The 121,896-nt window shown below is 41.2% G+C and overlaps 2 protein-coding genes across 4 annotated transcripts in view; one reads left to right on the top strand and one right to left on the bottom strand.

The window, feature by feature from the left end:
- Window positions 1-577: 577 nt before the first annotated feature.
- prdm6 (PR domain containing 6) lies at window positions 578-101,205 on the bottom strand. Of its 3 annotated transcripts, none has more exons than XM_036144286.1 (9): window positions 100,537-101,204; window positions 98,851-99,596; window positions 85,589-85,737; window positions 84,059-84,217; window positions 55,735-55,862; window positions 42,157-42,281; window positions 24,369-24,735; window positions 11,465-11,641; window positions 578-1,806 (listed from the first exon to the last, which is right to left on the bottom strand). In XM_036144286.1, exons 2-9 carry the CDS (start codon window positions 99,584-99,586, stop codon window positions 1,692-1,694), a joined length of 1,956 nt encoding a protein of 651 aa, XP_036000179.1. In that variant the 5' UTR covers window positions 99,587-99,596; window positions 100,537-101,204; the 3' UTR covers window positions 578-1,691. The 3 variants fall into 3 exon arrangements, with proteins under 3 accessions (XP_036000179.1, XP_036000178.1, XP_036000180.1); XM_036144285.1 differs by having other exon boundaries at window positions 98,851-99,616; window positions 100,537-101,203; XM_036144287.1 differs by having other exon boundaries at window positions 1,717-1,806; window positions 11,455-11,641; window positions 98,851-99,616; window positions 100,537-101,205.
- Window positions 101,206-116,252: 15,047 nt separating this feature from the next.
- The window catches only part of LOC105921746 (peptidyl-prolyl cis-trans isomerase C), a 7,603-nt gene continuing 1,959 nt past the window's right edge, over window positions 116,253-121,896 (top strand). Inside the window, exons 1-5 of the mRNA XM_012857601.3 lie at window positions 116,253-116,921; window positions 118,814-118,927; window positions 120,703-120,796; window positions 121,043-121,110; window positions 121,243-121,359. Coding sequence (XP_012713055.2) covers window positions 116,817-116,921; window positions 118,814-118,927; window positions 120,703-120,796; window positions 121,043-121,110; window positions 121,243-121,359 — 498 coding nt within the window. The 5' untranslated portion in view covers window positions 116,253-116,816. The remainder of the gene's footprint in view (window positions 116,922-118,813; window positions 118,928-120,702; window positions 120,797-121,042; window positions 121,111-121,242; window positions 121,360-121,896) is intronic.

Below are 121,896 nucleotides of genomic sequence, written 5' to 3'. Positions count from 1 at the left end.
ACAATGCAGACGACTGTCCACTGTGGCTCTACGCTCTTTCAGGAGGAGTGAATGCTGCTTGGAGAGACTTGATGCAACCTGCTGGGTTTCCTTAGAGAGGAAACTTTCTCACCAACCTGGAGGATCTGATGGAATCTGACTTTGGAAAGAGCCTTGAGATGATGTGTGTTGCCACCAGTGCAGAGCTAGTTCTTGACTGGCAGCGAGGGAGTCTACACTCCCCGTGGAGAGAATCTGCAGGAATACAAGCATGTCTCTCAGGTGAGTCCTGTCCAGTCATTTCTCCTGATTAGTCCTCCTAATCTGCTGTTTCTTCTCCAGTGGAGCGACTTCACCCTCCAGGAACAGCCTAGAGATGATGGAGCTCCAGAACTAAAATGACAACAAACGGGCCGTAAGGTCAGAACATTTTGGACCTGTGGTCTGGAACCTCCTTGGATCTGAGAAGCTGCTGATTTTCAGTCCCAGAGGTCAGGAAGGATGGACCCTGGAAACCTGGAGGTATAAAAATATTTCCTGTTTCAGATTAAAAGCCCTGGAAGTGATCAGAGGTTTTAATTGTTCTTTAATCGATTTAACTTTTATTCTAAATAAAAACAGGTTTGTGAAGGAAAGCAGGAGGTGAAGTTTTCATGAGTGTTTCTGTCCTGCAGTGAAACATCCCTTTATGTTTGGTTCTCTTTGGAGACGAGCGGCCTTCGTTTTTAAAGCTTTTTAACTCTCAGGCACAAAAAGCAACATTTGTGGCATTTCTTTATCCTCAGCGGCTTTAATAAAACTGTTCCATCATGATTATTTACACGTCTGAGAATAAATGGATTCAAACACGTTTTGTGCTTCAAATAAACTCTTTGAGAGAAGAAGAAGTGAGTTTGTAAAACAGGAAGTAAAAAAAACCTCTGAAGTTGATTAAATTCATGCCGTTAGCGTCATATTTAACACGGAGGGATTATTTCTAGAAGAAATCCCTTCAGATTTCTCCTCTTTACATTTATCAACATTAGAGCTGCAGAAATTAACTTAACATTTCAAAATAAAAAGTGCTTGCAGCATGATATGAGCCAGAAGATAAATATAATATGTTTTACTCTTTTTCTACAACGCACACTCAGCCTTATGTACTTTAACCCGGTCCGTTGTGCGCTTTGCTTTGGTTCTGACCGTCTTTGGTGAAATAAAGCTACAGGAAGACAATCAGTCTGAGTCTATTTGGCATTTCGTTATGTTTAAAGCAACGTTTTCTTTGGAAGGAAGCGCGACGTTGTTCCCAAACGTCTCCAATAAATACGTGAGTCCAGAGAACCCGCCGGTCCGACTCTTCTGTCTCTGCTGGGGGTGAAAGGATCTTTGGTTTGGCTGAATCGGGTTTGCGGCCGCAGCTAGAAGGCGGTTTGTAACGTAGCTTCTCCCCTCTGATCCCCGGCCTGCGGTTCAAACGCAGCAGCACAGGCGGCCAGGTGACCCGTTAACGACTTAACGAGTTTAACTCCGTCAGCGATCGATCCTCCTGACGGTTCAGTTAACGGTTCCCGGCCGTTTCTGTAAACAGGAAATGAGAGTCTGGGAACTCCAGGACTGGGAACGCTGCCGGCTTCCCGTCTGAGGAGCAGAAGTCCGGACACGTTTCAGAGTTCCTGCAGAGACTCGGAGGTGTGAGGGTGGCGGCTGGAGGAGGACGGACGGCTGTGGGCTTAGTCCACCTCGATGGACTCGGTGCTTTCGTTCACCGGCTTGCACTCGTTGGGGAGTCGCTGGTGGCGGCTGAGCTGGGTGGCCTGCGTGAAGCTGCGGTCGCAGCGCTCGCACCTGACGGAGAGAGAGAGAGAGACAGAGGACGGTCACCACAGCAGTTTGACCCGGGATTCCCCGCATGGACCGAGAGGTTCGGCTCATCGTCCCCATGGAGGCTAAACGCATCGCTTAATCAAACGTTAAAACATTCAGAAAAATTAGCACAGCTTAACGTTTCAGACCTCTTATTAAGCTTAACCTCCTCCTTACAGGATACGGTAAAAACAGGACTGAGCGTCGAGGCCAGGTTCAGTCATTATGTCAATTTAAAGATGAACATATTTATGTTTCTGTTTTATTTTATAGGATGGCATTCATGTGACAGCAGGCTGACAGAGACATCGGTTTGTATTGATATTATTCTCATTTTCTGAGGCTGAATCCTGGATTTTCATTCTGTGAAAATCAGAATCATCTAAATTACAAGAAATAAAAGCCTGAAATTAGCAATGCACCGATCGATCGGCTGATATTTAGATGTGAAACCTGATCTGTCAATGATCTAGACTTATTTATAATTGAGAGCAGCTATTTGAGTTTTTATTGTTTTGCTGGTGCTGATTACTGTGTTTCATGATAGGTTTGAAAAATTCAAGGTGTCCTGTGAACAAAAATCAGTATTGGCAGCTCAGGCCTTTTAAAGATCGGCAATCAGTGATCGGCCACAAAGCTGCAATCGGTGCACCCCCACCTGAAATATTTCCCTCTATGCGATGAATCTAGATCTATATCACTTCCTGAAACGAGGGACAAAAACTACTGAACTTTTTCAGGATATTCTGAGTCTTCTGGATGTTCCTGTGAAGTCTGGTCTGGACGCTCGTTAAGCCTCAACGCTTCATAGGTCGGAAATAAGAGAATTAAACAAAAATGCTCAGAAACCGGCAGGAAATACTAAGGAACAGAATTTTTTTAAAATTAGCTCCAGAAAGCCTGAAAAACAGCTGATTAAAACCGCTTCAAGAGATTACAGTAAAAAATAAAGGAATAAGAAGTGCATCAGGAGTTGCCGGGTTCTTGTAATTGTTGGAGGATGTATGTATACTTCAGGTGTCTTTAACTTGCCTTTAAAATGCTAACGTTTTCATGCTAATGTCATATTTGTCCAGTCAGGCCAGTAGACGCTCACGCCGGACACTAATGACATCGTTCTAGAGGTTAAAGGTCACTGAGTGATGGAGGACAAGATGAGGAGGAGAGACGCAAACAGGAGGATGTCACACCGGAGATCTTCACCGCAGGATTATCTAAAATCAGCCTTAATAAAAACCTAAAATGTATAAAACAGCTGTTAAAAGATGTTTTTTTGCTGGTGAATAAAAGGCTGGACCCAGGACTGACACGATGATCTGCTAACCTGCAGAGATGCAGGACTGAGCGCGTGCAGACCGGCCCCGGCTTAGCCCTAATATCCAGTGACAGAGCAAAGTGTGTGCGAGGCCCGGCGGAGCAGCAACTGTAATTGTTGCCCTGATCTTCGCAACCTGACCGACAAATTACGCTCACACTCCACCTGTCAATAATCTGGCCGGCGGGCCGTGGAGGGCAGCGCCGTCTCGCACACTTTAACGCACACTGACACACTCAACACACGCTGCCGGATAAATCGGGCTCTGATAAGGCGGCATCACTGTCACTTTCAATGGCTGCGGAGCGGAGAAGCAGCTTTTAGTCTGAGCCGGAGGGGCGGCGGGAGCGTTTAGATGCAGATGAAGGTGTGAGTGTGTGTGTGGAGGCGCTTCAAAGAGAACGCTGGGCAGAAATATTGGACCTAACAGGGCAGAAACAGGACTAACATGCTGTTAGATGGATGGGAGGAGGGGGAGGAGGAGGAGGAGAGACGAAGAGGAGAGCTCAGCTTCTCAGAGACTCCACCAACGCTTGGCTCATTTTCAGGTTGCTTACTTTGACTTTTGCTGCTTCAGAAACAGAAACGACACAATAAAAGCCTTCCTCCCATCTTCCATCCTTCCTGTTTAGGGAGTTCGAGGTGTTTCTGATTCAGATCTGATCCAGAATCTTAGGTATTCTAGTGGATCCGGTCCAAATCCCCTCTAAAGAAAGGCGTCCTGGCTGGACCTAAAAAGCCCTCCACAGTAATCTACCCATCCCTCCCAGAAGAGCATCATGGTCTTCTGCGCCATGATGTCAGCAGGACCACGACCTCTGAAGGCGAGACTTTCCACCTCGTGATGAGCCCTGAAGTTCTGTCTGAAAATGAGTCCAAAGCCTGATGGGAACGAGTCAGTTGGAACGTCCTGCTGGTGAAATCAGGACCGCCAACCTTTTCTGATCCATCTGGTTAAATAGCGTTACAATTTTTTTTTTCTAACGTGCAAAGCTATTACTAAAACCCAAGAACCCTCCCACCTGGTGAAGAAGGCCCAACAACAGCTCTTCTTTCTAAGGAAACTGAAAAGGTCTGGACTTTCCACTAAACTGCTAAAGAACTTCTACAGAGCTACCATAGAAAGCATTTTATGCCTTAGCATAACTGTTTGGTATGGGAGCTGCACAGTCCAGGAGAGGAAGGACCTAGCACAGGTGGTGAGGACAGCGCAGGGGATTGTGGGATGCCGTCTGCAGGATCTGGAGTCCAAAGAAGGTTCAGACGCATCTCCACTGATCACCCCCACCCACCAAGGCAATTCTCTGTTTGACCCACTTAATAGACTCAAATAAACTCAAAAACAGCTTCCTTCCAAAAGCTGTGGGGGCTAGCGCCCCCTGCTGAGCAGAATGTGATGTTACACGTTACAATAACACCACTGCTAATGCGTACACAGTAAATATGTCAAAGTAACATTCACTCAAATTGGAGACAATTTACTAAGAAAAACAAAACATTTGGTCCCTCTGAAAAAAAATCTTCAATTTGAGTGAATTTGACTCTGATAAATTTACTGTGTAGGCATTAGCAGTGGTGTTATTGTAATGTGTATCATCACATTCTGCTCAGCAGGGGGTGATAAATTTACTGTGTATTTGCACACGGATATCCATGGAATGTCTGACTGTACAGCTCTGTAAATGGAGGCTTAAAGGCATACTATGCAACATTTTTCAGTTAATTAATGTGTTCCATACCGTTTTGGATGATTAAATGAGTCATTTCAGGTTGAACAAAGGTTTTCTCGGCCGCCCTGGTGGTCTGTGGGGGAAATACCGCACTTGCAATTGCAGGAGCCCTCGGCCCGCACCCACAGGCTCAGTAGTCTGTGCATCGCAAGAGTCGGTCTTGCTTTACGGCGAGAACTGCTACACACCCCCAGTGAAAGGTGTGCTCGTTGCTAGCGCAGTGGCGATATTTGTGCAGTTATCATGGCGGAACCAGCAAGAAAACAGCGAAAGCCCATGTCGGAGCAGGCAAGAAAGAGGAAAAGGGCTCTGGACAGAGAGAGGAGTCGTACACGGGTGAACATCGGGCAAGCTTTTTCTGAATGGCGAGAGCTAAAAGAAAAAGAAGGCTGCAAGGCTGACGCGGACCTCGCGTTTCTGCTGATGCGATTGTAAGTAACATTGGAATGGTTTCTCTCTCTCTGTGTGCATGTTCATACTTTAACTGTGTTAGTCATTGTTTGTACTGCCGTTTTTTCCACTTTTCGTTGCGTGAGCATCTTTATGACAGTGCACTTTTACTTTCGCCCTCTGGGGGGAGCATCGCTGGAAAATCAACCCCGGTTGCATAGTATACCTTTAAGGTTACTGCACACGATTTAAAGCTATAGTTGGTAATGTTGGAGAGCCAGCCAGATTTGGCGCCTCCTCTATGACAAAAAGTGTTTCTGAACAGAATTAGCAGCTACAGCTTTAATGCGGGCATGAGGGCATCATTACGGGAGCGTGTTGGTCAATGCAACCAACTGAATTCATCTATAAAATAAACAGATAAATAAATATATAAAATTGGGTGGGAACATTTTGTGTTGCTCTGTCTGGTATATGTTTACATCCTGTCTGTCTCAAACAATGTCACGATGCTAACACATGGTGACAATGAAGATTCTTCATAATGCAAAGTTGGAAGATGAATACAAACATCTTCAATTGCTGTCACTAATGAACATTTATCAAGCAAGTTTCCTTACAACGCTGAGTTAAATACGCAGCATACACTGTGTTTTTTTTTAAAATGGTACAAGGGCCAGACTGAGTAAACACTTCTTCAAAACTTTTAACCTCATAAATAAAATCAATTGCCTCCATTTCTGCAGGTTTTTCATAAAACGTTTTTCAACAGTAAACCTCTAGTTTGACAAGTTTGGGGCTGAGGAAGAAGCAGCAGAGATGAAGATGTCGAGGTTCTCTTTGGGAGAGACGAGGTTGGAAAAGCCAAAAGCAGAACAAGGAGCATTACAAACAGTTGGGAGCACATATTATTCACCCTGGCTGAATATAAAGAAGGTTATCATTTCTGTTGCTGGGAATAAAGTAAAAACCTTTCCCAGACCAACACAATAGAAAACGTTTCACCCAAAAGGCTTTGTTTCATTAAAGTATCCTTAAACTACTGTGTGTTTAATTTATTATTGAACACGTTTAAGGCAGATAATTCACCACAAATGGTTTTTGTCCTCTTATTGGGAAAAACGAGCCGAGCTGAACGTTCAGCTTGGCGATTTTGGCCCGTGGCGTTTGGACATCGCCGCCCTGAGGTGTTCATTTCTGCCGTTTTCCGTCTGCGACTCGGTGAAACCGCAGCAGCAGCCGACATCAAAGCTCCTCTGAAGCTCCTCTGTCACAGCTGCTTCCATCCGGCGGGACGGACACGAAGACGGCCGTCCTGCAGAACAAAGAGGGCAGCTGAAGGGAGGCGGCGGCGGCGGCCCGCAGGCTATCGACCGGCCGACGTCTGCTGCTGAGCATCTTCTTTCTCTCAGCGGGGGAAAAATAACGCTGAGAAGTTTGCCCTGACAAGATGACAGAGGCGGCTTTAATCAGTTTCCCTTAAGGATCAGTGGAGTTTAAGATCTGCTCTTATCTTAATCTGTGCTGTGCAGCAGGTAGAAAATGAGACAAACAGCTTCTGATTGTGTTCATTTACAGACTGATGGAACCTGACTGCCTGCAGGGACCCGACACAGAGTAAAGTATGAAGTCTCTGCAGCAGAAACAGAGACGTTCAGAGTAGCTTTTACCCACAGAATCAATAGAACCCCGTAGAATTTTATCACCGGCCTTTTTCAGCCATTTGACAGTAAAAATGTAAACAAATGAGTATTTTTAGCAGCAAATCAGTTGAACTCGTGGAGTTTGGTTACCTAACTTGTTGTGTAAACATGTAAATTTAAAAATGAGGAAATTAAACTAATTTTATTGGATATCAAGTCTTAGAAACATCTTTTCCTTGATGACCTCCCAGCTTAAATGGTGCGTTTAGTACTGGGATCCGTGGTGTAACTCACAGCGTTTAACTACTAGAACAAATGCTTTTACTGTTATTTCACCCTCTCATCTGAAGCTTTTCTATATTTAAAGATCTTCTAAGCATCTCAAAATTAAATTTCAAGGCTCTCCAAGTTCCCCAAAGCGGTCTGCTAATTATTACCTTCATCAATCATAAAGTAGAACGTTAGTTTCAAGCGTTCAACAACCCGAGGTGAGTGAATCTTCCTCAGTGCAGACAGAATGTTTGATAGATGTCAAAAATACTGTAGCAGTTGTCATAATTAAGAGTATTTAGGTTATGAGTAAGTATATTCTGATGTATTGTGTGACCCATGTGAAAGGGTAACATCTCCAAGACTTTAACTTTTATTCTTTCTATTTGCTCTTTCTGTTTGTACTAATTGTGTTTTGTTTTTTACTATTTATTTCATTGTATTCTTGGAGTTTGCAAATGCTGTATTCTGTTTTATTAATGTACATTTTTTGTTGGGCCCCAGAAAGCCGAGCTGCCGCTGATGAGGATCTGTATTAATAAATTATTTAAGTTATTAAAGTTGTACACATAGCAATATGTAAATAAATCTGCGACAGCCTGCCTTATGTGCACTTTCTTTGCAGATGATTATATTTCCTCTCAGCGGTTTAATGATAAAACATTTTGCCTTTCTAAAAAAAGCTTTTCTATCAGGCTACTGCTGCATTAATGAAGGTTTACCTTCAGCTCCGCGTTTAATGCATAGACCTAAGTTTCTGTTTAAGCAAACATAAAATGATTTATTCTGAAATTAATGGAAAACAGTGTTTTTCAGTGTTTATTTGGTCGTTTTCAGGACTGAAGCTGTGAGAAGGTTTCCTGCAGAGAGTCAGAAAACCGCCTCAGACCTTCTGCCTCCGTCGCCTCTGCAGGAGAATAAAGTCCGGCCGTTTCCTCCTGACAAAGTGACAGTGGCAGCTTTAATCTGTCTGCGGCGCCGTCTGAAAGGCGATAACTCTCAGAGGTCATCGATCCAATAAAGATTTCTGACGGCCGTTGATGATTGTCTTTGTCCCGCCTGCGTCCACAGAGACGCTGAAGTGCTGACGAACAGGTCCGTCTTGCCTCTCATTGCTCATTAGGAACGCTGATTTGCTCCGAAGCCGTTCCACTTTTCACTCCCTGCCCTTTTGTTCCTCCTGGAACTTCCTCTGACATTCATTTAATCCGTCACCTCTCTGCTCTCCGCGTCAATGGCACACTCTGATCGCTAATTGCTTTTTAAAAGCGTTGATTGTTTCCCACAGCTCCAATCTTTTATTCTTGCTTCCTTTAACTCTCATTTCTTGTGCTCTCCCCTAAACGCTGACCTCGTCATCCATCAGGGGAATCCTTATTGTCCTCCTCAGCTGATTGGATGACGACCTCGCCATGTAGAGAGCCCTAACTGCAGAGAGGAACTCCTTTTAATTGTTTCAGAAGAAGATGGAAATGAGGCAGTTTTGGAGACGAGATTCATTGCAGGGTATTTAACAGTGGATCCAAAATGGCCACAGCTTCTATTTATCATCAGTTTTTCTCAACGGTCACTTTAGCAACATGGCCATGCTAAGGAGCATAAAGGTCAGGGGTCACAGTGGCTGTGACAGGAGATACAGGAGTCTTGGGTCGGGACGGATACCGTTCACATCTGAACCGATACCCGGTACGTGGGAATGGATACCGGTTTTTATTAATAAAATCTCACCATTTTTCAATATTACTTTTTTATTTCTCAGTATAGAAACTTATTTGGATCTACAAATGAACCTTATTAAATAATTTATTCATTTTAATGCATTGCCTGAATCCAAAGCACATAAACCAAAACAACATTTCTCAGAGCTGCCCCTGCCTTAATAAACTGCAGAACGATTGTTACTTTCACAGGAAGTCACCGATAACAGAAGAAAGTCGCTAGATTTTTCACTAGTCGCTCTTTTTAGAAAAAAGCTCACCGGACGTGTCTGAAAAGTCATTAAATACAGGGAGAAATTCTCTAACCTGGCAGCGGTGACCAGGTCTTTCCTCAGGTTTTATTCCCACCGCTGGCCTTGAACTGCGCCTCACAGAGATCGCAGCAAAGTCATCTGCAGCCATTTTGAAAAGCGGAGCCACGCTTTCTGTCAGCTGTGCTTTGACTAGACCAGCAGCTGCTGACGATACGCTGTGTTCAGGTTCGGCTTGGAAAATCAGCCACTCTTCCACTCCCTCATTTCAAAAAAGATTAAAAAACAAAACAACTGGACTTTTTCCCGAAGTTTGAAGACGTTTCGCTTCCTATCCAGAAAACCTTATCACTTGAAATGTCTGCAGTAGTGTGGAGCTCCAAGCTTTTTATTATTGCCCAAAAAAGTCCTTGTTTTGGCTTAGATAACATGCAAATTAAACCAAAACTGGTCCACCCCTTAACAAGGCCTTTGTTTGGGCAATAGTATAAAGCTTGGAGCTCCACACTACTCCAGACATTTTGAATTGAGAAAGTTTTCTGGATAGGAAGTGAAACGTCTTCAAACTTCGGGAAAAAGTCCAGTTGTTTTGTTTTTTAACTTTTTTTGGAATGATCATGACCTGGTGACTGAGAATCTTCTCCAGCATGCCTCTCCCTCAGTGTCACAGCGATGCGTTCAGGTACCGAAACACAGTACCGTTTGATTTTATGTGAATCTGTAGCCGGTCGGTACCTATAAAAGTACAGAATTCGGTGCCCAGCCCTAATAATGAGTAATGGAGTCCAGAACAAGCTGCAGAAAGATTTTCTCCAAGGAGGATTTAACTTTTTGCCGCTTTTTTTTTTTTACATTTAATAGAGATGAGAGTGTGGAGATGTTCGGCTCACATCTCGTGCATAACAGTCTGTGTCGACCCAGCTGAGTTCCACTAAGCGAGTCCATCGGTTCCGCCATGATGGCTGCAGGTATGAAAGCTCGCTCCAGACGCTCCAGACCGGATGGATCCGTGTTGGTGAACATCCAGAGAGGGAATAATGGAGCGAATGTTTTGATGCAGGCGGGAGCAGAGGGTCCGCTTCTGCAGGCGTTTCCAGTAAATCGCTTCTTTCAGCGGGTGATGCAGAGCAGAGCCTGAGAGCAACAGGCAGGCCGGTGTCTGCTGCAGCGATCGACCTTTAACCTCCACCTTTTGGTCACAGCCAGACCCGAACTGACCTTTAGACACAGAGGGAGGAGTTCAGTAGGTTCTCTGTTCCTTTGCTGGACGGAGCGAGCTGAGATGGTCTGGACCTCTGGTCACGATACCGTCAGAGGTCTTCACAGGAAGGACGACAGTGCTGAGGGTTGGCTCATAAAATGGGCTTAAAATGGATTTAATTACGTCACTACAGCAAAGATGTGTATGATACAGACTATTTTGGTTAATAAAGTAAATAAATCAAAACAAATAAAGGAAAACAACTCAAAGAGAGATGGCACACAGGAGCACCTCCTTAGAAATATCTCCATTTTAAGCTGGAGTTTGGCGGTTAGACTCTGACTTTGGGTCCATTGCTCAACGGTCGTTGGGCGCGGTTTAAGTTTAGGGTGACGGTTTTTTCTTGCTACCAATAAAAATCCATGTGGAACATGTTGCAGGTCTTCCAGGGAAATCGTTTTATGTTTTATTACTATTTAGCATCTTTGCATCTCCATCTAGCATTACAAATGCTGCCGAACTCTCAGTTTCTAAATGCATTCTTGCACAATCAAATTCTGCACATACACATGGTTTTTAAAAATACCTGTACACTGTGACTTTCTCCTGCATTGTTTACATTTCAATCGTTTTACTTTTAAATCACTGTTGCACCTTATACTGTAATTTATTTTTTACTGCAATTTACAAGCTGTATGCAACGAAATTTCGTTCTGTACGCACTCTGTGCATACAAATGACAAATAAAGTTGTCTAAGTCTAAGTCTTTTAAGAGACATTTGTGCCTGAAACTGTTTTCTAGATCTTTTCAGGTGAATAGTTTCGGTTATTTCCCATAAACATGTGAATCTGTTTGTGGACATTTGAACATATCTGAAGATTTGACTGATATATTTAAAGAAGGAGTAACTGAACCTCCGTTTCCACGACTTCTATTTGCTCCGACGTTTGTTAAAAATGTCTTCTGGGCTGTTTAATGGGTGCTGTGACCTCCATCATCTACGACCCTGATGAGAACCTGAGCGGTGCGGATGTAACGCAGTAGGTGTTCAGCACCGGGGGCCGCAGCGGCACCGTGGGCGGAGGGGGGGGGGGCTTGGGGGGGTACTCACTGTTACTTACTTGAAGGGCTTCTCTCCGGTGTGCGTGCGGATGTGGTTGTTGAGGGTGGTGGCGCCGGCGAAGGCCCGGCCGCAGTATCCGCACTTGAAGGGCCGGTCGCTGGAGTGGGTGACCACGTGGTTCCTCAGCTCTGAGGGCTGCGAGAAGGACTGGGAGCAGTGGCCGCACTGGTAGGGTCTGAAACAGAGACGGAGGGGGTCTGAGGCTCGCAGATTATCACCCACAGCTGATCACTGCAAAAACGGGCTAAAAATAAGGAAAATATTCTTAAAATTTCTGTTTTTGTCCTAGATTTGAGCAGGTAAAATAAAATTATCTGCTAATGGAGTGAGTATTTTGACCCCTAAAATAAGATAATTAGACATCCTGCACTTGAAGTAAGACGATGGAGATGAGTTGTTCCCATTTTAAGTGTAAAATCTGATTCCATTGGCAGATCATTTTATTTACCTGCTAAAATCAAGGACAGATACACTCATTTTAAGAACATTTCTTAATGTTGGGTATTGATGAGGCGAGCGGTGATTTATAGCCGGGGGGGGGCGGTGGGGTCCAAACGGGAACAAGCCGCCACGCAGCAGCTGATGTAATCTGTGAACACCTCCAGCATCTCCTTCAGTTTCCAACATTTTCCACCTTCTGCTCCGTTTCCAGCTAAATTTTTTTAGCTAAGATTAAATTAAAGCTGAAAAGAATATTGTTGTTTGTGACCATAAGCCAAAGAATTTGATTTATTAGTAGCGCTGGGTGATAAATTGATTAATTCGAATTGCAATAACAACTTTTTAAAGATTTAATCTTAAAAATCTGGATTTTATTTTGCGTCCAAGAAGAGAAGAGCAGCAATGCTGAATATTTGTTCAGGAAAATAACATATTGTCAAAATATTGTAACAAGGAAACTTTTTTAGCATAATCCAAGGCACTTTATTCATTTACCTAATTTTTTAAGTTTGTTTGAAGTCTGTTATCAGCTGATTGTGTAAAACCACCAGCAGCAAACATTTATTTTTACTGTCATTGTTTACTACGGCAGAGCGGCCATCTTGTTTCACAGTTTGTATTTAGCTTCACTTTGAATTCTCCCAGAAGAAATGCTTGACATGGAAGCAACTTTTTAAAAATAAGTTCTTTAATTTCTTTTTGTGAAATAAAAATGAGGAAAAAACTCGATTAATCAAATTTGGTAAAATAAAACCGGAGATTTTATTTTTAAGCGATATTGCCCAGCCTCGTTTATTAGTCTTTCACTTTAATATTGATTAACTTGATATCATTTTACAGCAGCAAATACAGCAAATTTAGATAATTACATGTAAAAAAAAGTTCAAACTAACCCTACTATTTTAATCTATGATAAATTGGCTTAATTAGACTCTGTATTGTTTCACATAAAGGGTTACATTTTAATTTAAAGAGTAAACCTTCAGTGTTAGCATGCTGGACTTTTATAGCGATTGAAGAACATCAGAAACCTGCAACAGATTCAAAGTAAATCTGTAGCAGGTTTCTGAGGCAGGCAGCCTGTTAAGAACCAAAACTTCCAGCCAGTTTAGGAGCTTTAAAGTCTCTTCATGCAGAAAAATCATCCAGATTTGATAAAAATGATGAAAAAACGTCCCACGATGGAGTTAAAGAATATAAAACTGGATGGAGACAATCTGAGGGTCAGCAAGCTTTGCTTCACAGAAATATAAAAAAATAGCTTTGTGTTAAATTGAGTATTCATGTACTGAATTAAATTATTTCTTCTAACATCTCATCATGGTGTGTATATCATGTTTTCCTGCTTCAGCTGTCAGACGTAGACATTAAAAGCGTCCCGATGGGAGAACCGTGGTCACAGTCGAAGCTTCGAGTTCCTTCAACATAATCTGGATTTTCTAGAGGAACAACTTTGTCTTTTAAAACTTTTCCATCTGTGTGGAAAATGACTTTCTGCTTCCAAAAGAAAACCCAGGAAGTAGCTCAGGAGCTCAGAGGATGGTTCTTCTCTGCCGGTTTAAATTAGAAAAACATTAAAAACTGAAGAAATGTCAGAGAAATGTGCAGATAAACTGGAGGTGTGCAGCGTTTGTAGCTCAGCAGACGGCGGGATAAACCCACTCAAAGCGTTTCTCTCGTTATGCTATTAACTAAATTGAGATAATTGACATAATTGTTAGATCCTGAGCTCAGTCAATACCTGCCCAACTTTTTTTTCTTTATATCAGTGCAATTATATTAAAACTGCACGGATAAATAGATGGATGCAGATAATCACAGAGTCACTTCAACAAATTAAATCTGTTAATTATCATCAGGTTCATAATGAGAACATTTCCATGAACACAACTTCACTCCAGTCGATTTACTTCTTTATTTTTTTTTTTATAATTTGTAACATAAATCAATCATTCAAGCCGTCAATAAGTCATTAATGCATGTTTTCAACTGTTTTAGTTTAAAAAAGCGCTTTTCCTTATGAAATTTACATTAAACAGCCTTCTACACAATCTGGACGTTCATTTTTTATTAGAAGTAATGTTCAGTTATTCCACATTGAGAGAAGTTTTAATTAGTATTATTAATTAGTTCTGGTGAAACTTTATTCTGAATGGAAACAATTTTAGATGCGGTTTAGATGAGAGACCTTAAGCTGTAGCTTTGAATAGAAATAATTAGGCTTTATATTTTTAGTGATGAAGCTCGTTGCAGCGAAACAATGAAAGAAAAAGAAAGTTATTTTATTTGTAGCTTTGGAAAGGTTGGACAAAATGACTTTAGATCTGAAATCCCCAAGAATGTACTCATCTTATTTCATATGATTAATAGAAACAATAAAGTCTTTAATGTATGAAATAAGTCTATTTAGCTTATTTCTTTGTTTTTCCTGCGTCTGCATTGTTTTCTGTTCATGTTCAGCACTTTGAATCGTCTCGTTAATGAATAAACGTTCCTACATTTAGTGTCTAATCTTTGCGGCGGACGGTGTGAACTCGTCGCTCAGGTTTTAATCCCCCCTGGATTATAATCCGGCCGAGCGTTTCCTGTCTGGCTGCAGATCTACGAAGCGCCTCAGCCTCAGAATAAAGTGACTCGTCCAGAACGGCGCCGTCAGGAGCCCGCAAACAGGAAAACGGCCCAGAACGGGCGCAAAACAAATGGAGCGACGTCTCGGCCGCGTTAATAAATCACCAACGCCTACAGGACAAACACACACACTAACAGTAATAAGAGTAAAATAGTGTAATATAAAATCGAAAGATTCTCACTTGCAGTTTTCCACATAAAAGGCGTCTGTGTGTGGGGGCGGCTTCATTTATCAGCCGGCCGGTCTATAAGCTCACGCCTCAGCGGGCCGCTCCACTATTTATTAGGTGGGTTTTCTATGAAGAGCCGCATTGATTGTGAATAGTTTAAGTTGATGAATGTGTGGATATTATTTATTAAGGCGGCAGGCCGGGAGATTAATGCCCAGTTATTGTTTATTGCGGTGGGAAGAGGAAGAGGAGGAGGAGGAGGAGGAGGAGGCGCGTACGCCGACACACAAACGGCCCGCATAAATATTTGCACACTCCAGCACATGCAAATACGGCGAGAAAGGCATGAATTAGCCAGATGTAGTCCTGAGGCGTTAGCGCTGACCTTTGACCTGCAGGCCGGAGTCCAGAACAAACGGAACACGACGCACAAACATGAAGAACGGGAACTAAAAACCCGAGGTGACTGAGGCTCCCCACCCTCCAGGACCTCCAACCAAGCAGGAGCAGATGAGGAGATCCTGCTCTCCGCCTGAGTTTCCATCCGGCCAGGATTCTGGAGGCATCGGGTTCTGGAAGGAGACCCGGACCGGTCCGGCTCGATCCAAGGAGCTTCCAGCTGAGACGTCCTCGGTTCCTCCTCGGCGTCTCCTTCAGGTTGGACAAGGCGGTAAAACCTCCAGAGGACCGAGTCGGACCGGACCAGCTCAGACGGGCCCAGTGAAACAAACCGGGTCGACCCGGATGTTTTCTGCTCGGACATGAAGCCGTTTATCGGATCACGTTCAGTTCTGAGTGTGGGAATCAGAGGATTGAGATAAAGAAACGGTTCCTTGGACTCAGACATCGAACGTGAACATCAGCTTTCAGCTCGGAACCAGACGGGTTTGACACCAGAACCCTGTTGGACTATTGTTCTGAATAACGAACAGGAGCAAATAACGGGTCTTTGTCCTCTGCATGCTGAGGAGAAGAAATCAGTCGTGTCAGCTAAAGATTTTCAGAAGAAGTTGGACAGCGCCAGCTTGAACCGAGGAACAAATTCTGTTTGAAACGTCGGTACCTCTGGGGTCCAGTTGGGCCCGCTGGACTCCTTTCCCACAGCCCTGAGCGGACCTCAGCAGACGTATAAATAAAGGGCTGACGGACACGTCTCTCATGAGCCCTGCTTGTTCCGACCATTTCAAACAAACCTCGGCCCGTCAAGTCCCCCAGAACCTCTCAGAACCTCTCAGAACCTCTCAGAACCTCCCAGAACCTCTCAGAACCTCTCAGCGCTTGTTAACATCTAGCAGTTAATCAAGTCTGGCCGCGTCACGGTCCGCCGGCAGCACAAACAGCCAGAAACGGCCACTTCTGTCCGTCCCAAAGACAAACAAACAGCGCCGCGTTTGGACCGCCGATCAGAGCAGAACCGCCTGCCGCGCCCCCCCCCCCCATTCAGAGTTTACGCTCAGCCCCCCGCGCTGTTGATCCGATGGAGATCAGTGAAATCCATCACCCTGCAGACGTCTGTGAAAGGCGGCGGAGGACCGTAAACTCTGCGACACCTTTCAACACAACATGTGGTACCAGAACCAGAACCTGCCGGCCGGGTCCACACCTCCAACACATGAGCCGATGAGAGAGATCAGAGTCTGCGTGGCGCTGAGAAACGCTTTCACCAAGCAGAGCGGCAGGCCGAGCTGAAGGGGAAATGGTTTCTTTAACTGATAAATAATAAAATAAATAAAAAATAAAAATAAATAAATAATAAAATAAAATAAAAATAATAAAATAAAATAAATAAAACATAAAAATAAATAAATAATAAAATCTGAGTCCATTCGTCCCAGAAGCTTCACAGAGACGATCAACGCAAACGTTTGGTCACTTCCTGTCAGATTTACCGTCTCAGCAGAGTCTCACACATCCTGCCGTTTGTTTATTTCTACGTCTTGAACTTTAATTTTTCAGTTAGGAGAGAAAGTTTAGTCAACATTAATTAATACAAAATAAAACCCTCCATCCATTATTCACAGGGACAATAACGTCGGATAAAAGAATTAAACACAGAGACGCGTCATCCTCTGATCCTCTGCAGAGAAGCTAAACTGCTGCTTAAATAAAACAATATCTGCCTTTCATATCAGCCGATATCGATAATTATTCAGTCGTGTTTTTTTTGCCTATTTGAAACAAGGACCAGGAGAAAAAAGCCTGACCTGTAACCCTAATTAAATGTGACCTTTGACCTTAAATAGGCTATGAGAGGTTGGGGGATAAATCCTTTCCTCTGCCTCCATCTCCCAGAATGCCATGCGGCTCTGGAAGTTCAGTGAATTATTGAACATTTTATATTTTCTATTGAAACTGATCAGGTTGTCTACAGCGATGTATATTCATATTGAATTATAGCCCTGATTATGACCCATATTGTTGCAATAACTTTGATTTCGTTTTTGCTTTAATTTGTTTTAGTTCAACAAGTTAAACGCGACAAACTTTGATCATGAAGGAGAAGCGGCTGCAGGTTCCTCTACGTTTTTAATCCAGCAGATCAACATTTATTCATCAAAGCAGATTTCTCTGACCTTAATCTGGTTTTTACTCAATTTAAAACAAAAAGCTTGAACAAACAGGCGGTTTGTTGGTGTTTTTTCACCTGCAGGTCAGAGCCAGACCAGGGAAAACTGCCTAACTAGCTTATGTTTTGCTGGAAGATTTGATGATAAAAAGAGAGATAAAATGAGTAAAACCTCTGCAGGTTGAACCCTGAACCTGTTCAGGAGGTAAAACGTTCCTCAGCAGGGGAGGTTTTTCAGCGTCTCTGTTTATTCTGGACGGCCTCTGTGAACACGCGTGTGTTTGCCGCGCCGTGATGCGTGCCCATCGACCCGTGTGGAGTTCTGTCGGAGGACGCCGTCTGCGTCCGACCCGTATGAAGACGTTTTTCCCCTGAGACCAGCGGCTATAAATCACCGCTCGCCTCATCAATACTCAATCAATGAGACGAATATGCCGGATCAACACCCAGGCGGAGGTAAAAACGGCGTCTGAGGAGCAGGAAACTCGCGTCTTCTGTGGTTTTAGCCAACATCATGTCGGTTTTTAACTCCTGCTGAAAAGGATTCTCTCTTTCAGGCCTGATCCATGAAGCTGTGGAAGCAGAAAGTTCCCATAACGTCCTCGATAAAGCAGATAAACAAAAAGCCAATGTCATCCATGTGGCTCTGGGTGACTGGGAATCATGGGTAATGTAGTGTGAAAACCACACATTTATGATTTATTCATAAAATGTTTATCCTGAGAACATTTTAGCATTCATGTTTCTGGTGGTTGTTGCTTTTAGAAGAAGCGTGCAGCAAACCCGCCGGATCAGACGGAGGTAAATCAGAGCAGCGGCCGCATTAAACGTGTTTAAATCCGGCAACTTTTAAAGCAGCAGTGGACGTCTGCGTCCAGCAGGGCGGCACACATCTGTGTTTGGGTTAAATCCTAATACGTCTTCACTGCAAGGTGATAAATCTGCTCAACATCAACTGTTTAATAACACGGAGAAAGAGCCAGACACGCAAACACCGACTTATTTTTGTTCTGAGACTTTTCTCAGCTCAACACAGAAACCAGAAAGGGGCAGCAACGTTAACGTTTTAAGTCAATAAATCATTTATGGCTGGATTTTTACTAAATATTTATGCCGCCTGCTTACCCATAATACCCCACAGATGCAGAAGAAGTAATGGTTTTATAAAAGGTGCTCGTCTGAACCCAGAAAAGGTTCAGTTTGATTTTGTGAAGGAGTTTCTCTCCTCAAATCACAACCCAGGAATAAAAAGAGCAAAAAAATAATGTATTATCTAGACTCCGATTTCCTCAACAGAAAGTTCGATCTGTCAGGGCACATTTTAATATTTGTGAAAAAAAAAAACTAAATTACAACTTTTTCCCACCTAAAAATAAAGGCCCCTAAAATAATCGAGTTTTTTATGGTGTAAAATAACTCAGTTCAGGTTCAGCGTCTCCATTTTTTTTGTCCCGATGCTCAAAAATACATATCAAATCCCTTTTTTGTGATTTTTAACAGAGTAAAGTCTCACAGAGCAGAAATAGTAGTAACCTGTAGCAGTGACCTGATGATAGATTTCATATTAGGGCAAATAAGCAAATATTCGGATTGACTGATTATTGAAACAATCGTCAACTCATTTACTCATCAAATAATCGTTAACTGGAGGGTAAAGACTCTAAAACATTAACTGCACAGAAAGATTTCTCTACTCCTCAAGGGGCAGTTTTAGCTTCAACTGGTTCACATTCGGTGACAAAAAGAAATCTATTAAGCATCGTTTGCTCCAAGATTTTAATCAATAAGGGAAAAACAGTCAACAGATTGACAAATTAGTAAAACAATTGTTAGTTGCAGTCCTAGTTATGTTGTCTACCGCCGTGCCAAACATTTCTGATTCAGCAATGCTAAAAACAACTGTAAATATAGACTCTATAAACCACATTTTTACTCCTTTATTCTGTTTGTAAAGGTTTAAAATGGGGTTAGTTGGGCTGAAACAGCAGAGCCAGATTTACACACAGGTCTAAAGTTCTGATCCAAGAAGGCCCAAATGCAAAAAGAGTCTTATCCACTTTATTTAACTCTGATTCTATAGTTTTGATTCTTTGAATCTAAATTATTTTCTTTCTTTCTTTTTTTTTTTTTTTTTTTTTTTTTTTACACAAAATGTTTCATCCTAAAGCACAGAATGAATAAAATAAAAATGAATAGAAATGGATTTAATAAATCGCTGACCGGACCTTCCTGCAGCATCAGTTTTTTAATTTAGCTTCACTTTACTGTGACTCGGACGAAGCCCTCGGCGAGTTGATTGTTCATATCCGGCACCAATAAAAAGTTCAATAGAATAACAGTTTCCCTTCCTATTGCATTCTAACCATGTAGGTTAATATTACATCGTTACATCCTCCCAGCCAATCACAACGCAGACCCAGGAACCAAGCTCCGCCCCCTTTAGAGTTCAGAGAGCAGGTGTTCTTTTTTATTTTATAAAAACTTGTAGTTTTGGTAAAAAGTTGGTTGAATAAAGGGTTGAGTTTGAATTCAGTGTTTGTGTCTGTATCTAAAAATAGGTTGCTAAGCAACAGCATAAAAAGGTCTGCGCTTAAAATAAATGTTTTGAATTTATTGATAATTATCGATATCGGTCAACATGATTTCTATTTTATCGATATGCTAACCGGCACCATTTGTTTTCCAGCTGAGGTCTGATGGGTTTTCAAAGTGTTTCTTTAATTTTTTTACAGCAGTGCATAAATCAACACAAGCAGAACTTTTAACTGCTTGGAAATTATGATTGTTAAAAAATCTTTTAGATCACAGAAGTGGAAAAAAAGCTGGGAAACTTCAGCTCATTTTTCCACTCTCCATTTTCTGTTTTCCAGACCGAAGCCGATCCCTGAGGTTGTTACTGGAACAACGGCGCATAAAAATAGAACACAATAACATTTTTTAATCTGTATTTGTTGAGGTAAAAGCACATAAAAACACCTCGTTGGACGACACAACGCAATGACAGAAGAGACAGTTAATCCGTGTAAAGCGACGGTAAACTTTCTGTCCTCAGACATACTAATGTGATTATATTCATACACATACAGGCCTGATCCATAAACACCAGCAGGCAGCACAACGAGACGAGCGGACGGCCGATCAAAGCGCTTTGTAATAATAACCCGTTTGCCCCAAAAAAAAAAAAAGCTCTAATGGCTGTTTTAAACAGCAGCACAGTAAACACATCCATCACAGCAGCTGTGGGAATTAATTCAGTTCACCGCTGTGGTTTCACGCTGCATTGTTTCTGTAACATGTGAAGCCCAGCCGCAGCTAACCCACGTTCTCATTTCTCTTCCCCGGTTCATCACTCATCATCATCGCGGAGCTCAAACAGTGTCCGGCACCCCGACACCAGTTTAAAAGCCAATCAAAACGCACTTCCAAGGCCTCGCTGACACAAACAAACGGCTCCTCTCGTGATGGATTCTGGCCAAATGACACCGGGGGAAACGGCAACGGAGAAAAAGTTTGGAAAAAGAAACAGTCAGCAGAAAAAAAAACACAACAAACCTGAAAGAGATGGAGCCGGGGAGTTTTTTTTTTTTTTCTCTTACTGACATAAAGACCCATCCATCTTCAGCCGCTGATCAAGTAAACATCGATAAATATGTATGAAGGACAAGAGGCAGCGGAGAGAGGGAGACAAAACGGCCCTGAGGGCGGAATATAAAGATAATTAAGTCTCTGAGCAGAAATTTAAATATGACGAGTTATTTTCATCTGATTCCGACTCTTTTGTCTAATTTAGAGATAAACCAATCAGAAGGCTTTGGTCTATCTGAGGTCCAGTTTGGATTCCTCCTTAGAACTATAATAAAATAGAATAACACCATTCAAAGAGTCGTTTCCCTTTGTGCTGCGAGCAATCGTTATTCTGCGGCTCAGACACCAACAGCTGGAATTACTGTATTGACCGTAGCCTTTTATGCTAGCAGTTAGCACCACCAGCCTTCCTGTTATCCGCTCAAAGTCCCGCTCTCCTGCAGCGTAAATCAACAGCAGTTAAGTTTTGACACGTTGTAGGAAATCCGTTTTCTTAAATAGTTTTTGGTCTCAACCACTGAGCTATACTATACACTGGAGTGCTGATTTTGCCGAAAAACTGAAGTCACTGGCCGCCATCTTGCTACTCCCTACTCTCACAGAATCCCATAGGATTTGCTTGCAACAACAAGCAGTTTTCTGGTTGTGTGAAAATGTTTCACAGGTAATTCTACAGTCAGTGGATGTACTAACACTATCAACTATTAGGAAAGTAGGAGCTGAAATATTTTACATGTTATTCATATTAAATATATATATATATATATATATATATATATATATATATATATATATATATATATATATATATGCTTATGTGTATATGTATATATATATATATTTATACATATATGTAAATATATGTTTTTGTATATTGTTATTTATATATATATAAATGTTATACATATATATTTAAATGAATAAAATGCAAAATATTTCAGCACTTGACTTTCTCAGTACTTGATAGTTTTAGAATATAACATAAAAGTATATGGCATTTGACATTTTAAAAGTTTTAAGCCCCCCCAGAACATGAGAAAATCTTCATTATTCGATGCTGTAGCGCACATATTCCCTAGGTACTGGGGGGAAATAGGGAGTACCAATATGGCGGCTGGTGGCTTCAAAGCGACTCGTTCTAACAGCGGGCGATTAGCACTCCAGTGTATAATATAGTTCAGTGGTCTCAACTCAGCAACACCTTCTATAATGAAGAGTGTTAGAAGGTGAGTTCACTGATCGGAGAAAAGTTGGATTTTTGGGTTAGCGACCGGCTCGTCACCAGTCTGAAAGGGAACTGATCTGGGTCACCGGCCCATTTCCCGCCACATCTCTGGTTTATCAAAACTAAACTGACCTTCAGCAACCAGCCTACAGAAATCTGAGAGGTCCTCGATAACTTAAACATCTAGAGAACCTCCAGAACATTCTAGATTAGGGGATCCCCAAGAGGGAGTCGGGACCTCTTGGGGGTTTACGAGAGTGTTTGACGGTGATGTGCTAAACAGATTTTGCATTTCCTTCACTTTTTTGTACGAGTTCCTATAAAAATATGACTTCCTTTTTGTAATTTTACGTTATTTTGTAATATTATGACATTATTCTCACAATTCCCCCGCCCCCACCACCGTACACACACTGCAAAAGGGGGTCACCGGTCTCTGGCGCTGTTATTTAGGGGGTCCCAGTCTGAAAAGTTTAGGAGAGTCTATTCTTGATGACCACATCTTGGCCTAATAAAAAAAACAAAACAACTGGACTTTTTTTTTCCCGAAGTTTGAAGAAGTTTCGCTTCCCAACCAGAAAGATTTCTCAATTCAAATGTCTGGAGTAGTGAGGAGCTCCAAGCTTTATATTATGGCCCAACAAAGGCCTTGTTAAGGCTTAGATAACATGTAAATTAAACAGAAACTGGTCCCCCCCTTAGTAATGGGGAGTCGTTAGTGTCGTTATTGGCCTGGCTTACAGGAGCGATGTTTTGATCACCCATATGGAGGTGATGATTGGAAGGAATCAACCCTATAGCTGTGTTTTAAGTCTATGAGAGTCCTCCTCCTCTGTTTACGGTTGATTTTTCTCTCTTAACTCTTTTATAAACCCTGTTGGAGCGTTTCAGTACCGACTGACTCCATCAGAGCCGAACGTCGGGTTTTTATGCAGGTCCATTCAGGGATGGAGGTGCTGGTGGGCCTTCAGGCTGCAGGAATATGAGGGATAATGCAGCCTTGGAGCTGCAGGACTCGGTTCTGTTTGGCTTGTTCAGCTGAATTTTATCTGCTCCTCTATCCCATAAAACCTTCCTATTGACAGGCAGCCCCACATCGACCCCTCCTCCCCCCTCCATATCCAGCCCACATTTTTCTTCCCTATGAGTATTAGTTTATTGAATAAGTGGCATCTGTTTTCCTGGCCCGTCACCGTAAGGCGAGGTATTTCTCACTGACGCGCCGCCGTGATTTATACGCCGCTCTGACTCTCCCCACAAAAAACATAAAGCTAAGCAAAAAATTTCCAATACATCCTCTAACGCCAACACACATATAGATCTCATCTTCCTCCATCCATGCTGCACATAATTAACTTGGCAGATGTTATACAAACTCAAACACTTTTACGTTTTCTCCACTCGAGTCCACAGACTTCCACCCGGTGACACATAAACGTTGTGATGATGAGGAAACGAGAGTCATAAATTACGACAAAGTGTTCAGCTTCCTCTGATAAACTGAACCGTCAGCTCAGGTCGCATCTTTAATGTTTCTAAGGCACAGAATACACCAGGAAATAAAAGACACCCAACAGGTTTTACTGCCGAAGGAGCAGGAAAAAGGAGAATTATGCTGATTTAGCATCTTAGCACAAGAACAGAACACAAGCTTTTCTGATCTCTTGTCCATCATCTCCTGCTTTTTATCTTATTTCAGACGCTTGTATCCAGGATCTGATTCTTTCGGTCCTGATCCAGACCTCGTGTTCTGTTAGCTGTGACATCATCAGGGGAGGCAGATCATCCACTATTACCATCTAACATAGAAAGTACTCCTGGGTCAATGTGAGCTTCTGTGCTTTCTGTGTCTCTGCTCTGTCTTCTCTAAGCCCCAGTGGGTCGAGGCAGATGAGCGTTCACACTGAGCCTGGTTCTGGTTCTGCTGGAGGTTCTCCTCCCTGTTAAAGGGGAGTTTTCCTCTCCACTGTCGCTTCATGCATGCTCAGTATGAGGGATTGCTGCAAAGCCATCAACAATGCAGACGACTGTCCACTGTGGCTCTACGCTCTTTCAGGAGGAGTGAATGCTGCTTGGAGAGACTTGATGCAACCTGCTGGGTTTCCTTAGAGAGGAAACTTTCTGACCAACCTGGAGGATCTGATGGAATATGACTTTGGAAAGAGGCTTGAGATGATGTGCTGTGAATTGGAGCTATATAAATAAAATTTAATTGAATAAGCAACTCGGAAACCAGAGACTGGACCCAGCAGTGAATAGTAAACCTTTTAAACACAGACTTTCTCACCTGTCAGGATTCTGGGGACAGACGTGCATCTGCAGCAGGATCCTCTGGGTGAAGGTCTTGAAACACTGGCCACACTTCCACAGATGCCAGTCGCTGAACTCGCTGCTCAGCTGGCTGGTTGAGGTCGGGCTCGCCAGAACCCGCTGGTTCTTCGACCCCAGTTGGCCGAAACTGGAGTCGGACTGAACTCCGACCCCGACCTTGTCCAGCAGCGAGAAGCTCCGGGAGCAGGGGGCGTGGGGGAAGACCATGGACCGCAGCAGAGTGGCGGGCGGGGAGGAAGATGACGAAGGTTTGCTGTTTTTACTGAAGGACTGCAGGGACTCCTGTCTGGTCATGGCCTCCACTACTGTAGCTGGGATGTTTACTGTAAGAACAGATGAAACAGGAAGACGTTATGTTGGACAAAATAACCTGACATACTGTCAACAACTAGCTCTCCGTCTACAGGATGCTAAATAATAATACTAAAACCTTTTTATAAAACACGGCACTTGATTTGATAGCAGAAGATATAAAACAGTGTTCAGAGGGATGGCCGCCATAACGCCTCTGGTCATAGAAGCTCAGGAGATGTTTAGACCTGACATGCAGTATCCTCCAAAAACACAGAGGGGCAGTACTCAACTCAACCAGTGGAAAAGCCGTAAAATGAGAAGAAACGGTTGACGTCACACTTCCAAAATGGCCGCCCGCTGTTTTGTAAACAATCGTGATGTCATGATTTGGGCCTTCTTCCCCGTTTCAAGCTCCAATCTCCTCTCAGACGCCTCCCAGTCACTACTCTCCAGAATCAGCTCCACCTGTGATTATGGTCTGTCCATTCCTCCTAGATACACCTGCCTCTCACCGTCAGCACCAGAGCGTCTCATCAGTGGCTGCGTTGCACCGCCTGCTGATCATCACTAAGGGTCTAAACGTTTATCTGTCTGATTACTTTTATGTTACTTTTGAATGTATCATTTCCAGTGACTCATTTAGCCAAAGGGACATCGTAAGAAAACACACCTTTAAGGACAATGCCACGGAAACTTTTATTCAAGCTTACTCTGATACTTCAACCTTGGGCTGCAACTCAGTAGATGAACTAGCAGATAACTTTCATTCTAAAGTCTCAGACATCATTGACTGCATTGCTCCAGTTAAAGTGAAGGTTGTTTCCAGGAATAAAAAAAATCTTCTTGGAGAAATGCTTCAGCAGTTAGAAGTGAAAAAAGAGAGTGTCGAAAATGTGGAGAAAGAAAAGACTGCAGGTTCACTATGACATCTATAAAGGGAGACCTTACAGATATAACTTACAACTGAAAAATGCAAGAGAATCTTTCTTCTCTGAGATCATTAAGAAAAACATTAATAACGCTCGTGTCTTAGGTTAACAAATCCTCCTGTGTCCGTGGCTTCTGAACTCCACTCCACCAGGGCCTGCAATGAATTTGCTAACTTCTTTACAGAGAAAATGCTAAAGATCAGAGGATCAGTTTGTACATCTATATCAACTCTAGAACCAAAGCTGTATCCAACTAGAACTTATCCTGACAAAATGTCCCAATTCAGCCAAATAAACTACAAAAGCTTAGAGGAGATCATTCAGCAGCTAAGTTCCTCCTCCTGCTGCCTTGATGTTCTCCCCACAGCTTTCTTTAAGAAAGTTTTCTTCTGTCATAACATCTCTATAATATTTGCTTTTAGTTTCCATTTTCCCATGTTTCACAGATAAACTATCTTGCCCTCACCTGGTCCACTCCTGCCATCTGCATTCATCAGCCGGTACAACCGTTACCCGTCTGCCACCGCCTTCACTCCTGACAATAAACTTTTAAGTAAATAAACACTTTAACATCGACGTCTCTGCGTACAAGCATTACACGTGATGAATAGTTGGTGTATTTATGGCAGCTAGAGAAATAAACGGAGGGCTAGAGACGTGGAAGAAGACGGCATGTTCAGCCGTTTCAGACAGAAAGACGTGAAGACGGAGAAAACAGCCGGTCTGTAAAGCTCCTGGGGATACTTTTTTTAAAACAAAAGATTAAAAATATGTTCTTAACTAAATAAAAGCTGATGGCTTTATATACCGTGGGCTGTTATTTTAGACGTGATTTACGCTGCAGGCGATGAAAACAGGAATCAAAATCCTTGTTAGAACCCACAAAACGTGGCCAATTAACGCTCCGCTGAAAGTGTACCAGTGATTTGTGCAGCTCTGCTGTTTTCAGACACACAATAAGCAGCAACAGCAGAACATTTAACCGAGCTTCACACTGTTTCTTTCCTCAGCCCTGAAGCTCAGTGCTCCCATGATGGCTCCACCTCCACCACGGCTCTCCTGGACCACCTCAGGATGCAGCTACGCAACAGAAGACGCCACCAAACGTGCGCCATGCTACATGCACCAGGGCTATCTCTGCAAAGCGTGCTTCCTCCATGTTTACGATCTGAATTTATTCCACATGGGAGCTTTCTGCAACCCCAGTCAGTTTCAGCCACCATCAGTAACCTTCATCAGGTAATCAGAGAGTACAAAGGTGAGGCGCTAACCTGTGCAGAACTTCAGCTAAAACCATTCTTCCCTTTCCTCCCGTTCCCATGAGGCTGCACTTTGTTTTTAATGCGCCCCTAATGATCGTAATAGAGCTGCAACGTTCTGTCTGATTTTACTTTATGCTGCAGCAGGATTTTCATGCATAGTGAAGGTATTTATTTTTAATATTTCAGTAAGACCTGTCAGACAAAAACGACCTGGGATAAAGTTCAGAAAAACAAAATCCAACTTAACACAACCAACAGATTCATGAAAACATGTTCAATCGAAGATCCATGGGAAAAAATAAAGGGATTAAGAGAAATTAAATAATATTGGATTAAACTGGTGAAATGAAAGGAATTCCCAGCTGTTTAAATGAGGCTTTGTTGTTTTAAAGCCTCGTTAAAAACATCCAGACTGCTCAAAGCTCTCAGTTTGTCCCGTTCAGCTGGAAGACCCGGCTTGATACGTTCTCAGAAAATGTTCTGGGAATCAATGCTCTGGAGAAACCTGCTTTAAAAGTGTTCCGTGAGATTTTATAATAAATGTTTTGTTTTTTCCCCCATATTTTTAGATTGTAGCGGTTTTGGCCTTCAACTTTTCTGCTGATTCAGACTGAAGGGTTTCTGGATTCTCTTACTAATTTAATATGCTAACTAATTCTTTACAAAATGCCCACATTTGATTTATTTAGACTTTGACATTTCATTCTCAGAGAAATGTAGCCGAAACGTCCAGATGTAATCAGTGTGCGTTACTAAGCTGAACTCAGCCTGAACTTTATTACGGCTGCTTTGTGCGTTCATCCTTTCTGCCCTCTTAAGGTTTTATGCGCTCCACCTAATTGTATTTTTCCGGTTCTGTTTTTCTTTGCAGCGAGAAATCTCAACATAAATTCTGGCAAGATAAATAAATGTTGGCAGATAAGGAGCAAAGAGTGAGGAGGAAAGTGTTGCTGGTGAATCAAACAGTCAAGTAGGACAGAAAGGGAAAGAAGGCGTTTTAGAAAAGCGTGTAAATTAGATTTGGGGTGAAGCGGCTGATGCCAGCTGTCCTCACTCGACCCAAAAGTCGGCTGCTTTGTGTTCTGTGGTCCGACCGGCTGACAGATCTGGACTCCATAACCCTTCATCATGTTTGAATTGACATTAAGAGGTCTGTTTTTGCTTTAAATTACCGTGGATGGTTTTGGTTTTGATTCTGTAAAACTGGTTTGTTTGTGAAAACTTGGCATGTGGACTGGCTGCGACCCAAACGCTTGTTCTTTGACACCAGAGAGAGGCTTTTGTTTCCTATCATCATTAGTTTGATGATGACAACGATCCCAAACGTTGACCACCGTTGGTTTTTTTTTTTTACTTCCCTAAACGTAACCAGACATTGGCTGTGAAGCCTCAAACGGCTCATTGTGGATTATTTTTGGGATGCCTGGACAAATTGTTCTGAAGTGATTTAAATCGGACAACCTGGGGTCAGTTGACGCTCTGCGGTTTTGAAGATTCATCCCTGCTGCTGTTAACTGATAAACAGGGAATTATTAGATCTGTTGAATCTCAAAGCACAGATGAAGTCTTGGTTCTTTTTTCTCAAACGTTGATCAGACTTTGGCTGCTTCTCTGCCTCCAGCAGAGAACTTCAGCTGTCTCGGTTTACTTGATGAATGATGCAGAAACATGGGAGGACGGCGAGGTCAGGGTTAGGGCTGGACAGTTAATCACATTTGCAATATAATCACTTTTTTTTTAAAAAGGCAATTTCCAAATCGCAGAGGTCTGCAGTTTTTGGCTACGCAGCAATGAAAGGATCAGACGCGTCCTTTAGGCGTCGTTAACGTGTTTAAAGTTGGTTTGCTCCACATGGAAGAGAGTTTCAGCAGTGAGATAATCTCATTTTATTACTTGTTTTAGAGTTTATATAATCAGATTTTTTTACCAGAAGCTTTCAGGAATCTCACAATAGCATTAAGTCTAATTCATAGATATGTTTGTTTGCTGGTTGCACTTTAGCTATTCTCTTGCATAAACATATTCTGATTAATAAACAACAGCTTAATTTCTTATGTTAAACAGTCCTCGTTCACAAACATCTGTATCTGTATGGAGATTTTTGTTGCTTGTGGTTAATGCAGATAAAGAAAAGTCAAAATCAAATCCCAGTTACGGTTGAAATAAATCGCAATTTTGAATTTTTGGCAAAAATCGCACAGCCCTAGTCAGGGTTCAGTCTGCAGCAACGAAGGTGCTGCACCAGCCTGTCATGGTGAACCTGACATGATTTACCCGTCCACCTTCCTTCCAATGCTCTGCCACCATCATGAATATAGATCATGACAGAAAGCTTCAGAGCCAAGGAGAAGAGCTCCACCGTCCAGCAGCGACACAGAGCAGCTTCTCCTTTAGAGCTGAAATCAGCCGAGGAGATTAAAAGCTTCTGACCAGGAAGTGGAAGCTGGAGGAACTGTGTCTGCTTCTATCCAAAAAAGGTTAAAAAATAAAACAGCTGGACTTCTGTTGAAGACGTTTAGCTTCCCATCCAGGAAGCTTTCTCAATTCAAAATGTCTGAGAGAACTTCCTGGATGTGAAGCTAAACATCTTCAGCTTCACAACAGAAGTCCAGTTTTATTTTTTCACCTTTTATGAATCGATCATGACCTGGATGAATCTTCACCGATCTTTTCTTCTGGCTTGGGAACGGTGTGGGAGCCGGACAGAAAAGCCGGGGACTAGTTTCATACCACAGGGAGCGCCGATGTTATGCATGTTCATCCTTTTACAACAGTTGGTTTATTATCCTCTTTGATTTCTTACATCTACATTTTCTGCAGACGGAGGTGAAAACGGTTGACACACGGTGGAGAACATGGAGAAGGTTGTAGAGAAGCCTCCTCCCTACTGCTGTCTGCGCCGTATCGCTTCACTCATGGCTTCATAACCATTTTCCATCCTTCATCCGTTCACCTCTGCCATCAGGCCACCAGGCCTCATTGATCCTCTAATAACCTTATGAGGAGATAATTACACCATTTGTAAGTTGCCCGACGGCACTATCGACGGCCGCGTTTGGCGCCGCTCGCCCTCACTTAATTCATTTTCCTACAAACGTTGTATATGGAAAAAATGCGAGTCAATATGTTTTGGGCTGTGCATGAAATGCATCATCAGAATGGGAGAATTATGCAGATGGAGTTTGCAACACTGCAGCGTCTGGGATTTCTTTCTTTCTGGACGCGAGTTCTCCTCCTGAAGGGTGTGACGCCAACGCAAACCGACTCCTTCCTTCAAGATCGGATCAAAGTTTACGAGGAACTCTGTAGAAAAAATGATTCACAGCTGCACAGAGAACAGGGAGAAGATCCACATTGTTGTTCCTCAAGGACAAAACAGGACGAGGTTTCTACCTCAGACCCCCAAAGGTTGAATTATAACTTAAATTAATAATCAAAGTATTGTTTGTAACTGCAACAGTAACGGCCGAAAATAAGTATTTGTCAAAAAGAACGTTTTGGATCTTAACTATGCTATAAAAACAATGTTTCTATGAATGTTTCAATATAAAATGCATTTTTTTTAATCTAATAAAATTTTAAGATAAGTCAAATAGATTAAAAACATCTTAGAGATTGAGCTTTTATACCGTTAAACACTAAATTATTCATTAACTTGACTAATGTGTGTATAATGTGTGTGTTTTTAAATTTTATTGTTCTTGTGACAATGACAATAAAGTTTTCATTCAAATCTGATACTCAATGTGCCGTAGATTTAAATACAAATAGAGTAATTGATTTGTTTGACTAATTTAAAGCAAAAGAGCACGTCTGAAATGATTCACTCCCAAAGAAAATGATGAAATTTTGTAGGAAAATTCAAGGTTTTCCACCATTTTAAACAGTTTAATGTCATGAGGAACCATAAATCTAATAATTAACTGAGAATCTGCTGGGTTTTCAGACAATGAGACATAATTAAAGTAAACGACTTCATGAAGAAAGAAGACAACATCCAGCGGTCTGCAGAGGAACCAGGTCTCATGTCAGCAGGACCCAAAACACACGAAGATATTTATGTTTCAGAGTCCCGACTACAATCTGATGGAGAACATGTGGAGGGATTAAAATTACACAAATGGAAAAGAAGCCTTTTAACCTCAACGCTACACCAGAGGAAACGTGTAAAACTCTGCAGAGATGAGAACGGTCATCAATAAAGGCTTTTCTGTAACAAAAAAAGAGGTTGAATATTTCTGGACCCCGCCTCTCGCCCAGAGACCTCTAGATGTAGGCACAACTCGCCTCTTCATGTTTCTATCCCTGAAGCTCCTCGTTTGTGATTAAAATACATGAAAAACTGCTTTTCTCAGCAATCAGTAAAAAGTACACAAAGTTAAAAGCTGTGCTGCTCTCAGATCAGCACAGTGGAAAGGATCACAGCTAGAACATCCTGAATCAGCAAAGAAAATCATCACTGACTGCAAATTAAAACATGATCAACTCACAGACTGATTTACCAGAATATAAAACATGTAGATGTTTACTTTGGGTGAAATAGCTTTGGCTCACAGGCCTTGGATAGAAAAGTGTGAATCAAACCTGTTTTACACTGTTGTGGAAAAGCCTTGTGTATTTAAAAACTGATTTTCTTTTACAATTTTTCTCATTCCAAAACCTACAATCAACAAATATCTATTTAGTGACCAGCAGGAAGCCAACGCTGATGTTGTTTCACATTTGTTGTAAAAGACAAGCAGCAACATTTTACACCAACTGTAAAGAAAAAAAGGAGAGTCCAATTATTTTTCTAAAGCTGCAGTTAAAGATTTTTTTTTCTTATCAAAAAAAATCCCAAGAAAACATCTAAATGGGAGCAACAAGAAAGTAATTTCTACTGAACATGTTTGTTGTTAAACAGCCATTTTCAGGGATTCTCAGTGAAAACCGTCAAAGCTACTTAAAATACGCATTAAATAATGAAAACCACCGGTTCAGTTTGGTGAGATTTGACATCATAAATACGCTGGAAACAGAGCGTAGATGTCCAGCTTCCTTTGGTCTAATCAAAACGTGTTTTCTCTTCAGTAGTTTTGTTTCCATGTTGGTGTAAAGTTCACTAAACCGACGACTTGACTGTCTCCTACGTGGGACCTACAGTAGGCGGTGTTCTAATCAAAGTTTATTTATTAAGCACTTTTCAACAGTCCATATGGTGCACAAAGTGCTTCACAGGCTAATTTACAAATAAAGAAATACTGAGACAAAATAGATCAAATATAAAAATGTATATGAAAATAACAGGATAAAAAGAGATAAAAACTAAAAAGTGCACAACAGCACAATTCAGAACAATTTTAAGAGCTATGTAGAAAATAAAACCCCAAAATAACCAAAAATTATCCACAGTAGAACAGCTAGGAGTGAAGTTTACTGGAAGGCGTCCTGAAGGTGACCAAGGCCCGGTGGAAATCAACCCGTCACCGTTAAACCTCTGAGCCACCAAGCCAGGGAGCAACGCTGTAGTAACACTCAGCATATAAGCGGTTAACCGGCTTTATGGCTCATTAGGCTGAAGCAACGAAAGGCGCTGATGTCCGACCCTCGTCTGACGCGTAAAGCTTCACATCCATAAAGATCCTCTCCACATCTTCTGCAGTTTCAGCTTTGCAGCTTAAACGTCACGTCTTTGTGAGGCCGGCTCAGATGGTGACTTAGGGATGTCTGCAGGGAAGCTCATCTTTGCTGAGATGCTGGAGAACTGTTTTATGAAAATACAGCGGAGTGCCAAGCTTTATACTACCGAAACTGGTCCACTCCTCTCTAACTGGACCAGTTTCGGTCCAATCTGCTGGCTTAATGGCTTAAACGACCGCCCACGACCTGTTTCGGTTGAATTTGCATGTTATCTAAGCCATTGCAAGGCCTTTGTTTGGGCAGTAATATAAAGCTTGGTACTTCACATTACTCCAGACTTTTTGAATTGAGAAAGCTTCCTGGAGAGGAAGCGAAACGTCTTCAACTACAAAAAACAAGTCCAGTTGCTTTGTTTTTTATTTTTTTGGAAAGACCATGACCTGGATGACTGACTCGTTTTTATAAATACCTGGCTGTGTGTGTACAAGGCCTTAATCTGAGTTTCTGGATTCGTACCAAATCTTTCTGTCCTATTTTTCTGTCTCCGCTACCAGGTAGATCTCGTTGGGATTGTATCTGTTGTTCTACGTCAATAATTGTCTAGATCTCTAGAAGAACAAACGTTGTCAAGATTCTCTGGACTCGTTTTGGTATTGTCACCCTGCCCGTCTATTTGGCTTAAAAAATATCCAGACTTCTGCGTTTCTTAACCTGCTATCTGACATTTAGATCCATTAATCCTTCCCTGTGAACATCTTCCTCTGTAGTTTGCTACTTGCTAATTAGCACGAGCTTAAAACTAGCTAGCTTTTCTGAAAAACCTTTTTGGTTTGACGCCCATTCACATCCTAAAAACACAACGGCCATTTGGGTGAAAGTAAATTATTAAATTATTAGTTTTTTTACTTTTTTTTTTGGAATGACCATGACCTGGATGACTGAGAATCTTCACCAACATATTGCACGCCAATTTGGGAAAGACACCCTTGGAGTAGTGCGTGAGTATGAGAAATTACTTAGAAAACTTGTAGATTATAGGACCTGTTTCGGTTGAATTTGCATGTTATCTAAGCCATTACAAGGCATTATTGGGCAGTAGTATAAAGCTTGGTACTCATCATTACTCCAGACTTTTTGAATTGAATGAGAGAAAGCGAATCTACGGAAAAGAAGTCCAGTTGTTTTGTTTTTTACTTTATTTTTTTTAAGAGAAATGGAACTGGACAAATAACTCAACCAGAATTGTAAAAAAAATTGTCATACTCTTTTAAAGTTCTCTAAATCTGTCTGGATCTTTGTATGCTGTACATTAGCTAGCCAATAAATAAATAAAAAAAGTAAGACTGAGCTTCATTCTCCACCTTTCTACAATTTGTATCAAGGAAGACGGTTTTCATATCTGGAAAACTATTTCACAGCTGAAAAATGTAACTCGTCAGCAACTGTTCCAGTCTAAAAATCGGGTCAACAATAAAGAAATTGGGATAAACAGAAAAAATGTTGCAATAATTGGTGATGATATTTTTTGATTTTCACTATTTATCGGATTTTTAGGAAGGTTTGTTTGGTTCCGAGTCTTCCTATCAAGTCTTTACACCAACAAACCGTTACTGACAAGACAATTAAAGGACAGCTGAGAGGCTTTGACTTTTATTATCTTAAGTAGAGCAGTTGAGACGTCTGTAACTTTCCATGCAGCGATTTGACTAAAGATGCTGATAGTCTACAGCAGGGCCATTATCTGGGAATTATGATGTTTTCCTTCATCGTTATTTAGCAAAAACAAACCCAGTAGTTAAACTGACAACTTGCTTTATTCACTGTTGGACGCACAGTTCAGATTACTGCCCAGGCTTTCTTTCTAATCAATGATCCTACCATCAACAGTTCACATTTTATCTAATCAATACAGACAATTATAACAATATTATAATTAATATTTCACAAAAGAACAGACGTGGCGGCTCTTTCTCTAACCAACGTTTCCCTCTTTTCCTTTTTGTCCACAGATCTTCATCTGATGTACATATGAGAACGTTTTTTAACGGCTATGATGAGGATAAACCTCCAGGAAGACGAGGTGGAGGAGGAATAGTGTGAGCAGAAAAGAGCAGCAGGAGAGGAGGAAATGAGCTGAGAGTGAATTTCTTGCTCCTTCTTTGTGCACATGTTGTTGTTGTTAGCGGTCCGCTGGGCTGTGGAGCGTCAAGCCGACAGGCTCTGATTGGATGGAACGTCTTTCAGTAAACAGCCGCATGATGTGAGTTTGCTTCATGGTTTTTTTCTTTTCTGGGTTACTGACGGCTACAAATATAAGAGTGGTGGGTAGATTTTAATCAAATGTCATGATTTCCAAAATAGGTGAATCTCAGCTTTAACAGTGAGCGGCTTGTAGATGTTTTGATGAAATCCAGACAACAAGTTTAATAAAATGTTGCGTTTAAACATCTCTACCATTCTTTAAATCAAATATTTTGGTCTTACAGTTACTCTGTAAAATTAAAAGGGCTTCATAGATGTTCTTGAAAAGTTACCTCACTGCTGCACAGTGGTGCAGCTGCTACTGCATGGAGTCTGTTGGTTCTCACCAGGTACTCTGGCTTCCTCCAACAATGCAAAAACCAACAAACTCTGAGGTTAATTGGTTAATTGCCCTTAGACATGTGTGTGTGCATGGTTGTTTGTCTTTAATGTCTCTGTGTCGTCCTCTGATGGACAAAGACCCCGCCTGGATGAATAATGCTTAAAGCACTCCTGCAGCAAGTAGAGTAATCCGAATCTAAGAGGTGCAAAGTCAGGTTATAATTGGCTATTTGTTATGAACAGTCTTTCATATAGACAACGTTTTATTTTTACTCAGGGCCAATACTGCCTTAAAATGAGCCTAAAATGTCAAACAGTCAAAAAAGGATTTAGGCCCAATAAGGCAGTGGTCCCAAATGTTTCTTGCACCAAAGATTGGTTTAATGCCAGACAATATTTAAGGTGGCAGATAAATACAATAAAATGATATGACCAGCATAAAAACTGGGGTATTTACCCAAAGTTTCCGGTCTGCGCATTAATTTGCCTTTCTCTCATTGCAACAATCCTGACATAATGTTAAGCCTGCCATTGTGGCGCAGCTTTAAAATATGAAGCTCAGAGTCAGTGAACAGCGTTTTAGAGCTGGTCTGAGATCTGTCAATCCTAAATGCAGACTCAGCATCCTAGAGAGCAAAGAGATGCTCCGATTTCTATGCTCAACAAACTAGAAACATTTTACAATGACTAACGTGTTCACTTCGTCTCATGAAGGAGCTCCTAATTCAAATTACTTGGAAGTAGACTCAGCATTATAAAATCTTGAAATAACATTAATCCTTTTTAACCCCCATCTCCTAAAAAAAAACTCCTCCAAAAAAACAACACTTCAATTTCTTTGTTAACATGGTTTTGAATAAGAAAAATATACTTCAGAGATGCAACAGTGGAAAAAAACATTGGCACAAAATGTGTGAAAGTGTCATTTAAAATCATAAACATTGCTGCTTCTCTCAATATTTCATTCTCAATAGCTAGTTTTAAATGGACTAAAGTAATCGGACTAAATGGCCGATTAGAATAATAAAGTGTCATGTAAAGAAGCCAATCGGAATATTGTGATCGGATTAAACTCAATCCAAAAATTTGAAATCAAAAAATTCTATACAAAAATTGTAATCTGAATGAGAGGGCTGGTTTATGCCGACTGATAATCTGATCAACGTTAATATAAACGCTTGTCAGGCTCAAGTTATTCCAAATGTGGCAAACTGACCCGAGTGCACATGTGCGCGCGACGTAAATGTAACGTATTTCCGCGTTGGTGAGAGGCGGAACTACGTCAGCAAGCAAAACTGTCGGGGTTCCAGATAAAACCTTTTTGTTAGAAAAAATAAAAAGCTTAAAATAGTTGCTTACTCAGTAATGTTTCAATTGTAATTAGAACTTCCTGCAAGTCCAGTCTGGGCGCCTGGAAGACAAACAAACTCGCATAGAACTGCTTTGTTTGCTCTGTTGTTGTTGTTCAGCAAAGACGGAAGTACTTCTTCTTCTGTGTTTTTTCTTTTTTTTTTTTTTAGGAGAACGCTTGCGTGGTTCTATTCTGAATACAGCCAGGTGCATATACACGCACATTATAGTCGGATTAATTGATTGTGTGCCAATATAAACGTCAAATCCGATTATTTAATTCAAATACATTTTAATCCAATCGTGAATGTTTTTGCATGTAAACATGGTAAAAAACTGTAAATCCCATGCAGTTCACTAAGGTGGTTTCTCTGAAATGATTCGGGTGTCTGTCGATAAATAGTGTTGTTGCCAACTATTTTGCAACTTTTTCTGGAGCTTTCTTATTGAAAGTTTCTCCCACTTTCCTACATCATCTCTCTGTTAGGCATCACCGCCTCCTCTGCGCCACCTATTTCTTGCAAAACCTGTATGCGCTCTTTAGGGCTGGACGATAATTTAATGTCAATATATATCAATGATAGAAAAAAGGGTCAACAAAAAGTTCAATAGAATAACAGTTTTCCTTCCTTATGCATTCTAAACATGTAGGTTAATATTACATCATTACATCCTCCCAGCCAATCACAACGCAGACCCAGGAACCAAGCTCCACCCCCTTCAGAGAGTTCAGAGAGCACACATTCCTTTTTTAAAAATTTGCAGTTTTGGTAAAAAGTTTGTTTAAAAAAGGAGCGAGTTTGAAATCAGTGTTTGTGTCTTTATCTAAAAATAGGTTGCTAAGCAACAGTATAAAATGGTCAGGGCTGCACTTAAAATGCATGTTTTGAATTTGTTGATAATTATCAACATCATCACATATATCTATGTTTTTTTTTTCAATATCGTCCAGCCCTAGTGCTGCTACTTATTCTGTAGCTGCTTTGTCGCAGCGTTCACTGTGGTGCCCTCTAGTGTTGGGATGTCTGAAGCTTGTACATTAGCCGAATTTTATCTCTAAAGCCAAAGCCAAAAAAAGAAGTTGAGATACTCGTAAGTCACGGTACCGCTGTATTTTCTATCCCTGTCAATGTTATGTTCGGCTGGGTGGTTAAAGGACACAACAATGCTGTTCTTGACTCTCCAGTGTCACATTTTTAAGGCACATTTATCCATAGATCCTCCAATCAGCAGATAACGACGCCAACCCAAGAACAATGCAAAAACTAAATGCAGTTAGTAGCAAAGTGTCTTTCATTAAGCCCAGAGTTTCTGGTTTTCATTTGGTACAAAACATCTAATCTAATTTAACTTAATGGGGACGTGCACAAACTTTTGTTCACTGCAGGCCGACCCGATGCGTTGTACATCTCTTTGTGTGTTTTACTTTGAACTCTGGACTAAACGTTTTCTCGTGGACAGAGATGATTTGAAATCAGCCTAAAGTTGGAATCGTTGACAGTTTTCATTAAGTCCGGTTTTGAGTTGTTTTTACTTGTTGACGTCTTACACATCTCAAACTCTGACAGCAAGGACATCAACGTCAAAAGGCAGATGACTCGTATTTAGAGCCACATGAAAACAAGTGGATTTCCTTTTGTAAGACAGAAAATCAACTCTGTAACAGAAACACAGAAACGGTACAACTTAGATGCTTCAAACTAACCACGCAGTAAAAAAAACACAATAAGGTAATTTCATACAGTGAGTTAATACAGTTATGTTGATGGTCCTAAACTTATATAATAATGAAAATGGTAAACAGCAGCTAAGTTCTGCTAATTAGAGCAGGAGTTTAGATCAGAGGCAAAGACAGAGCGAGCAGCAATGAGCACAGAAACATAGACCTGCTTCCTGTTTGGTTCATTAAGAAGGTAGAAGGAAAATAAACTCCTCGTTAAAAACAAAATGGCAGCACCACACAACGCCTGCCAAACACAGAGGTGGAGGAGGTTTTGCCACAGGACTTGAGCAACTCGCAGTCACCGACTATAAGATGGTTACTACGGCTGTATAATTTTCCCAAAAATAAAAAAGTGTGATATATTTCAGCCATAATTTAGACTTTTCTCTGCATAAACCACAAGAAACAAAAATGGCCTGTAGATAAAGATAAACAAGGACTATTAAAAACAAAAAAATTAACTGTTTTTATTAATCAGAATATTATTACCCAGGAGAATAGTTTATGTTGGACATCAACACTGGTTGGACATAAAGTGCAATCAACCAACAGGTCTATGTATTAAACAGTTTGACTGGTAATTAATGCTATAGAGAGATTCCTGAAAGTTTCTGGTAAAAAAAGTATTGATTATATAAACTCTAAAACAAATAATAAAATTAGATTATCTCACTGCTGCGACTCTCTTCCATGTGGAGCAAACCCACTTTAAACATTTTACCGACACCTAAAGGACGTGTCTGATGCATTAATTGTTACATAGCCAAAAACTGCAGACCTCTGCGATTTGGAAATTGCGTTTATTAAAACTGTGATTATATTGCAAATGGGATTAATTGTGCAGCTCTACTGTATACCGAAGTATCCTGGATTATCAGCAGGACAATGATCCCAAACAGCAGAAAACAGATCTACTAAGGCGCGAGATTAATGAGATAAATAAATGGAATAAAAGTCATTAATAATATCTGCTGCCATGTGTGGCTTTGCAGTGATGCCAGTAATAAAGGCAGTTAAAGCCACTGCAGGCAAATGTGACCCAAATCAGATTTTTTTGCAGGTCAAGTGACCCGGTCAGACGTTTTAGAACCAGTGAGAATTCTCAGTTCTGGCCCAAATTTTGATCAAGTCACATTTGAGCCGCTTCCATATGTGGTCCTGAATCCGATTCGTATCGGATCTTTTTGAATGTGACTCCAGTGGGAACCACCAAGGTGGATTTAACGGGTCTGAGCGCTGCTCAGTGGAGGGACGGCGAGGTTTTAGACCTTAGGAAAACCTCTAATGAAGGCGATTCGTATAGGAACCGTTGGGTTTAGGGACGTAGCGTTTGGTCGTAAAAAACTTGTGTACAATCCTGCACACGGAGGACTTTGTGATGCTGAAGAGGTTTTCACTCAACCCATTGTATCACATTTCAACAGGGCGGCGTGTCGTAACCTGGCCCTGTTGCAAAGCGATAAAACCTTTGGAGTCGAGATGAGAGGCGCAGATATTATTAACAAAGTTGCCCTCGACTTCCTAAATTTATGAATGAACTCTGAAGTTGTTAAAAGCCCTTCCCCACCAGTCCTGACTTCATCTCCGCAGCCACACAGACTTCTGTTTAATCAAAACTTTGTAAAATGCCAAAGATTTAACTTTCTTTTTATTTCCCCCTCAGTACAATAAATGGCTTCTGGATACTTTAATCCATAAAATATGTTTCTTTCATGTTTCCTGGACCAAAGCGGCCTGCATGAAGTCATTATTATTATTCCTTTGCGCATGCGTGTCAGTTTGGAGCTGAAGACAGTCAGACATTTCAAAGTAATGGGAATTGACCATTAAGACCTGCAGTGGGAACATAGCATTAAATGCACTAAATCAGATCAGTTAGCATTTACTCTTTCGCAGCAATCATCAGTATTAAATAAATAGCGTTTATGCATTTGAATCATTGCAGGAACTCTTCTTCTTGCCCCTAATAGAAAAGGACATAGTTCCCTGTAACATTGGAACGTCAGATGTTTGTTTGTGTGCCCGTGATTATGTTTACAGAGGATGCCACAGTCCTGCCATGATGAACAATGTCATGTAAAAGAGTTGTTCTGTCTGTAATACGAAGCAGCTTGTGGCCAAACGTCTCTAATTTGCAATCAGCACGATCTCATTTCAACACGACTCTGTAAAAGACGAGTCCCTAATTCAATTCATTTCAGTTTAGATTCCACAGATTAAAACCTTCTTCAGCTCCTTTTTCCGCTGGAGTTTTTCTTTCTAAATAATTATGTAAGAAAGAAAGAAAAAGGCAAAGTTTGTTTTCCGCCTGCAGGGAGTTATTCTGTAAGATGTACAAGAAAACATGTTTGAATGAGATGAATATAAACAAGCTGACTGAGCAGAAAACTGGGGGATAGCTAAACAAAACCAGAGAAGAGAAGAAGAGACAGAGAGGAAGGAAGGAAAAAAAGGAGAGCAAAGGATGAATGGAGAAAAAAGGACTGATAAAAAGAAGGTTGAATAAAGACAGAAATATTAAAACCAGTCTCAGTTATTTCACTGAAGAGACTTTAGCTAAAAACCAGAAGATATGGGATGCTTAATACTCTAACTTTATATATAAAAGTGACAAAGACAGGAGTCTATGTTGTCCTCAATGTTTTTGGTGCTTCAATATTTATTTTCTGTTTCCTTCAGAAAACTGAAAATCAAAATAATGAAAAATTGAAGATACAGTTAAGGCACTTGTCCATCTGTCCAAAAGCAAACTAGAGGAAGTAATTCATGGTATTATTACCTCCGTCCTCTCTGATTGCAATACGGTTATCCTCTCTCTGGACAATAAGTCTCTTAATAATCCTGCTGTGTTTCATCTATCGGCTCTGCAGCACCTGAACGTACCGTCTGCTTCCCTCAGATCAGTGGACCGACCGGCTGCTGCTGCTGCTTGGTGGTTCCACTAACGATGTGAACTGAGAGGCTGCATGGCTTTTTCTGTTGCGTCTCCTAAACTTCTGAACTCTTTAAATTTGCACTTCAGGGACGATCCTCCGCTGACAGTTTTTAAATCTCATTTGAATCTCATCACTTTTACTCAAACGCCTTTTATCCAATATCAGATTCTGTTTCTTTTATTTTATTTACTATACTTGTTTCATTTGTCTTCATTAATAATCTAACGATGTTGCATGGTAAATAAGTCTGTGCAAAGTAATTTATTCCAGTGTTCGTTCTTTTGCCCCAATTTGTCTAATTCTCTCTGAAGTACTGGATATTAACTTCTGGTTCAAATCCCAACTGATGCCGATCCATTATTCCCGTGTTACCGTTGATCCCAGAATGAATATTTAATATAAAATGTTAGACAGACTTTAAAAAGCCCAACAGCACCACTTATACAGTCCAACAGTGTGTTTAAAGTTCATGGAAAATTACGTTAAATGATTGCCTCGTTAAGCACCAGCCAATTGCGTTAGGACCTCATCCTTCTATCCCATAAGGCTTTGCTCATAACCTCCCCCCCCCCCCATGTATCCTCCTCCACCCCATCTCCTCCTTCATGCCCTCAAGCTTCATCTGGCCACTTCTCCCCTCCAGCCTCCACCCCTAGTGTCTGGACCCTGGGGGGAAGACTTCACTAATCCTAATCCCAAAATGAACATCCAAGATCATAGACTGCCTGGGCTCTGAGAGGCAAACAACTTGTCTAATTTATGTCAACAAATCTCTATAATTGCCTCTTTTTGTCTGTGTGATTCTCTCCAGATTGAAATGTTCTTTTCTTTGAAGTTATTCTGCTTGCAATTATTAAATAGAGGCAGATTTTTCTACGCAGCTCCATCTACTGTATACAATGAGAACTGTATGTGGTGTTGTGTGTCTGAAGCGGTGGTATTAAAGGTAACGGCCTTCACTCTGAGACCAGGACCATCCCGTTAAAGGAGCTACGCTAAGATATTCCTGAGCTTTCAACCAGCAAACACACACAAAGCGTCTCCTTACGGTTCTCATCCTGAGCGATGCACTGCAGCGGGATGCCGAAGAAGGACGTGTAGGAGTCGTTGTACCAAACCAGCAGCTCTGTTCCTCTGGGGATGTCCATGCAGGCTCGGTAGAAGATGGTGGACCTGCAACACAAACACAGGCATGTTTTTTTTTACGGGGAAATGAGCTGTTTGGGAGCGTCTGAATAACAAGAGGGGAGGAAAATAACGGAGCAGGCGGCTGACCATCCTCAGGCCCCGGGTCCACCAAAAAACAAATGACTTAAGCATTCTGCAGGGGAGAAGATGGAAGACGAATAAAAACCAAGAAGTTCCTCCATCTGATAACGGCCTCGGTTCACACCAGACCAAACTCGGAATGATTTATGGGAAATATCTGGTGTCTCTCACTCTCCACAGAGCAGCTGAGTTTCGCCATGTTGTTCAGTTATGTATGCAGCGAGCCGCTGGTTCCTGGGTCACACCGCCGCTGGAATAACACGTCCCCCGCCCAAAAACATCATTCTAACAACATGAGCAAAGCCCACATTCAAAACCACAACTTTATTTTCCAGCCCAAACTATTTTAAAACATTTTTCCCACATGTTTGCCTCTCTCGCTGTTGGCAGGGTGGCAGACAGAGCAGATTATAGCTGAGAGGTCACAGGTTCAATTCCCACAACAGCTCCCAAACTGCCCTCACTGTGTCCTCTAGCCAGAAAACTGATTCATTTTCCCAAAAATGTCTGAATTTAACCATTCCTCAAACAACATTATTATACGCAGATAATTTAAAACCCTCTGGTTTGCTTGTTAGGAAGTTTCCGATTTGAATTAAACTTCATGATAACCCCCTGATCCAATTAAAAATGTCGGGTTTGAGACCATTTAACAAGTTGTCTGCAACCATTAAAAAAAAACCTGACGGTTCAACATCCAACTCAAACCCAAATGAGCTCCATACACGTATATCACAGAATAAGACTAATTTTTATTTTCCAAAAGAAAATTATAATTTTATAAATAGCATAAAACAAAATCCACATAATTGCCTTCATCCAGTAAAGTTTATATAATGCATTTTATTTGAAAGCACCTTTCATAACACCCATTACTGTAATGAAAGGTGTTGTGGGGTTTGTGGGAAACTGGGAGTGTCCATTGTTGTCATACCTGTCAGCATATCTGGTTCAAGGCCAACCGTACATGTCTGCGTGTGTGGGAAACACCCGTTCGACTAAAGGCGACAAGGTCTGATCTGATCGCATTTCTGCACTGACAACCTTACCAGAGGTTTGAAAATGATCGCAGACTGAGAAACAAGTTGGTAAGTGTACTAAAACTCTATTCATATGATTTATTTTGCACATTATGTATAGGAAACATAGAAATATCCAGATAACATATCAATAATCAGGAATCTTTCTTGTCATTATGCAACCATAATAAAATTCTGATGAGACGCCGGCTTAGAATGACACATATAACACATACATCAGGTTGAATATACTGAACACACTTCCTGAGAAGCTAAAAAGAACAAAAAGTCTTTGTATTTGATAAGATTTAAATATCTGAGTAAAAAAAAAGACAGACAGCCATGAGTTTAGTTATATAAATATACATGTACTAGGGCTGCACAACATTTTGCACATTTATCAACTTTGCATTATCACTGATCGTAATGTGCATATCGTAAAGAAGTGCCTGGAGCGCAATAAGTGTTAGCTAATTATTTAAGCACCCTGCATTCAGGCTCTCAGTGCCCTTATATATTTGGCATTTGTTGTTTAATGCAAAATAAAAAGTTTGTGAAGACGAGAGGGTAAAGAAACCACAGCTAAGTTGTTTCATTGCCATAACATCAGAAGTGGGACAGAAGCAACCTTTCCATTAACACCTTATGTTTGAGATGTAAATGTGAAATGTTTATGTTTTTTTTTTTCAGCTGGAGAGACCACTCGTTATATGGGGTCTGTGTTTGCTATGATCCTAAAGCAGAAAGAGATTAACACTTTACTCTTTTTCTGTATTTATCGCAGGCTATATTGTTATCGCAACATTTACCAATATTATCACATATTATCAATATTATGCAATATTGCATCTTTTTCTAATATCGTGCCGCCCTAATACACAAACAGCATAAGTTACATGTGTTATTTATGGATCACTTGTGGGATAAACATCCTGTTTCATAACAGACAGCATATTGTCAATATTAGCTGCTCAAATATGTTTTAACCTTGACTGTTTGATGATCATAAAAACAATTCAAATAGCATTTCTCTTTTCTAGTTAAACATAAATGAAATCCATAGCTTCTTTTTTTGTACTTGACATTATATGTAACCAAACTTGATGTTAACATTGTGTAGTTTCAGGTAAATGCAGCACCCTCCATTAGAAACAGCGCTGAAATTTCCCTGAGCTAAAAATGGCGACAGGTGAGTCTGGAACTACATAAATATTTAGCAGGTTCTACAAGTGAAACGTTATTGAGTAAAATATTGTTTTGAGCTCCTTAATATTGCGAACAGAAAGGTTGTATCGGGAGCCTAAACAGTTTTGCACACAAGCACACTTGAGTCAGTTTGACACATTTGGAACAACTTGAGCCAAGAGTTTATTTGCATGTTGATCGGATTTATCAATAGGCATAAACTAACCCTCTCTTTCGGGTTAGAATTTCATTGAGATTGAGCTTAAACCGATTACAATATATCGATTGACTTGTTTATGACACATTTTAATTCCGATCTGTCGCTAGTGTTAACCATCTAATAACAATAATCAGCATATCCACATTAATGAGGTACTTTGCATTGAGCATTTATTGTTGATTCTGGATATGTGCAGATTTGATTTATGAAGGAATATTGCTTGCTGATGTGTGTGCACATGGCCTTATTAGTCTGGTTTTATTTTTATTTTTTTTCACATATGCCATTTATGGTCATATGTACACTTTTAGCATAGATCCTATATAATGTTTTAAAAATCAGACTCAAGATTGTGTTAATAAGGCTGCATGACAGTTTCAGTACCTTGCTGCAAAGTCAAACATTTAAAGATATTTTAAGGTTCAATTCAATTTATTTATATAGCACCAATCCACATCATGTCATCTCAAGGCTCTTTCCAAAGTCAGACTCCATCAGATCCTCCAGGTTGGTCAGAAAGTTTCCTCTCTAAGGAAACCCAGCAGGTTGCATCAAGTCTCTCCAAGCAGCATTCACTCCTCCTGAAAGAGCGTAGAGCCACAGTGGACAGTCGTCTGCATTGTTGATGGCTTTGCAGCAATCCCTCATACTGAGCATGCATGAAGCGACAGTGGAGAGGAAAACTCCCCTTTAACAGGGAGGAGAACCTCCAGCAGGACCAGAACCAGGCTCAGTGTGAACGCTCAAACGCTAAATTTGATTGTTTGAGCAATAATTACTATAGCGGTCTGGAAGTAGTGGATAGATATGCAGAAAGCCGGGCGTACACTGTACGAGTTTATGTCCTTTTCTGGCCGATTCTTCAGTCGTGCGAGAAGTTTTTGTATCGGGCCGAGTTTCAGCTTGATGGTGCGTCCTGCGTTGTGTAGTATACAGGGGAAAACGAGGAGCGATTAGCTTCTCACCACCACCTCCCGATCAGATATCAGACGGTCGGATGAAAATCCAACATGTCTGAAATTCAGTCGGCCCTGGTGAGTGATCGTGAGCGCCTCCTGCTGTTGAAGCGGAGTTACGTGCGTCTATGAGCCGATTACCCCCAGCCTCACACACTGCGCATGTGCAAACAAGGAAATTCTTCTTCTCAAATGAAAACATAGGAGTGGAGAGAAGCATGACGGCGGTACGTGTGACATGGAGTCAAACTACAGAGGAGTAACTCGTAGAATTACCAAGGCAGCGCGTTTCATTCTAGTGAGCCTCATATTTGAAAGTGGGCATCGACACTTCTGCCTTTTTCTTCTTCTACTGTTTACGTTTGGCTTCTGGGTAGACGAGTCAGAGTAGCGCTATCTCTCTACGACGCTGAGTCTGACGTTTGGGTTTTTGAACGTACAGTGTGAGCAGTACGATCATCAGAGCGTCGGGCCGCACAGTAAGAACAGATATCGTGAGCTGTGAACTTTTAAACCCTGCGGGTTCATCGTACTGTTTGAGCTGAATCTGAGTACAACGATTAAAAAAAATCGTACAGTGTACGCCTGACTTAACAGGGTGACTCAGACACTTCTACCAAAGTCTTGCTGGGTGGTCTTGTCAGCAAACACCAGGGAATCTTTAGTCCTGGGCTTCAGCCTGGCAGAGATCCTGGGTTCTCTGTTAGCAAGCTGGCAGGAATGGACGGGTCAATTCTTGGCATCTTAGGTCCTGTTTACACAACAGTGTTTGAGGTAAAAACTGAAAGATTTTGTTCTGAGTTCAACAACACCGGACTGATGGATGGATGGACTGTAGATGATTAGTTTGGGATACAAATAAAATTCAGTTGAACAGTTTTGCTATCAAGATATGTGCAACAATACTATGTGGCAAGTTACTGAAAGTAATTGTACTTTTTCATAATAAAATAAAACACAACAAAATGAAAATATTATTGATAAAAAAAATCAATTCAACTTTTTTTTTTTTAAACTTCTGTTTTCAGGATCTGATCTGAGGATTGTGTTGTTCGGTAAAAATGAAGATGGGAAAAAAAGACTCAGCGATTTCTTGACAGACGGAAAACCGCCGCAGAAAGTGAAGTCATTTGATGTGATTTCTGGAGAATGGAAGCGAAAAAGTTTCACCCTGATAAGAACCGGAGACATCCTCAGCGCGCCTGTGGACTCAGTCAGACACGACATGAGGGTGTGTGGGACTCTCTGCCCACCAGGACCAAACGTCCTGCTGCTGCTGGTTGAGCCGTCAGACTTCACCAGGGCCGACATACGAAATCTGAAATCTGTCCTGAGATTTTGGGGGAGCGAAGCTTTTAATTACGCGATAATCATCACAACTGAAAATGACCAGGTAGGGACTTTTATCGTGAACCAACTGGCCACAGAATGTAGACAAAGGATCCATAAAGTAAACCTATATGAAAGCTGGTTTTCTGACAACAATCTCCAAGAACTGATAAAGAAAATGGAGGATTTGGTGAGAGAGAACAAGGAGCGACATTTAACATTTGCTGAAGACGCAAGTCCGACCCTGTGCCCTAAGAGTTGGTCTACATCTGGAAAACCCCATCTGAACCTGGTCTTGTGTGGGAGGCATGCACGCATAAAAGCTTCAGTGGCTCGAGCCATCCTGACAGACAATTATTTAGGTGCATTTGGCGGCTCACAGGTTGTTAGAAACCAGGGAGTTGTCCTTGGACATCGCGTGTCCATTATAGAGCTGCCGGCGCTGTACAGAGAACCAAAGGAAACGGCAATGGAAGAAGCCTATAAATGTGTTTCCCTCTGCGAACCTGAAGGCATCCACGCCTTCATCTTTGTCCTACCACTGAGCTGCTCCACTGAGGAAGACAAGAGGGAAATGGAAACCGTTCAGGACATCTTTACTTTTGGAGTCAATGATTTCACTATGATTATTTTTACTGTGGAGGCGTTTCACAACTTGTCTACAGCGTTGAGGTTTCTGAAGGAAAACAGAGATGCTCAAGATCTCTGTCGGAGTTGTAATGAACAGTACATGGTCTTCTACACCAGGGCTGAGCAGCAGATCCCTGAGGTGTTGCAGTTGGTCCTGGCAATGACAAAACAAGGAACCAAAAGTTTTACAAGAAACATGTTCCCCAAGCATCCTGGGAGGAAGTCTAAAGGGCTTCAAAGGAGTGAATCATGTAGATCAGCAAATATTCATGATTCGTATCATACTGGTACACATATCAGTATGAGTGGGTGCAGAGCAAGTCAAGTGACGATGGAGCCTCCACAAAACAACTCAGTGATGCAGAATCCTTTTATAAACCCAAGTCCGATTGTACCGAAGAGTAACGAGCCTCTCCGAATACTGCTGATTGGGAAGACTGGTAGTGGTAAAAGTGCCACTGGAAACACCATCCTGGGCAGAGAATGTTTTTTTTCTAAAGTCTCTCAAAAATCAGTGACAAAACATTGCCAAAAAGAGACAGGAGAGGTTGACGGTCGTCCTATCATTGTGGTGGACTCACCAGGGTTATTTGACACGTCTCTGACTAATGATGACATCAAGGAGGAGCTGAATCAATGCATCAACCTTTTGGCCCCAGGACCGCATGTCTTCCTACTCGTCCTGCAGATCGGACGCTTTACGCAGGAAGAGAAAGAAACTGTGGAATTGGTCAAGGATTTCTTTGGGAATAAGGCAGAGGACTTCATGGTTCTTGTCTTCACCAGAGGAGATGAGCTTCAAAACCAAACATTTGATAGTTTCCTAAATGAAAGCGAGGATTTTGTCAAGGGGCTAATTAGAGATTGTGGGGAGCGATACCAAGTCTTTAACAACAAAGACCGGGAGAATCGATCTCAAGTTAGACAGCTCCTAAACAAAGTTGATACAATGCTGAGTAAAAACGGTGGTGGCTACTTCAGCTCAGGGATCTTCAAAGTGGCAGAAGCGGCTATAGAGACGGAAACTAAGAAGATACTAAAAGAGACAAACAAGGATCTACAGAAAAAGAAGGAAAACTGTAAAAAAGAGTTTGAGAACAAAAGGAAAGGTGAGAGAGCCACACTGACAAAAAGACAAGGAACAGAACAGGGCGCCCAACGACTCAAGGAATCAGAGGAGAAAATTAGGAGGGAGCAAGAGAGAGTGAATATGGAAAGGAGAAGAAGAAACGAAGAAGAACGAGTAAAGAAAAAGGAAGAGGAGATGGAACAATATGAGTGGGAACAAAAAACTAAAGCTGGGCGGATAAGAAAGCAACCATATAGCGTAGCATCAGCAGAGGAGGCAATATTGAGACAAAGAGAAGCTCGGGAGCAGGAATTAAGGGAGTGGTGGGAGAACAGATATCGCGAGGACAAACTTAGAAGAGAAGAGGAGGAGAGACGACTACAAAAGCTGAGAGAAGAATACGAAATGGAAAAGTTTAGATATGAACAAAAAAGGCAAGAGGACGAACGGAAATGGAAGGAACAAGAGGAAAGAGGATGGAAAGAAGCAAAGGAAATATTTCAGAAAAAATTAGAAGAAATAGAGAGGATAAATTATAAAGACGCCAGAAGACAAGCTGAGCAATGCAACGATTTCAGGCACAATTACGCCTGCGACGTCTCAGCCGAGCTTGATAAATATGGAAGAGAGCTGATGGAGGTGAAGCAGAAGCAACTGCAACAAAACGAACTCATGATAAAGCAGCTGAACAGAAACAAGGAGTATCAGAAAAGCTTTGACAAGCTGCAGAAAAGACAAGAGGAAGAAATGAAGAATCTGATGGCATCACTTTGTTTACACAGTCAGACGGAGGTGACGGATAAAACAAGCGAGCTGAAGAAAAGACATCAGGATGAAATAACCGTCTGGATACAGGAACGGGTGAGGATAGCTGCAGAGAGGAAGGTGTGCAGCATTTCATGAGAGATTCCTCCCCTTTTCACTGGGTGCAAAGACTAATTATGGTGTCCATAAGACGTGGGGAAAATGTTGCTTTTTACTCATTTATATAAAAATAAAAACAACATCTGAAAGTACAGACTTAGAAATCTTGAACCAGTTGGATGGAGAGCTGGTTTGAGTTAACCTCTCATTGTTAGGGGGAGGGGCTTAACTCTGCTACAACAATAGTCATGTTAATAGCATACATTGAATGTAGATTTTAACAGACTTTAAGATTTGATTGATGTTTTTGAAACTTAGTTTTCTTTCATTAACTTTGCACAAATGGAATGCCAATGAATGTCATTCAACTTTGCATTATTCAACAGATATTTTGGAGGAGATTTTGTTGCAAAGGTTCAGGAGAAATGCTCTGAAACAAAACAGAAGCATGTTTATCTGTAAAAGAAAGCAAACTTTGCAAAATTGGGACAGAAACATGCCCTAAGTAGGTAGACATATGTGTGAAAAAGATAAATCGTGTCTAATTAGATTTTAAACATGCTATATATTGCACATTGTGAGTATAGTGGAAAGTTGTATGTATTGCACATGAAATAAGAGAAATTACACATGTTTAATAATATAAGCAATTTCAATCTGAAAAACTCACACAGAAAGAAGAGACAATTAGAAGAATTTATTGATACAATATTTTAAGACTTTGGCGCTCAGACCTCGGCAGGAAACATTCACGCTGAATTATACTTCAATATGCATAAGCAGGTGTATGAGAATAGGAATGATCCCCCAGGCCTGAAACTGGTGGTGGAGTGGAGATAGAAGAAGTTTGTTTAGTCCATATGATGATCTGCTTGAGCTAAATGTCCAATTTGATAAACACAGGTTTGCATGATTGTCCATGATGAGCAAGCTTGAAGCGACTGTGGAGAGGAAAAACTCCCCTTTGGGAAGAAACCTCTGGCAGAACCAGGCTCAACATGGCGGTCTTCTGCCGGACCGATTGAGATATGACAGCGAATTCTGTAGAATCCAGGAGGAATTACACTCTAATAGGAACAAGGTTGTAGGAGCACATAGGAAAGCCAGATGGAGCTGCTATGATGGTGGAGAAGGGGATGGAGGTGGGTTGAATCCGGTCATGGGTTGAGTCCAGATCAGACATTGCACAGCGACTGCTTGCTTGCTGGGTAGAAGTTGAGCTGGATTTAAAGTTCTTTTAAGACGGATCCAGGATACTGATTGGCTTTGAGGAGGAGCAGTTCAAAGCTGATTGGCTTGCGTTGGAGGCGAATGAGTCCCTGATTGATGGAGGTAAGCAATGAGTTTCTTCAGTCTGAATTTCCGCATTTAGCTCCATGTGTCAGTTTGTGATGAGTTGATAAAAAATGTTAAAAATAATGTTCAGCACAATATATAACTGTACTAACACAAGTTTGTGTCAACCTTTCTTCACTCTTTGTTTATTATTAATACTCTAAACCTTTCTTTAGATTTTTTTGTGCTGAAGGAGGTAAAGAAAGTTTCCAAAAAACAATTTGAAGACTTTGTTAGATTTCGCAGAACAAGTTTTGCTGTTAGTTCTTTAACTAAAAACTGGGGCGACTGGGGAGTGGTTTATTTTTAGGCATTTGGGAACTTAGCTTCCTGTTTGACTAGTTTATCAACAGAAATTCCTGTTAGTAGCAGCTCTGCTTACGGCATGCAGTAGTTTCACTTCAAGGTCGTATGTTGTGAATTTAGGCCGATCTATTAATAGAACCATTTTCCAGCACCAGTCATTATTAGGAAGTTAAATGTATATGGCCGGTCCAACCCATGAACAGAACTACTAAGTCATATTTGTGCACAAAGAATTTGTATGTTTGATGTGTGAATAACCAGAAAATACCAAAATGAAACAAGAATAAAGAAAACTTTACAAACAGTAACTACTAAAAAGTGACACTTATGTTGTGGTTCCACGGTTACACCCATTATGGCACAAACAATTAGCTTCAGCTCAATTACACGTTTCAGATGTTGGATCTACAACAACCAAACAAAGGAAGGGTCAATGTTGAATACAGACTGGAGTCTCCTAATCAAAGCGAGCATTTATGGTGTTGTGGTATTATTACTATTTGGTCTTTCTGTATCGGTTCATTCCTTTGTGTTTAGTTTATTGTGTTCTGGTCTTTGTTTATTTGGTTTAGACTCTTGATGGTAGGAACACTCCTCCTGAGATTACGGTAAGGCGTATTGCCTCACTTCCTGTTTTCTGTTGCTGCAGTGTGGATTGTGGTTTGGTGTTCCAGACTCCCGATATATTCTGGTAAAAATGTTACCTAGTAACCTTAAAGATGCTAAGAAGAACCGTCAAGGTCCCCAGTCCTCTGGTAGAAGACCCAAAATAGAGATGAAGAACCTACCACCCTAATCAGGAGTATGAGGGATGAATGAGAGAGCAGTTTATATATATATATATATATATATATATATATATATATATATATATATATATATATATATATAAAACAGCTAGCGCGTTAGCCTATTCACACCAGGAGGTTTTCTCCCAGCTGAAACTTGAATGTCGCTCTCAAACTTCAAAGCATTTCAAATAAACAAACAACGCTTAGCCTGATTGGGGGGGGGGGGTAAAGACTGGCAGACCGCCAGGCTGATAATACACTGGGGGAAACTCTGTATAAATAAACTACTATGTCTGTTGTGTCTGCCTGTATATATAATCTGTGTCTGTGTCAAAAAGGGTAACACGTTGTGGCCATAAAGATTCTTGATTCTTGAACATTGTCACTGCTGTTGGTGCCCATGTTCTGCTACCCCTCATGTGATGTATTAAATTTCATCTCAAAACATCAACAACTCCAGGAGTACTTTTTTTCCACTTAAAGGTGGAAGCTGCAGATCTTTGCCTAAATCCAATTCACAGCAGAACAAGCAACACATGAGACTTTGACTGAAAATCATCAGCGATTGCTCGCAGTAACATGAACTGTTTAAAGCCTGCAATAAACGCTCAGCTGGGTTTACATGAAAATCAATGAATTTACAGAAACAGTTCAAAATTTACTTATTGCTTGTCTGTTATTGTAACACTAAGTCCAGATTTTAATAAAAGTAACTTTCTGCAGTGGTAGTAGACTCCACAAACAAAAGCCCAAAAATAAGCTAAATGTAAACAGACAAGTTTCAGACTATACGGCGCACTTAAAATACTTATTCTCAAACATTAATGGTGCGCCTTTTGATTATCGTTGTGCTTACTGACTGGTTTTATGTGGTACAATGCGCTCAAAAATCTGTTAAAATGTGTAAGTATGACTTTGGTTAGCAACAAAGTCGCTTCACTCAATGGATATTAGGAGCATTACGGTAAACTGTGTCACTACCTGATAGGACCCCTGAGCTGTCTAGCAGACTGCCTGACTGTAATGTCTAAACTAGAAGTGCATTCATGTAAGGCAGCCTGGAGTACGCGCTAGCAACAATAACCCTAGTACGTTAATTTAATATAAAAGTTACGTTTATTTTGGCCTTATGTTAGAAACAGGGCAGTGTAGCTACTCTGTCCTCCTGATAGAGACGGATAGAGAGCTGTGGACGTGGAGGACGGATATTACACACTTGGGAAGAATATTTAATGCGCCTTATAGTCTGTCCTGATTTTTATTATGCCCAACCCATATTATGCAGGTTGCGGTGACTAAACATGTGGCAGTGGTTTTAGAAGAGAAACCACTGCCACATGCCTTTCAAACAAGACAAAGAACAGGTTTAATTTCTGGTAAGTGAAGCTTATCAAAATATGCAAAATGCGCCACAAATAATGCCATTTGAAAAGCAAATTACGTTGATGAAAATAAAATGTTGGCAATGTCTCAAGCAAAGATTTCGGAGCTGCTGCGGGTTTCATTGTTTCAGTTAATTTAGCTTCACAAATACAAACCTGTAATAGATAGAAATAAACTATGTATTTAACCCAAAACTAAAAGTTGGTGATCTTTATTTTTTATTTACAGAAGCCATGAAAAAAATTCCTAGACATCTGAAAACCACTCACTTCCTCATTCTTTCTACAGTAAATATTGTGCAAGGCCTTTTCACCTACCATGGCGACGCCTTTATTTCAACCTGTAGAATATTTTGGTTTCGCAACAAAATGACCTTGATTTTTTTCTAGACTAGAATAAAAACATTGTTTCTTCCTAGTTGAAAAGTTCAAAATGTGAAATCAATATTATTACAAGTTAAACATTTAATTACACAGTAACTTATAGGTTTTGCTTTATGTGATTTACACTATAGAGAAACAATTATTTTATCTCTATAGTGATATTTCTTTCCAATGACGGTTTTTATGTTTTAATGGGATATTTTGTAATGTTAAAGACCTCTGAGGACCTCTCTCTTAAGTCCTTTTCACACAGGATTAGTTTTACCTAGGGACACACGCACATATACATATACATATATATATATATATATATATATATATATATATATATATATATATATCTTGAAATGTCCTATAGATCTAAGGCAATATCATAATTTCTGACACTCCAGATTCATATTCAGGCTAAAACATATAAAGTTGGATGTAATTTCTGCCATTTTGCACAAACAAATTAACTGAATGTGAAATTAACGCTTGTAAAAAATGCTGATTGACTAACGTCTTGCGGTGTTATGAAGAAAATGAGCAACTATGCTGTAATCTGGCTCTGTACAGAAGTGTGTGATTATTCATTAATGTGCACTGTTCCGAATAAATAAATAATAATAAAAAAATATATATTTAAAACACTCCTTGGTGCAGTTCGTATGTCACATCCAGGCTTCTGGTTCAGGGCTGCACTCGAGAATTGCTTATAATCTTCTATCGCTGTTTTTGGGGGCGTCAGGAGGTTATTGTGTAGCATGTGTCAATTATGAATGCACCAGTGTGTTATGCTAAGAATACGACACGTTTTACATGAAAATCGTTGTTTACTGTTGCTTGACCAAACAGAAGACTTAATTTTGATGCAAAAGAGATGGACTTTAAGCAATCATAAGTTTATCCAATCTGTGGGAACGTTTTTCCTCAACTCTTGCAATGTTTAATCATCAAAACAAACCAAAATACTAGCATCAACTGAAAATGATGAAGAATGGTAAAACAAACACGTAGATCAGACAGAACATAAAGTAAACGTAGAGCAGAGAATTACTGCGTTGTTTGGGTAACATTTATGGAAGCAGATTTAGTAAGCTAGCAGTTTTTGTAGCGTTTATAATATAGCATTAAACCGTTATTAACTATTTTCCAAAGACCAACATGAAATTATTTTTTGCCAAAAGAAACTTTTAGTGTTCAATAAGTTAAATTTAGACTGCTCTGAAGTCACGTTGAATATCTGAGGTGAATATGTAAAAGGTGTGTGGTGTCGACAGCTCCTCTCGATGCATTCCTGCAGCGTAGCATAGCACAGCTCAAAGACGGCTGCTACTAACAGCTATTGCTAGCTTATGTTGTTGGGGAGGTTTCTACCTGATGCACAGAGCGAGTACATCCGTACTGACCGTTACGCCTATGAGCACAGCGGTCTAATTTCAGCGTAATTGTGACAGCTTTCAGCGTAACTATCCATTACTCTGAAATGTGCAGGCCAGAACCCTGCATATATTGATAACTAAAGTTATTGCTTTTCAATTCATCATCATGATGTTTAACCTTTCTTAGAGCTTCAGAACCAAATATGGTATTTTTTGCAGAGTGTGAAAGCATTGCAGTTAAACTACATTAGACCTGCATATTTCTTCCAAGCAGTCTTGTACTTGTGATACGGCACATAATGATTTAATGCAACATATTATCACGCTCTGCATTATGCCCATTTTTCTGTATTCTTTGAAGGAAGATCAGCGCTTTCCTTTAATAGCCTGACAGAATTTTAGATTTATAATGAAAAAAACTTGCTTTAATAGTTTATTTTAACTAAAGATAAACATATTTTAAAAATGAACAGTCAAACCTAATCTGTTTAAACATTTATCAGGGAATAAAAGACGTTCTTACCTGTACTGTACCACCATCATGTTCTGCTCCCCACAGTGTCTCGCACAGCGGATGTATCTCATCCAACTAGATTTACTGGGATCGTTTCCATCGATAAAGTGCTGCAACGTTCCCTCTGAATCGTAGATCTACAAAACAGAAACAGAAACACTGCTGTATTTTATATGCATTTAATTACTTTTCTATCATTAATAAAGGCAAATAAGAATAACCCTAAATTTTATTTTACTCCACTTGCCAAACTTACACAGAGTCAGAGCTCTGTTTAATCATCCATGCCCCAGACTCTCAGCAGTAATGGCTTAATGGGATTCTTTATCAATAAAGTAGCTTCTATTCTAAATTAATTGATGCTTACAATGTCTTCAGTAAATGGGGCAGTGTTGCAGGTATAGTTAGAACCTGAGTTTAGAACCGTTTTGATACAGTTGAGCTTTCTGAGTTATCTAAAATCAATAGAATAGAATAGAATAGAACTTTATTGATCCCCCAAAGAGAAAATTCATATTGTCACAGCAGCAGCAGATACAACAATACAGATAAAACGGTAACAGTATCGCTGTTCCTGTGCAATAACAGCATTAAAAGCTAATAATAATAACTAAAAACAGAGCCTGTGTTTTTAAGTATTGTTGGTATCATCTAAGCCTTTATCTTGTATGTTGGACCCAATCTAACCCAATAATTTAAGGAAGTATTCCTTTTGATTAATGCCCTTATATTGACATGATTAATCTATCCTTAGTAAATGAAATGGATCAGAACTGCTGGCTTTTACGGCAGCTGTATTTAAACCGTCTCTTGATCATGACGGCTTGAAAAATTAAAGACCTATCAGGGTCCTCACCAGGATTTTTTAGGGGTGCGCGGGTGTTTTGTTACGTTCCCTGGATGCATTCCCACGGCAGAGCGTAGCGGAGCTCGAAGGGCGCTGTTTGTTAAGCTAATACAAGCTAGCGTTAGCTAATGCGGTTCAGGAGGTTTATAGCTGCACTGATGCACGTTTGAGAGCTTTACTGATCTTTCTATGTTGCTCTCGACATCCATGTCGTACTGACATTAGACCGTTACGATCAAACAGACTAATTTCAGCGTTACCTTGACAACGTTCAGCGTAACGGGCCATTACGCTGAAATGCGCTAGCGAGGAACCCTGCCTATGTCTAATGCAGCATTTAACCAGGAGTGATATTTAAACGTTTTAATCAGGTTTTAGTAGACCAGTCAACCTTCTGGATTTTTATCAGGAATTAAATAATGCGGTACCGCGCACGTGACGTCACCGTCTCAAGAGCAACGCCCCTTTTGCCGCTTAGGTAGGGCATACAGGAGAGAACGCATACAGGAGAGAACGCACGGATAACAGATATGACCGACTTTACAGCCGTTAAACTTTCCCAAGACGATGTCCCAGGCACACGGTTTACTGGTCGCACTGTCGAAGAACACACCAACCTTCAGCTCAAACGATAGCTTGAGGTTCGAGGGCTTAAAAAAAGACTGGAAAACTGGCCGAGTTGATGAACGGTAAGCTTTGTTTTTTTTTTCCTGCGCGGCGATCAAGGCAGCGTCGGCCGTTTTTTTTGTTGTTGTTTGCAATCACCGTCCAGGAATGGGTATATGTTTAATGTTTGTCTCATTTGAAATGTTTTTGAGTAAGCCTGGTAGCAGGCTATCATGTTAGCGCCTGCTACCATGATAGCCTATATGCTGTCATGGTAGCAGGCGCTACTTTATTAACATGTCGGCCACCAAAATACTCTTACCTTGACTTGATGTCGCTGGAATTGGGTCAGGATGTTCTTCGGTTGGGCCCTTTCCTCCGACAAAATGCTTGCTACATATGTACTTGAATTTGGTAACTTTTTCCGGGTTGAACTGTTGTGTAGGCCGACCGCCCCGGTGTTCCAAGCGTACACATTTCTCCTTGGCAGTCTTGAAGAAAACATCCTTCATATACGGCCGATCAGCGTAACTCGAGTCGCTGTTGCACGTTCCATAGCAACAATGTTTAAAAACCATGGTCTTAGATTTGGAAAAAGCAGTCGTTTACCGAGTAAAACCAAGGGTAACGCACGTCTCTTTTAGAGCGACACAGCGGCGGACTATGCAAGCATGCCCTACTGCGTACCACGTGATGTGACGTCATCGTGACGTTGTGTTTCTAAAAATAGCTCGCGCGCGGTACCGCATTGGGGTTCAATGGGGCAACCAAGACTGGTTTCTGTGTGACGCATCAAGCAAATCTGCATTTATATGGCAACAATACGAAGTGCAACACAGAAACAGCAACTGGGTTTATGTCTGTCCAGCTCCCGTGAAGACAAAGCAGCACAGGCAATGTTTATTTCCTCAATAAAACATGTTTTTCCTGACACATTTTCAGGACCTGTCTGAGTAAAGATGACGGTGTGTCGCTGACCGATGCAGAATAAATACTGTGAACAGAGAGAATGGATGGAAAGAAAAGCAGACATTAGAGGGGACAACTGAATTTTAACATGAATGCTGAGATCACCAGTATCACGGCTGTAATTCACCTTTGGATGTAGTAGTAAACACGTAACCACTATGAACTGTATAGAACTATGGGACAAGTCTTTAAGGTGTACAAAGAGACATCTTACTGATGCTGGGACACATTTAACTATCCGCCAGTGTCTGACTGTGAAGATGATAAAGTGCATTAAAAGCACTGAAAGCATTCAGACAGCCGGTCTACATGAGGATTAAGACCATGTGTTAATCTCAAGGCCTGTGGGCTGAATCTGGCCCATCAAGGTAATTTATCTGGTCCTAAAGAGCCAAAAAAGGTATATCATGTCATAAAAAAGAGGTGTATATCTTTTTAAAGTCTATAAAGTGGCTAAATCTCCGCCTCCTGTAGTGAATGTTGATTTTTTTTAAAGTGTGTAGTAACAGCATCCTGCCACTAGATGTCAGTTTTTCCCTCAACACATTGAAACAACCCAGAAATTTCCAAAAATAGAAGAAGTGATGCAGAATGCAGAACAACTTTCTTTGCAGATAAACTGTATAAAATTGACCTAAGGTGCTACTTTTATGTTACTGGCCATTTTTTTTATATTTCTAAGTGAACTGAAATGAAATCCTGAAATCAAAAGTATCATCTATACAGGAGCAACGGACCCTTTTAATGACTTCATGATGCCAAAGTGACCCATGTAGAAATGAGTTTGACAGCCCTGGTCTATTTCCCCTGCATTGTTACATTGTTTTACATTGCTTACATTTCAATTGTTTACAAAAATCGCTGCTGCATCTTTATCCTGAAATTTAGTGCAATTTACTGAGATTTTTCAAGCTGTATGCAAACGAAATTTCGTTCTGTACGCACTTTGTGCATTCAAAATGACAAATAAAGTTGTATAAGTCTAAGTCTAGACACAAAGCTTAGCACTTTATGTAGGATTTCCCTAAAGGAAAATCCCAAATGTCTCGCACAGGTGGATGCTGGGAGTTGTGAGCCACGCCCTCTGCTTGATCCCCCCAGGATGATCTCAAGGCACACTAGGCATGTGATCTTGGTGGATCGCGTTGCATGGTGTGAAAATGGATCTATAATGGGTGGTTCATGGTTGCGTGTTTATTTCCAGATCTATGATGTGAACGGACCCACTTAGAAGCACTAAGTGTTTCAGTGGATCACCTAAAAAACAAAACAAAAAAAAAAACAAAACTGGGGTCAAATCATAATCTGTTTGTATCCTTTATTCTTTAATCACGTGTGTTAGCCGTAGCCAAAAATGACACAACAGTATCTGCTACAGAAGGCTGGAGTCCTCCAACAGGTCTGTCAAAAATCATAAAGGGTCAATTATCATTAACATTGGAAATCTGTGCTCATGTAAGTGAATAAACTCCTAAAATTCATGTTTAACTCTAAAATTAGCTCTACTTGTTCTGTTCAACAGTATCCGTCTCTATGGCTGCTTTTTATTTGACCCATCAGGCTTGGCCAGAGATGTTAGGAATATAATTTAATCTGTAGATCTGAACGCTCTGAACAGCGCAGTAGAGACTGACGGATGACTTCAGCATGTCGGCTCATAATGATGAAACAAATACATCAGCAGGGAGGACTTTCCAGCTACTAGTGATCATAAGCAGTTAAAGCGTTTCGATCTGACCCGGCCTCTGTGTGTGTGTGTGTGTGTGTGTGTGTGTGTGTGTGTGTGTGTGTGTGTGTGTGTGTGTGTGTGTGTGTGTGTGTGTGTGCGTGTGTGTGTGTTCATTATTAATCCATCCCTCTATCCATCCGTGGTGATGCAGTCTGACTGTATTGAGGAGGCGTCGAGTGTGTTTATAAGGTGATGACCTGAGCCAATAGCCGGCCTCTGTTCTGTCCATACAGCCTGCAAACAATCAATGCAGTAAATGACTGTGAGAATCAAAGGAAACGGCCTCATTTATTATTCTCAGTATGTACGCACTTCACCGTCTGTCCCTGCATGCTGACTTCCTGCAACTCAAAGTGCAAAACTTCACAGAGCATCATCATATTCATCTATTGAACAATACAATTTGAAATTATTAATTACTAAACAAAAATGTGCAAAAGCAAAGTCTAAACAGACGTTAAACATGATTACATAAAACAAAGCGTAATAAACGCTGTGAGGGTCCAGCTCTACCTATATTAAAAACCAACGGAGTTAAAGTGAACCTTTTTAAACAAAGGGCCACTTCTAGGACGCCTAGTCCTGGAGCCTTAAACCAAGCTGATTATCAGTCCTCAGTTTTCTGGCTGAGAAATGAAAGTGTAACAGTTTAACAAGACCATGAGGTGGCAGCCAGTTACAAGCTTTAAAAAAACAATCAAGAAACTTGGAGATCAACTCTAAGTCAAAGTGGGAGTAAGTGAATCGAGGCCAAAACAGATCATATCACAAATCACTGTCGCTTAATGCATGCTCGGTATGAGGGATTGCTGCAAAGCTGCAGACGACTCTCCCTGTGGCTCTACGGTTCCCCAGGAGTGAATGCTGCTTGGAGAGACTTTGATGCAATCAACTGGTTTCCTTATATAGGAAATATTTTGACCAATCTGTATAATCTGATTGAATTTGACTTTGGAAAGTGCCTTGTGATGACTTTTTGAATTGAGAAAGCTTCCTGGAGAGGAAGCGAAACGTCTTCAACTACGAAAAACAAATCCAGTTGCTTTGTTTTTAACTTTTTTTGGAATGACCATGACCTGGATGACTGAGAATCTTCACCAGCATATTGAGATGACATGTTTCACGAATTGGCGCTATATAAATAAAATTTAATTGAATTGAATCATATATGGGCCACTTCGATCTGCACCAGCTACAGATGATCAGTGACAGATCAACAGCATGACACCCAAACGAGCAGGAATCCAACCATAGGCCATTGTGCCTTCAGATTAATATTCCCTGACAGATACCTTAAAAACGTGGATCACTCTCTCTAGGTCTTTGAAAGAGAGATGAACTTTGACAAACATCAGAGTTAGAATAAGCTGGACTTTACCTAAAATCTAAAAGCACAATTAACGGACCGCTATCTAAGGAGACCAGGGACAGTCTGGTTTCTGATACCTAAAAGACATGATTTCAGGTTTATTAGCGTTGAAGCATAGCAAAGAAGTCTGGTTGTTTAGAATTACACCTGCACCAAGCAGTCGAGGTTTGGTTTTAGGCACAGGAAGATCCGCACAGCATGACAGTGAAGTCAGGTTGCATTTATATTTATTTATTCAGCTTATCACCAGTGCCAATAAATACAATAAAAAGGAACAAAGCCCAAGAAGACACCTTGAGGGATACCAGAATGGAGAATGTAAGTGAACCGAGAAGATCCGACTTATCAAGCAGGAGTTAAAGCAACACCAGACTGTCCCTGGACTGCTTACACCTCTAAACGGCACAGCAGAGCAACGAGAGTCAACGACCATCAGAGGTAAAACCATCTTCTTAGAAAAGAGGGGGACATATTTTTCAGAGGTCTATTGAGTGATGTATCGTCCTCTAGTGGCTAGAGAACAAAATAATTGCTAACAGCCACAGTACAGGAGGGCCGGGCTGTCCATCACGAAATTATGTTTTTGGATCGACGCGTCACTAAAATGGCTAAAGCTTAGCTTAGCTTCATCTGGAACGCAAACAATAGCCACAAAGAACCGCCTGTGTGCGTCTGAACTGTGGGAGAACGTGGTGTTCTGTCAGGTTTGCAAAGTGGAGCTAGCTTATCACCTGAAGCAGAAACGTCGAGCGCTGTACAGACTGCACACCACAGCAGGGTAAGTTGTGTTCACCTTGATTTTATAATAATAGTGGCGGTGTCTAATGATTTCTAGCTACAAAGCCTGACGCTAACACTGACAGTAAATAAAAAACCTAAGGTATAGATCTCCTAGCATACTTAGAAAATTTGCAGATGAACGACAACATTGATGTAAAGAGAGGATATTTTTTTGTCCTCATTTCTTTTTTTGGGGGTCTAGGGTTTAAGTTTAGGACTCAGTTACATTTGGGTTTGGGTGGGGTAGGGCTGGGCAATATGGGCCAAAAATTATATCTCAATATTTTTAGGCAGATATACGTTTTGTCTCAATATGTTTTTCTTTTCATAAAGAATTTATAAAAAGCATCTCTGAACCAAAGCTTTATCCCAAATGTCTCACAGGCATATTTTTTTTAACTGTAGATAAATATGCAATGGATGCAAAAGGATTTCTTGGTAACCTGGGGAAGTGTTTCTGTACGGTTGGGTTTAAACTTGTCATCAACGTTGAGGCTTGACAGATAAGATTGAAATTAATTAAAATACATTTTCTCAAACCTCTGAGAGTGCAACAAAGTCCAAATACCAGTAAGCAGCAAGTTAAGCCAGATATTAGAAGCTCCTGGGCACAAACTGATAACCGCTGAGTAACAGAAATCAGATTAATTAAACATCTTAACACATTTATTCCTCCCAGTCTGAGAATGTCTTTAATTTGATGTCGTATTAAGTCCATCTACAGAAAAGTGAGCCTGTGAAACTTGCTGCTGAGGCTACAGTGAACCCACAGCTGGTTTCTAGCTTGATGCTGTTCTGTCAGGTCTTTTGGCCGCCTGTGTTTATCGAATCCATCGCTGAAAAATTCCATCTGAAAGACAAACGACCAAAGATCTCATAATGTTTAGTTCAACGGCTACAAAATGTTGCAAACGCTGCCAGGATCACAGCTCCAGCTGTCATTTTTCTGTCTGAGCACAACAATCGTGACAAAAGTAGATTCAGTTTCTTTAAAGCTCCATAAATTATTCTGCTTCAGCTTTGGTTTGTGTTGAACAGATGCAGCACAAAGCTTTATTTTCACACACTCAGATCATCCATCAGATGTAGAGCTGCTGATCAGCAAATCTTTCTCTCAGAAACCCAACAATACAAAAAGCACAACTAGAACAACTAGCCTGAATTATCAGCTGATTCTTTTAATATTGTCCCGCTCTGCTGATAAATTCTAAGAAAACATAAAAAACGATAATCGGTTAGTCCCCTGTGTTACGTCTTTTCCATTTCTCTGTCTTCTCTCTTTCCAAAACTGCCCAATGTCACATTATTTAACAGTTCAAGACAAGGGATGCTCCAAAGAAAGAGAATTAGTTTGAATAATTCCTTAAATATTAGATCAGAATGTGAATTTAATGAATCACTAAAGTGCCTCAATAGATAAAACTTTCTGCATAATCACTATAAGTTTTATTCCTTTTTAAGAAATCATATCAATACATTAAGGGAAAAAAATACTTTAAAGGGGACACATCATCTAAAATCCACTTTTTAGCCCTTAAATCCCCTTTTTTTCTCGTGTTCTGTCTGGCAGCATAGCATTAATTGTCTCAATGCCAAAAAGAGTCCAACAGATTTTACTTTCACAAGTGGAGCATTACTACCTTCCCTGTAGTGCTCCGCTTGATTTATATATGCAAGAAGCTTTATTATATATTATTCTGGGACTATTTCATGTTCAATGGACACAAAAACGGGAAGATAAAGGTGGAAAAACAGGAGAGAAACAGATGAGACAAAATGCTAAAAGGGAGAAAAGGTGAAAGAGAAAAAGGAGAGGAAAGGGAGGGAGCGATATAACATCCTCTGAGTCTGCTTCTACACCTGCAAAGAGAGATATAAAAAGAACAGCAGAACCAGCCTATAAAATATTACAGGTACAAACAAGCAATGCTTTGACTGACGAATAAATCATATTTTAGCCCTTAAATCTATTTTGTTGGGTAATTAGACTCCGTAGGAGAGCAGAACAGTTGTCTTTCTATTCTTTCTGGGTCGTATATTTAAAGCCATTCAGTTTTCTCTGTTCTCTATTATATATTCTACAATTACGTCACAGTATTTGCTGAGGAGTTGCTAAAAAGATCATGGACTTCCAACTCATCAGTCGTACGAATTCACCATTTTGATTTCTCAGTGATTTTGTAATCCAAGCTGAAGGATGCCAAAGCTACAGTCATCAGTTGTTCATTATACAGTCCCCCAGCAGACTACAAAAATGGCCGAATGGGGTGGAGGGGAACACTCTGCCATTTGAAGGGGGCGGGGTCTGAAGTGTCTCCTTTAGATTTAAAGGGCCGGCACCAAAAATGTGTAGTTCTCAGCCACACCTCAGAACAGGGGTAAAAAGGGGGAATGTGGGGGTAAATTAACGAGGAATTTAGACCAAAACATGGCAGGTCCACTTTGGATAGACAACAACTGAATGATTTCAACATGAAAAGGAAGAACTGACAAGGATGATATGTCCCCTTTAAGATCACTATAGACGATATAATAACAGTATTTTCGACTATTTATCAAAACTAAAAAAGTAAACACTTTTTTAAAATAATGCTAGACAAACTAGGACGTTAAATGCTTTGAATAAATGTTTTAAATAAATATTTCTTAAACATTTTCTCAATCTTAAATTAAAACAAAAATGTTAGAGCATGTTTAAGGGAATATTGATCTAACTTTGTTTTAGATTTAAATACAAAAGAGAAGACAAGAAAAAAAATGTTGGATTCACTTCAACCAAAACATGTCAGACATTGCCTGTTATTCCACTGGTTTAATAAACATAACCATGTAATTAGGCGCTCTGTTGTTGAGAATATCTACCATTGACGCCGTCTCTACCTACCTCTGCTGTTTGTTCTAAGCCGGGACTACAAACTTTAGACAATATTAAGAATGATGACGCATAGCATAAAGGATTACTCAAAAAAGGTATTACATGGAAAGGTTTAGCACCTAATGCATCCCGAGTGAAGCGAGAGCCGCATAACCTCCACTGATAGCAGCTGGAGACTGAAGTGGTTGACCTGTTGACACAGTTTAGAGTAAATCTTCATTTCTTCCCAGCTGAACAGATGCAGCTGAGTTATTTCTCTGTGTGTGTGCGAGAGAGAGAAAGGTTAACAGACAGACAGGAATGTGCTTCAGTTATCAGCTAAAACACTTGAGTGCCGCTCTGCACCGACACTGGCATGTAAATGGCTGCTTCGCCGTCAGAGGACCATGTGTGTGTGACGAGCCGCCGTGCTTTTATCACAGAGTGTGTGTCAGGAAGTCACTAATGCAGCTGTGAGTTATCGTGTCTGAAGGTGTTGCAACCCTCTAACACACACACAGGATCACACACATAACCAACGCCGGGCTCACGTTGAACACGGTGCAGATACGGCTGCAGCGCCGCAAGGAACCCAAATAACTAAATCAATGTTTAAACTCACATCAGTTGCATCAAATAGGATGTTTAACCGGAGGCCGCAGCGGTTACCGGATCAAGCTCCTGAATTTCACGAGCTAATCAGCAAACGTCGGGCGATAGACAGGATAAAGTTCAGGTGACTTTCAGAATAAAATCACTGCACCAACTTAGCTAGCTTGACTGGTGTAAACAAAATGGCGACACAGAAACATGAGGAAACGGGGACTTTTGGAGGATGAAATGGGACATTTAAGCGCACGGATAACGAGTTTTGCCCTAAAAAAAATTAAAACCTGGGCTGTTTTTAATCATTTATGAGGGACAGCAGCAAAAGGGGCCAGCGCCGTTTCCACAGCTGGAGCCGCAGCTGGCCAGTGTGAGTCGGGATTTGTGGAAAACCGGAACTGGTTTTCCACAAATCCCAGTCTACATGTGCTTTGTGGATCTGGAGAAGGCATTCGACCGTGTCCCCCGAGGGATCCTGTGGGGGGTACTCCGGGAGTATGGAGTACCGGACCCTTTAATAAGGGCTGTCAGGTCTCTGTACGACCGGTGTCAGAGTCTTGTCCGCATTGCCGGCAGTAAGTCGGACTCGTTTCCGATGAGAGTTGGACTCCGCCAAGGCTGCCCTTTGTCACCGATTCTGTTCATAACTTTTATGGACAGAATTTCTAGGCGCAGCCAAGGTGTTGAGGGGATCCGTTTTGGTGGCCTTAGGATTGCGTCTCTGCTATTCGCGGATGACGTGGTCCTATTGGCTTCATCAGGGCGTGATCTACAGCTCTCACTGGAGCGGTTCGCAGCCGAGTGCGAAGCGGCCGGGATGAAAATCAGTGCCTCCAAATCCGAGACCATGGTCTTGAACCGGAAAAGCGTAGAGTGCCTTCTCCGGGTTGGGGTGGATGTGCTGCCCCTAGTGGAGGAGTTCAAGTATCTTGGGGTCTTGTTCAGGAATGAGGGGAAGATGGAGCGGTAGATCGACAGGCGGATTGGTGCGGCGTCTGCTGTGAAGCGGGCGCTGCACCAATCCGTTGTGGTGAAGAGAGAGCTGAGCCAAAAGGCGAAGCTCTCGATTTACCGGTCGATCTACGTTCCTACCCTCATCTATGGTCACGAGCTTTGGGTCGTGACCGAAAGAACGAGATCCCGGATACAAGCGGCTGAAATGAGTTTTCTCCGTAGTGTGTCTGGGCTCTCCCTTAGAGATAGGGTGAGGAGCTCAGTCATCCGGGGAGGACTCAGAGTAGAGCCGCTGCTCCTCCACGTCGAGAGGAGCCAGTTGAGGTGGCTTGTGCATCTGGTCAGGATGCCTCCTGGACGCCTCTCTGGTGAGGTGTTCCGGGCACGTCCCACCGGGAGGAGGCCCAGGGGAAGACCCAGGACACGCTGGAGTGACTATGTCTCTCTGCTGGCCTGGGAACGCCTTGGGATTCCTCCTGAGGAGCTGGCCCAAGTGGCTGGGGAGAGGGACGTCTGGGCCTCCCTACTGAAGCTGCTACCCCCGCGACCCGACCCCGGACAAGCGGAAGAAGACGGACGGACGGACGGAACTGGATCAGGACCGCAACCTGCAGTGTTAGCCCGGTGTAAAGACAAGATGAACGCATCTGAAGCAGTTTTAACACTTTAGTCTTCGACGGTTCAGTTTGTTCTTTCCGTTCGCTTGTGTCCAAAAATTATTTATAACATCTGAACAGATGCTGGCTGTGAGATAAAAGTTAGACAATAGTTTTAAACTAAAAAGCCAAGAAAGTAAGTTGTGAAAAATTCTGCTATAAAATGTATTTATCTCCATAAAACAGTAGTTTGGATTTCTTAAGGTATTTAAATCAAAGTTTTAAAAAGCAACCTGACATGTAAGGGCTGTTTACGCTCAAGGTAAACATGGTTAAATGAAACTACAAATCAGTTCATTGCATGAACAGATGTTTAAATCAGCAACTGAGATCTTTTACAGCTAAATGAAACTGGTGCCTTGTTCACTGATGTTAGAATGAGGACAGATGGACCAAAGAGCTGAAACTAAACTGCAGATTCACTGATTCACCAGAAATCCGATGAAGCTCCAGCACTGATGGTTAAACCCTTAAAAAATCCCTGCTGGTTCCAAGTCTTTCTCTTTTCTCCTTTAAAGTGTCTCTAAAGCCATTGCCAGGTAACTCACTCCACTCAGTCTTTTCATGTTAGTCATTTCCCAAAGTTTATGGTCACAGTACCAGTTTTTATCAGCCGTTTGTCACTAAAGTACAGAAACTCAGATAGCTTCGTGCTACAGCTTGACATGGACTCTACCCTTCAGCTAAAAACCACCAGGAGATAAAATATCGCTGCTCCTCCACGTTTACGGCCAGGTGAGAAGCAATCAGCTCTCTGATGCCATGTTTGTCTTCTGAAAGAAGTTGTCTTGCTCCTTTCAGGTGAAGAAGGGAAATCTTCCACATTTTGAAGTATTCCTCTACTCCATAAGTCTTCTGCAGGTCTTGTTTGAAGATATTTGGTCAAACAAAAGGCCGGATCAACTGATGGAGCAACTTCTGCACTGATGCAGTTGCTGTAATTCGGTGCAGAAGGAGAAGGAAAGCCAGGATGAGATATTCTAGAAACAGTTGGACGATTGTTTTAAATACCAAACAAACTCAAATCCTACATTCAGCCGCCTTCACCACATTAGGTGCTCAGAGTAACTATTTAGGTGATCGATCTTAGAGAAAACAGGTTTTCAGAAACACTCCGGTGTTCTCCTTTTTCCCATTTTTCTTTTTTTTTACTCCAGATTGTGTAAAACTGCCCCTGAGAGCCAATCAATGATCACATGCTTCTGTTGTACAGCTAATCAATGGAGGCTCACTAATTCTACTGTTATCTGTTCTCTTCATCTTCCTCCTCCTTATCCCACCATTTCTCCTCCACCTTCTCCTCTTCCCTTCGTCGATGGTAAAACTTGTACTCTGAATTTATTAAATCGTGGATGTTATCTAAAGTACTCGTGACAATAAAAGTTCAGACAGATCTATGCGTTTATCTGTGGAGGGTGGCGGGGGTTCTCGGATGATGCCTACCTCAGGGGGGGGAGAGGTGGGGCATATCCTGCAAAAAGAGAACTAAAAGTAAGTAAAATGTTCTTGAAATTAGTGTATTTGTCCAGATCTGAGCAGGCAAATAATATTATTTACCAATGGAATAAGTATTTTGACCGCTAAAATAAGATAATTAAATAAATGGCACTTGAAATAAGATGATGGAAATGAGTTGTTCCTATTTTTAAATGCAAGAATCTTATTCCATTGGCAGATCGTTTAAACTTGCTGCTCCAATCAAGGACAAATACACTTTACTCACCGTTAGTTCCCTTTTTGCAAACTGGTCACCAGTCCATCACAAGGCAACACAGAGAAACGCACCAACATAATCAAACCGATCAATTAGCTCTGATGTTTCTGGACTGCGGGGCGAGGCCGGATTATCCAGACAGAACCCATGACTGCACAGTGAGATCCTGCCAACTCCATGCAGAAAGAGCCCACGCTGGGATTTGAACCTGGGATCTTTTTGCTGCGACGTTCAAATGGTTCTAACCATTGTTCTACTGTGCAGCCATAACATGTTCTACAAAATAAAAGGGAAGCACTACATGTTGGGATCATTCTCCGATGCAGACCTCTGATTCCTTGTGTCTAAGAGATGCTGCTTCCTTGGTTTGCCTGGAAAGTTGTCTGAGTCCACAGCTATATTTTAAATTTTTTCTGTTTGTTTATTTTTATGCTACGTTTAAGAAAAATTCTGCATCAAAATTGTTGGTATCCTGTAAAGAAACTATGCAATACATAGGTTTACCAACAGGTGGCGATCATTTCAACGTTAAAAATGCCAGAATTCAGAAGAGAAAGGTCCTGAGCGAAACAACGCAGAGCTAGGCTAACGTGTCTCCCAGAACAATGGTAGTTAAAATTTTAAGTGGCAGTTTAGACTTTCTCAGCATCTTCAGCTCATATCTGAAGTTTCACATCAGTCAGGGTCAAACAGATGTAGGGAAGAAAAAAAACTGAGGTTTGTTTCCTTGTGGAAAGGAAAGCAAACACTGTGAAATAGTTTGTTTTGCTAGGTGTCTGTTAATGTGGACCGGACCAGCACCAGCATGGAGAAGGCGGAGACGCACAGAGCCCCAAAGCTTAAAACTCAAAACCAGAGAATGTTACATGAACATAAAGCAACATGAAAAATCTAATTTTAATTTCCAGGCTTTCAGCACCAAATAAACACAGAAAACGTCCATCTGGATGGCATGAGAGGGACTTCTGTGAAGAAAATGTGCAGAAAGACTTGAGATTGAGGAACCCTGTAGATGTGTGGAGAGGGAAATGTCACTTTTGTTGTATTTCTCTCTTAGTGAGGCTCTTCAGTGTTGGACAACCCCCCCCCCCCCCACCCCTTTAAGCATGAAGCTGCTGCAGAGCGCTTTCAGGGACAGACCGCATCCTCGGTGCACTAAGCAGCGTTATCACAGATCCTTCCCCCCAGCAGCTGGTAGACTCTAAAACCATCACTGCTCCCAACAAACTCAATAATTACTTAGATCCCTGCCACTTTGTCAGTTTTGTCATTCTTGTAAATCGTCTGTTGGCGTTTTGCACATTTCTTTAATTTCTTGGGTATGTTCTTTCAAATCGTATTTTTCTCATAATGTAAATATGCCTTTACTCTACAGTCTCTTATTCTTTTTATTTTTACGGTAAAAACATATTTTCCCTGATGATTTTTTTAAAATTAATTAAACAGTAATAATGCTGACATTCTTGAACACATAACAGATTTAGCGATTGCTAAACTAAAAACAAAGAAGTCCAAATGTTGGATGTTTTAGTCACAGACAAAACCTATTTTTAATATTCCCAGTGAGTGTCCTTGTGGTAATTTCATTGATTCAATCTGTCTATTTTAAGATTTTAACAAATTTTCCTGTGAAACCTGCAACTCAGGTTCAAATCTCCAATCTGCATTTTTATTCTGTAATTCTAACAGCTTCGAACTGCTTCCTTTGAACTTGTCTTAGGTTTTACATCCAATCCTCCTGTCAACAAATCTTGCAAAGCCCAAAATAATTTTCATTATTTTTCAATTCTCACAACTTCATGTGAGGTAACACAAAGTTACCACATACTGTTTCCATCAAATTCTTTTGAATGTTAAGACGTCCATGTCTTCAGAGTTATTTTGGTTTGTCAGTGCAATAAAATTAGATTTCAACAAAAACAAAATAAAGCCACAAAGCTCCTCGCTCATTCGGTCTGACTCCCTGGTATTCACTCCTTCAAACACAGCGTGTCATGGAGGTGTTCATTTTTCAGCAGTAAGCCTTATAAACTCTGCCGCCATCACTGCCACTGCCGTCGTGCCCAAGAGCAACAGTCGGGTCTCCACGTGAAGCCAGAGCCACTTCGCCGTCTGAAACTGTGCTTTCAGCAGGTCGTTGAGCCGGCCCATAAATCACAGGGGTAATAATTGTCCAAAGCAGCGGATAATATTTGGATAACCGACACTAATGCAGCCCAGCATCAACACCAAAAAGTTTCCATCTGGAAGCAACAGAGAGGAGCAGCAGAGCGAGACGCATCAACACCAACCACCCACAGGACAGGGTTACCACCCACTACCACCCACAGGACGGGCATTTTTCCACCCACTACCACCAACCACCCACAGGACGGGCATTTTTCCACCCACTACCACCAACCACCCACAGGACGGGCATTTTACCACCACTACTACCACACCACCACAGGACGGGCATTTTTCCACCCACTACCACCAACCACCCACAGGACGGGCATTTTTCCACCCACTACCACCAACCACCCACAGGACGGGCATTTTTCCACCCACTACCACCAACCACCCACAGGATGGGCGTTTTACCGCCCACTACCACCAACCACCCACAGGACGGGCATTTTACCGCCCACTACCACCAACCAGCCACAGGACGGGCATTTTACCGCCCACTACCACCAACCACCTACAGGACAAGGTTACCACCAACCACCCACAGGACGGGCGATTTACCACCCACTACCACCAACCACCCACAGGACGGGCGTTTTACCACCCACTACCACCAACCACCCACAGGATGGGCGTCTTACTACCCACTACCACCCACAGGACGGGCGATTTACCACCCACTACCACCAACCACCCACAGGACGGGCATTTTACCGCCCACTACCACCAACCAGCCACAGGACGGGCATTTTACCGCCCACTACCACCAACCACCCACAGGACGGGCGTTTTACCGCCCACTACCACCCACAGGACGGGCGATTTACCACCCACTACCACCAACCACCCACAGGACAGGGTTACCACCCACTACCACCCACAGGACGGGCATTTTACCGCCCACTACCACCAACCACCCACAGGACGGGCGATTTACCACCCACTACCACCAACCACCCACAGGACGGGCGTTTTAACACCCACTACCACCCACAGGACGGGCGATTTACCACCCACTACCACCAACCACCCACAGGACGGGCGTTTTACCGCCCACTACCACCAAACCGCCCACAGGACGGGCGTCTACTACCCACTACCACCCACAGACGGGCGATTTACCACCCACTACTACCACCAACCAACCCACCGGATGGGGCGTTTTACCGCCCACTACCACCAACCAGCCACCATGACGGGCATTTTACCGCCCAACTACACCAACCACCCACAGGACGAGCATTATACCACCCCACTACACCAACCACCCACAGGATGGGCGTTTTTTTTACCGCCGCACTAACACCAAACAACCCACAGGACGGGATTTTACCGCCCATACCACAACCAGCACCAGGACGGGCATTTACCGCCCATACCACAACCACAAACAGGACGGGCATTTTACGGCCGGGAACTACCACCAACACCTATCGGAGGACAAGCGTTACCACCCAACCCACCACAGGCACGGGCGATTTACCAACCCCTACCACCAACCACCCACAGGCGGGCATCTTTACCGCCCCCTACCACCAAACCACACCACAGGACGGGCATTTTAAGGCCCAACCTACCACCACAACCCCCTCACAGGGACGAAGGTTACACCACACCCCAACCACCCACAGGACGGGCGATTTACCACCCACTACCACACAACCACCCACAGGACGGGCGTTTTAACCACCCACTCCCACGCCCAACCACCCATCAGAGACGGGCGTCTTAACTACCCACTTACCACCCCACAGGACGGGCGATATTACTCACCACTACCACCAACCACCCACAGGACGGGCGTTTTACCACCCACTACCACCAACCACCCACAGGATGGGCGTTTTACCGCCCACTACCACCAACCACCACAGGACGGGCATTTTACCGCCCACTACCACCAACCACCCACAGGACGGGCGTTTTACCACCCACTACTACCAACCACCCACAGGACGGGCGATTTATCGCCCACTACCACCAACCACCCACAGGACGGGCATTTTACCGCCCACTACTACCAACCACCCACAGGACGGGCGTTTTACCACCCACTACCACCAATCTGCTACAGTTCTTCCCACGGCGTCGCTTCCATCAGTCCAACTGCTTCAACTGAAAGGAAATAATCAACCTCATCAAGACCCACCTCCACTGACTCTAAAGTCTTTATTGCAGAAACTTTACAATGTTAGGAAAAAATGCAATATGAGAAAACATTGGATGCTTTGATAAATTGACAAATGACTAAACTGAACTATAAGCCTCGCCTCAGCCAGGCTAAGCGTTGTTTCTTTTTTTAAAATGCATTTAAAATGCATAAAATGTTTCCTGATGTTGTGAACATTAATTTCTTCTAAAGTTTTACTTCTTTTCTTCATCTTCAGTCTTTCCTCTCCTCGTTTGGCTCCCCTCCTCCTCTCTGATGTTTGCTTTCCTTTCTCCTCTTTTCACAGCGTTGCTGTTTGGAGACGTTCTTGATAAATAATGTTTGCTTCTGCGTGCTTCTTCCCACCCTTCACCAGCTGTCTAACTGAACATCTTTCATCATGAGACTCCATCAGTCAGATGTATAATAGAGACCGCTTTAACAGGTATCTGCAAACCATTTAACCAGCTCTATACACACAGGTGAGACCCTTCACTGTGTAATAGAATAACAGAGAATAGAAATACCTTTATTGTCCCAAAATGGGGAAAATCAGGCGTGACATTGGCAAAAACACATAGACAGAGGACACCATACTGACACACAATGTTAAATGTTATGAATAAAAAAAGCTACATTTAAAGTTAAGCTGAAAAGGAAGGAGGAAAAATATATTTGTGCAATTCTTAATAGATGAGGCGTATTCAGGCAAGATAGAAGACAGCAGCTGATTTACAGAATGACGTAACAACACCAAAATACGCCTGATTGTACAAACGCTTCTGTTAAAGCTAAAACGTGCAAATAGACATCAGAGTGTGAAAGACGATGTAAACGATTCATGATCAGATCAAGAACCTGTGGGACCGTCAGCAGAGATTATAAGGTCTAACAGCAGGAGGGAGGAAGGATCTGCGAAAACGCTCCTTAGAGCATCTGGGATGCAGCCGTCTGTCACTGACTGACAAACTGCTGTCAGGCTAAAGCAGGGACGTCAGAATCATTTCTATATTGGGCCACTTTGGCATCATGAAGTCATGAAAATGGCCGGTTGCTCCTGTGTAGATGATACTTTTGATTTCATAATTTCATCTCAGTTCAAATATAAAAAATGCGCAGTAAAATATTATACAGTTTATCTGCAAAAAAAAAAGTTTATAGGGTGAGTTACACTTTAAACTCATCATGCAGCATCACTTTTTCTCTTGTTGGATATTTCTGGGTTGTTTTAATGTGTTGTGGGAAAACTGACATCTAGTGGCAGGATGCTGTTACTGGCATAGAAAAATCAGCATTTGCTACAGGAGGCACAGTTTTAACCATTTTATACACTTTAGAAGGATTTATGCCTCTACTTTATGACATCAAATGCCTTTTTTGGCTTTTGAGGGACGGATAAATTGCCTTGACGGGCCGGATTCAGCCCATGGGCCTCGAGTTTGACATTTGTGGTGTAAAGCATGAAATCTCTGCCTGACTAATCAGGTTAATGGTATAATTCACTTTCTTGTTTCAGCAACTTATATTTCAAAACTGTCACAGAAATATCAACAACTTTTTCAGAGCTCTTTCTTCTCCCCCTTTGAGTTAAAAAAACTAAATATTTTTTTTTTACATTTCTTTTCAGAAGTGATGAAAGTGAATCATTCTCACACTACGTGTTAAACCCGTCTGAAGTGATCAGTTGGGGAATAAAAGGCTGTGATGATCATCCCAGCAGGTGAAGATCCAACAGAACCAGCAGAAGGTTTCAGGAAAACACCGCCGGTTAATGAAGAGACCCACAAACATACATGTTCCCTGGTGGAAAAGCCCGGTCTTTGTTCTCTGGCGCCCCGCGGTCAGCGGGCCAACAGAGCGAAGTCACACAGAGCGAGGAATGAGGACGGGTTCGATCCGACTCACAGAGAGGGTTTAACCAAACAGCGCCGAGCTGCACGGTGGTTTTACAGCAGCCACGGGCTGACCCGCAGGTCACAACATCTCCTGGGATCGCCTCGGCTTTTTTTGACGTACGAAAATACAAAAGATGATGGACAGTAAAGTAAAACCAGGACAGAATGCTGAAGGCAAACCCTGAAACTCAACACAATCAGCACACAGCTCAAGAGTTAATATTTCCTTCAATAATCTAGAAATCAGTCTCCAGATACAGTTTCTTTAATTAAAGATTTTCATTGCTGTTTATTTTATTGCCCAATCAGCTCAGACCTTAACAGGATGTTGGAGCTGAATGCCAGGAAACAGCTCCGACAACAGATCTGTAAGGTAAATCAGAGCGAAATGACGTCCTCAGTCAGACGGAGCTGATATCTGGAGTTAGTCATAGCAAATGGAAATACTGTTAAAGTGGAAAATTCGGTTTGACCTCAAAACGAGCAAAAAACTCTAAAAAAAGTTCAAACCTAGAAGGCAGAAAATGCACAAAAACAAATAATTAAAAGGGAAGTGGGCAGAAACAGGAAACCATCTTCTTTTTTTTTCATGAGATGTAATGAATCAGCTGAAAGCAAGTCAAACTAAAACCATCATTTACATCTAGCCAGAAGAAAACCAGGGCTAAAGAGGTCCAGATAACGATGAATGGAGAAGCACCAGAGCGCTCGAGGCGGCGTATTTTCCAGACTTAACTGGGGAGACGGTCGGACCAGGTTCAGGTGTGATTCTGTCTGCACGGGACGTCAGGAAGAGTCGGCATTACTGCTGACAACGGTGCAAACGTAGTTAAAGCTGCACAGCTCCATAGATGGACGAATGGCGGTGCAGAGTTCTGGGCGCAGGCTGCACCCGGCAGTCGGTAACGGAGTTACTTTTGTGTAATGTTGACCACAGATGATATTATCATCATCCTGTTATTTATGACCTATTCGCCCCGTTTGGGAATTCTGTGTAGTTGGGACGTGCATCTACTACTACTTTATTTATAAAGCACTTTAAAGCTAAGTGCTGTACAGACAATAATCACTAAACATTCAAAATGGAAAAACAAACAAAAGATTACAACAGAAACATGAAAAGAAATAAGACCAAATGTCTTAACGTGTTAAAGGAGGGCTGGACGATAATTTTTATATATATATATATATATATATATATATATATATATATATATATATATATATATATATATATATATATATATATCGATTGTTAGATGTATATCAATGATAAAAAAAAAAGAGTCAATAAAAAGTTCAATAGAATAACAGTTTTCCTTCCTTTTGCATTCTAGCCATGTAGGTTAATATTAAATCATCAATTCTCCCAACCAATCACAACGCAGACCCGTGAACCAAGCTCCGCCCCCTTCAGAGTTCAGAGAACACACGTTCTTTTTTTTCAACTTGTAATTTTGGTAAAAAGTTGGTTGAATAACGGGTTGAGTTTGAATTCAGTGTTTTTGTCTGTATCTAAAAACAGCATAAAATGGCCAGGTCTGCACTTAAAATATATGTTTTGAATTTGTTGATAATTATCAATATCGATCAATATGATTTCCATTTTATCAATATGATTTTTTTCTATATCGTCCTGCCCTAGGCAAGGAATCATAAAAGGAACGTCAAATTGTTCCATAACTTAGGAGTGGCAGCACTAAACGCTCCGTTCCTCTGAGCTGAACTTTTTAAAAACAAAAGAATCTTAAAGTGAACTGTGAAATGCCGTTTACTGTCACTGAGCTGCTGAATACATTGTGTTTTTGGTTTTAGGCCACATCGCCCCACCCTACATGATCACAGTTTTTTTTTCTCTGCTTGATCTGTATAAAAATCTGGCATAAATTACAGCCTTGGACGTTTCTTGGTGTGTTTCACAAAGTTCTCAGCTGTTAGATGAAATAGTTTTCTGTCATATTTATAATTAGTTTTTTCTCTCTCTCCCGGTCCTCCAGCAGCAGTGATTCCGTGTTTCTTGCCAAAGTTTTGCACGCAGCATTAAAAAGCAAATGCCTTACGTGATCCGTTCACCCAGAACCTGGACCGGGCAGCAGACGCTCCGAGTCTGTCGGTTTCTGCAGGAACGAAGCGGGTCGGCTCTGCAGCGAGGCTTCAGGCTGCAGCGGCCTATCAAAATGTTTTCACAAGTGCACTTTTTCTCAACTTCTGGTTATTTTTTTACAGTTCTCAGCGGCTCAAATTACAAACTCTTTCAGGGTCCGTTACACATGTTCAGGCTATGAAGACCACCGCAGCGAGTCCCAATAAACAGCCTCACACTGTTCAATTATCTCAGCCCTGAGCCACAGAAGGACCTGCAGTCCAGCGCCGGGTTAAACTGGACCTGGATTAACAAGGATTTAAAAAACAGCCTGCTGGATAACCCAGAATATTCTGCTTTAACACAACATGCTGTTCTTAATCATTTATAGTCTGTAATTTGTTAGCAGGTTTCTTTTTAAGATAAAAAAATAATATTTTCACCACTTTCAAAGGCTGTCCCTGTATTTATTTTATGTAATTTTCAGACTTTGGTAGGAAAGAGAAAGTAGAAAACCTACAATAGGAGCATAGACAGGGTCTATAAAATCCAAAATTCAGTACATAAAGTATGTCGGTCCAGTTTTTATGCAAGTAGAAGATGACAGTATGAGTATGAGCTGGAAAGCAGACAACGGAGCGGCCCAGCTGTGCTGGTTCTGATCCAGCTCTTCCTGAGCTGTAAGGATGAGTCCTCAGGAACGTCATTTCCTACAGAGCAGCTACTGACGTCCAGATCTGCTTTTCACAAATAGAGCCCGGTCCACGGCAAGATGCTCCACTGGATTTTGCTATAACCACAAACTGGGAGAAACTTCACAACCGACTAGAGATATACGATGTTAAAAAAAAACAAGACTGTGAAATTACTGATCATATAACAATATATTACTGTATATATAACAATGTCAGGGACAAAAATCCCTTCTCCCCTGCCGTAGCAAACCCAACACCCTGCATGTGCTTTAATATGTGGGGCAGCATTTTTTAAACTGGGTTTGAGGATAAAAGGCAGTAAGAACCAACCCAGTTGGCCAAACACGGTATGTTATTATCTTGCACAGAGTGAATGAATAATTCCACATAACAGACCAACAAATGCTACACTGGTTCTGCCCAGATTTACATTGTGACGTTAACAACTGTTTACTGTCTCACTACTTGGTCCGTGAGGCAGACACACCCGTCTACTTTTAAGATTAGGCTTAAAACTTTCCTTTTTGACAAAGCTTCTAGTTATAGTGTCTCATGTTACCCTGAGCTACCTCTATAGTTATGCTGCTATAGGCTTAGGCTGCTGGAGGACATCAGGGTCTATTTCTCTCACTCTGCTGAGTTCTCCCACTGCTCTCCAATCTGCATTGCTTGTTGTTCAGCTTCTAACTTTTTGTTCTCTGTCACTTTTTCTCCTCATAGAAGGTACACCTGGTCTGGTGTTCTGTTAGCTGTGACATCATCAGGGGAGGCAGATCATCCTCTATTACCATCTAACATAGAAAGTACTCCTGGGTCAATGTGAGCTTCTGTGCTTTCTGTGTCTCTGCTCTGTCTTCTCTAAGCCCCAGTGGGTGGAGGCAGATGAGCGTTCACACTGAGCCTGGTTCTGGTTCTGCTGGAGGTTCTCCTCCCTGTTAAAGGGGAGTTTTCCTCTCCACTGTCGCTTCATGCATGCTCAGTATGAGGGATTGCTGCAAAGCCATCAACAATGCAGACGACTGTCCACTGTGGCTCTACGCTCTTTCAGGAGGAGTGAATGCTGCTTGGAGAGACTTGATGCAACCTGCTGGGTTTCCTTAGAGAGGAAACTTTCTCACCAATCTGGAGGATCTGATGGAGTCTGACTTTGGAAAGAGCCTTGAAATGACACGTATCATGAATTGGTGCTATATAAATAATTATAATTGGATTGAAATGAATTAAAAATGATCTGCATGCAGTTTCTGAATATGGGAATTTTTCTGAAGCGTAACATCTCAAAGGTTCTGGTCAAATTGATCCTTTTCTAATACATCATAAAACATCTTTATGTTATCAATTCACTGAGCTCATTACATGAAGAAGGAGAAGGAAATAGGGGTTCATAGATTGTAGAAAGTTGCCCTTTTCACCATAAAACATGTGACGTGTGGAGCAGCCATGAGGAAAGCAGGTTCCTATCAAAGAATAATAAACAGAGACTTTTAACAGATCAACATTCCTCATATCGTCATCATGAGTTTCTATAAAAGTCCACAGATAAAACCCGAGCCCAGAGAAAAATCCTCTGAGGTTCGACATAAACCATTTATGATTATGTAAACAGAGTGATGATGTGGAGGGCGAGCGCAGCCTTTAATAAAACCCAGCGAACAAACATTAAATAATGACATCAGCCAGAAAACATAGCAGAGCCGAGGCCGCAAACCGCTGCGGACCCGGAGCGGCCGGGAAATCTGCAGCAGCGCGATGATGGACGCACCGACAAACACACGCAGACAAAGAAAATGCTTTATGATGCTAAAGGAAAGCCAACATGCAGACCGGCGTTTTGGAAAAGGTTCTCAATCCCCGGGCGTCCCATCAGTATCCCACACTGGCTAAATATTTTGCCTGAAGCTGTTCTGAAGTTTAGATGTTTGCTCCTTGTTTTCACTAACTCTGCTCCGACAGTTCGGCCTCTGATGTCTCCAGAAGAAAAACTCGTGTAAAACCCAGCGGGAAGAGGTCAGAGCCGCGAGCATCCAAGCGTTTCGCCTGTTTTTACTGCACATTCCTTCCAATCAGGAGCGGCCGAGGATCCCACCGCGCGGCTCGTCCCCTCCGGCCGGGAACAAAACGCTGACCATCTGAGTCCTTTCAGCCGGACATGTGGAGATTCTTACTTTTACTGCAACATCCTGGAGTGTTTGAACCATTTCTCTCAATATTTATTTCAATATTTATTTTAATATTTTGGCTTTTAGCACTAGTGAGATTTAGTTTTCATTTGAATTGGTTTTATAGTTTCTTTTAAGCATTTTTATGCATTATCCTTTTATTTATTTATTTAATGGATGTGTTTTAGCTTGTAGCAATGTACAGCACTTTGTTTCAGATGTTGGCTGTTTTTAAGCACTTTATAAATAAATATTTTATGGTATATTATGGTAATATAATAATCATAGAAAGCAGAATCGATCACTTCTTCATCCCCCCAACGTTTCTTATAATCTATTCCTAAAACACAAAAAGTAAAGTACCATAAAAACAACATCACTGAATATTTGGTCATTTCTTGTTAAAACGGGCAATAAAATATTAGATAAGATTTTTAATATGGTTTCAGCAAACTAGAAAACTGGTAAAAATCTAACCAAACACAAAATATGAGGATGTGATGAATTCACGGAGAAAACTAGCAGATTCGCACGCTGAGGATGAAGAGCTCATTTATTTTTAGGTGATTCTGAGAAATGTTCCCGTCTGTGAGAATTTTTAGACGTTTTTTAGACTCTTATCTGATGGGAACTCAGAGAACGACGTCACGGATCAGCAACAGGAACACGAGCTAGGAGAAAACATGATTTTAATCGTAACTCACTCTGATTCATTTTCAAATATATATATTAAAAAATGCAGCCATGTTTGTTAGAACCCAGAAATCTGTGGGATCAGTCATGGATGTGGGACTTTTAGGAGCCTCGCCTTAATATTCTCCTGTCCTGCAGCGCAGACCCAGATCTCTCTGGAGAGTCTCTGAGCAGCCACGTCATTTTCTGTCTTTTATTTCACCTCATTTTAAGGTCACTTCCTTTCTTTCTTCCTTTTGCATTATGTCTTTTGTTTTGTTTTGTTTTGTTCTGTTCTTTTCTCTTTTTTCCCCTTTACCTCCAGTTTTATTTATTTTTTTATCTTTAAATAACCTTATTTTCAATCATTTTACTGTTTTGTCACCACATTGGTTCTTTTAGCTGACTTCACCTTATTTTGGGTCAGTCTCTTTCTTTCTTCCTTTGGACAGTTGTTCCTTTATTAGATTTTTTTACGTAATAAATCACATAATGTATATAACATAGAAAGTACTCCTGGGTCAATGTGAGCTTCTTTGTTTCCTATGTCTCTGCTCTGTCTTCTCTAAGCCCCAGTGGGTGGAGGCAGATGAGCGTTCACACTGAGCCTGGTTCTGGTTCTGCTGGAGGTTCTCCTCCCTGTTAAAGGGGAGTTTTCCTCTCCACTGTCGCTTCATGCATGCTCAGTATGAGGGATTGCTGCAAAGCCATCAACAATGCAGACGACTGTCCACTGTGGCTCTACGCTCTTTCAGGAGGAGTGAATGCTGCTTGGAGAGACTTGATGCAACCTGCTGGGTTTCCTTAGAGAGGAAACTTTCTCACCAACCTGGAGGATTTGATGGAGTCTGACTTTGGAAAGAGCCTTGAGATGACATGTTGTGAATTAGCACTATATAAATGAAATTTAAATGAGTTACTATAAAAGTAAAATAGGACCCTTTTTATCTCACAGTTACTGTTCATCTACATGTTTATCAATTAGACTCAATCACTATTTTAAAATGTATATCTGCTGCTTTCTCAAAATGACATTTCTGAATAAATTTCTTTCCAACTGTGAAATATTTTGTTTAATCCTTATTATGGACCTCTAACTTATCTAAATTTCTTATTTAGCATTTGCCATAAACCTAAAACAAACTTTTCCCTCCAACATGTAGAATCTCTTCTTTAAAAAAAACCCTCATTATTTAAAGTATATATCACAGTAAAACTTAATTACTGGAGGAAAAAGGAGAGTTTGTATGAGTATCAGACTCAGAGGGAAGAATTATTCCTCCGTAACTCTTCCTGGATCAATTTATCTCCTCGTAAAATACTGCAGCACCAGAAAATCTTTTACTCCTGAATCCAAACAAAACGGCAAGGATCTCAATTAAAGCCGGCCCTACCTGAGTGCCATGGACAACATGACACAAGCTCCCTGATTGGCTATAGGACAGACATCACTTCCTGTTTTGGGGGGCGTCAATAAGAGAGTTTAACAACCGGTGAGTTTTAATGAGATCTGTGTGCACAGTTTCTTCATCAATAGACCTAATGACCAGCTGCAGCCTGGCAGCCGACAGCAGATTATCGGATCAGTGTTTCTCCACAGGCGGGTCTGAGGGCCCAAAGAGGGTCAGAAACAAACTCTCTGGGTCAAAATATGCCGTGCCAAAAAAGTTCTGACTCCTCTCAGGTTTTATCATGTAATAGGGGATACTGATGTCATTTTCTTTTTTTTTTCGTTAGATTGTCTAAAGTCAATCTGCATTTCAAAAACAAGGAAAAGGGTCAGCACACATTTTTCATGTCAAATTTAAATATTTCAAATGTTTAAATCCATTTTTTGCTTATTTTCTGAAGTATAAACATTTACAAACGTTAAATTTCACGTGCGTTTGTCCTCAGAGCTCAGATGGATATAATAATATGGATTCTGTGTAAAGAGACGGATGAACAAACAGACCTACAACAGAAGGAAAATGATCAGATGGAAAGAATAGGAACGACAATAAAGTCCGGAAATACAAATATGTCGCCAGACTTACCCTGACCTGGAAAATACTTTGTTTCCATAACAATTAACCCCCCCCCCCCCCCCCCCCCTAACGCTGTAGGGGGGCGGGGTGTGAAGTGCCTCCTTTAGATTTAAAGAGACGGCACCAAATCAAGCTGTTATCCACCTCAGAACGGGGGTAAAAAGGGGAAACGTGGGGGTAAATTATTGAGGAATTCAGACCAACGCGTTGCTCCACTCTATAGACCACAACTAAATGATTTAAATATAAAAAGGAGGACATTAAAAACATGATACGTCCCCTTTAAATCAGATTTCCTACTTTTGCAGACAGCGTAGGAACTCTGATGGATAAGAGGAATAAAAAGAAGAAGCTTAGAAATGAAAAATGAGCAGCATATGAGCAAGATTTTTAAAATCAGGCCTGACACCGGACCTGAGGGATGCCCCCCCCCCCCTCCCCCTCAGCTGATTGGCTTCAGTTTTCAGCTAACAACTCTCTGGGAATCACCATGCTGGACCTAAAGTCTACTTCTCGTCTTTTCATAGGTTCGACTAAAGACATGGAAACAGATTCTGTTTGCGATCAGCTGCTAGTAACAAAGAGCCCGATTTATTTGAAGAAGCTAATTCTTAGGCTGAACCCTAGAACCTTTGAAGGCCTGAAGGTCCGGTTCTGGCTGCCTGCCGGTTCTGAATGAAAACAGAGAGAAATGAGGGACGACTCTCATCACTTCTCACACAGACGGCCATCGTCTTAAAGCCTTTAGAATCAACTGAACTGATAAATCCGTCATTAAACTTCGTCACGGATTAAAACAATAAAAAATAAATCAGAGTTTTAATCTTAATCAGAGCTCCAGCTCCTCATTGGATTAATCCCGTCATTGTTAACGTTTTTTCCTCCTCCATGTTGGGTTCTGCTCCTGCCAGACTGTCCCCTCAGTGCCACTGACCTCTGACCATCCTCCTCCTGCGTTCAGCGGCAGAGAGACTGATGTCCAGTCAGCCGGCGTCTGACTGACCTTTACCGGCCCGGGCCGCTGGGGACTCATCTATCTCTCTGTCCATCTCCCAGCATCCCTCGGTCCCCTCCCTGCGCTCTCATGCTAATGCAGCTGTTTATAACCGCCACATTGACTTTCCCCCGCCACTGTATGTAAATACAATCTGCTCTGATCAATGCACTGCCAGGCGACGTGACGCTGACCATGAAACCAAACGACTAAAACACAAACATGCATCCTTCAGAAGCTTGAATTTTTTTAAAAAAAATCTGTTTATTCATCAGCTCTAAGAAGCAGGTAAAACAGTGGGGATCAAAAAGCATAGCGTGCCACAGATGGATGAGCGTTTAGAAACGTGGATTTGTCTTCAGATCTGATTAGGCGACTGATGGGCGGGCCGTTTGGGGGGACTTACCTCCCACAGATGTCTGGTGTTCCTGACGACCCCAGACTGCAGCTTCTCCACCATGAGGGGGACGCCCTGAAACGGGCCGATCCAGGTTCCCTGCGGGATCCTCTGAGCGGCACAGATCCCGTAACCCAGACCAGGAACCGTACTGGTGCAGAGACACACCTGTACTCACAGAGGTACAGAAAATTAGGATTCTGCAGCCCGGATCGTCGATCAGGAGGATGAATACGAGTTTCTGATTTATAACCAAACTAGGCTTCACATTCTAGAGCAGGGGTGTCAAACTCATTTTGGTTTAGGGGCCGCATACAGCTTAATCTGATCTCAAGAGGGCCACATGAGTTAACTCTTTGCAAGATTAAATAGAACTAATAAAAGTGGACATTTTGTTGATTTTTATATTAAATGAATTTCACTTTTACACAATATATTATGAATAACCTCAGCGTTTTTAAGAAAAGAATGTGCAATTTCAACAATACTTTTACTCAGTTAAACATTTACTTGTGCATTATGCATAAGAACTGATCACAGTGATTGTACAATGTTGAAAAACATTTATTCATATTTTTTGGAACTTAAAAACACTGTCCTGCATGACAAAATACATCAAACAGATAAAAATTAAGAAATGATTTAAAAATTAATTTTTCACATCTAAAGCTCAGTGCTACCATCTGCTGATTAAAACACAGCGACCCCCGTGGACAATATAGGAACTGCAGATTTTCAATTAAATAAGGTACTCTTTTTTTTCAATAATTGTTTTGTCATTCTCTTCCTTTTATCTCCTCTTTCACCTTTTCCTTTTTTCTTCTTGTTCTTCCTTTCCTCTCCTACTTTCCCATTGTAGTGTCCATATCATTTGAGATATTCCCCGCATGAATCATAATAAAACTATTCACATTCATAAATCAAGCGGAGCACTATGGCAAAAGCAGTACTGCTCCACTTGTGAAAGTCAAATCTGATGAGCTCTTTTTGGCATTAAGACAACAATTCTTATTGCCACATTGCCAGACAGGACACTGGGAAAAAAAACAAACAAAGAAAATGTTTTTTTCTTTTTTTGAATAATGATAATCCATTTAGCCACTGGGCCGGACTAAATTGTTCGGCGGGCCTGAACCGTTATGTTTGACACCCCTGATCTAGAGCTATGGTCTCTGTATTTTTAGCGACATTTTACTCAAATCTGACAATGAAATAGATTTATTCATTTATTAAAAATTGTTGCATTCTTTTATTTTGTCTGCTCAAAGTCTTTTTTTTTCGTGTTTACCAAAGTTTTATTTTTTACAATTGTAGGTTTTTCATTCATGTCTGTTAAAGAACTTCAAAATTAGAGCAAAAATAAAAGTTAAACAACAGATTAGAGGTTATCCAACATGTTCATTTTGCAGCCAGAGAGTCTTAACTCTTTAATCGTTCGTGGACTCTATATTCTGTTGGAATTTGCTGCTCAAGGTTCAAGGTTTGATAAAAACATTAAAAGTTCACATTTAACAGGAGAGAGCGTCGTGGAGGCGTTACCTCTCTGGGCAGATCCCTCAGCCAGTCGGGGACGTCGGGCAGGGGAACCGGCGCTGCCGCGCTGCTGGTCCCGACCAAGCGGCGCAGGGAATGAAGAGGGCCGTGCATCGGACACTCACCGTTCCTGTTATCGGCACACATGTCACAGCCTGCAGCCAACAAAAGGTTTTTAGAAAGAGTATCTTTAGTTGTGTGCGCTCCATTAGTTATATTTCCAAACAAGTTTTGATTTACATTGTTTGCATGATTTGGGGGATTACACAATTTTTTCAATTAGCAAAACATGTAGCAATGCCAAAAAGTCACTAGAAACAACGCAAACAAGTTGTTATAATAATACAGTGTTTACAACAGACCTGATCCCCACTAGATTTAACTTAGAGTTGTGAAACTTGTTTATTGTTAAAAAAATAATGGAACAATGTTCAACTTATGCAAACAAATAATGGATTTACGATTGTTGAATAAAGTTTTATTGGATTAAAATTTGTTCTGATAATGTCCACCTTCGTTCAGTATTGTAGTGTAGCCACCATCCAGAAGGGGGCGCCACTGCTCACCCTTAGACGGAGCCACACCACAATAGTGGCAAGAGAAATAATTATGGCGGAGGCCTGGCAGGAACCTCAAATGTTCCAGAGTTCGTTGTGGGAACATTTTACAGTTTTTCATACTCTGACACTGAAATATTTAATTTCTTTAAAAAAAATTGTTATCTTTATTCGTCTTTCAATCTTTAGTTATGTTTTATTTGCCTGATTAAGGTTTCTTTATGTTTACTTAATTCTTATCTTTTTAAAATCAATAAGATCACTCAACTTTAGATCAATAATCAATATCATTAGCATACATCATTGATCATTAATCAATATCGCAACTTTTCCTAGCTGTCGGGCGGCACTGCTAGCCACACATCGCTAATTATGTGTTATTTTAAGATGTGAATATTCGGAAGAGATGAAAATAGTCTTTAAAGTGCTACCCAAAATCTACTTTTTTACGCAGATAAACTGTATAAACTTGTTGTCCCACGTCTGGGCCAACAGCTGCACACCTGACCCACATGAGCTGCTGCTGGAAGTTTCAAAGTCTGCTAACATGTGAATAGAAACAGCCAGAAGAAAACATGTGGCCCTCTTTTTAGACCAGATAAACCCAAAAGCGTTGTTCAGAGGAACTTTCCCAGGCAGAACAGTGCTACATGCTAAGCTAACAGTCCAAAACTAATTTTTGAGCATGACACAAAAAGGTCAGTAAAGATATTGAATCTGCATCAATGGAGTGGTAAACATCCCCGACAGCATAAGCTAATACTTTCTTTTATTAGCCTGATGTCCAGCCCAGTGACTTTGTTCTCTGTCCTACCTCCCGCTTTTATGACTGGTGATTAATCAAATATGATTTCACCTTTTTATTTTAAAGCAGGCATTTAAATCAAAAACAACATTCTTCTCATTTTAAAATAATAATAATAGATCACCTGTTCATTTTAGTCTCACACCTTGTGAATTTCAAAATAATGGTGCGTCTTCAAAGTGACAACATGGATAGATATTTTTTTCTGCATCAATGTAATTGTTGATTATTAATCATTTAATCAACATATAAATGTGGATCGATGTATTTTTTACACTCCTAGTAACTACCAGTCACTCTGCTCACGCTCCATATAAACTAGCCGCTACTTTCCCTTGTCCTGACCACCCCCCGCTTAACTCCCATCATCCTAACACTCAGCTCTGCCCCTCATTGTCTCTTTTTTTCTAAAGTCGCTTGTAAATTTTGTTTCTGAAAGTGAAGTCGCTTATTTGGGCTCTAAATTAAGTGATCGTAAACAAGTTAGAGACCCACTACAGATACAGTACTGGCTGAAATATCCCTCCGCCTCTCCGCGTTCACACACTCCTACCTATAGAAAAAATATACTAGACACGTCATTACATGCTGGAGCACATCCTTTGTCGCCGCCATATTGGCTGGGTCTCTTCTACTCTAGGCTGACATAGGAGCCGATGGGAGTAAAGGCAGAGGGAGCAAAGTTGCCCGTATTTTAAGCGGTTTACGGTTGCACTAAACAGCAATTACTGCTGAAAGTAGATTACGCGGTGCAGATCACCTTTTTTGGGCTGAGATTCTGAAGATGAGTTTTTACATGCTGATAATATTGCAGAAACCTAGCCCATAAACTATACTTTAACACTTTGTTTTCTCTGCATTTGACAAACTGAGGCTGAATCACATTGCCAAACAAAGTACCCTGGAGTTACAGTGTCAGCACATGATGCAAGCTGTGCTAAACAGTTCTCTTTCAAGGGTATTAAGCTCCTGCCTCAGTTGCAAAAAAAGTGTAAGACATGAATCACCTGGAAATTTTAAACACTTTTCCAGGCTTTTCAAAAAACAGTGTCTATGAACTTGGATATAAACATCACGCAAAAAATATGTAGGAATTATTGTTGTTGGTGTATACAGAAAACTCAGGATTAGATGTGTGTGAGAGAGTGAAAAAATAACAATAATGAAGAATAATTACCACCATGTATGAAAAGCAGTTTGAATATCGAGAAGTGAAGCATCTATGCATACTACTATGTTTCTTAGCAAGTACCGTTGGAGTGGTTACAGGCTGAAGCAGAGGTTCTAAGGCCTAACTACTGCTAGGCCAGCTCTAAGCAGCTAGGCTAGCTGTGCTATTCTAGCTGTGTTAAGATAAGATAAGATAAGATAAGATAAGATAAGATAAGATAAGATAGGCTTTATTGATCTCACATTGGAGAAATTCACTTGCCACATCGGCTCAAAAGGGAAGGTGCAAAAGTAGGAAAGGTGCATCAGTTATATACAGTGAATCTTCATATAAATTCTAAAAAAAAAATCAAAAAAAAATAATATGTAAAATAAATAAATAAATAAATATATATATATATATTATATTTTTTAGAATTTAGGTTTTGCTTTGGCTTTTTTTGTCTTTATAAAATTTTGCTTAGCTGTGTAAATTAGTTGGAATGTTTTATTGTTAGTATTTGCTCAGTTACTTCACTTTACTTTTTGTTTAATCACTAAGTTGTTTTACTTCTATACCCATTTATGTAGTTATTTATTTATTTACGTAGTCATTCAATCATCAATTCACCTTTTGATTTTTCGTTTACATGTATTCTTTATTTAGTTTCTTTTATTCATTGATTAGAATATTTATTCATTTATTTGTTGGCCTTTTAAAATTGTATTGGTCTACTGTTGACTTATTTAATTGTTTACATCTTTGTTTTATTTTTTAATTAATTTGTGGTAGCTTTTTTGGGGGTGGGAGGTGATTAGCATTGTTTGATATTTAGTTAAATGTTAGCTTAGCTTACCTTCCTTGCTGCATTTTAATCTTACAGACAAGGTTGCAGCTCTCTCCAGCCTACTTTAAAAACTTTTTTTTCTTCGTTTTTCACTGCACAGGAATTATTTTGTTCCTGACTGTGTGAAAAACTGAAACTGATGAAAAAAGGATCCTGTTTCCATAATAAAGTCCAAATGAGGGGGGAAAAAGTCCTCTGTGGTGTTTTTCCAGGCTAATGTAGTGGGCAGCACAGTGCCTGGAGTTAGCAAGTGTCAACATTTACTCACAGATGCAGTCTGACAGTAATGGATGCTAATTGACTGGAGCAACATAATGAGAGATGATTATCTGGACAGAAAACTCCCACAGAGACCGAGAGAAACAGGATGTGAATGTTGTTTTTTTTCTGACTTTCCCAAAATTAAAACATTTTCCATTTGATAGACCAGCAGCTGTTTTTACACCATGATGGATTGAAGTTAATTAAATCATATTAAAGTCATTTATTAACCACAAATTGCAGCACTGGTTCATGGCTGAGTAAATGGGAAAAATTCTACCCGTACCCTTTACTTATTTTAATCAAAGAGCAACAGAACAGAAAAGTACGACCCAAACAGAAAAGAGCAACAGCTTTTCTTTTACTTGAGGACAGAAATCTGGGATTTACCAAAAGCGGAGATATTTAGGGGAGGATGTTTTATGCCTGCAAGGAAACTTACACAAAAAACTGTTTCTACACTTATAGCAAAAGCTTTTGCAGGCAGGGACACAAAAGTTTTTAAATAGTTTTGCTTTCAGTTTTCAGTTTATTACGAAAAGCTTTATCAGGTGGTATTTACTTTCTTGTGCTTGCAAGGTCACAAAATGACCTCTCATGCAGAAAACTGCTAAAAATGTTGTAGCTGAAAGAACAGATTTGTGAATCGTCAAAAACCACTCGGTAAAAGGTTAAACTGATGAATAGAAGAGCTCAGGACATCCAAGTAGCTCCAGGTCATGAGGAGAGTGCTGCAGAGTTGTGTTGCCACCACTGCAGAGCTTGCATATCAGTGGCAGCAAGTGGCTGGGAGCTGAGTTAGGATGAAATTAGGAAAGTTAGGATGTTTGGATAGGAACACAGGCAAAGTGGGCTCTTCTGTCCAAGAGAAACGTCCCAATATGGCTTAAATTCTCCAGGAAGAATGAGGATAGACGACAGAAGAAAAACAAACGCAGCGTGACCAAAATCAGATAAGAAAGAGAAAGACGCAAAGAAAGGACGTCCAACCCAGCCAGAAATTAGACATAAACTAGAACCGAACCAGGAGGTTAAAAAGGCCCAAAAATTAAATGTGATTACAGCTTGAAACTGCCTCAGAGATTTAAATGTTTGGATCATACACATTACTTTAAGCTCAAGTTCTGAACTAATAAACATTTTAATTCAAGCAAAGTTTGACCTTTTAATTGAAATGAAACAGAAATAAATGCCGTTGTCACTGAAGAAGCACAGCTCTGTCTGTTTGGTCTGAGTTTGTCTTCTCACAGGTTTTTTTTTTTTAAGATCAGACCTGAGAAAAGTCGGGTTCTCCTCAGACGTCTGAAGGGCTGGACTTTAGTCCATGGCACCAAGGTTCTGATCGATCCAAAAGAGTTTTTTAATGAGAAAATGTTTAGCAAATATGGTGTTGTAGTTTTCTCTAAAGTTACATATAAAGCCATACAGAGTAACGTGTTTTTACTTGTATTTTCAGGCAGATAATTAAAGCAACTTTTTGGAAATGATGATGTTATACCCCCACCTTCGACCAAACCCTATGAGCATCTATGACACGACGCACGATTTAACCTGATGCCCCAAGTCTCCCTATTTGTGCTAAACATCCGGCACACGTAGTTTAACATTTTAAGTCACGTGGATAAAAGAAAAAAGAAAGAAACCCAGAATGAAACCACCTCCTGCACCCGTTAAACCGTCTTTTACACGGTTACACACAAACACAAGAGGTGTTTCAGATTCAGAAGCTAAAGCCCGGCAAACTTAATCAGGAAGTCCAGAAGGGATAACTCTGACTTCTTTGCTGAACTTGAACCAATTACGCTCTTGGCTCAGCTTCCCGGTCATCTCACACGGTTCAGTGTCGGTTCAGGCGATGCTAAATGAGCTAATCTTCAGCCTGAACCTGACTCAGAGCTTTACACCACAGCCCTCACCTGAAGTAACACAGAACGCCGTCATCTCTTTAACCAGACCTAAAATCACTGCAGAGGTCAGTAAACTGTGAAAGAAAAACTACCTGCAGAACCTGATGATTCTGAGACGAACGCCGTGAACTGGACTAGCCTGTTTGGAGTCAGTAAATTAAAAACGGCACCTTAAAACTCCACCAGTTACAGTTTACATTGTGTTGATTCTTGCGTTTTGAGACAAGTCCAGCAGCTGAAACCCTCTTCTTCCTCAGCTGTGTCACATGGAGCAAAATAAATCACTGCCTTGGTGTAAAAAGGCTTGGATGTCCCTGAAACAGTTGTTGCTGTAAAATCCCTGTTGCACATTTCTGCATTAATGCTGCCATCACAGAAATGCAACACAAAATACACTAAAAGAAGCTCATAACATGACACAACCTCCACTAAGACCCGTCTCCTGCAGCGAGACGCAGACAGCAGGACGCTTTCCCTCTCGACGTCCCGACGTCCTTCTGGAACACGGATCCGTCAGACCCTAACCCACATTCCCGCTGCCTGACTGTCCGCCTCAGACGCCCCCATGCCCAGATAACCAGACATTAACATGCAGCTCCACTTTCTTTAAATGACTAACTTACAACGGTCATTTTCCTGATCCTGGTTCTATAAGTCTGGTCGGTCCGGTCCAGGACCCTCTATACGCGGTGTTTTCTCCTGTGAAAACCTCTAGAAATTATTGTTTTTAAAGTTATTGAATATTATATGTTATAAAATGACCACTTTTCTTTCTCTGCACCGTTCTCTCCTGTCTTGTCGTTGTTGTCTGACTCTTTCCTTTGCATCCTGTTTGACGGACATTCGCCCATCTAAGCAGCCTGGGGTCTGACTTTGATTGACATGTTTGACGAATTCATCTGATTGGATGAAGAATGACACGGCAAGCACTGATTGGCCACAGGCGCAACTTTCTGCGCCCCCCGGAGAATGTTTAAGTAACCAATTAGAGACCGGCATGACGTCACATGGCAGCCAAAGGTTTACAAACACTCCCACCTGTCCTGCGCTCCTCGGCATTAAGATATAAAATTAGGAAGCCTCAAATAAACCCAACATGGAATGGGAATGCTGAAAAATAAAAATTCATATACATTTTATAAGAGAACAGACGTCATAATTACTTTTTATTTTGTCATTTATGTTTGCTGTGTTTACAATTATTTCCTGCAATCAGAGATTAATTTTATTTCCTGCATCTGAAAACTATAAAACTCCACCAAGTTCTGATTGACTGTTGGAAGCTTCTGCAACTGCCTGATGACCCCATTTCTTCCCTCACCTGCGCCCTCTAGTGCCCTTTAGAGGCATCCAAGCGCCTTGATAATCAACAACATGTTTCAGATTCTGCTGGAGGTTAGAGTGGCTCATGTTACTCTGAGCTATCTCTATAGTTATGCTGCTATAGGCTTAGGCTGCTGGAGGACATTAGGGTCTATTTCTCTCTCTCTGCTGAGTTCTCCTACTGCTCTCCAATTCGCATTGTTTGTTGTTATTTCAGCTTTTAACTTTTTGTTCTCTGTCATTTTTCTCTTCATAGAAGGTACACCTGGTCTGGCGTTCTGTTAGCTGTGAAATCATCAGGGGAGGCAGATCATCCTCTATTACCATCTAACATAGAAAGTACTCCTGGGTCAATGTGAGCTTCTGTGCTTTCTGTGTCTCTGCTCTGTCTTCTCTAAGCCCCAGTGGGTGGAGGCAGATGAGCGTTCACACTGAGCCTGGTTCTGGTTCTGCTGGAGGTTCTCCTCCCTGTTAAAGGGGAGTTTTCCTCTCCACTGTCGCTTCATACATGCTCAGTATGAGGGATTGCTGCAAAGCCATCAACAATGCAGACGACTGTCCACTGTGGCTCTACGCTCTTTCAGGAGGAGTGAATGCTGCTTGGAGAGACTTGATGCAACCTGCTGGGTTTCCTTAGAGAGGAAACTTTCTCACCAACCTGGAGGATCTGATGGAGTCTGACTTTGGAAAGAGCCTTGAGATGATGTGAATTGGTGCTATAGGAATTAATTGAATAGAATTGAAATGTTTTAATGCGGTTAATAGAAACTGTACTTTAGTTTTTCACAGATAACATGCAGCAGATGAACTGATGAACGTTTGGTTAAAACATTTTATTTATAGACCTACTGTTCTAACTTCAATCTATAACTTCAAATCGCTGTAGGTTTATACATTTCCATATTTAGTTCATATTTTTGTTGCATTATTCTTGAAGGTTTTTCCTTTATAGTTTTAGAATTTACTTTGAGCTTCAATTTCTGCTGAAACTACTTTGATGGACTAAATATAAAATTAGAGCAGCATGGAAATAAAGGCTAAATGTAATCATAAAGGTGGACCACTGCTACCTTCCACCTGATACCACTGATGACATCACTGGTTGAGCAGGTAGAAACATGGACTAATAAAGAATAATGCTATAACTACTCATATTACTTTTAATAACACTATTTAACATGCTGAGGGTTAAATAATGTCGCTCCCTGAACTTTTGCTGTTTATTCTGACCCCTTAAAAAATTAAATGGGATTTTTCGCCCCTAGCTGGCAGCCACAAACATTGGAGGCCATCCTCACAGCTGACAGGTTTTTCTTATTATTATAAATATTAATTTTGCTTCTTCAGGTTCAAAACTCTGAATGTGTGAGAGATGGGAAAACCAAAATAAACAGACATATGGCGTCCAAAGCAAAGGGATTTGCACGCAGCTGAGACGTCAGGGATCTAATAACAGATCTTTGTCTTGTTGGATCTTTTTTCTCCAGATGGCAGAAAGCGCTGAACCTTAATCCCAAACGGGACGTCTGCTTGGCCAACAGAAACCACGCTCAGCTTCAGGTTCCACCTCTCTGCAGCAAGACGACCCTGAACCTGGACAGAAGCAGCTCGGTTCCTCCAAAACGCTTCGGAGTGAAGGCTGGAAGCGTTTCAGGTCCGTTCTGCTCCTCATCGTTCACCTTCTCCTCCACCCTCCACTTAAAACCCTTCTGACTGGACCTGAAGCTCCAGCTCAGGTTTAGTCAATCCAGACGTTATGAGGAAGATTCGTTTTAGTGAGAGAAACACTGAAATTGTTTGAAACATTTAATTAATCTTGAATTTACAGAGCATCCATCGTCTTCCACTTATCCAAGATCAGGTTGCAACCCCCCTCAGCCGCTCGTATCTGGGTCTCCTTCTGTCAGACGGGATGTTAAACCATGAATTTAGATTTTAGGCTCAGCTCTTTCCTCACCTCAACGGACCGGATTAGCACCGGCGTCCGTCTGATTCCCTTCCATCCTACCATAGATCCAGATCAAGATACCTAACCTACCCCACCAACCCAATCCAGCCTTCTCCGGTGGAGGACCAGGGCCTCAGACGTAGAGGAGCTGACTCTCATCCTAGCCGCTTCACACTCAGCAGTCATGGCCTAAAGAAGCCAACTAAACCACATTATGCATGAAAAGCAACGCTGCGGTCCTGATGCTACTGAACCAGACACTCTCCTCTCCACGACTACGCCTTGAGGTCCATGAAGGACGGCTCCGGCACGGCTCTCAGAAGCTGCCCAGTTACCCGTACACCCACAGCACCCCCACAAAACACGGCCGTACCCTTCTCCAGATCTACCAAACACGTGAAGACCAGAGAGGCATTCTCCTCAGCAAACGGGGAAGACCTGGTCCTCTGGTCCACAGCCAGGACGAAAGCCACGCTGCTCCTCCTGCATCTGAGCTTCAACAATCAGTCGGAGGCTCCAGAGGAAGCTCGCAAGGAGGCAGAGAAGTGGGATTTGTCCGTAATTGGAACACCCCCCCCCCCCCCCCCCCCCCCCCCTGGTCCAGTACCAACCCTGAACATAAAAGTCCAAACTCGCTTCTTTCTGTTTTTACTCCTTTTCTTTCTGCTCTCTCAAAGGAAACATTGAATACATAGAATATTTATCATTTTTTGTTTGTCACTAAATTCCTGACAAATGACAGATATTCTATATTAAATTTATTATGTTTCTCTTTTCTCTTCTGTTTTTATTCGGACCCTTGCAACAAAATTTCGCTCAACTGTAAATTGTAAATGTGCCGCTGAATGATAATAAAGTCTGGCTTCAAACACAATTTACTCTGTAATTTTATTTAACTTTTTTTTTGCGTTTCCATCATTATTACCTATAAAAACTAAGGTGAGAAGATTAATACGTTTAAAGTTACAGTTTATGGTTTTTGGGTTGCATTTACTGCAGTTCTCATTGTGTCTTTAGGCCGTGTCTGTTTGTAAAAAAAAATACATTTTATTAAAAATAAAAAATATATTATTTTATAACAGAAAGATATATTTTAGCTTTTAAAGATAAATTTGAGATTTTTTTCATTTGACGGCAGTTAATTTGGCATCGTTTTTATGTCGTAAATATTTCAGAAGCGATTAATTAAAAATCAGTCTGGCCTCTAAACGCAGCTCTGATGGAGTAAAAATATTTTTTTTTTCCAAGCAAATCCTTTTTATGATTAAAACTCTTATCCTGAATGTCAGAGATGACCTGAATGACGGCGAAAAGATGATCGGCTTTGAGCCTCTCAAGAGATGTTACTGAGAAACAAAGTTAGTTCTTCTTCTGCCATTTATTCACCTTCTGGTTCATCAATAAATCATCAAACATGTTCAAATGATAAAAAATCATAAAGAGAAAATCAAAAAAAATTATAGAGAAAGGAAAAATAGATAAAGTTAAAAATGTGCAAACAAGCGGGCAGGTTAACAACAAAACATCTAAAAAAATGTATTTAGTCGCTGCTAAGAATCTAAGAAATTTACAGAAGAGTATAATAACTTGATATAATCCGGCAAACTTCAGCAGTTTTATAGTTAAAAGTTATTCTTCATGAAACAAAGTTAAAACATTTAAATTCAAATGAATGTTCATCAGGAAACAATCCAAACCTGCATGGCTTGTGGTAGTTAAATTAATTAAAATAACCGTAAAGATAAACGAATAATTGCAGCAGAATTTTTATTTAATTTAAAGGCCAATCACAAAGTTGCCTAATTATTATTATTATTATTATTATTATTATTATTATTATTATTATTATTATTATTATTATTATTACCGGAGGTCAGGCGGTGACATGTCAGTGTGTGACTCTATCTACGCCCCTCTCTCCCTCACCCCAGAGACCTGCATACGGCCGTGTTGGGATGATAAATAGCGGGCCGGCAGGCCGGTGGATCGATCCTCCTCCTCCTCCTCCTCCTCTTCCTCCTCTTCCTCCCCCTCTCTCCTCCACAAACACAAAACTATATACAGCAATTAATTCCTGCTTGTCCCTCTATCCCTCATCGGGCCTGCCGGAGCGTATTGACTCAGATTACTGCTGATGGTCCGTTTTATCACCGCGGGATGAGCAGCGAGGGGCGGCGGGGCTTTTAGGGCCGCAGACACCGAGGAGGAGGAGGAGGAGGAAGAGGATGGAGGAGGATGAAGCGCTGATGCGGCAGCGGCGCGGCGGAGACGCGAACCGGAGCGGTGAGGTTCTGGATATGTTCCGTTTGTTAAAGAGAAGCGAACATCAGAACCAGCTGCACAGCTTGAAGCTCCTTCCCTGCAGAATAAATCACATCCGGTCCAAATGGCGCTGTTTTTGTCAGATGTCTGCAAACTTCTCGACTTTTTTATTCATTAAAATTATTTCAGTAAACGTACCTATAGCCACCGGATGAAATCTGATAGAAAATGTTGTAAAAGCGGATCTTTGTGGCTCAGGTTTTGAAATATTTCCCAACAGTGGCGCAGTTTCAGAGATTACCTGTTAATAATTATGGGTTTATAATTCAGTTAAATATTAGAATGAAAAATACTTCAGGCTAATAAGCCCCGGAGTGAAAATAAAACGTCTCTCAGTATATAGATTCGTTATTATTATTTATTTATTATTCTCTTTAAACAGCAATAATTTATTGATTAATTTTCGGCGGCGTCTGAACGTCCCTCCAGCGCTGAAGGTTCATCTGATCTAAGATTTAAAAAACAAAAACAGATTTTACAAGAAATGTGGAAAAAAGAAAAAGAGGGAAAGAGGAAACCTGCGGCGTTATTTGGTTTAAAGTTAAAAATGTTTAACGGATCACAGCTTTTATCAGAGCTGAAATATGAACCTAGAAATGTTCATTAATTGCTTTATGGCTCCTAAAATTCACCTTAAATACCAATAAAAATGTTAAATGGATTGTTAAATAAAAATGTATTTATTCTAATAGAAGCTTGCGGTTATGCAGAACATTCCCATCTTGATTACTGATCATAAGCTGCGCTGTTACGCGCCGCTGTGCGCAACACTTTCTACCCTCAGCGCAGCCGACCTCACATTTAGGAAATATTTGAACTTCTTTTTCTTCTTCTTCGTGAATCTGCGCTGCGCGCCTGAAGAGAAACTTCCGCAAAATATTTCTTGGAAAACCATAAAATAAGAATTAAAATAAAGAAAAGTTTCCTTAAACCAAACTCAGTCCCGCACCAGAACCCCACGGAGATCATTTCAGAAACGGACTGACCCACGGGAACTCTGACACGCGCCTTTAAATTGATTCCCACGCGCGTGCGCCGCCGCGGGCCGCTGCTGTGCGCCGCTGCGGAAGAGCGCGCGAGCCAAACCCTCCGCGGCGCGTTTAAAAGCCCCGCGCGCGTGCGTGCGTGGGTGTTATACGCATGAAGGGACTCCGTCAAAGTCAGTCCACGCGCACGGGCGCGCGCATGCCCAGGGGGTGTGAGAGTGAGGAAAAGGTTGAAGCGTTTTACCTTCTGGCCTGAAGGAACCAGGAACTGCAGGTTTATTTCTGAGAAGTTTTATTAATTCAGAAAAATTAAACTAGAACGTCTCCCCCTGAAATGTTTGTGATGTTTGTTTGTTTGTTTGTTATGTTATGGCGGTTGTAATGAAACAGCAATTTCCCTCTGAGATTATTAAAGTATTTCTGATTCTGACTGATTCTGAGAACTGAAGAGAAAAATATGCTCTGAGCTCTAAAATGCTGAGCATTTTATTTTTCTATTTATTTTACCTTCATTCGTCTCATTGAAATCCAAAATCTCATTTATCCTGAAACTTTGTTAATTTGTTCATCCAAGTTATTATTTAAAATGAAAAAATGTACCAAAAATGAAGCAGAAAAAAGAAGCCGTTTAAAAATCAGCAGCTTCAGCGCCTGCTGAGCCGCTGACCTTTGACCTCTGACCTTCCACACCCCTTCCTCCTCCTTCAGTTAAAGTGCAAAGAACATCTCTGACTGCCAGGGAAGCGACGCGCTGTTTTATTTCAAATTCATTTTATGCAATTAAACAAAAAGACTGTTTTCTCCAGCATCCAATTATTATTATTTTTTAATCTAATTAAGCTTTTAGCATCACGGCGAGGTTTTATTAATTCAGAATTATTTTTACAAATGCCCTGACGTGACGGAAAATAAGTATAATAAAGTTTATAAATGGCAACTATAAATATGGTTTTGTTTAAGAGATTTTCTTTTTATTTAAATCCAATCCACATTAATAAAATTTGATGAAATTAAAGCCGAACGCTAGAAATGAATTAGCACAATTAATTTGTAGGAAACTCATTTGAAAAACAGTCTTTTTGAGTTTGTCTGCTGCTTTAATTCGTCACACAGTGATGCTGAGGGTCAGAGCTCAGAGGTGTGTTTGTGTGGTTAGACGTACGGTTGTTGAGCTCGCCGGTGTGGTTGCTCAGCGGGATGATCTCCATCCTCTGCTGGCCGTACAGGTAGTAGTCCAGCTCCTCGGACGTCAGCTTGAACCTCCCGCTCTCCTCCCCGCTCCCCCCGCCGCCGCCGCTGCTCTTCACGCTGGAGGACACCACCCCGACCCCCCCACAGCTCTGCTCCTTGGCCTGGTGGAGGAGCTCCGCCGCTGGGTTGTGACCCTGCTGGTTCTCCGGGGGGACCACCACCAGCAGGTCCGCTGCACCTCCTGGTCCCGGTCCTCCTCCTCCTCCTCCTCCTCCTCCTCCTCCTGGTCCCATGGGGCCGGAGCACACCGGTGCCAGCGCCTGCCCGAACAGGGCGATCTGCTGAGGGACGGGCAGCTGAGAGAGGCCTGCAGAGGTGGAGATGGAGACGGAGGAGGACGGAGTGAGTGCGGCCGCCACCGCCGCCGCTGCTGCGGCCGCCGCTGAAGAAGAAGAAGAAGGAGCCGCAGAGGAGGACGTGGAGGAAGAAGACGAGGAGGATATGCAGTGCGTAGAGGCCAAGAGGTGCGTGTGCAGGCGGGACGGGCGCAGGGCGTCCACGGTGATGGAGAGGCGGTCAGACGGAGGAGGTGGAGGAGCCAGAGGAGCCTTCAGCTGAGCCTGAGGGAAGAGCTGCTGCCAGTGCTGCAGGTAGGACGGGTCCACCTTCAGGAAGGCCGAGCCGCTGGGGTCCCCCGGCTTCAGCATGGCTGCACTGCTGGGAGGACGGGGGTCCGTCTCCATTCACACACAGAGAGGAGAGGATGAGACGGTAAAGAGTCAGAACACCTCAGCAGACCTTCACTTTAGGCTCAGGGTTAAAGGAAAAACACAAAGAATCAGTTTCACACATTATTTTACCTTCAGTCACACAAGAAAAGAACAGAGTTACATATTTTCCCTCCTGATGGATTCTGCTAATTACACAGCAGTGTGTGTAGCACATCATTTATTGCTTCTAGCTGTTAATTGCAGCTAATTGAAGTTTTAATGTTATAAACCAGTGAAATTATTTCCCACACATGAAGCTGAGATTCTGTCTTCATCTTCAAAGTGACGTTTTTTTTCTAAATTCATCCAAGGAAACATTATTTTCCCAATTTCCTTTTTTTTTTTTTTTTTTTTTAACTGAGATTATGCAAAGAAAAATAAATCTATCTATTCTATTAGCAGGTTTCCGGAGATTCTGGTTGGTTTTGGTTACAGTTTTTGTTTAACTGAAAATTAGATCATTAACTCCTGCGCGCTGTGCGCTTTTATTTAAAGCAAATAGACCAATTCAAAGGACATTAGCTTTGGAGATTGATTTCCTATCGGTAACAGCGTCAGGAAATCCATGCAATCTCTGCTATGCGTGTTAGCAAATTAAAATAAATCCTTACATTATTTTTTAAAAAAAGGAGAAATAATCACAAACCGTAAAAAAAAAAACGTTTTTTTTATCTGAAACCTTAAACCTATCTGAGGATTCACCGTTTTGACGCAATAAATTACTTTGTAAAGTTTATCTAAAACCCATTTTTTCACCTCTTCAGTAATATCTGAATTAAATGACGTTTAAATAATTGAACTCTTTATTCAGTAAATCTCTGTTTTCTCTGCAGCTCGGTTCTCATTTATGCGCAAAAAAGCGTTAAATCAAAAGAGTAAAAGCTCACCTGCTCTCTGAAGCAGTTCACGATGCAAAGCAGCCTGAGCGGGACGGTTTCATCCGAACAAACCAACCGGAGCTCCGTTTAGGTCCAGTTAGGATCAGCGGTGCGCGGCTCAGAGCGCGCCCCGGCCGAGGCGGCTGTCGGCGCGGCGGCACACGCGGAGAGTCTCGTTTGGGCTTCCTGTTTTTATCCCGGGTTGGTTTGATTTGAAAGTTGTTCGGATCTGTCAGAACCGTCCAGGTGCTGGTTTCCGGTCAGCGGAGGGAGCTTCTTCCTCCTCCGGGCGGCAGAGGACCAGGGGGGACTGCGTCCAGCGGGTCTCCGGAGCCAAAACTGCGCGACCCGCTCCTCCTCTCTCCTCTCCTCTCTCTCTCTGCTCAGCCCCTCCGGTCACTCCCTCGCACTTTAAAACACACAAGATCTTTCTCCCACTCTCTTATCTCACACTTAGTTCACTCTCCTTTTTCTCCATCCACATTTCCCCTAAAAACTCCCACAGCTCGGACTTTGTTCTCCTCATCCTCTGCGTCATTTCACATGCGTCAAAGAATCTTCCTGATAGACAGATAATTGGGTCGGAACCGGCTGGGCTGCGCGTAAAGCTCTCTGCATGCAGTTTATGACCAAAAGCCAAGAAAAACACACACTGTGCTCTTAAACTGCATTACCTGTTCTGTAAAGATCGCCGTTTTCACCCAAACGTGAACGTTTTGCCAAACATTCACTTCCAATAAGTCCAGATTTCCAGCATTTCACAACTTCTGATTTTTAGACAGGAAATCAACCTTTGCAGAACCGACTCTAGAACTCCCATCAACCTTTATTCTGTCCACCACTTCAAGTTTTTGTTAAACCCAGAAGCTCAACAGAAAACGGGTTTTTGGTTGCATCACCACTAGGTGGCGCTATTCGCCATTTTCCAGATACTATTTACTAAAACAAGAAAAATGTGTCGCAACAAAACATGAATCTATTCTAAGCTTGTTAAACAAACTGTAACGCCTCGGGTAATTATCAAATAAAAGTGAATTCCTTTCATCACAGCCAGTTACTGGCCATATGCAGTCAGCAGAAGTTAAACGGAGCAAGAATAGAAATAAACTTTATTGTTTCAGAGTGGGGAGATTCAGCTGCACCAGCAGCTAAGAGCAAATTTACAACATAAGATAAAATACTTTTTAATCAATCTGAGTACTTGATTAAAAAGAAAAAGATTATCCGATAAATAGGATTGGGAGTGAGGAAGTCTGTCCTGTAAATGGCGGGTTGCCGGTTCTATCCCCCACTCCGACCGTCTCAGTCGTTGTTTCCTTGGGCAAGACACTTCACCTCTGTGGCGCCGATGTATGGCGGCCTCGCCTATGTCAGTCTGGCCCAGGGCAGCTGTGGCTACGAACATAGCTCACCACCGTCAGGGCGTGAATGAGTGAATGACTGAATGTGGTGTAAAGCGCTAAGGGGTCATTGGACTAATTAAAGCATTTTACAGTTATAAGCCGTTTACCATTTGAGAACTGAATGACTGAACTGACTTTGTTAAGAGCCTCGAGATGATGTGTTGTGAACTGGTGCAATATAAATAAAGTGAATTAAATTGGATTGATGAAAGACGGATGGATGGACTGTCGCTTCATGCATGCTCAGTATGAGGGATTGCTGCAAAGCCATCAACAATGCAGACGACTGTCCACTGTGGCTCTACGCTCTTTCAGGAGGAGTGAATGCTGCTTGGAGAGACTTGATGCAACCTGCTGGGTTTCCTTAGAGAGGAAACTTTCTGACCAGCCTGGAGGATCTGATGGAGTCTGACTTTGGAAAGAGCCTTGAAGATGACTAGGGATGGGAATCGAAAACCGGTTCCTGTTCAGAACCAGTTCCGTGTTTTCCAATTCCGTGGCACCGTTTGGCAGCTCGCTAAACGATTCTCTTTTCGATGCCGTCGTGCCGCTGCTCTTAGCAGCACAACGTTAGCACAACGTTTTTTTTACGCAAGTTACGTCACGTTTTATATGCAAGTTACGCACACGGTGTTCAGTAAGCACGTGTGCGTAACTTGCGCACGATGTGACCAGGCTTAAAGCAAAACAAAAAAAATGCCGCCCCATCGGGGGAAGCGGTCGAAAGTTTGGTTCCATTTTAAGGAAGAGAAAGATGGTAACGAGGCGCTTTGCAATCGTTGCAAAATGGCATATACATCCGCGGGAGGAAATAGATCCAACAGGCAGAAACACCTGCGCACACAACATGGCATACATTTTAACGAATGCCGTGTTTTTGATTCTTACCGGACAGAAGCTAAAGTTACGACCAGCATGGAAGGCAACTCTGGTGGTAAGTAGCTAGTTTCACATCACTGGCTGGTTCCTAGTAAATCATATGCCATCTCTGGAAATAAACCAATTTCTTACCTCTCTTTGGGGTTATTAAGGGAGTGTGCCTTTCTCGTTAATCCAGCCCTTCCTTGGTAGCATGTTTAATTAGAACTACTGGTAGCTGGAATTCTTACAGGATTCTAGCTATTGCAGTGGATGTAAGGAAACATGCTACTAAGTTGCTCCACAGTTCAGGGAGAGAGAGAAAGGTGATGTTCATTTATTTAAATCAGGGGGAGATGAGTTTATTTCCCAAAATTGTACAGTAATGCTTTTTCATTAAACGGATGGCTTCTCCATTAGATTTAGATGACTGAGGTTATCTAAAGGGAGATTAATAAGCAACTGTCACAACAAACTTACATTTTCTTGTATTCTAAGCAACTCGTCTACTGTATTTAAGTTTGTTCTTATATTCCTTTTTTTATTTAAACAAATATAAATGTTACTCCAGTTGCACATTTGCTGTGGACATCTTGACCTTGTTAGTTTGTAAGGTCGTGTGATAGTTAAGTAAACAAAGTTGATGCTCATCATCAAACCGTTTCTCCTTTTTTCCCCAAATTGGAATCGAAAAGAGAATCGAAAAGGAATCGAATCGTTTCACAGAATCGATAAGGCAATCGGAATCGTGAAAATCTTTTCAATTCCCAACCCTAGAGATGACATGATGTTAATTGGTGCTGTTTAAATAAATATAATTGAATTGACTAGATGAAAGATGTATGTATGTATGTATGGATGGATGTATGAAAGATGGATGGATGTCGTTATACTGGGTAAATCTGACCTGCTGCCCGGATGCAGCGGTTCTGTTGGACCACTGGACTCTCCTGTCTGCTAAGAATCTAAAGGTGATATTTTACTCTGATATTAAATTCAATAATCAGATCGATGCAGTATTCCAGTCTAGCTCTAACCCTTATTAGTAAAGTCAAAGATGATCTGTGGTGGGATGGACCCGTGTCTTCTTAGGCTTCTACAGCTGGTTCAGAACTCAGCTGACTGAGCCAGAGCTTTTCAGTCTCAGCTCATAGACTCGGGAACCGTCTCTCTCTTTCTGAGGTCTGCTGGGTGCTTAAATGATTGTAAGTCTCTTTTAAAAACTCATCTTTTCGGACAGGCTCTTAATTTCAAAGAGCACCACCATCACGTCAGCCTTTGTTTTTTCTTTGTCTTTATTGCTGATTTTATTGCTTATACTGTCAACCTTGTATTTTATGGCTTATTGCTTTTTATTATTTTTATTCTCCTTTTAATTTGTATGTATCTGTACAGCACTTTGTTTTTAAAGTGCTTTATAATAGATGGATGGATTGATTGAATTAAATTTTATCCCTATAGCACCAATACACTCCTCCTGAAAGAGCGTAGAGCCACAGTGGACAGTCGTTTGCATTGTTGATGGCTTTGCAGCAATCCATCTCACTGAGCATGCATGAAGCGACAGTGGAGAGGAAAACTCCCCTTTAACAGGAAGGAGAACCTCCAGCAGAACCAGAACCAGGCTCAGTGTGAACGCTCATCTGCCTCCACCCACTGGGGCTTGGAGAAGACAGAGCAGAGAGACACAGAAAGCACAGAAGCTCACATTGATCCAGGAGTACTTTCTTATGTTAGATGGTAATAGAGGATGATCTGCCTCCCCTGATGAATTGTCACAGCTAACAGAACGCCTGACCAGGTGTACCTTCTATGAAGAGAAAATGACAGAGAACAAACAGTTATAAGTTGAAATGACAACAAGCAATGCAGATTGGAGAGCAGTAGGAGAACTCAGCAGAGTGAGAGAAATAGACCCTGATGTCCTCCAGCAGCCTAAGCTTATAGCAGCATAACTATAGAGGTAGCTCAGGGTAACATGAGACACTCTGACTAGAAGCTTTGTCACAAACGGAAGTTTAAGATTAGTCTTAAAGTAGACAGGGGTGTCTGCCTCACGGACCAAAACTGGGAGTTGGTTCCACAGGAGAGGAGCCTGATAGCTAAAGGATCTGCCTCCCATTCTACTTTTAGAGACTCTAGGAACCACCAGCAGACCTGCAGTCTGAGAGTGAAGTGCTCTGTTAGGAACATACGGGGTAATCAGAGCTCTGATATATGATGGAGCTTGATTATTAAGGGCTTTATACGTTAGAAGAAGAATTTTAAATTCTATTCTTGATTTAACAGGAAGCCAATGAAGGGAAGCTAAAATTGGAGAAATATGATCCCTCTTGTTGATTTTCATCAGAACTCTTGCTGCAGCATTTTGGATCAGCTGAAGGCTTTGAACTGCATTTTGTGGACTTCCTGATAGTAAAGAATTACAATAGTCCAGCCTTGAAGTAACAAATGCATGGACTAGTTTTTCAGCATCACTCCTGGACAGAATGTTTCTAATTTTGGCGATATTCCGGAGGGGAAAAAAGGAAACTCTGGAAACCTGTTTAATATGGGATTTAAATGACATGTCTTGGTCAAAAATAACACCAAGATTTTTTACTTTATTACCAGAGGCCAAGTTAATGCCACCCAGATTAAGTGATTGATTGAGAAGTTTATTTTTTTTAAGGACTCTGGTCCAAAGATGATAACTTCTGGAAATTTAAAGTCATCCAGGTTTTGATGTCATCAAGACATGCCTGTAGTCGAAGTAATTATTTGGAATAAAGATGACTCTCCTTCCTTATTTCAGCTACAGCATTAAGGAGGTATAAGGTTGAACCTGTTAGTCACCAGGTTAACAACCAGTTAAACTATACCCAGTGCTGTAACTGGAAGGAGACTGAAAACAGCATTTGGTTCATGCTGAAGATGTTTCACAGCTGGGGAACAGAGGACAGCAATCCCTCGACACAGAAGATGGAGTCTCTACAAAGTTTCTGAACGGCTAATCTACTCTTTTTATTACTCCTGGTCTCTGAAGGACCTGGTCTGTGTTAAAATGAACATTATCACTGTTACAACATTTACTATCAATTCTTCTGGTAAGGCGGCCGTCCGGTTGTGGTCTCACCTCACCGAGATCCAGCGGCGTCCTCCACTTTCACTCCGCGTGCGCAGATAAGTCGGACTAGAGCCGAGCTCACTGTGTTTAGGCTCAGACCTGTTATCCACGGCTCTGAAGTTTCCCACCCGTCCCCTGTGCTCCACAGAAACAAACACACACACACACACACACACACACACACACACACACACACACTCACACACACACACACAAACAGGCCTTTTCAGACATTTACAACAGAAACTTACAATAGCTGATGGACACATCAGCCTCAGTGTGTGTGTGTGTGTGTGTGTGTGTGTGTGTGTGTGTGTGTGTGTGTGTGTGTGTGTGTGTGTGTGTGTGTGTGTGTGTGTGTGTGTGTGTGCGTTGTTTTGACTGGCATTGGCCTGACAGGTCCCATTCGTCATCCCAGAGTGCTCTGCTGGATTGATAAAGAACAAAAACACAAACATAAGCGTCTGAAAATGAACTCCTGTCGGCTTAAAGCCACTTTTTCGGCTCAGAGGAATGTGGCGCTGCGACGGTTTGGAAGTTGAAATCTCATTTCTTGCTGCTTATTAAACGTTTCAGACTCTCCGCTGTAAGTATTATCTTTGAGAAAAAATCATGAGGTCTTCTTTCTGACTTGCTGGTATTAGAAAAAGTTGAATAAACATTGAGTTTTTGACACCCGGTGGTCTTTACCCAACAATCTATACTGATAATCAGCTGCTTTCTGAGAAAATACATTTACTCCTTCCTGCTTTAGACTTTTTCAAAGTCTCATTTCTGGCATCTAGCTTAAATGAAGGCTGACACGGTAACACTGAAGAGAACCACTAGTTGATGGTACAATCCCAACTGTTTCCAGTTGTTAAATTAAAACTTCATTCTAAGAAATAAATATCCTGTTTAATTTCACATTTGTCCAGATCCCATCATAGATTTTAAAATGATAATTTTAAATAATCCAAAATGTCCGACTTTCAGAATACTGCTTAGGCAAAGTACAATGCTGTGAACTTTCCACATATGACCACAAAGATTGATGTATTTTATTTCCATTTTATGTGATAGATCAACACAAAGTAATGTGTGTTAACGAGGTTGAAGGAAAATGTCATGATCCTGCCACCACCATGTTTTAGTATGTGATTGTGTGATTTTGGGGGTATCCTAATTGTTTGATTGCGATGGGAGTGGTGGCCTAGTGGTTGGAGAGCAGGGCCCTCTGCAAGGTTCCCGGTTCAACTCCTACATGCTGCCTCTATGGGTCCCTGAGCAACACCCTTAGCCTCAGGACGCTCCCTGGGTGCCGGACACTGGCAGCCCACTGCTCCCTGAGGGACGGGTTAAATGCAGAGGATGAATTTCATTGGAATGTAGCAATGACAGTAGAGATTATTATTATTTCTGGTGTTTGTTTGCTTCAACAAACACCAGTGGAGCAGTTTCTTTCCTTATATGACGATATGCAAACTACAACCAGGAGTTCTTATGGTCGGCCTACCAAAATTACTCCATGGGGCACATTAATGAACAAATAATGTTGATATAATGGTGTTTGCGTAATTTAAGATTAACTCATCATGCTAATGGCGACACAGCACAGACGGGCCCAAACACACATAATTTCTGGTCGATTGTCGGCTACAGCACCCTCTAGCTTCCTAAGTTACTAAACTGAGTCTTAATTATCTCCAGGAGAAATAATTACATTAATAAATGTCAAGTGTCCTTAAGGTTATTTAGCAAATAATTCTCTTAGATGTTATTTCCTCAAGTAATGTTTTATCTAACCTGGATTTGCATTGTGAATGGGTTGAAACACATCAAATGCTGTTCTAAATTAGTTAAGCTAATTTAACCTCATTCCATGTTCTTTAAGATAAACTTTGGTTCTCTAACATGGATCTGTAGTGAACCAGGATTCACTGAATCATTCTGATGATGGTTTTTAACTATTTCTTTTGATCTTTGCGTACGTAGTTCCTTGGTTTCTTTAATCTTAATTTTGCTTAGTAGTTTAGTTAAGTTTCACTAGCCTAGTAGAGATGATTTGTTGATTGAATTCTAGTGTTAATTCAGATAAACAGCATTATATAGAGATTTTCTCTGGATGTTCATTTTATTTCTGTTAACAAATTCTTGAACTTGAAGAGAAATTTTCACTCCTTTATTCTCTGTGTGCAGAGTTTGCTGTTAAAAGATCGCCAGTGCTCGAATCATTCCTTTAAACCATTGTCCTGATAGGCAACCTGTGGCTCTTTAGACCTCCAATATCAGCTTATAACAACTTTGGCTGAAAATTATATAAAACTGAGCATTTTCTGTGTTTTTATGCAGTACCTGTATTGAATTTCCGCAGCGTAAAGATATAATTAATGGAGGAATACATATCCGCCGTACAAAAAGGGAACACAAAGTAAGTAAAATTTTGTTGAAATTAGTATATTTGTCCCTGATTTGAGCAGGTAAATAACCTTATCTGCAAAAATGGAATAAGATAGTTGCACTTAAAATAGGAACTCATCTCCATCATCTTATTTTAAGTGCAGTAATATTAATTATTATTAATCTAATTTTAGGGGTAAAAATACTCGTTCCATTGGCAGATAAGATTATTTACCTGCTTAAATCAAGGACAAATTCAAGAAAATTTTCCTTACTTTTAATTCCCTTTTTGCAGCTTGTCCTGGCTTTTTTTTTTTTTTGCTTTGTTTTATTTTTAGGTTTAGAAAAAAGGCAAAAAAAGAATGAGTATAATGTTTGAATTATACATCTATTAAAATAATAAAGGGGAAAAGACCTGTTTTCAACCTTCTGTCGTTGTGTCCCTGGGGTCAGAGGGCACGGTGGCGCCGATTGTCCCAGGCAGTCTGACCACCGTCAGAGCACAAAAATATGTTTCTCTGTCTGTTTTATCATTACGCTAAAACTATTTTACACTTTGCGATTGTAAATAATGAGGATTAAAGATTGGTCCTCAGGAAAACACGTAGCTCTAATCACAAATCTGCAATCTGTTTTCTTCTGAATTAAAATCTTTCTCCGTCTTCATCGTCATTTTTTTAGTTCAAATCCCAGTTTCTCTCGCACAGTCGCAGGGGATCTTCTGTTGGAGACGGAAAAGCGAGAGGAAACAAGGAGGAAAGCAGAGCAGGAGCAGAATTAGGTGTTTTCATCCATTGATTAATGGCTTTCTAAAGCAAAGCACATCGAAACGCGCCGGCCGATCAATAAATTAACTGCCCAAATTCATCATTTTCTACAACAAAAGCTAATTATTTGGACGGCTGGAGGAAAGAAAGAAAAAAAAAACTACGTATTATTAACAAGAGTTTATTTAGCAAAGCTTTGTATTCCTGTGTGTGAGGAGACTGCAGATTCAACAGCAGCCACGAGGAAATTTAACTTTAGTGTCCTTAATTCTGACCAAAACAAGAGATTAAAAGAATGCGGACTCATGAAACGCAACCTGCACAGAATAAGTGATTTATTAGAAGGATGCAGGAATAAACTGAGCATTTAAAGCTTTCTGGACACTGACCTCAGGAATGTGGAAGCTTCAACATCAGCTGGATCTTACATGGACGGTTCTGGTTGAAAGCTCCACTCTGATCTCTGTTTTATCCATAAACTGGCTGCATTTCATTTATCCAAACAAGACAGTAAGAACATCCGTGTTGAAACTGTCATTTTAAACATGATAAACGGAAAATCCTCCAACTGCAAACAAAACCCTTTCAAATGAATAAAGAAATGCACTTTTTTCAAACAGCTAGATCTTCTTAAAGGTTGAAACAAACCCACCTGTGTCACTTTCAGGATACAGATTTGATCTCATCCAATGGATCTTCACAGATATGAGGGACTGGGAAAATAGTAAATTAGGTAAAACATTTTTACAAAGCTTTTATTCTTAAGATCTTCTTTAAAAAAACATGTTTGATCAGAACTGACACTGCTGCCCAAAGTCTGTTGAGTTTAATTGTCAAAAACACCAATTAACCAACATTAAGAAAATGAATTTAAAAAGTTATGCAGACTTTTGGGATTTTAAAATTGAACTCATCAGGACACAAAATAATATGCTTTTTAAATGCATTCAAAAGATGTAAACACAAAATATAAACTTCAAGTTTAATCAAAAATCAATATAAACCAAAGTGCATGAGCAGTGTGAAGAAAAACAGCCACCTTCACGCCTACAGACGTAACGCCACACCAGGTCGGACAGACATCAGCAATGAGCCCAGAGAATCTGCCGCTGTTCCTCCATCCACCCCTGAAGGCGACCACCTCGTTTCCCTGGAAGGCCTTTGTGACGTAAAAAGATTATTCTCAAGTGGAAAACATTTTAAAAAAGCTCTCATTTTTCTCACCAAGTCCCAGCAAACTCAACACAAGAGTCGAGTTTTCTTTTAAAAACCTGGAGCTCAGACATGCTAATAGGCTAAAAGTTAAAGTTCATCACAGGACAATTAGAAACAGAGCAAACAAATATGATTATGATGGATTTAGGTTTGCAACGCTGCATTTGAAGGAAGCCAAAGACTTATGGAATTATTCCATTTGGAGACAAAGTAAAGCTATTTACCCATAATGCACAGCACCATATTTGTAAAGACACATGCACCTCACACCAGCTGTCATGCACGGCGGTGGAAGGGTGATGATACGGGAACGCTTTTCAATTGGAGGTCCCGAGGAGTGGCCTAGTCAAAGTCCAGACTGAGGCCTTCAGACAGCTTTACAGAAACTAATATCTGCAAACCTCGCTGAACTGAAGCAACTCCAAATGGTCCGGAAATCCTCCAAAAGCCCGTTTCAGAAACAAAGTCCAGCAGATTGTGTTGATTTCCATATGTTATGCTGCACATTATCTTGTTTTTTTTGTTACTTTTGTCCAACAAACCAACAGAAATCCTGAAGTGGCGAGGGGCGATCCTTAAACTTAATGGCTTTCTGGTGATTCACGCGTTCATAAATCACCGATGAGCCCGTTAGCTGGAGGTTTGTGCCGGTTTTCACTGCAGGTTAATTGAAGCCTTATTGGTTTAAATCCACGAGGGTTAGTTAGTGCACAAGTGACGGTGATTCAATTAAAACATTTTGCACTTCACTTACACTCCGCAGCGAACACACACACACACACACACACACACACACACACACACACATAAAAACGTGACCAGGGCCCTGTAACCTTGCTGTATAGAAAGACGCGGGTTTGCGCTGTGTCACATTCATTTACATAGCAGCATGTTGTTAGGGTCCTGCTTTGACATTCAATTAAAATGTTTACATTTCTGCTTAATTAATTTGGAGAAAGGAGGCAGGAAAAGACGAATGGACGGGCTTCTTTGACAGGAGGCCGATAACTCCGTGTGTGTGTGCGTTAAGGTCACGGCAGGCTGACTATTATAATTCATCTCTACAGACGTGTATTCATCAGGGACTTATATTCTCTTTTTCAGCTTTATTTCCTGCAGCTGAAGCCGGGCCAGCCGAGGTGGTTTTAATGCAGTAAAGGCTGCTGAAGCCGAACAACGCCGGCTGTGTGCGCCTCATTATTCTTCCCGTTAATGTTAAAAAAAAAAAAAAAAACAGGCAGATGAATATTGATCATGGTGAAAAATGCATTTGTTTGTCAGTCAGGAAAGAAAATTAAAAGCTGTTGAGGAGCAGGTTTATTTTTCTTGTTTGTGTATTTACATTTCATATCCAATAAATCACTCGTTTAGTTTTACAGCCTTCGAACAAAATGAAACATTTGTTTGCCAACTCACACGGAGCCTAAATAATAATTATTTAGCTGCTTGTAAAAAAAAAAAAAATCCCAAAAAGGAGCTCAGCTCAAGAACAATTTTTCTCCAGGAACAGGACTTCAAACCTTGAATGGCTTTAATGACGTGGATACATTTAATCAGTGGAAGAAACACAATAAAGATAATTTCTGGAACATTTATATGTACCTCTGCTGCGAGAAAGATTAAATTATACTTTAACAGCAGCAGATGAGGCTGTCTGGGAGATTGTCGTCTGTTTTCCTGCAGAGTTACAGAGCTTATGGTATGAAGGTGATAGCAGATGATAATGCAGCATTTAAGGCCTTAGACAGATTGCCTGAATAATCTAAATGCTTTTATTTCAACTCCTTCCTTTTCACACCTAACTCATTCAGTTGTGCTTTGTATTTAGTGGAACTACATTTGGTCTGAATTCCCCGTTATTGTTGCCCCACAGCCTCTCTTTACCCCCGTTCTGAGAGCAACTCGTTTTGGTGCCGTCTCTTTAAATCTAAGGAAAAAACTGAAAAACTTCTCCTACACTACAAAAAAGGGAACTAAAAGTAAGTAAAATATTCTTGAAATTACTGTATTTGTCCTAGACTTAAGCAAATTAGCTGTGAATGGAATGGGATTTTTAGAGTTAAAATAGGAATAACTTATCTCCATCATCTTATTTCAAGTGCAGTACGTCTAATTATCTTATATTAGGGGTAAAAATACTCGTTCCGTTGGCAGATAATCTTATTTACCTGCTCAGATCAAGGAAAAATGCATTCATTTTAAGAAGACTGTACTTACTTTTAGTTCCCTTTTTGCAGTGTAGCTGCAGTTCCTGGACTTTTCATGGGGTCAACAGTCAGAACTCTATGGTGGAAAGGAAAGGAGCTTCGGTCTTTATCTCTGATGTCATTATATGAAGGAAACACTCAAGGATGATGGAGTCAGATCCGGGACTACAGCATTCTGAAAATGAACTACAAAGTGTGCAAGTTAGATGGCTGAAGCTCTCTATTACACAAACCCAAACATATGCTGCTTGTTTTTGTCTTCATAAGCAGAGTTGACACACTGCCAATGATTTTGTTATATTTATTTTTATTTTATGAATAGGTTTCGCTTTTAACAGAAAATTGTGCAAACGTATCATCTATAAAATAACCAACGTGTACAACATAAACAAATAATCAGAGTTTAATTTTCAGGGTTAACACGTATACGTTATATACGTCACAGCTGTAGACTTTATTGCCTCGTTTGATTTAAAGCTTTACTGTTACGCTGTTACACGATCTATCGGATCTTATTTACTGTAGACAACAAATAATTGTTGGTGGTTCTGCTCCTCATGGACGACCAACAAGTCGCGTAACATGTGAAAAAGTAAATGTTGCTGCTTATACGGTCGCTCTGTTCACTCCGGACAGTCTTGTTGATTTCCATGAGGAGGGCTGAGCTTATACATCATGTCATGCAAAGGATTGTGGGATACTTATAGCTGCTTAGTGCTGGTAAGAGACGTCACAAGGTTCCTATGCTAAAGGAGCTATGAGAGGAAGCATACAGGCTCCTTTTCCTACCTCCTTCCTTACTGACTGCTCTATTTAGACAGAACTTACGGCAACCGCTGACGCACTTCTGCTTTGGCTAAAGAGTCCTGGCTCTATAAGGGTATTTGTCGCTTTCAGAGGCTGAATCCGAATACCTCCTTTGGGTCAGGACTCTTTAGCCAAAGCAGAAATGTGTCAAGGCAAGGCAAATTTATTTATATAGCACAATTCAGAACAAAGACAATGCAAAGTGCTTTACATGATTAAGAAAACAGAATAGAAGCAAGTAGGAATAAAATGTAGATAGAAAATAGAACATGAAAAAAACACTAGTGGTGTTTCTGTTAACTAGAACACTTGAAGGCAACCCTAAACAAATGTGTTTTTAATCTTGATTTAAAGGAACTCAGGCTTTCAGCACTTTTACAGTTTTCTGGGAGTTTGTTCCAGATCAGTGGAGCATAGGAATTAAATGCTGCTTCTCCATGTCTGGTTCTGGTTCTGGTTCTGCAGAGCAGGCTGGAGCCAGAAGACCTGAGTGGTCTGGAGGGTTGATGCCCTGATAACAAGTCTGTGATGGATTTAGGTGCTAATTCAGGGATTTATAGACTAACAGAAGAATTTTAAAGTCTATTCTCTGAGATCCAGGGAGCCATGGAAGAACTTTAGAACCGGGTCCATGTTCTCTACGTTCTTAGTCTTATTGAGGACTTCAGAACCGGGTCCATGTTCTCTACGTTCTTAGTCTTAGTGAGGACTTCAGAACCGGGTCCATGTTCTCTACGTTCTTAGTCTTAATGAGGACTTCAGAACCGGGTCCATGTTCTCTAAGTTCTTAGTCTTAGTGAGGACTTCAGAACCGGGTCCATGTTCTCTACGTTCTTAGTCTTAATGAGGACTTCAGAACCGGGTCCATGTTCTCTACGTTCTTAGTCTTAGTGAGGACTTCAGAACTGGGTCCATGTTCTCTACGTTCTTAGTCTTAGTGAGGATGTGGGCAGCAGGTTCTGGATCAGCTGCAGCGTTCTGATCCACTTTTTAGGCAGACCTGTGAAAACACCGTTGCAGTGATCAGTTCTACTAAAGATAAACGCATGGATTAGTTTTTCCAGATCCTGCTGAGACATCAGTCCTTTAATCCTGGAAATGTTCCTCAGGTGATATAAAGCTGACCTTGTAATTGTCTTTAGATGCTTTTGGAGGTTCAGGTCTGAGTCCATCACTACTCCCAGGTTTTGGGCCTGATTGGTGGTTTTTAGACTGAAGCTGTGTGCTAACTTTTGATCTTTCCTCTATTGGTCCAAATGTTATTACTTCCGTTTTGTTTTTATTCAACTGAAGAAAGTTTTGGCACATCCAGGGATTGATTTCTTCTAGGCATTTACTCAGTGCCTGAACTGGTTCATAGTCACCTGGTGACATGGTGATGTAGAGCTGTGTGTCGTCTGCATAGTGATGGTAGCTTATGTTGTTATTATGATCTGAGCTAGAGGGAGCATGTAGATATTGAATAGGAGGGGACCCAGGATGGAACCTTGGGGAACCCCACATGTGATTTTTGTCATCTCTGATGTAAAGTTATCTACTGACACTAAAAAGTCCTTTAAGTAGGATTTAAACCAGTGGAGAGCTGTACCAGAGAGGGCGACCCAGTTCTCCAGGCGTTCTAACAGAATGGAGTGATCGACAGTATCAAATGCTGCACTGAGGTCCAACAGAACCAGCACGGTGGTTCTTCCTGATCAGCGGTCGCCATGATCAGTGCTGACACAAGGAGGTAGGAAAACAAGCCTTTAAGCTTTCTCTCATGGCTATTTTAGCCTAGGAACCCTGTGACGTCACCTTAAGGTATCCCAGAATCCTTTGCATGACATGACGTATCAGCACAGTCTCCTCACGGAAATTAACAAAAATGTCCAGAGAAAAGAGATCGTGCACTTTGTAGTTCATCTCCAGAAGGCTGTAGACCCGGATCTGACTCCATCATCCATGTTTCCGTCACGTAACGACATCAGAGTTAAAGTCTGGAATCAGCACCGCGGTCTGAAGCTCCTTTCCTCCCCACCAAAGAGTTCTTACTGTTGACCCCATGAAAGGTCAAGGAACAGGAACTAGGAGCTATAATTAAGGGTATTCAGATTGAGCCATATGGACTCCACCTCGTTCGGCCATTTTTGTAGTATTATGGGGGACGGTGTAATGAACTGTGTGGGTTAACACACCCAACAACCAAACATTTTCACTTACCCACTGGTAGCTTTAGCATTTTTCAGCTTGGACAACAGAATCCCGGCGAAAAACATAAAAATAGAAAATTTGTTAAATTGGTAAAACTAAAGTTCATGACCTTGTTTTGCAACTCTGCAGCAAATACTGTGATGTGATTGTCAATAATAATAATAATAATAATAATAATAATAATAATAATGAAAAAACGTAATAGAAAACAGAGATAACTGAACGGGTTGAAAAATATGACGCAAACAGAATATAAAGTAATATATCTATACAGCTGCTGGACAGACAGAGACTCCAACTACATAACAACATTTGTGGAAGGGTTAAAAATTTAATTTTGCATGACACATTTTTTGCAAGGAAGTTGAAATGTGAACAAGCGTGTGAAAATACTTAAATACTCATTCCAGCCTGTAGGGGGCGATTTAAAAGAGATCGGCAAGTTTATAGACAGAAGAAAATTCTGCGCAGGGGTTCATCCAAAAGTACCAAAAAATTCAAATATAAAACCTTTTTGGTACAAAATCCAAGTGTCTGCTGGCAAACGTTGTGCAGACAGATGAAAATATATTTAATTTGACTGTTTATTCAGCGTGAGGATAGAGTAGAGGGTAAGAATAGATTAAATCCTTGATGACAAAACCTTTCTGTTGATACTGTGCACGGCCCGATTTAACCAACAGCGCAGAACTTAGTGAACCTGTGACATCTCATCAGGCTGGAACTCACAGGGAACCATCAACTCTGATGTTTCTTTGGTTTACCTCTCTAATCATCATCCAAGATAATAAGGTAACTTTGGGCCTTCCTCCAGCCCTGTTTGTCACTTTTGCAGGTGTGGATATTTTTATTGGATCCATTTCCTGATCTTTAAAGGTCCACAGAATATGCACGGTGGAGCAGTTGTGGTTCGGTCCTGGGTTAAAATCCCAGCCTGGGGTCTTTCTGCATGGAGTTTCCCTGCACATGTGTGGGTTTTCTTCAGGTTTCTTCCAACAGCTAGGTTAATTAGTCTAAATTGCTTCAGATCTGGTTGTGTTTCCCTTTGGTGCCCCACTACCATTGATATATCATGAGCTGTAACTTAGTCATCTTATAATAAAGATAGGAAAGCTGTGATGAAAGTGTTTCCTCTCCTTTTTTCTGTCATTTTCCCATTCTCCACTCTCCTAATTGGGTGGTTCTTTAATTCCGGCCCAGCCCACCAGGGGGGTGGTCTTGTGACGTATCCGGCCTTGGATCGCTGTCTCCCGGACCGCCTCCCAGCTGATCCTCGCCGTGTTCCTCCTTCCTCTCCCCCGCCGCGCCGTTACTTCCAGCCGGGCCGCTGACGCTCTCCCTCCCCGGGTCAGGAATCATGGAGCTCCAGACGATCCTCCCGGCTCTGCTCTGCCTCGCTGCCGCCGGGCTGCAGTCGGTGACCGGCGCATTTTCGCGGCGAGGACCGAGGGTCACCGAGAAGGTGGGTGATGAATCTACCGCAACTGTTTACGTTTCACGCTCCGCCGCGCGTGGCCGCAGCTCCGCGCAGCAGCGGCGTCCCCGCGTGTGGCGGGGCAGGTGCGTGCGTCGAAGCACGCGCGCGGCGCACGCAAGGGAAGGTCCGCAAGGGAAGGTCCAGCATCAGCAGCAGGAAGCCAAGATCATCCCGTGTCTCTCCGTGGATCTGCAGATTCTTCCAGAACATCTGGGACAGCCCACGCACACTCACAGCTGTACACGTGTCCTCTCAGATCACGCTTAATGCGCAGTGCGTCTGCCCGCAGGACGCGCGCATGTTTCACACACACACACACACACACACACACACACACACACACACACACACACACACACACACACACACACGCACACACACACGCGCGCGCGCGCGCGGCTTTCTGCTTTCTGACCTTCATAATAGAAGAACTAAGGGATGCATGAATCCCCTGGAGGAATGAACGATTCAATGAACTGATCCAGTTTGCGTGAGGAGAGCTTTAAATTGAACTCTTGCCCTTTTACTTATTGTCTTTGTATCTTTTTTTTTTTTCATGCTCTCCATGTGTTTTTATTTAGCATTTACCTGTTTTACGATGTAGCACTTTGGGATTTGTATAAATATAAAGTGCATTACAAACGCAATGCATTATTATTATTATTATTATCATTATTATTATTAATATTATTATTATTATTATTATTATTATTATTAAAGAACCATGTAGATACTTGATTTTGATTTTTTTTTTACTAGAACCCGAAGAAACCCGAAGAATGTTGTAAAAGCAGCCAGGGCCAGATTTAGGAGGATAGGGGCCACTGGGGGGGGGGGGGGGGGGGGGGGGGGGGGGGGGGGGGGCAGTTTGAATGCCCTATACATAAAATTTCTTTATGCAAAGTACAATTTATTAATTAGAGGTTACAGTGTGTTTTTATACTTGTTTTTTTCTTTTAACATATGTTTTTAGCATACATATACAGTATCTTTATTAAACTATGGTTGTTTTTAAAAGGCAAGGCAAATGTATTTGTATCGCACGTTTGAGTACAAGGACAACGCAACGGGCTTTACAAGATTGAAACATAGGAACATAAAACCAAGCTGGAATAAAATGTAGAAAAAGTGAAACACAATAAAACAAGAGGGCTTTATAAATAAAGTTGCCCTGGTGAAGCTTGCTTATGTCTGTTCTCATCTGGATGAAGGGAATACATTTTTGTTTTTATCATAGATTTTAATCCAAATTCTATGAGGCGCTAATACTTTTTATACATTCTTTATGTAGGATGCACTAAATTTGTGTACTTCAGATAAAGGCTGGATTTTTCCTAATTTGACTTTATGTTGAAATAAAAGATGAATTAATGTCTTTTACAGATTTTTCTGAGTATGGAGGGCGCCTTCTTTTAGTACCTGTATACACCATCTCAACAACTGAATTCTATTAAAAAATAATTTATTAATCCCAAAGTGAAATTAAATAAATTAACAGAGCCCCGTCTTGTTCTTTCAATAATTTCCTTTCAACAGTTTAAGCTCAGGACATGAAATATTCATGAATACGTCTCACAGACACTAGTGACTCAGTAGCAAAGTGTTTCTGCTTTGGAAAAGTCCTAATTTAAAAAAAGGTCAGGGGTCAAAGCCAGTTACTAAAATGGGGCAATGTGGAATACTTCTAAGATGTTAGTATCTTACCCCTCAGGAGACGGTTTCCATCATCTGGAACCATTAAAAACTTAAAGGACCAGTTTTAATAACTGTTTTAACTATTTTTACACCTTATAGCTTCTGTGTCACATTGTTTCTAACTAAACTAAGGCACATATATATAATGTTTGATAATACAACTTCATGTTTTCTGCCTCCAGGTGTTTTTTGACATCACAGTAGGAGGTCACGAGGTGGGCCGGATCGTCATTGGTCTGTTTGGAGAGGTCGTCCCTCTAACTGTTAACAACTTTGTCGCTTTGGCAACAGGAGAGGTAAAATAAAGAAGCACAGGTTTCCCTCTAACCGGTTCTTCGTGTTGACCATCATGGCCTTTTTTTATAATCTATGTATGACTATATATTAAAGGAAAAACATGTTTCTGCAGAACTTATTTTTTATCCTGCTAATTAGAAGTAAAAAAACATTTATACTGAGAATAAAGGCCTAATTAAAGGTAGAGAATGCAATTCTTCTGGAGGTTTCCCCAGGTCTTGTGCGAGTTCATGTGCAAGACCTTCTTACCTGCTCTTGTGCTCTTCAGGGGGATTGCTTTAAAAAAATCTCCCAAATCCTCTCTGGTCTTATTTCTTTCTACTGAGGCCTTCCTCTTCTTCTCATAAACATGAACACGGTTCGCTTATTGCGCCTCTCAGCCATGTTCAAAGTCTACGGTGAGAGCAGCGGCGCTACAATGAACGGCTAACTGCTAAGCTAACTGCTAAGCTAACAGGATACATAAACACTAGAAGTCCACATGCTCAGCCAGCAAGCGGAGACTAAAAAGGAACGAGCACGCACACTGGCGTTATACGTGAGCGAGTCAGAATGATGTCATGCGGGACAACCAATAGATAAGCAATACCCCCAGAACCAGAGGGACAGAGGGGAGTGAGAGCAGGAACAAAACTCTGACCAATCCCTGACATTCGGACTGAACGGCAGGGATTGGTCAGAGTTTTTACAGGCCTGCAGCTCCCTCAGAGGTTGTTTTTTTTAACTTCTTTTTCTGAATACATAATGCATTGACTACACTCAGGATGGAATGACCATTTGACCCAGAATGACAAAAAGTGTTTCTGAACAGTATTACCAACATTTCCAACTATAACCTTATTGTGATTTCCAAAGCATTTCACCATAAATAAGAATCTGAATATTTGAAATGTGAGCATGTTCGTCTTTGATCTCATCTACAATTTATTGCTGCTGCTTTCAAAAGCTTTCAGTATTGTCTGACATATATTCTCATGGAGCTACTTGGAGAAGTAATGAATCACTAATTTCATTAATTAACATATCAAGTATTTATAAATGTATTTATGGTAATGTGCATCTCAGAAGTGTAGCTGCTTAAAGAAACAAAGATAATCTCTAAATCAGTGTTCATGTAAGGTTGTGGAAGATCTTGAATGTAAACAGAATCATTTTGAATTATGTTCTGATTTTCACTGGGAGCCAGTGGAGCTGCTGTAGATCTGGGCTGACGTGGTTAAATTAGGACGTTCTGGTGACGATACGAGCCGCTGAGTTCTGGACCTGTTGGAGCTGATGGAGGGATTTTTTTAGGGAAACCAGAAAAAAGAGTTACAGTAATCAATAGGGGAGGTGAGGCGGCTGTGGTCAAGATATGGGTGGGAGTGAGGGGAAATGGATGGAAGGAGACTGTTAATGTTGCGTAGACGATAATATGCAGACTGGTCCGAGGACAGAGCCCTGAGGCACACCAGATGTCAGGGCTTGAGTTGAATAAACAGTGCAGCCAGAAAGGAGGAGTAGAACTAGTATAAGAGGTGTGAGTGATGTCAATATGTGAGGATAATATGTTGAAGAGAACGAGAGAGATTGTATTTAACTGTGCTCCTCCATCCTGAGTCGGTAGCATTGCCTTATTTGGTTTTTTTTTCTTCTGCGTTTTCCCACTTTGTGCGCAAAGTTATTTCTTAGCAGTGTTATCAAGCCTAAAATAAAAAAAAGTCTTATCTCTGGCTGCACAGGAGTTTCCTCGCAGCGTTTGCTCTAACTGTCAGTTTAAACTGTGTCTCTGCAGAAAGGTTACGGCTACAAGGGGACAAAGTTTCACAGAGTCATTAAGGATTTTATGATCCAGGGAGGAGACTTCACAGCTGGAGACGGAACCGGAGGTGAGAATGAAACCCAAGCTGACTGCAGCAAATCTAAATCCCTCTGATTTAAGTAGAACCTACTCGTATGCCCCACGTTTGTTCCATAAATGTCCGTAAAATAAAACACAACCGGATCATGTTTGGTTCCCATACCCATATTTGTTTGTGTTAAATGAGTTTTTTCCTTCTGCACACATTTGCTCTGAGATTTAAAACTTTTATTTTTCTGTAAATATTTGCTCATTGTGTTATATTTCCGTCCAGGTCACAGCATCTATGGGACGACATTTGCAGATGAAAACTTTAAACTGAAGCACCTAGGAGCCAGCTGGGTAAGCACACATGGCAGACCTACATTTTCTAAACCTGACTTCAGTAATCAGGGACAAGCAAGTGCTTTTTTTAAATTTGTTTATTTTTTACCCATTTAGCTTTAACACTTGGGAAATGTGTTTGTGTACCAGGTGAGCATGGCCAACGCTGGTCCGGACACCAACGGCTCACAGTTCTTCATCCTGTCCACCAAGGCGCCGTGGCTGGACGGGAAGCACGTGGTTTTTGGCAAAGTTCTGGATGGGATGGTGGGTTAAACTTTGATACTTTAATGTGCAGAAGTGATGCAGAATTACCCGAAAATCCCACTGTGGAGGCTGATGGGCCTCCAGTCTGAGCAATGTGTTCGGATCCACTGTACTAAGACCTAGTCAGTATTATGGAAGAAAAATCAACAGCTAAAAGTAGTGAACACGTGTAAAATGATGTACGTATTAGTAGAATATTAGGAGAGAGGACTATTTTATTAAAACAGCGTTATGTTATGAGTTTAATTTAGCACGACAACGTAATATTTTCTAGAAAATAGCCTTTAAAAGCTAAATATTCTGATAACTTTCTAAATTATATTGAAAATGTTTTCTACCTGGTGAATTACAGGATATAATATAAAATAAAAACATTTTAAATGTTGATACAGATACATGTTAAATTATTGTGTAATAACTTGTACCCACACCCTAATTTCACTAAATAAGGCTGCGGGGTGGCGCAGTTGGTAGCAGTGTTGCCTTGCAGCATGAAGGACCGGGGTCTTTCTGCATAGAGCTTGCATGTTCTCCCCA

Source organism: Fundulus heteroclitus, chromosome 12, assembly GCF_011125445.2.
Source record: "Fundulus heteroclitus isolate FHET01 chromosome 12, MU-UCD_Fhet_4.1, whole genome shotgun sequence".
Lineage (NCBI taxonomy): Eukaryota > Metazoa > Chordata > Actinopteri > Cyprinodontiformes > Fundulidae > Fundulus > Fundulus heteroclitus.
Note: the sequence above shows the minus strand (reverse complement) of the source record. Positions and strands in the feature narration are given on the sequence as shown.

What these genes read in the sequence shown, in the direction of transcription:
- prdm6 (XM_036144286.1), bottom strand. Translation starts at nt 99,586, where the DNA reads ATGCTGAAGCCGGGGGACCCCAGCGGCTCGGCCTTCCTGAAGGTGGAC. An exon ending in TGAGGGATCTGCCCAGAGAG is followed by an intron (nt 84,218 to 85,588) that starts GTAACGCCTCCA and finishes CTGTGAGTACAG; the next exon opens with GTGTGTCTCTGCACCAGTAC. An exon ending in ACACCAGACATCTGTGGGAG is followed by an intron (nt 55,863 to 84,058) that starts GTAAGTCCCCCC and finishes TCTGTTTTGTAG; the next exon opens with ATCTACGATTCAGAGGGAAC.